Source organism: Chelonia mydas, chromosome 3 (genome assembly GCF_015237465.2).
Source record: "Chelonia mydas isolate rCheMyd1 chromosome 3, rCheMyd1.pri.v2, whole genome shotgun sequence".
NCBI classification, from domain to species: Eukaryota; Metazoa; Chordata; order Testudines; family Cheloniidae; genus Chelonia; species Chelonia mydas.
The window spans coordinates 197,172,456-197,314,112 of NC_057851.1; the positions used below are offsets into that span (position 1 = coordinate 197,172,456).

A 141,657-nucleotide genomic window follows, 5' to 3' on the forward strand; every position below is an offset into this window, starting at 1 on the left:
CCTTTTGGCAGGTACTGCTGGGTACAAATGCCTACAAGTGTCAGCCTTGACCCGTAGGTGTTCCCGTGGAAACTGATGCAGGCACCAGAGGGATTTCCAGGCATTGTGATTGTAGCTGATGACATTCTGATCGTAGGAGAAGGATATCTCAAGGAACCAGCAACCCAGGACCACGATTCCAAGCTGCGGCAAGTCCTAAACAGGTGCCAGGAGCAGACTGTCAGGCTGAATGCTGACAAGCTGAAGCTGAGGAGAACTGGGGTCCCCTACATTGGACAACTGTCAATTTCTTAGGAATTCCAGTGAGACCATGTGAAACTGAGATCCATTAAGGAAATGTACTGACCAAAGGACGTATAGGGAGGGCCAGCTACCTTCCCACTGGAAGGCTGTGAGCCCTTGAGACAGTTAACACACAATGGGGCAGCTTGGGAATGGCCAGAGACCCAAGACCAGGAAAGCAAATCACGAAGAAGGCACCAGTCCTAAAGCAGTACAGCCCCGCGGGGCGTTCATTCTGGTTTCGTGCTGTTCTGTGCATAGGGCCTGATGCAAGCCCACTGAAGGTGATGAAACTACACCCACTTAGGCCTGGCTGGAAAACCCGTCCCATTTTGTTCCTCGGCAGGATGCAGGCGAGACCTGCTGAAATTTCTTATGAAAAACCAGAGCGAGCGAGAGCCCCTGAAATAACTTACAGCCCAGTAGTTACGATACTCAGCAGAGGATGTGGGAAACCTGGGTTTCTGGGCCTGCTCCGCCTGCGGGGAAAGGAGAGACTCAAACCTAAATTGTCCACGTCCCACGTGAGCACCCGAACCGCTGGGCTAGTGGCAAGTCTAGGGCCAGCTGTGCTCAGTCTCTCATATTGAAGCTGTTCCACTTTGTTATAACTCATCAGCGCCACAAAAGATACGACTGTGCAGCCTGAACAGCAAGCCTCTGAGCCCAGCTCGACAGACTTGACCCTCAACTGGGAGGAGAGGTAGATATGCTGGAGGGTAGGGATAGGATACAGAGGGCCCTAGACAAATTAGAGGATTGGGCCAAAAGAAATCTGATGAGGTTCAACAAGGACAAGTGCAGAGTCCTGCACTTAGGACGGAAGAATCCCATGCACCACTACAGAATAGGGACCGAATGGCTCGGCAGCAGTTCTGCAGAAAAGGACCTAGGGGTTACAGTGGACGAGAAGCTGGATATGAGTCAACAGTGTGCCCGTGTTGCCAAGAAGGCCAATGGCATTTTGGGATGTATAAGTAGGGGCATTGCCAGCCGATCGAGGGACGTGATCGTTCCCCTCTGTTCGGCATTGGTGAGGCCTCATCTGGAGTACTGTGTCCAGTTTTGGGCCCCACACTACAAGAAGGATGTGGAAAAATTGGAAGGAGTCCAGTGAAGGGCAACAACAATGATTAGGTGGCTGGAGCACATGACTTATGAGGAGAGGCGGAGGGTACTGGGATTATTTAGTCTGCAGAAGAGAAGAATGAGGAGGGATTTGATAGCTGCTTTCAACTACCTGAAAGGGGGTTCCAAAGAGGATGGATCTAGACTGTTCTCAGTGGTAGCAGATGACAGAACAAGGAGTAATAGTCTCAAGCTGCAGTGGGGGAGGTTTAGGTTGGATATTAGGAAAACTTTTTCTCTAGGAGGGTGGTGAAGCACTGGAATGGGTTGCCTAGGGAGGTGGTGGAATCTCCTTCCTTAGATATTTTTAAGGTCAGGCTTGACAAAGCCCGGGCTGGGATGATTTAGTTGGGGATTGGTCCTGTTTTGAGCAGGGGGTTGGACTAGATGACCTCCTGAGGTCCCTTCCAACCCTGATATTCTATGATTCTATATTTTATGATTCTATGACTCAGGGTCATGCAGCGGCCCTAAAAATAGCCGTGTAGACCAGGGGTGGGCAAACTACGGCCTGGGGGCCGCATCCGGCCCTCCAGATGTTTTAATCTGGCCCTTGAGCTCCTGCTGGGGAGCAGGGTCTGGGGCTTGCCCCTCTCCGCGCGGCTCCTAGAAGCAGCTGCATGTCCCCCTCTGGCTCCTATGCAAAGGGGCAGCCAGGGGGCTCTGCATGCTGCCCCCGCTCCAAGTGCCACCCTGCAGTTCCCACTGGCTGGGAACCATGGCTAATGGGAGCTGCAGGGGCAGCGCCTGCAGACAGGGCAGCGCGCAGAGCCGCCTGGCCGCACCTCTGCGTAGGAGCCAGAGGGGAGACATGCCCCTGCTTCTGGGAGCTGCTTGAGGTGAGCACTGCCCAGAGCCTTCACCCCAACCCCATCCTGTGCCCCAACCCTCTGCTCTAGCCCTGATCCCCCTCCTGTCCTCCGAACCCCTTGGTCCCAGCCTGGAGCCCCCTCCCGCACACTGAAAGACTCATTTCTTGCCCCACCCCAGAGCCTGCACCCCCAGCCAGAGCCCTCACCCCCTCCCACACCCCAACCCCCAATTCTGTGAGCATTCATGGCCCACCATACAATTTCCATACCCAGATATGGCCCTCTTTCTTTCAGCCTAGGCACTCCCTTGCGCTTTTAAGTCATGGCTCGGCCTCTCTAGCCCACCTCCTCCCTAGGCTTCAGGGCCTGAGCTCCAGTCCGAGCCGTAACGTCCGCACAGCTATTGTTAGTGCCACTGCGCGAGCCCTCCAAGCCCAAGTCCGTCGAGCAGGCTCGGTGGCTCACTGCCACAGGCTGTGTAGACACAGGGGAAGAGACAGAAGGTTAGGCCAGGCAGCCTTGACCCTGGCTTAATGGCTCTTCTGGGGCGGATGGGTCTCTGCTGTCTATCAGTTCCACCCTTGACCCCAGAAACCCAAAGTCTGGTCAAAGCTGGTATGTTTCTGCAGGGAAAAAAATCAGTTTAAACGGATCGGCATTTTCGGACTAAAAAACGTCCCCTCAAAGAACTCCCGAGCGGCTCTCTTCCCAGCGCTCTGCAGGGGCTCGGGGCCTCGGCTGCTGGTCTGTACGTTCACCTTAGACAACTTGCTCCGTCGCCCTGCAAGGATCTGGAGCACCGCTGCCCTCCGCCAGCCCGGACGCCTCCTGTGTTTGTCCAGCCCCCCGCAGCAAAATGGAAACCCTGATGTGTGGCATGTTCGTCAAAGCTCAGCCCTGCCCCCCTTCCACCAGGGGAGAACGTCACCACAAAGAGGGGCTGTGTGGAAGCCCCCGCTCGCCCTGTTCTGAGCGGAGCCATAAAGCTCCTTTAAGCAGCTGAGCACAAAGAATAGTCTGTTACCTCACAGGCTGGTGGGCTCACCCTCTCTCTCTCCACCAGGCACTGACGTGAGTCATCTCAGAGACTCACAATGCTGCCAGGTCAGAACTCACAAGAGGGCCAGGGCTGGCGGGCGGGGGAGAGATTAGGAAACGTGTGTCCGTTTGGTAACTAACGAGCATCTGTAAGGAGAAGAAAGCCGCTGTCTGTAGGTATCACCGTATAACTTTACAAAGCAGTCTCTCCACTAAGAAAATACCGTCCGCCTGGCTCTGGTACAGATGCCTTCCGCCGCCTCTTGTAAGTCAAATCAAAATATTTTTCCCATGGAAACTGGCTTCTTTGGCAAAATGGGAAGTTTCGCAAGAAATGTCCAGTTTTGTCAACATTGTGGGCGGGAGGGGTTAATCCAGAACTTTTCTTCTTTTCCAGTATAAAATCTTCCAAGAAAAATCTTAGCAAAACCCAAAAAGGAGTTCCTTTTCGTCCACATTTTTTCACTGAAACAAATACAACCATTTCCCCACCAGCTTCAACCATGAGTCCCGCAATGTTTGGTGTTGGTCGTAAAGCCCCAGCTCCGGGAGGCAGGTGATTGTACATAAGAATCTTGGCTTTCATTTAAAAATTTAAAAAGAGCTTCTAGCCTGTATGGTTGTGAAGAAAATCTTGAAAATGTGACTCCTACAGGTTCAAAAAGCAGAGGGCAAATAAAAAGAACCCGAATTCGATTCGTTTTTAAAATCCCATGATTTTTAAGATAATCTTACAATTTTTAAGGGGGACCCGACTCATGCTATTTTGAACACTTTAATGTTGGCAACACTCAGACTTTGGCTATGTCTACACTGCAGCGGCACAGATATGGCCCTGCAGCTGTGCCCCTGTCGCATGGTAGAGTAGACACTTCTTACATCAGTGGAAGGTGTTTTCCCATCCAGGTAGCTAATCCACCCCTCCAGGAAGCATTCTTCTGTCGACCGAGCTGCGTCTATAGTGGGGGTTAGGTGGACCTAACTCTGATGCACAGGGTGTGAAATTTTTCACAGCCCTGAGCAGTGTAGCTAGGTGGATCTAATCTTTAGGTGGAGAGCAGGCCCGTGACAAGTCAAGATTTTCAAAGGATCATAAGGGCATAGGCGCCAACCCTGGGGCTGCTCTGGGGCTGGAGCATCCACGGGAAAAAATAGCTGTTTGGTAGCTGGGAGAGGCACTTGGGGGAGGGCAGAGAGGAGCAAGTGGCGAGAGGACAGGGCTTTCGGGTGGAGCAGGGGTGGAGCACCCCCAGGGAAAAATAAAATAAGGATATGAGCCACCTAACTCCCACTGAATTTCAACTCAACTCTCTTTAACACTTCTTTCAAAATCCCACCCTAAATCTATCTGCTTCCATTTCCCCATCTGTTAAATGAGGCACAGGGCTTAGGTGCAACCATACAATAACAAATCAACGTGCCTGAGCAGTGGAGAGGCTAGAGACACACATTGCTATGTCAAACTTGCAAGAACTTTTTAAAAAGCAGCGGGGAGTGGAGTGGGGTGAAATGATTAAACCTGATGAAGTCGGTTTGTACCAGGGGGCTGATATCCAAAGTCCACTGGAGTCAACAGAAAAACTCCCAGTGACTTCAGCCATCCTTTTAAACTGGGAAAGCACACAGCAGCCAGGGTGGTATTGAAGGGGGAAGATAAAATGCAGACAAGCAAAAGGGATCAGAGAAAGCAGCCAAAGGGGAAAAATAAATAGATGTAAAAAGAAAGTCTCCCCAAGCTAATGAAGGACAGGAGCTGTTAAACAGAGGACCCTGACAGTATTCATAAAGCCTGTATAAAGCAGCAGCTGCACCAACCAGCTTCATCACACTCAGATCCATGCATGGAGAGAGAGCCTTGCTGTGAAACGTGTGTAATACACAGAGGCAGAAACAGACAGTAGCCAGTGGCGGCCCCTGTGCAATTCTTGCCTGCAGGCAGCAGAGAAAACACTAGGCAAGATGCAGCCAGATCATACACGCTGTGCTCTGCGCTAGAGGTGACGACCCACTGTATCATGGCCTAACCATGGGCCATCAGGCCTAGTGAGAATGGAGCCAGGAGCCGGAGCCAGGGGTCAGGACCAAAGCAAAGGAGCAGGGCCTGTCATAACAGCCAGCTGAGGACTCCACTTGTTGCATGAACACCTTCCTGCTGTCTCCTCCAGGATTAAGTAGTGCGCCTGGACCAACCAGGGACCCCAGGAGCACTGCCAATCAGGCCATCCTGCGGTGCTTGGCCCCATGAGGCTCACAGCCCATTGAGGGCTGCTTTGCCAGAGCAGTCGGATGGTGCTCTGGGTGTAGTAGCCATCCAGGGATGAGCACCTCCAGGTTCTAGACCCGGGGAGCCTCCCGCACCTTTGGCACAGCCTGGGGGAATAAGCTACTCAGCAAACATGGGGGGAAGAGCATTGCCAGCAGGAGCAAGCAGCCCAGGTGAGATCTGAGAACAGGGGAAATGCATGCAGGGGCAAGGATAAATGCAAAGTACTCCATTTAGGAAGGAACAATCAGTTGCACACATACAAAATGGGAAATGACTGCCCAGGAAGGAGTACTGCGGAAAGGGATCCTAGTGGATCACAAGCTAAATATGAGTCAACAGTGTAACACTGTTGCAAAAAAAGCAAACCTCATTCTGGGATGTATGAGCAGGAGTATTGTAAGCAAGACACAAGAAGTAATTCTTCTGCTCTACTCCGCGCTGATTAGGCCTCAACTGGAGTATTGTGTTCAGTCCTGGGTGCCACATTTCAGGAAAGATGTGGACAAACTGGAGAAAGTCCAGAGAAGAGCAACAAAAATGATTAAAGGTCTAGAAAACTTGACCTATGAGGGAAGACTGAAGACATTGGGTTTGTTCAGTCTGGAGATGTCAGGGATGGTCTAGATAATACTTAGTCCTGCCATGAGAGCAGGGACTAAATGACCTCTCATGGTCCTTTCCAGCCCTATCATGCTGATTCTATGAAAGCCTTAGCAGCAGGTGACCAGGGTCCTCCCTTGCAGCATGTGGACAACTGGCCAGATTCCAAAGACCAATAAAATAAGTAGTTCCGAGCCAGGGCTAAGATTTACCCCAGGTAGGGTTAAGTTAGCAATACACAGACTGGTGGGCGAGGGGCTTACCTCCTCCAAAGCTTAGCTAGATACTGACCTGGTGGCTCAAAGCTCACTTGAAGGGGTGGCACAAGGAAGCCATCATGTATGGCTCCTCGAGGATTGCCTGAGAAGTTGGCCAGAATCCCTCTGTGATTGCTAGCAGGCAGGCAGGCGCTGGCAGGGAATAGGCACTACATTCTCCTACCCTGCACTGCACCAGCCGGGGAGGAAGCAGCTAGACTTTGACCCATAGATATCAGGACTCGTGCCTTTAGGGCCTGATCCAGCTCCCCGAGAAGTCACGGGAATGGGTCCCCATTGGCTTCAGAGGGAGTTGGGACCATAAGAACTACGGGCAAGGTTTTGGATCACTGCTCAGGCACCATTTACAGCACTGGTGTTACGCCGCACGTTGCCAGTCCCTGCTGCTCAAAAATCATGAGTCTAACCCCCCTCAATAAGAGGATTCACGTAAATATCATGAGATTTATAAACATAACAATTTTGGCTACATTTTCTCTGCCTTCAGATGTCTGAGCTGTTGAGGGCATTCGGCTGCTGTTTTCCAGCTTTTCTCTGCAACCATGAGAGCTAGAAACCCACTTTTCTGAACACGTGAAAGCTGAGAGTCTGTTGTAATCATGTGACTCCAGGCGCAGGGGCTCTCAGACACACACCAAATATCACGAGCCTCAGGACAAGATTGCAAGGCTTGTCAGTGCTCTATATCCCTTCCCCTTTCCTATACAAAGAGCCAGTGAAGCCCAAAACACTTCACATGCATGACCCGAGTCCTGTTTCACAATACAGGACGCCCACAGTACCCGGGCTTTGTCTAGGCTTGGGATCCACCCTGATGCAGCCAGTGGTGGTGCTAGACATGTGCAAACCCCAAGTGCAGATAAAGAAAACTGCACTCGTGCTACTAACCCCAGTTTCGAGCAAGGTTAGGCTGCGTTGGTGCAAATGACATCTTAGTCTGTCTACACCAGTGGTTGGAATCATGGCAAAACCCCAGTGCTGTCAAAGCCTACATGGTCATGAAAGTCATCACACTCTTCTTAAGGCAGGCACACTCCCAATTCAGGGACTAGCTTGGAGACCTAGGGTCACATTTTCAAAAGCACCCAAGACCCATTTTCAAAAGTGACTTAGATACTTTGGAGCCTAAGCACCACTGAATTTCAATGAGACTAAGGGTGTGTCTACATTTCTCCAGTGCAGTCAGAGGTATTGAAGCCCATGCCCCCATGTCTGAACTGTTATTTTTAGCTGGTAGGTGGTAGGGCAGGTAAAGCTAGCGCGGGTATGTCTACCCATACTGCACTCACACTTCTGACTGTAGCGTCGACATGACCTTAGTTCCTAAGTCACTTTTGAAAATGGGTCTTAGGCTCCTACTTCACTTAGTCGCTTTGAAAATTCCATTTCTGCTCCTTTCAGTTTCTGGTCTTTTGTAACAAACCCCCTGTGGGTCATTGTAGCAGAAAGGTTCACGATACACTGACTGGGGGTTTTGTTAAACAAAGCTGGGCCAGGTTTTCACGTGAGGTGTTAAAAGCCTGTCAAAGCAGATGGATTCGCAACCGTTTAGTCAACAAATAATAGGATGCAAAATTGCATAGATTCATAGAGGCTAAGGGTAGGAGAGACCATTGTGCTCCGCTAGTCTGCCCTCCTGGATAACACAGGCCAGAGAACTTCCCTGAATTCACTCCTGCTCGAAGTAGAACATAGCTATACATGAAATATATAGTGGTGAAAATGTCCATGTGAAATGCCGCAGGGAAACCATTGTGAATTCTGCACAGTTCTAGCCAGAAGGGATGTAGAGACAGTATGTGCAGTGGGCTAAGTTCTGCTTGCCGTCAGTCGGGGATCCCACCAGCCCCCATGCCCTAGTCCCACCCAACCTCCAGCAGCAGTTAGCCTGCTCTCTGGAGAGGTCGGCATACCATGCATTGCTCAACAAGAAACCCGACTGGCTGCTTAAAATTGTGGCATAAGAGAACATCCTCTATTCACCCAGTATGATGGTGGCACTGATGTGAGGCCACGAAAGTAAAGAGTTAAAGGGATGGAATGGAAGATCTCCAGGGATCTAGCTGGTGGTGATTAGACAGACAGACAGATGCTTCTGCCTTTGGATATGCTCACCCAGTGGGACTAGGCACATGGTTAAGGTAAAGTACACTCTCACATGGTTTCCTAGGTCAGGGCCTCCACTGCCCCTGGAACCAATAGCAGCTGTACACACACACCCAAGGCCAAACTTCGGCCAGCTGTAGATAAACGATTGTTGTTAAACTGAAGTTCAAGTTCTAGAAAGAACATTACACTCGGTGTTCTAAGCCCTCTTTTGACAGGCAGACTACGTGGAAATCACGTACCTCCTGTGAAGTTTACCCCTGTTGCTTCCCCAGTGTGTGGGATGTCAGGAATGGGGGATATTTTGTCCCACATATTTCATATTCTTATCAATCTCTTTCAAAGCATATGTAATAGTTTGGGGAAATATGCTCCTGCTTCCCCCATGCTACCCCCCCGCCCATACTCAGTTTGTTATGGCCAGTTAACACTGTCCAGTCAGAAAGGCAGTCACTTATTCCAATCAGAAATGGATGGAAATGAGGGACTTCAAGGCAAAAAAGCCACTGAGCACCTCCTGGGCACTTAGAAACCCTTGATCAACAACTGATTTCCCCCGAGTTCCCAGGCATGTTAGCATTCGCTGTTGTAAAGGCTGAGTCATGCTTCTACTACTCCCTGGTGGCAGTTTTCAGCTGACTTACTTGGTAATTATTATTTTTTTTAGGCTGGGGGGAAAAAAAAAAACCTTACAAGTTGGCAAGGCAAGGGAGTGCCATGTAGCCCAAAAGAAAGAGCCGGAGAAGGGAAGACATCCTGACCTCTTCTGCGACACAGTAAGATAGTTGTTAATGTCCACCTGATTCTCTACATGCTGCCTTACTCATGTGTCATTGCTCGTTTTATTCCTTACGGAACATTCACAATTATTCTTGTGACGCTAGGGATTGGTGACCCATGGTAGGATCAAAAATAAAATCACCCCAAAGCACCATTTAAGCTAAATGGAAGAGCTTTGGGCCGAAGCCTGAACAGACATTCCAGCCTGGAGCACCATTTATGCGATAATGAGGAATTTATAGAGCGCCCTACCCATCTCTCTTAATTAATTATAGTCTGAACTCTTTACCAGGCTGGTAAATTCCCACAACTGTTGACCCTCTCGCGCCCCCTAGTGGGTTGCTACAGAGTGACTCCTGAAAGGGAGACTCGGGATTCGAAGTGGGTGACGTTTTTTATCCAAAACTTTTTTTTTTTTTTAAATGAAAAATGTAAAATTGGGACACTGACACAATTCACAAATTTTGGGTTGGTTTTAGTGGAGTGTCTCAATCAAACCAGAGTTTCAGAAATATTGAAATGGTTCATTTCAGAAAGATATTTTGTTTTGGAATTTGAGTAGACCCAAAATGATTTTTTTGGTCAATTTTTCTGACCTGAACCGAATATTTGGTTATTCACACACCCCTATTAATGACAATAAAGTCTTCAGTGCAGGGGCTGCCTCTTATTCTCTGGGTATGGACCATGCCCAGCACAATGCAGCCTCAAACTGCTCAAGTTTCCAGGGACTACAATGATACCAATACTAGCTAGAAATGGGCAAAAATAGAGGGTAAGATATTCAAAGTTTCCTGGACTTTTCTGGAGACTCACCGCCCCTTAATGTTAATGGAAATTGGGTATCTAAATCCCTCTGGCTGCTTTGAAAACATCAGCTGGAATCTTTGATCTGAAATACCAATACCACCACCACCAAGTTGACTTGTTCCCAGATCTGACAAACTTTTATTGTTTTTATTTTGTTTTGCAAGAGCCCAGTCTAGCTGAGCTGGTGTTTGCAAAGCAGAGACCACTGGAGTTCCCCCAGGATAGAGAAGCTCCTAGACTCAAACCTTCTATCTGCACCACTTGACCTGAGGTTGCTCAGATAAGTTGGGACCTCGATCCAAGCAATCCAGAGTCTGTTTCCCATGTGACTCACACAGCGTCTGGTTCCTGATGTTCTCAGACAAGACATGAGTTTATTTTTCCTTTGCGGTTTGCAGTGCTGGACAAACCATCATGAGCCAAGGCAGAGCCCTGCTTCAGCTCACCTGGCTGTGATATTGCATGTTTTTCATGGAGTCTGAGAGTTTAAGGCCAGAAGCGACCATCGAGTCTGACCTCCTGTATATCACAGGCCAGAGAATTTCATCCAGTAACTCCAATAACTTCACATTTGTCTAAAGTGTATCCTCCAGAAAGGCATCCAGATCCAGCCATGATCAAAGCAGCCTAGTCCCTTTGTCTCTATCTTGCAGGTCTCTGTCTCCACTCCTCAGGCTTCTCATTCCAGTCCCAACCTCCTTGCCCAGCCAATCCTACTCTGCCCCTCAAGACTCTCCAAGTCCCAGTCTCCCCCTTCCCAGTCTCCCCTCCACACCCAGTCCCAGGTCCCAGTATCTCTGATTAACAGAATATTTGAGCCACGTTTTCTAAACAGCTCTGCACCCCTGAAATGAAGCATCAGATTTTCAAAATTCCACAGCTCCCACCAGCAAACACGGAGAATAATAAAGAACCCTGTTTTCTCTTCTCCAGCAAGAGCAATGGGAGCTGCTGGCCCTGTGCAAAGAGAAGGAGACATGCCTGCATCAGAATTCAGTTTGTAAGAGTCATGGCCCATATCCTGGCCCAGTGCACCACTTTCTCTCAGCCACATCCTGAGCCTTGTGTTGGTTAAGCAGGAGATCCTGATTCGTCACTGCCTGAGCTTGGTTTGACCACAGGGAAAACAGTTCATCTGACTGGCCCAAAGGCAGTGCTGGGTGCTTGTCTAGCCTGAGAAGTTCCGAACGTCACTTCTTCGCCTTTTGTTATTTTATTTTAAACACAAATCAACTGGTTTTGCAGCCAAACTAGTGTGAACGGCAGTAACAGAATGAGCTATTTTATGCCAAACCCTGCTTCGGTTTCAGATGGACAGCAGGGTCAGAGACTCCACCACCCCTGTGCAGCACTCTGCCCTGCCACACAACAACATCGTGGACTGCTGAAAACGTGGCATTGACCATCCCCTGCAACCATGAGGCAGTGCAGTGTAATGGAGAGAGCCTTCGAGGGGCCCAAGGGGAGCTGGGTTCTGTCCTTGGCTCACATGGTGGCCTGCACCCAAGTCTCTGTGGCTGTTTCCTCTCCCCATTTGCCTACTTAAACACTGAGCTCTTTAGGGCCTGAACCGGCATGAACCGACTCTTGGGGACGTCCAGCACCTAGCGCTGTGTTGGCCCCTTATGATGCTATTGTCGTACTAATAATACTGAGCAAAGGGGGCTCTTCAGAACGGAGCCCTTTCTGCAGCCTGTTCTAAAGCCATCAACTGGGCTCATAAACATGGGGTGAAATTCATCTTTGGGAAGAGGGCCAGTGTCACCCACACACCTCCTGGGGGTGGCGTTCTCTCCCATCTAGTGCCACCGAGACCACTAAGAGAGAGAGAGAAAATGAGTCTGCTCTACAGCCTTAGCTAACAGCCAGGTGGTGTTTAACTCATGCGGTAGAGGCTCATGCACTAAGCTCCAGAGTCCCCAGGTTTGATCCCGCCCACCGACGACCGGGGTCTGTCGGTGCTACATCAGCACGAGACCTTTATAGTCTTCACGCTAGGGCATGCACACAGGGGTATTTCGCCCCTAGTGAACTAAAATCAGTGTGCTACATATATATATTCGTATGGTTGGGATTCAGAGCTACATTCAAGAATTAGGGCACAGCGGATTCAAGCGCAACCCAACGTGATCCCAGTTGTCCTTGTACCGAGGCCATGAGAAATGTATCCTCTGCCCCACTTATGGAGAGAAATCAAGCACAGTTTGTGATACACATTTATTTTGTACCCACTCACTACATGAGAGCGCGCTATTTGGACATATTATTAGGGCTGCATTGTATAGACTATAATATAACCACAAACACAATTAGTTATATTACATTACAGGCTGGGACTTTTAGGACCACGTATTATTAAGGTTGCCTGACACCTTCCATTTTAAGGCCTGCTTTCCGTTGCTTATAAGTTTGCCAAACTTTAACCATTTGAGCTGAAATTCACCCCTGGTGTAATTCCCGACTTCATTGGTAGCCCACTGTGTTCTGCTTGGCAATTCACACCTGCAATGCATCTGTAGAGTCCCTCCATTGTTTTCCCTCAGCGTGAGCATGCTCTAGATGTGTGGTCCTAGGAATCATCCCACACCAATTTTACACATACAGCCCTACTTGGGCCCCATAATCGTACCACGGCCTACACAGCACCGGCCTCACTGCTGCGTCTGGAGCCCCGCCTAGCCAAAGACCTGTGGGCAAGATTTGGCTCAATAAGGATGGCCCACCCGATGCTGCAGTAGACAAGATGTGCCACCCAAAACCATCTAAATGCACATTTTTATATATATATATATATATATATATAGGGCCAGATCTTCATTTGATGCAAACTGGCACCCAATCAGTGCAGCTCTGCTGATTTACACCAGACAAGGATCGGGCCCAGGGTCTTTTCAACCCTCACCAATTACATTTGAGATTCAAGATTGCATTAAAAAATGCTCCACCTTTGCATTTCCCAGCGGTGAAAGTGAGGCCAATCCCTGTTGACCACAGTGGGTGTTTTTAGATAAAACCAAGAGCCATCAGGATTTCGCACCAGATTCCCCGCTGCAGTAAATCAGCGAAGTCACTGAGGCAACGCCAGTTTACGCCAGCTGAGAATCCAGCCCACCACATCATTTCAAGACTAAGATACAGGCGACCTGGCGAGTCCTTTTCAAACAGCCCAAGATGGTTTTCTTGTTAATTGTTTTTATTTTTGAACCCCTGAAATCTTGCTTTTCCCAGGCACTTTTGGGGCACTTGCGACTCTTAACACCTCTTGTTTCACAAGAAACATGAAGCTTGGTGTGGAAGCAGCGGTGGGGCCACCTTTGAAATGCTGTTGCTGAGGACTGCACTGTTGCCCTGCCCCTAAAGTGGGCTAGTCTCCCATGAACCTTTAAACCCTTACAAGTTATGTGGCCTGTAAACTTCACAAGTTACAGGCATGGCAGAGCCATCAAGCATCAGTAACAGCTCCTGACAGCATCACACGAAGCCACCGTAAATATGTCAAGATCGATTAGGAGTTAGGTAGGCATCAAAAAAAGTTTAGCATGTTACGTGGATGTAGTCAGCCTCCTGGGGCTTCTGTAGGCTTATGTAAACCAAATCAAGGATTACAACACTCCCAAAAAACTCAGAGGTGAACTTTCAACAGGGAGCCACCAGCCTGGAGCTCTGACTCATAACCACAAGTCCTCCTTCTTCAGTGTTTGAGGCCCCACCCCAGAATACTGGAGACGTGGGCTCAATTCCCTGCTTGGGGACCTTGGGCAACACTTAGCCTCCCTGTGCCTCAGTTCCCCATCTGGGAAATGGGGACAATAGCACTTCCTTATCTCACAGGGGTGTTGAGAGAATAAATACATCAAAGATTATGAGGTGCCCAGGTACCATGGTGCGAGGGGCCATATAAGTCCTACCACTTGACTGATACTGGGGCCCAGAAGGCTCTGGGGACCGGATTTCCAACCAGTCCTTGTGCACTTACTTTACACATACACTGTTGCATGTGTGAATACTATTCTATACAGGTTCTCATAGTGCTCATTACCATAGTATCTCAGAACCTTCCCGTAGAGCACTAATCAATGTAACTACACCTCTGTCTCTTGTTGGTTGTTCTCTCATTCTCTCCCCAGAGGAAGAAGTGTGTGCACTGGAGTTTTAGTTTAGCAGGGTGTTATACACCCCCTTGTCACTGTGTTTATATTAGAGAAGGCAAAGGCAAAGAAGTGCACCTGACACTTGAAGTGGAAGGAGGTGAGGTTTTGATCGTCCTTAGTTCCTGGGGAACATTGTTCCACAATCCCCCACCGCCTGTCACGGGGGGCCCTGTGTGTCAAGTGGGGCCACCCCATTGGCTTGGGTAGGGTTGGTACACCCCATCACACAATCGTCAGGATTCCTAATAGGATCAGGCAGTTGCAGTAAGGGGGGCTCAGGACCCCTGGTGGGGCTGAGCAAACAATCAGCCTGTGGCCTGTAGGTGAGGCAGGGCAAAGCAAAGTCTGTGTCCCCTGGCTGGGGCAGACAATGGCAATTGGGAGTTCTGACCCTCTGGGCAAGGCAGGACGACAGTCAGTTTGTGGCCCCCAGGCAGGGCAGAGTAAATAAGCAGTAGCCATACTTAGTGGCAAGTGTGGGGTGGGGATAGGGAAACTTGGGCCCACCCAACTCCACCAGATTCCAAGCCAGGGCCCCATGAAGATAGGAAATTCCACATTAAGGATTTAAGCACCGGTGTCCAATACATTCCCTGGGTCACTTCCTACTGCAAGTCGCATTTCGGGCATCTCCTCGGCGTCCCAGTCAGTCTCTGCAGTCGGCCGGTCATCCAGGTCCACAGTTCCCACCCGTGCGTCTCTACAGGAGCCTGTCGCACAGGTCCTTCCTCCTCCCCAGCCAGCCCAAACTGAGCTGGTCAGCCTCCTTTTATCTGTCCCTGCCACCTGGAGCATGCGCAGCAGGGGCGAGGGGCCTACAGTGAGTGGTCAGGCCCTGTTGGTCCAGTGCAGGATTGGTAAACCCCATCACACCGCCCCCAGAGAAAGTTCTGTCTCCCGCCCAGACAAGCTTTATTGTTATTGTGACAGTTTCATGGTGCCAGAATAGCACAGCTGTGGAGCAGAGTCTTCATCCCGGAGCTTTGGTCCATCTGGTAGGTAACCTGGGCCCAGGTCACAAAGCATTTTGAAGATAAGTGCCAAGACCTTGAATGTGATTCGATATTCTATGGGAAGCCAGCGTAGCAAGCAGAGGACAGGTGTGATGTGCCCACCATAGTCTGAGTTGCTGAGGAGACGCAATAGTATCTGTACAAGCTGGAGTTTCCTGGGTGCTGAAGGCTTCATGCCCATGTATACTGCATTGCTATAATCCAGCGGAGAGGTGACGAGGGCATGAATAAGTGAGCTCAGGTCTTCATCCACCAGCGTTAGATGGAGTCTCCTAGCCAAGCAGAGATGGTAGAAAGGGCAACATGTGGATGCTGCTATGTGAAAGCTCAGCATCAGCAAAGAACCCAAGAGGACTCCTAGATTACAGACTGAACTGACCAATTGTGGGTGTGCATCTTCAGTCCAAGGAGACTGTACCACAGCTGCAAACTCTTCAAGGTGCTTTCTCCTGACCACTAGCATCCCCTCTATGTTGGTCAGGTTCAAGTACAGACAGCTGTTCTTCATCCATGGGCTAATCTCACCCCAGCACTGGGCCATCTTGTTGGTAGCGCTGTGGCGGTATCTGGTACTAGATAGCTGGAGCGGTGTATCATCTGCTTAAAAGAATATAAAGTGCCCTAAAAGACCATGGAAACTCATCGTTTTAGGGCACAAGTGGACAGAGACACATTTCACAAGTACCGTTCTTTGCTGTGGCAAAACTCTGCTCCCTAGAGGCACAATGTTCCCCCAGACCACCGCTGATGCTTTGTCTCCCGTCACGCTCCTTTACCAATAAGAATCGGCGCTGGTTTGTGGGAGCTTTTTGTGGAGAGGGGAGCGGAGATGGAAGAGAGGCCGAGAATAATTACAAACACACACACACACACTTGTTCTGTGTGTGGTTCAGGACAGGAGGGGGCTGTGAATGAAGCTGGGGGAAAGGAGGAGCGAGGAGTGCTGATGACAACGGTGCTGGAGATATTGAGCATAGTCCAAGCTTTGGGGATACTTTACGTCGGATGAGAAAAAGAGCTTGTGACGTTAGGCGATACACAAAGAGGTGGGGAAGAGATACAGGACCACACACACGCCCCAACCAATAGATGGATGCTGCCCTGCATCTAGATGCCTTCCCTTGCTGCACCAAGACCCAGATATTCAGCTGAATGAGGATCAGACCTTATATTAGCCAAGTTCCCCAGTGGGCTAAGGATAGGCCTTCTTGAGAAACAAGGTTATAGGAATAGGCCTTAAACAAGTAATCTAGGGGCCTGATCTAAAGCCCATTGAAGTAAATGGAAAGACTCCCGTTGACTTGAACGGGTTTGGGCTCAGGCTCTTTCACATTCACCTGTGTGCTTCCTAAATAGCTGGGAGCCCCTGTAAACCAGGCTGAGTGCCTGCAATCATTACCATGCCTGTAAACCATGCCAAAAAGACAAACCGGCCTCTGGAGTTTAATAGCTGCGAAGACTTATGGGCTGACGGTATCTGGTTCTATCTCTAGCATGGCCTTGTCTTTCTCTCCTGCTAATAACACAGGTGTCTCCAGTTACTGAAATCACAGCTGGCTTTCCTACAGAAGGCGAATTCCTCTAAATGTCACATTTGATTTCTCATGAGCTGCCCTCTTAAAGCCGGGCTTTTAATTGAATTACTCCAGAGCATATGAGTAATGCCTCATATGTTATTGCAGGGGGCCTATTGTGTCCTTATTTGGACAGAAGGAAATAGCTGAGCACATTTTTCCTTCTTTAAATCACAAAAGGAATACCAGATCACGTTCCTTATAGCCAGATTCCTTACCCCTTTGAAGACCAAAACATCCTTGTCATTTTCTCCTTTGGGCTTCTCAGATCACTGCATGCTGTGTGGTTTCATTCATTGCTTTCTACACATTGGAATGGAGCGAACAGGTATTTGGTGCCCATGAAAGGCAAGGAGATAGGCTTCCCCCACCCCATCTTTCTCTGTTCATAGAATATCAGGGTTGGAAGGGACCTCAGGAGGTCATCTAGTCCAAGCCCCTGCTCAAAACAGGACCAATCCCCAACTAAATCATCCCAGCCAGGGCTTTGTCAAGCCTGACCTTAAAAATATCTAAGGAAGGAGATTCCACCACCTCCCTAGGTAACCCATTCCAGTGTTTCACCACCCTCCTAGTGAAAAAGTTTTTCCTAATATCCAACCTAAACCTCCCCCACTGCAACTTGAGACCATTGCTCCTTGTTCTGTCATCCGCTACCACTGAGAACAGTCTAGATCCATCCTCTTTGGAACCCCCTTTCAGGTAGTTGAAAGCAGCTATCAACCCCCCCCTCATTCTTCTCTTCCGCAGACTAAACAATCCCAGTTCCCTCAGCCTCTCCTCATAAGTCATGTGTTCCAGCCCCCTAATCATTTTCTTCATTTCAAGGCTATAGTAAGGCAGCTACTGATTCCCTGCTCCTGCAGTGAACAGGCAGATAGCTCTCTGCCCCCACGCAGAGCCCTGGTTTTCCCTGAGCTCACTACAGGCTCAGGGCCTTAAACAGAAAATAAAAGGACTATGTAAGTTTGGCAGACCACTAAAATACCCAATGATCCCTCTGCAATTCACAGCTGTGTGAGAGAAGAGGGATGACTTCAGGTTTCCAGCTATTTACATACCACCCCAGTAAGGAGACAGGTTTCAGAGTAGCAGCCGTGTTAGTCTGTATTCGCAAAAAGAAAAGGAGGACTTGTGGCACCTTAGAGACTAACCAATTTATTTGAGCATAAGCTTTCGTGAGCTACAGCTCACTTCATCAGATGCAGTAAGGAGACAGTGACTCAGATCCCCGCCAGAGCCCGTCTCTCTCCCTGTGGAATGGGTACTGCTGGGCAACACTTTTTGGGGGGAGGGGGTCCAAAAATGGCTTTTTATAAATGAAAAATTTTCACAGAAAAGTTGACTTTTGCTAGATCGACCTCTCTTTTCTTTCATCAAAAAGGTGTACTGCAATGGTTTTTCTTTTACTAAAAAAAAAAAATTTCAGTCAAAGAACCATTTCAGTTAAGCTTGGGGGGAGGGGGGAAAGGGATGACAAAAAATTGAAAAATGAGTGTTTCAAAGCCTGCCAAACTGAAACAACTTCATGTTTTAAATTTTTTGCTCATTTAAAAATTAGGGCTGGTGGAAAATATTCCACCGAAAATTGAGTTTTCAACAAAATGGGAATTTTTACGGAAAGTATCTGCTTTCCATGGGAAAAAAACCCAACAGTTTCCCTCCCCCTCCGCACCATTTTTGTCAAAATTTTGCACAGGAAACAAGCTCCTTCAGGATCCTTTGAAATTCCCAGCCTCAGGGCTGCAATGTCCTTTAATGGATATTAAGGGTGAGCGCTGAGGGGAGTAGGCCTTTACATGAGAAACTTTCCTTGCACGTTAGCCAACCCCACTCGCCCACCGGGAGCTCACTTTCAGGCCTGTGGAGCATGACCTAATGCTCAGATCCCAGCATTTCTTCAGCAGCAACAACCATGAGCATGTCTAAGCACTCAGCATCTGCCTCTCAGTGCTCCAGTAGAGATGAATATAACAAGCTAAGAGTGAAGCTAAGCTAAGAGTGAAGACAGAGAGAAACAGGAAACCTATGGGGCCAGATCCTCGTCTGATCTAAATCGAATTTACCCAACCTGAGGGTCTGGCCCAGGTTGAAGGTTTCCCCGAGGTGTGTTGGAAGTCAGATAAGCAAGGCACAAGGGAGAGAAGACAAATAGGTGAAGCGGTATTGTACTAGAAAGGGAAAAAGGAAGATCGGGCAGCCACCATAAAAGAAAGCACTAGGGAAGTAAATTTATACCAGCCGGCCATAAACAAAAAGAGCGATGTATTCTGGTGGGTCAAACATAGCCCCATGTGTTAGGTGAAATGTATTTCCTGACCCGACAGAACCTCAGCTTCCTGACGGTGGTGGTGGAAGCTCTGGGGGGGAAGAGTTTGCCCTCAGATCTCACACCCAGCTTTGGGGTTCAGCGTTCCTCAGCAAAAGATGGAGAGAATGGCACTGGGATTTGAGCCCTTTCACCTCTAGGATTGCAGGATGAATCCAGCCCGGGTCACAGCAACTGAAAGCCATGCCTAGGATTCCTGAGAGCCTCAGGTGAGCTTCATAGATGGTCACAAAAAGCCATCCTCAAAGCTGGTACCAGGGCCTATTGGAGTCATGGAAAGACTCCCATTAACTTCAGTGGGCTTTCGACCAGGACCTAACTAAGCACTTTGGGGGAAGTCACAGCGAGTGAGGAACGCACATGGAGACTCAGCCACCTTTTAATATCCAGGCCGCCCATCTTCCTCAGAACCCAGGCATAGGATAGAAAAGCTTCTGTTTAGGCCAAGCTTGGTCTGTGGGTAAATCAGGAACTTCATCTGAAGTCCTGCCAAACTGGCATATTCCACACGTTCTCGGTTCGTGAATGGGAAAGAACAACGCTGCTCCGTTGAAGTGAGACAGGTCACGATATTATTGTTAGTACCATTCAAAATAATACCCAGCTCTTATCTAGCACTTTTCATCAGGAGATCTCAAATCGCTTTACCAAGGAGCTCAGTTACATTATCCCCATTGTACAGATGGGGAAACTGAGGCACAGGTGGGGAAGTGACTTCTCCAAGGACACCCAGCAGGTCAGGGACACAACTGGGGCTCTCCAGAGTCCCAGTAGAGCATGCTTTCCACTAGGTTGTCACTGCAATGCAATGGAGCTTGCAAAAACTATCATACTTGTCACCCAGGTCAGTAATGGCTCAAGGTAGCTACAGCAGCTGACAGCTATTTGGGGACCTAAGTGAAGGGGATTGTTAGTCTCATGCAGGTGATAGCAAACAAGAGTCCGCATTGCAATCACTTGGCAGCCCTAATATAGCAGCAGGGAAAACAAAAGGATATAGCGAGTGACTTACATCTTTAGCACAAGAGTCATTGTCCCAGGAAAGAGAAAGAAAACTTGCACGGCTATTACCCCAACTGTACCGATTCTGGAGCGAGATAGTGGACTCACTTCCAGGATTGTCAATCCATCCCCTTTTCAACAGCAGGAAAGTCGTTTCTAAAAGCGTGATGGATGTTTGCAGAAAAATTACCTGGCTGTGTTTCGTAAGGAACCTAGAATATATGATATGCACATCATACGTTTCAGGGGACAGAGAGACACTTATCAATAAAAGTAACAGCTGCCTTCAGACACGTCAAAGGATACTGTTGATTTATGTATTTTCTTCTTTTGCTCCTGGCATGCCTTCAGTAAGGACTTTCACTTTGAATAGATCAAACAAAGAGTTCCCTCCCAGCACGCTATGAGCATTACGTGGCTTAAACCAAGGACAAACGTCTCTTCGGTAACACAGATGGAAAGTGTAATGACATCAGATAGCGTCTCCTCTCCTTTGAGGTCACTTTGGCCAGCCTGAACTATGCTTGTGATTTGGGTTTCTTCTTCATCAGAAACCCTTGATTGGAAGAGGCCTGTTATTACAGTTGGGAGCTGGCAGACCCTTTGGAAAAGCAGTATATTTAGAAAACTCTTCTCTGATTTCTGCTCTACAATCCACACTTGTGCCTGAAAATCAGCTGGGCTTCCCTGAAGGGCCAGCTTAACTCTTCGACAGCAGCTTTCAGATGGCATCCAAGGGCCAAACTCTGTGAAAGTATTCCCGGAAAACACCAGTAAAATTCCAATAAAAACACTAGTGTGTAGCCTAGTAGTTAGAGCACCAGGCTTGACCTCAGGAGACCAGGGCTCTAGTCCTACCTCTGCTGGTGGCCTTGGGCAAGTCACTGCCCCACTCTGTGCCTCAGTTTCTCCATCTGTAAAATGAGGATAATTATCCTGCCCTCCTTTGAAAAGGGCTTTGAGATGTACTGGTTCAGAGTGCTAAGTAATGTTAGTATTGTGCATCAGAGTGAAATATTGGTGGAATATGAACAGTAGTAGAATATTAGCCCTGACTTTTCCATATTCCTTCATTGTCTTGGAACCAAAACCTCAGCTGCTGTAAATGGAACTCTGCTGGTTGGCACGGCAGGGAAGGGCGAAGACACGCCTCCATCTAGTTCCCACCCCCTGCCTCCCCCACTTTGGGCAATAAATTTAAAATCAACTTGGGGAAATTGGTTTTTTAAAAACCCAATGCACGTGCAGGCTCTGGAACTCATTGACACATGATACTGAGGCAAGGGGGGGAGAAAAGATATTAAACATGTATGCACAGCCAATACAAATTGCTCTCCTCATCTCCTGAGCACAGTGACGCCTGAGCATTTATTACGCCTTACACATGGAGCAGAGGATGTTTTTATGTAGTGGGTGCTAACCAATATATAAGCATTGTGCTCTATAAATCATCATCATAATGGGGTTAGGAAGATGCCCTCCTGCAGCGCGATCCACAAGGCAGAAATGCCACAGTTGTTCACTCGGCTATCCCTTCCTGCGGCCCCGTGGAGGCCAGTAAAGGGATTTGGAAACCTTGTGTACCCAGCAGACGTGAATGGGCAGCTTGGAAAATTAATTGCTGTGACATCTGTTACCTTCCCTGTGTGTAAATAACAGCCTGCCAATAGCGTAGGGAGGATACAAATATTTACAGACAAGGCGAGGACCAGCGGCATTGCCAGCACTGTCAGTCACAAGAATTCCCGCTGGCTGCACAAACAAACCCACCCGTGCTGCCCATTACTTTACTTTCACCCGGCTCCCAACCATTCCTGCAGTGAAAGGCAAAGCCAGGTCAGAACGGCATGGTCATAAAACAGCTGGAGTCTTTTCACATCCCTTTAACAGCGCAGCAGACCCACCACCCCAGGAGGTCACTGGAGCGCACCAGACCTGTGGTAACATGCCAGCTGTGTCATGGACTCAGAGGGAAGCGTTGGGGGGCACTTCAGCTGCTTGACCATTTCAGCTGCAACACCAGGTAGCTCCCTCCTAACACCCACCCATGCCCCTAAGGGACAGGATTATTCACCAGAGCTGCCTGCAAGGAAAGGGGGCAAGTGTAAACCATTGGGGAGCGTAGGCTACGGGTTCCTCTCTAGGCCAGTCTTCAGAGCAGAAGAGGCTGTTACAGCCTCTAGCTCGAGCTCCTGCCCATAGGTCTGGTAGTCCTCAATTCAATACCAGCGGGTTGGCCAAGAGGGCAGCCATCACACAAATCCACCAGGTCCAATTGGTTGAATGGAGCAGCTCGTAATGTGGCCTGGAGGGGGCAGCCTAAGAGAGGTGCATTGATAGCCTCATGGCCAGTAACGCAGGTGCCCTTTCTAGTCCCTCCTTTTCCTGGAGAGCAACTAAGCCTGTAGGTGCCACTGGCCAGGGTTGATTTCTGCCTCTGGTGGTCTTGGTGGGCCCCACATGCTGGCTTGCCACCCCACCGTAAGGGTTGCCTCACGTCCCGTCTCTGCAGGCCGCTGCCCGTGGGGGTGACATGCGACAAGCCCCACTAAAGTCCCCCTTTGCACATGCCATACCCTTTTACCAGCACGGCGACCTCTCCCCTTTGGGCCTAAACACACAGTCCAATCATTGCACTGACCTGCCTCCTTGGGGTGCTTTGCGACTGAATCCTCAGTGTTACTAGATGCCCAAATAGCCGTGGTGGCAAAAACACCCACTTCTGTCTGTGATTGGCTAGAAGATTGTACCTCAGCCTCTCAGACACAGACCTGACCGGGGGGGGGGATCCTTGCACTTGTGACCTCCAGGCTTCATTATTGCTCCTCACCATCTCTAGGAATTAAACCACCCGCCCTGAAAATGCTCCAGCTGGTACCAAGTGTGATAGCCATCAGCTGAGCAACGCAGGCTGCCCTGAACACATCGCTCTGGTCTCCCCACTGGCTCCCCAGCAATACAGAATGCAGCTCATAGCGTCTGCCCGGATATTCAAACCCTCTCCAGGTTTGGTGCCAGCCCTTTCGAGATCGTTTCTCTGCCTGTGACCACAACAGCCACGTTCCCCTGGAACAATCATAGTGTCGACCAACGGGAGACGGTCAGGGGGGCAGAAGGCAGAACCCTCCCAGGGGCTGGATCCAGACTATAGAACAGCTGCAAGAGACATGCATGACCACGGACTTCACCCTGTTCAGCGCTTTCAGATGGGGCCTGGAATGGGTTACCTGGAGAGGCTGTCGAATCCCCATGAATGGAGGGACAAACTCCTGTCAGGGATGGTCTTAGTACAGTTGGTCCTGCCTTAGTGCAGGGGGATGGAGCAGCTGATCTCTTGCAGTCCCTTCCAGGCCTGCATTTCTGTGATTCTATGATTTACCCTACCTGAGGAGCTGGCCCTAACTTTCAAACCCATCAGACCACTTGTAAATCTCAGATCAGACCCTCCTTGCCCCAGGCTGCTCCCCACTAGCAACCACCTCTCTGCAGCAAGGTGCTTTACTTTTCTTTAGTCTCTACCTCCCTCTGCCCCAGGCTTTATTGTATGCATTATGTAGCTCTTGTATTTGAATTAGAATACTGTAGGATAGTAAATATAAAACAGTGATTCTTGTTCTTGGATCGCATGCTACTCCTCAAGAAGGAAATCTGTTTGGGCCAAGAAACTCTGCACCAGCTGGTGTAAACCATCACAGCTGCATTGAAGGCAATGGACTATGTCAATTTGCACTAAGTGGAGTCTAGCCCTTGGTTTCTGCTTGCAAGATTTCTTCTCATACCTTCTTTCAGAAGAGGCAGTTTTGTCCCTGTACCCTTTCTGTGGGGGTGTGGATCCATGTCCCAAAACCACTCTTGTCCCAAGAGCCATGCTTTTCAGAAGTGGACCCTCACAGCTCCAGCTGAGCTCAGTGAATGGAAGATGCTGTCTAGAGATAATTTTTTAAATTATAATTTATCCTTTTAATTTGGTAGAGGTGGATGGACTTGGGCATGGGCGGTCCTCCCATCAAGGAGGACAGCAGAAGGAGTGCCACGCAGATTAGAGACCAAGGAGAACACTGCCTTCTTCCTGACACGGAGCAATTGTGGGTGCAGGGAGCAGTAAAGGAGCTGGAAAGGAGCAGCTACTGTCACAGATGTATGGTATTAATATATGCCTCTTGCTAATATACTAATGCCCATATGGAGTTCCCTGCTGCAGATAATACTAACACAGCCCTTGCAGTGAGTTCCAGCCAGCTGTTTGATTTCCTTTGTCCCCTGCTCTTCAACATGCAATAAGGGAATTCAGAGACAGAGCAAATATGTGCAAAAGTGGCAGGGGAAAAAAATTAGACTTTAGGAAAACATGCCAGGCAAACGCCTTTTGGTTGTGATTTACAGTAGGATAGTTTCCAGTGTTTTCCCCACAGTGCAGACGAAGGATTTCCTGTCCTCCATAGCAACAATCTTGCATTGACTGAATAACCGGCCTCTGCCAATAATCCTTGCAGCAGTATGAAAAGTTTTAAAGTGGCACCGCTTTGTAGCTCACACGCTTTAGTCGCTTCTAGCTCTTTTACCCCAAATGTCCTTCCAGCTTTTAATACACACCCCTTTGCGTGTGAAGGAAAACAGTCTGAGGGCTGGGGAACCAAGATCATCACTCAGTGTCCCTGCGGCGTTACACTCACTACCAAGGAGCAAGTCAGATGTATAGTAGCTGAGGATCTGGCCCTTTAAAAGAAGTAGCCTATCAACAAGAGGAGAGGCCTCGGTGGCAGTAGCATTTTCTTTGCTCACCATATTTTATTTTCAGTGTAACCAGAAGGAAGTTTGGCTTTGAGTTTATGCAGATTTGGACCTTGATTGTTTTCCAGCTGACACAGCAAGTCAAACACTTTCTATATTATTAAAAGACAGCTCCCGGGGGGTACATCAACATAGTTCCACTAGTGTCCATAGGGCTCCACTCATTTACACCAGTGAAAATCAGGCCCTACCTTGTGAATACATAAGACTGCAAGTAAAACTCGGATCACACCCCTTGGCCACAGCTAAGCAACCACCTGGTGCTTTACACTTAAAGGGTCTGCATGCAATGTGTTCTCAGAGGGAGGAATCAAGCGTGCCCAGCAGAAGCGAAAAGGGTAGAAGTAACCAGCTCATTGAACGAGCTCCTCCAATATCTCCCTGAATTCAAACATGCATTGCTTTCCCCGAGCCCAGAATCTGGGCCCTGATTCAGAAAGATACTGAGGTATGTGCTTCAGCTCTGGTAAAGGACTTTCCTGAGCGGGAATGGATTAAAGCATGTACCCAAGTGCTTTCCACAACCAGAACTGGATGGGTAGCAGCTTAGGAGAATATCTTTCAGCAGCTCCCTGGCATAAACCATGAGCCCTGAGTGTATACACAGAGTTTCCAGATTTTTTTTTTTTTTTTTTGGGGGGGGGGGGGGGGGAGAGGAGGTGGGAGGGCAGATGGGGGGAGAGAGTCTTGAGCCTGCTTTAAAACACAGACATTCACAAATTCAAAGGAAAGTTGAGTTGTGTTAACCCTATAGCGCAGGATCCCTGCAATAGGACAAACAATTCAGACCCACATGGCAGGCTAGTTTTAAATGCATGTGAAATGCTTTTCTGCCACTCCTTTCGTACACACTGACCCCCACTCACAAAAGCATTCACTCAACAGAACAGGCTGGGAAGGTTGGCAAACAGCAGCGAGACAGACTTTACAGACTGTCTGAGGAAACAAAACCCAATGCTGAGACTATGTGACTTAAAGAGCCAAGCAAGAGCCCAGCTTCTGTACTGTGAGGAGTTGCCCCCCTTCCTCTGGGGAACAGCTAAGGCCTCCATTTCAGTGGCTGAGCCAAGAAGAGATGAGAGGAGGCTGGTTAAAGCACTGCACTGGGACATAGAAGATCTGGGTTCCATTCTCAGCTCTGCCACAGACACCCTGTGGGACCTTGGACAAGTCACTTAATCTCTCTGTGCCTCAGCTCCCCATCTGTAAAGCTGTCGTAGATGGGACTGTCACTTAGGCCCAGATCCTCAAAGGAAGTTACATGCCTAACTCCCATTGGCTTCACCTTAATACCTCTGAGGATCTGGGTCTTACTGTGTATGCCCTAAACCCAGCACAATGGGCCCTGGATCTCAGTGCAGGGTGCTTGGTGCCAATTTAATACAAATGATAATAAATACCAGAAACAAGTAAACATCTTCATGGGAAGTAGCTAATTCAGGGTCTTGCAATGTGAGAGGGGTGTAGCCTATAGGATGGTTTACACTCAAGTTAGGATTGGGGCCTAAATCAACTTGAGTGTAGAGGATTATGGGGAATTGAATTTCCTAGCATGAGAAAGTTAGAGATAAGTTGGAGATACAGTGTTATGGGCAAGTAAGAGGTAGCAAGGACATGAGCCAGGCTTGGGTGACCTTTATGATTTGCTAAGAACTGGTTTGAGCAAGGTTTTTAATGAGTGTTTTGGAGAATTGTGAATGTCTTATTAAAATGTTATCTATATTTATCAAATAGGAAGGACATTGGGGCAGCTAAATTGGTTAGTCTCTAAGGTGCCACAAGTACTCCTTTTCTTTTTGCGAATACAGACTAACATGGCTGTTACTCTGAAACCTGTCATTGGGGCAACTGTTCATTGAAATAATGTGTATTTTAAGTAGCCAATAAGGAGGTGGTAGAAATATAATTGTGATAAGGGTCAGTTTAATGTTAATTAGTGTTACAATGGATTATAAAAGGAGTAGCCTTGCTAAATTGGGGGAGAGTTCCACTTGACATCTAAAGGTTACTGTTAGCTTCCAGGATTATAAAGCTGTCCTCCATTCTGTCAGTGGGCTGGTCCCCCACTGATACACTCCAGGATAGAATGGTGTAAGTATAATTGTAGTCTTGTGTAAGTGGCATTTGCATGCCTGTTTGCTTAGCTGATCATTTTCCTTTTTTTAAAAGTTTAGTTTTAGCATTAAAGTGTCCCCTAGTGGTCCTCTACTAAGCAAATTTTCTGTAACTGACCTAGAGGCTCGTACCTGAAACCTAAGTTGGATTTTATGACCCCCTTGTCTTGAACTCAGTATTAATTGGGGATATTTCAACATAAAGGTTACAGAGGAGGATAGGATCGGGATGCAAACTAGCTCCCCCTTCAGGAAAGGCAGTGAACTGCATGAGATCTAAAGCACTACACAAGCGATTACCTTCGAGATCCTGGCTGCAGTGCAGTCAGCTCTATTTTCTACCAGTTTCTTGGGGTCTGGGATCAGCGCTCCTTGGCCATGGTCGCGTCTCAACCATTTCTTCAGAGAAGCACAAATTGAAAAAGGACTTTCTTCAGTAGCTCTATCCCACATGGAGCAGCTAGCCTCCTCCGCTACAGCTGGCTGTCGTCACAGAATGTTGGGTCACGCCCTGATCCCTCTGACCACAAACGGGGGCTCGGCAGTGTTCATTGCTCATGTGATGTCTGCAGAAGCTGTTCCTCTTTCTCTTGTTATGATCGATTTTGCTAAGATGACTGCACATGCCAGATCCTCTATTAAAGCCCACCAGAATGTTCTTGGCCTGCTCCTGGTTCTTTCTGGGAAATTCTAGTTTGCCGTTATTGGAAAATTATTTATATTACAGTAAAATTCCCTGACTGAGAGCAGTGCCCCATTGCTCCAGGGAGAGACTGTCCCAGCCCCAAAGAGTTTACAGTGGACAATTAAATTTATGGGTGGGAGAAAAATAGTTACCCACATTTTACAGATGGGGACCTCAGGCACAGAGAGACTGATGAAACCAATGGGAGTTAGGCATCTAAATACCTTGGAGGATCTGGGCCTAAGTGCAGGGGTGCTGAGACCCATTGAATCAAGCTGTAAACCCTGTACATGATGGAAACCACTTCAAACTAGGAAGTGCGGCAGCACCCGTAGTTCCAGCACCTCTGCTGAACTGACCTTCTCAAGGTCACACAGTCTGGGACAGAACCGGGACACACTGTTGCCTGGAGTCGAGCACCCACAGAGACAGCACCCAAAGAACCACCAAAGGTTGAACCTAGAGCTCTTCAAGTCCTAGCCCAGTCTCTAACCACAAGACTATCCTTCCTCCCACCAGTGGAGAGCGCACCCAACACTTCACTGAAGTTCTATAGTGGCTTTTCCCACTAACATCCCCAGCTTCTGTGAACCAGCCCCACCTGCCCTTTGTATTTCCTGTTTCCCCCTCCCCAAATCCCAGGGGCGAGGAGGAGAGAGAGAGGCGCGCGCCCATGGTCTCCCCTCCCACCCCATGGCCGTACAGTGAATTACCAGCATTGACACACACTGCAGGGCTCACACCCAGATGGAAGGTGAGAAACAATGTTTCTTAAAATTAAACTCAGGTCTTGTCTTCACTACAAAGCTTTGCCAGTAACACGTGCCTTGTGTCAGTACAGCTTCACACGCATCCATGCTCCACTTTGAGTCCCACTGACAAACTCCTATAATAGAGCTGCAACCCACCAGTCAGTAACCCCTCATCAGACTCAGAAGAGTTCATACAAGTTCATAAGCTGGCCATGGACTGTGTAGTCACAAAATACAAAGCAGCACACTCTAGGCACAGCATGCTTCAGGCCTCCTCCTGTATCTGCACAACGCCCAGTGAGCTCTGGTAAATACTCTTGTGCCAGGCTGATTGCAAGCGCCGACAGAATGTCTACTTCCTCCCTCCACTGTGCTGGTTACATTTCCCCCTTGGCATCACAAATATTCTGTAAAACACAACATGCAGCAACAGCAGTGGGAACGGCTGGCTCTCTCAGATCCAGCCTGGCCATAAGCCATCTCCATCGCCCCTTTAATCAGCCCAAGGCACGCTCCATGGTCAGCCAGCATCTGCTCAGCCAATAGCAAAACCTTCCCTTGCTGCTGTTGTCCATGTGCCCTGCGTTTGGCGTCTGGAGCCAGAGAACCAAAGGGCAGGCTGGGTCCCAGAGATTCACAATTGGTATTGCAACCTCTCCTGTGTGAACGTGGCAGCCCAGAAAAAATCTCCCTGCTGGCTGCTTTTGGAAGAGTCCAGTATTCCTAAAGAGGCAAGCGCTATACACCCTCCCTGACCAGCCAACACTAAAAATCAGTGAAACACCCTGGGTGCTCCACCAGCGCCTGTGTAACTATGGAGAAGTCCCCCATTTCTGTATTCAGAGGTAAGGCACGGGATGTGATGCTCCCATCCATCTATTATTTCCTGCATATTGCCCAGAGTCCCAGCCCTGCATAGCAGAACCCACTGAATGGCCCTGGAGCACCTGGAGGGGACAAATCATCCCACCAGAGATTTCCCAGCTCCAAACTGGCTCTCTGCGGCGTGATGGCCACTCATTTCTTCACTGCCAAAGCAGCTCTCATTCTCTAGCATCTCTGGGCTGAGGAGCTGGGGCAAGCTCGACCCACAGATCCAGGAACGTGGCCTTACATATCAAAAAGTTCTACAGCTGATCCTTCCACAATCTGACCCCCCCCTTCCCTCCCCCCCACCCTGATGCTCATTTCACAGGCCCAAAACTGCCACGTTGGGGCATGCAGCTGGCGAGTGAATGCCTACAGCATTATCCCCTCCTTAGCGGGATCATTCTCACTGCTGCACACCCGTCAGCCCTAGTGACAGCTGTAGTTCCCCAAACACAAAAGAACCATCCAGCTCGTCTCAAAAACCAGACCAGGGAGCTCGGCTGATCTGGTCAGCGTCTCTGCCAGCAAGATAGTGGAGGTTGAAAACCAGCGCGAGGAAGAGCAAGTTACAGGGCAGCACTGTTGGAATTTTTTAAAAGGATGCAAAAAAAATAACAATTCTGGGCTGCAACAGAGGGAATTATGGGAACTTGACCCCAAACTCCCACAATTTCCTGAGGAGCACTGGCTCCTGCCCCCCAGTGCACTGCAAAAACAATTTGCAGGAGGCAGCGCACTAGACAGTGTCATGGGAGAAACTGGGACATTTCCCCACAGTGCCAGACATCTTTTGCTAATTCAACCAGTCACTGAGGCTGTGCAGCACCGGCAAAGGCAGCCAAATACGGACGTGTTCTAGTGACACAGCAGGATGAGCAGCTGTAGGCCGGCAGAAATTACACCAGTACAACTTCCTGGAATAGATGTGGCATTAGATTCTGCAGATAAGCCCCACTGAACAGCGTAGAACCGGATGAGTCAGGATAGCAAACACGCCCCCTAAGTTAGTTTTCCTCCTCCAGGACAACTGCCCATATTCCTACACCGAGCTCAAAAGGAGGAGAGAGAAGTGACTCTGGAGCTACAAGCCACGCACCGCAGCAACAGTCTCTCTACTGCATGTGATCTCAGGCCCCGATCTGCTAACACCAATGCAAAGGCTCAGCTCTATGCACATGTGTAAAGGCAAGCTGGTGGATAAGCACAACCAGAACAGAAACTCCTGAGCAGGATCATACCTGAAAGCTGGTTCTGCTGTTGCTTCTCCGTGTGACCCCCATGAGTCACGGAGGTGGTTTTTAAAACCCTCTTTATTTTTAACATACATCACCTCCTCCTGTCCTACCTTATCACCTCTATTTTGGTCCATTTGTTCTGCCAAAGGCTTAGGCAAGGTCCAGCTCCAAGGAAAATCAAATCAAAGCAAACATTAGCCAATTAGAAAACATTGCCTCACTGTCTTGTGTCATCTTATCATGACTGCCCACAAGATTTATGGATGGCTGGGTTGTGTGGGCAGCAGCTTGTTGTTTGGTGCCAACACATTTCTCTAACCTACTGCATGAACGCAGAAATGGCAGCCTAACAGATGTGCCATTTAAACAGCTGGATTGTCCAGCAACCCACTGATACTTATAGTCATGCTGTAAATCCATGCCACATATTGTTAGTTACCAGCTGTAGACGGCTGTCCAAGCCTGCCACCCACAGGATTGAAAGGAGGCCGGAGGGGGAGAGAACTAGGATGACCAGATTGCAAATGTAAAAATTGGGACAGGAGGTGGGGGCGGGGGGGCCTACAAAAGTAAAAGCCCCAAAATCAGGACTGTCCCTATAAAAGCGGGACATCTGGTCACCCAAGGGGGAACCCACAACCAGTTGTATTCCCACAGCCCATCAGGAAATCCATTATACCTAGGGCCCTTTCAGAGGTCAAGGCCTGATTGTGATCAAGTTAAAGCAGGACCACCTCCCCAGTGACACTGATGTGCGTTTTATATGGATGTAGCTATTACTGTGCAGGCAGGGGAGTAACTATACCAGCATAATGTACCTTTTATACGGCTAGAACCACACCCACCAGAGGGTTACCACCAGTATTATTTCTATTAAACACCCCCACCACACACACACACACACCCCCAACCTCTCTAACTGAAACAGCTATATCAGCACAACCTAACTGCAGATCAGCCATTTAAATTACAGCATTGCAATGACTGATCAATGACGTTTTAAGTGGGAATCTGTCATTAAAGTTGCATGCGTAAGCTGGGTTTGAAGCATGTGTAACCTTTCCAATGCTAGCTTTACAGAGAAAATTCAAACCCCAGGCAATGCAGAGTTATGGTCACATTTCTCACACAAGGCACTTACACGCTGTTAACTTTAACACTGCCCCAGTATGGAACAATGCAGCATTCCCTGAAAAAAGATCAAGCAAATACACCAGAGAGGATGTCCCTCAGGGTGCTCCCAAAAGAAAACTCACAAAGTTGTGTTATGCTGTATTGTCAACCGCCAGCGTTCAAAAATGACAAGACTGGCTTAAAACCTCCCCAAGAGATTTCTTAAAAAAAAAAAGTATATTTTAGGTTCTGGTTTATTCGCTTTCTGTATTTTTAACCTTTTCAATGCACTTGGACGAAAGTTTGAAGATGTGACCCAACCAGGAAAGAGCTAGAAACTTCCATAAAAAAAAAATGGGGGTGGGGGGGAGAGGAAGAAGAGGGGAAGGATAAGATTTTTATCCCCCACTCACCTGATTCCAGAAGCTGGGGCTTTACGAAACACCAAATATGCAAGAGACAACAACGCTGCTTAGGCAAGGTCCTTTCCCAAAGTGTTAAAAGGCACTAGATCTCCGCTAGGGGAATCAATTGTACGTTGGAAAGTGACAAGGAAAAGAACAGAATTAAGGAACTGCATTCACCCACCATATATTTCAAGTGGCCCAGATAATAAAGCCCTAACATGAATCACAATAGTTGTCAGGGTGACAGTCTCCCAGGGTTACAGAACCAACCCACTAAAATTCAGGGTAATATGATTATTTTAACTTTAGGAGTAGACAGAAGTCAGGTTTATAGTGAACACTCAGTTACAATCTTAACTATGGTGGAGCAGCTGCCCCTCCGTAGCGTCACTATGGCCATCAGGTCAGTAGCCACCAGCCTCAGCCAGGAGCATCCAGTGGGTATTTGCTGGAGAACTAGTGCCCTTCACTGGCTTGAAAGCTGGTCAGCTCCCTCCCTATAGGTACATACAGTATATGGAGTGAGGTTCTGGGAGCACAGAGCATCTGCCTGCTACCGCACACGCGCCTCTCAAGATGCGGCTGCTCTCAGGAAAAAAAAAAAAAAAAAATACAATAGCATCCTCTGCTGGCTGCTATTACTCTCTGCAGTCACTGAATATACTGTACTCACTTCTTCCAGCCAAACTGCTGGCCACCAGACCTCTGAAGGTGGACAGAGGCAGCTCAGGGTAGGCCCACAGCCTGATCTGCAACAGACCACTCCCCTTGAGGACTGTGGGGCAGTAGGCAAGTCATCTGGCAGCCCAGCACCCATTCAGACCAGGGAGAGTCCCACTCGAGTCCAGGAACTATTGCTTGCAGGTTGCTTTTGAGAAGGGAGGGATATTATTTCAGAGAATAAGGTGGTTACAGATAGACAACATGGCCAACTAATAGCCACTTTTCCTGGTAATGCTGTTTTTCCACTGGCCCCACAATTCAGCTGGTGACAGAAGTGTTTCAAGGCACCTTTGTCAGGCTCGTATTTCACCGGCTCTAGGCTGTCAGCTGGTGGGACACATGGGTTTTCAAACAGATCACTGATAGCCCCTAGCACGAGGGAGAAAGCAGTACAGACTGCTACAAATTCTGCAACCCAAAGCCCCATTGTCAATTCTGACAGTCATGCCCCCCTGTTGCAAGAGGTGGCCCAGATGAACTACTTGTGGGCTGGGAGCCTGGAAAGCTGTTGCAAACCATATAAATCTTCAAAGCAAGGGGTCCCTGCTTTAGATGAAGTGCGGCCAAGACAGGCCATGACCTTTAGGCTTTGTCTAAGGCCATGTGTACACTTACAAGCTTACAGCTGCACCACTGTAAGATTGCTCATGTAGCCCCATTATGCTGACGGGAGAGCTCTCCCGTAGACAATAAAACCAGCTCAAAGAGCAGCAGCAGCCGTCATGTCAGTGGGAGAGTCTCTCCTGCCAATGTAGCACTGTGCACATGAGCACTTATGCCGGCAAAACTTATTTCGGCCGGGGGGGGGGGAGGGGGGGTTCTTTCACACCCCTGAGCAACAAGAGTTTTGCCTACGTAAGTGCTACTGTAGACATAGGCTTAAGTCACAATGGAGCATGAAATATACCCAAACTTGAGACAGGAAACCCCATCCCAAATCTAACTGATGGGAAAGAGCATTGGACAGCTGTAGCTTTTACCATAGGAAGAAGCTGAGGACAGAGACCCTATATGGTTTAGGCTGATCAGTGATCTGGGCAGAAGAAACAGACAGGATCCTGTAACCAAACTGTACTCACGCCAGAGCCTGAGAGAAATGCTCATCACCATGGTGATGAGCAATGCTACTGCAACGGAGTTTACTATTTTGACATGAACCAACTGGATAAAACCCACCAGATCTAGACAATTACTGACGCCACTGATTCACTTAGACCTACAGTTTTAAATATTAGTTCTTGCTAAAGATTATCCCATCTCTTTCCTCGGTAAGCAAAGAGGCCAGTGTAGTGTTTTCTTAAATCCACAGCAGGAACCCACGCAGGAGAGGGCTGGAGAAAGGTTTAGACCAAACCACTACTGAAAAGCGGAGATACACTGGGGGTAGTGCTATTGTCCCTCTTCCCAGGAAACCTCTTGGACAATGTCAGAAGCGAGCAACTTCAGCTCTTACCAGAGCCAGGCACTAGCCAATTAAACAGGTGGCAAAACATCTGCAGCTAGATGAACTGTGGCTACAGGAGGTGTAGTGGATATGCCTTAGTGTTTTACTGATGGCAGGTGTGTAATGAAACCCTGAGTTTAAAAGAAGAGTAAAGCAGGCTTTGAGAGACTACTCAGCCTCTACATTCATAAGCCAGCACCAACCAGGCAAGTTTATTTTCCTTCTTTAAAAAGAAGGTGTTCACAGATGTATACTTTGCCCATTTTAGGACTTGGCTGATCCTTTCCTATACCCCCCTCCCAGCAGTGTTACACCTACTTAACCCATCCTGTCAGGCTGCAAACTCTTCAGGGCAGAACCCTGTCTTAAGGCAGCACCTGGAACAAGACCACAGTCCTGCTCTAGGGCCTATAGGACAAGCAACAGAGCAAATCTGTTGGACTGCCTGTTGTGTTAGATTCCACCCATCTTGGAAAGGTGAAAGGACTGATGCTGGATGGAGGCAGGGACACAAGAACAGGATGTAGCAACTGAGCAGGGGGAGGAGGAGTGTGGCTAGTTATATGATTACCAAACTGCTTTTTAGACAGGGCCACACACTTTTACTGCCCAGCTAAACTGATCCTGCTTAGGTCATGTGGTGACTGATTGATTTAAAGCTACTGGATTGGAACTCTTGAGACCTGGGTTCTCTTCCCATCTCTGCCACTTGCCTGTTGGAGGACAGTGGGCAAGGCGTATCATAGCTCCATGCCTTAGTTTCCCCATCTGTAAAATGGGGACAGTGATATTGCTCTTTTGTAAAGAGCACTTTGAGATCTGATGAAAAGCACTATACAAGCACAAAGTATACGGTGGAATAATGAAATTCAGCTGTTTACAGAAGGTTGTCCCACGAGAGATCCGTTTGCCTATGCTTGCACTAACAATAGCCAGTCCACCTGCCACCCTGAGCATACCAAAGATGTTAAGGAGTACTTGTGGCACCTTAGAGGCTAACAAATTTGAGCATAAGCGTAGCTCACGAAAGCTTATGCTCAAATAAATTTGTTAGTCTCTACGGTGCCACAAGTACTCCTTTTCTTTTTGCAGATACAGACTAACATGGCCGCTACTCTGAAACCTATCAAGATGTTGTATTTCTTTACGACAACCAACCTGAGCTCAGCTACCTGTTAGAGGAAAGGAAAGTGCCAGGATGCAAAAATACAGCAAGAAAGCAGATCTTCAAGGCAGGAGGTCAAGTCTACCAGCCATTTTAGTTCAAGAGTCTCAAAAAAACCCTTCAGGTTTCCTATTGGATTGCGTTGTGCAACTTTTTTAAAAATCTTAGTTTGTAAGAAGATAGATAATCAGACCGTAAGCAGCTGTACCAATTTCAGTCTTGTTGTTGCCTTCTAATTGCAACAATCTCAGGTTAGAATGATATTCAGTGTATAACAGCTTTTCATGATATGAAGACAATTTTCCCCTAAACTACTTGGGGGTTTAAATCCCATATACAAATGGGATATTATACAAGGCCATTTAGTTTATAGAAACACACTTCACAGTATTAGACATCTTTATTTTTGCTGAGTGTACAAATACTGAATGTAGTTATAGAAATCCAAAATACACTGTAGTAGAAATCTATGAAGTGGAATGTATTTTACCTTATAAAATTGCTTAAGAATGTACATAAGACCCTCCCAAATATGAACTTCTTTAACATGGTTTAGGTTAGAGACAGATTGCAATACCACCTTGATTTCATTCACGTGTCACCCTTGGAAAGAATTGCCCCTTTTTATCATTAGAAAACTGGTCAACATTCTGGAATCTAGTACTTGTACTTTTTGCTTACCTTGAGATATTAACTCTCAACAAGAAATTAGCTACATCCAAGTAATTCATATGCAATTCAGATTTCATTTCTACCATGGAAGCCAATACATTGGCATCAACATGGTTAAGTATTAGTCAAACAAAATGTTTGAAACAGTGTATTTATATATTTTAACCTAATGAAGTCAAGCTAAATATAAATTTTCCCATGGCTGTTGAGTGCAACTGATGCTGTTTTCACATTAAGGCGCTTTAGTTGTTCTTGAACAAGTCAATGCAGCTTTGCAGGAGAGAGACACTGTTCTGGAAGGGAAGACAGTTAATTCTGAGTGAGAAGCATGGGATCGAAAACAGGCACCAAATCAATTCTCACTCCAGAAACAAGTGAACTTAGCAGTTTTGATGTTCAGAAATGGAAAAGCTGAATTTTCTGTACTCTGTCTGAAAGCTACATTTAGTATCATCACTACAAAGACCACTAGAAGGATGCTAAAGTTGCACAGACAAGCAATCAAGTTAGGAAGTACCAAAAGTAAGGTTGCTTGTGCAATGTTAATTCTGCCCCTTGAAGTGTGCATATATAGTCCTTAATTATGAGATCGCATACTATCCTCCTCCACCCACAGGGCCCATCTCATTCAGTGCTCACTATAAAACAAGTATTTCCAAGATCTTCTGTGCAACTTGTGAGAGGAGGTACCATCCCCATTTTACAGCTGGGGAACTGAGGGGCAGGGAGATTCAAGGCCAGGATAGGCAAGTATCCACTAACTGTGGGTGCCTGAATGATTAATGCCCTACATGAGATACCTGCAGTCTGGTTATTCAGAGGTACTGAGCACTTGCAGCTCCCATGGACTATTTGGAGGTCTGAGTGCTGAGGTGTCTCAAGTTGGGCTCTCAGAAGATGAGGAACACAGTGGCCACCTCTGAATTTAAGCGATTGTGCAGCAGCACAGAGAGTCTGTGGAAGAGACCCAGGAGAACTGGGTCCTATCTTCTTCCTGTAGCATTCTCTACACCTTTCAATTACTCCAGCAAATGAGGCAGGGGTCCTTCAAGCAGCCTCATTATCTGCACTGGGTATTCAATACCCGAGCATCCTCCATCCTGCACACAGAATAAGGCAGAGGCCTGTTGCATACTAACTTTTTCAATCATGTAATTAAAGACTATCATACACAGGGGCCAAACCAATCTGGCTTTTCCTAGTTTTAGTACTTGACTCAAACTGAATTTTTAAAAAGGTTTAAAAATGTAATTTCTTAGCTTTACAAAGGAAAGAACAATCCTCCAATGTGCAACCAGAGTAAAAAGAAATTTCATCAGGGAAAAGGTTTGGCAGTTTACGTGTTCCCAAACATGGCGTTACAGCCATGCACTTTCTACATTAGGGAAAGAGCGCGCTTACCTTTGCATGCTTGATTTCCAGCTCAGCCATTTCAATTAGATTTTTACGAAAGGCTGCTATTCTCTTCCGCTTGAAGCTGATCAGTTCTACAAACACAGGAGGGTGGGAATATGAACATTAAATTCTGGGGAAGTGGGGAACATAAGGACTTGCCCTGTGCTCCCCACCCTCACTGCACACGGTATCAGTCTGCCAAACTCAGGGTTTTTATTGGCAAAGTTTACATTCTTATGGTTGCAAGTCAAGCCATCCTAGTGTGATTCAGACTACAAGCAGCATTCAGCACTCAGAACAAGTTTGCTACCCCTGCCTAGCTCCTCCTCTGAAGGATAGTGTCCCCAGGGAATTGAAGTTCTGGAGAGTAGACCCAAGGAATAGCCCTACAGCCTCCTGTTTCCTCCTAGAAGGAGAGTATAAAAGCAATAGAGTGGCACCTGTACAATAGCCCAGGGAGACTGACTCTAGGATTGTACCACAGGAGAAAGGGAGCTACCTCCATTTAAACCCTGCTTAACGTGGGGCTGACTCCACATGTAAGGAATCAGCAGAGGGAAAGTGCCGCTTACCTGATCTAGGAAGGTACTTGGAATGGCTGGCAGACAATGGGTCGCACCTCCTCTCTGCATGGAGGTAGGTCAGGCAAGAGGGACTACCCATTGCTGGACTGCCAGACATTCTAAAAGCACAAGAGAACCCACCATGAAGCATGGGGGCCCCCCCCAAACACAGCACCCACTGGACAGCGCTTCGTTCACCTCATCTGCTTATGTATTTGCATCCCTTCCCTCATCCCTTGCGTGCTTAGCCCTAGATTAAGCTGTCTGGAGTAGGAACCTAACATCTTTGCAGAACCCCTAGCATACACAAAAGATTGGGGAAATAAATGAAAGGATTACGTTAGAGAGACATTGACTAGATACTCTAGATAGTCCAGCAGAAAGGGGAGTCAACTGGTTTTTGCTTTAAGAAAAGCACACTACTCTAGAGTTAGGTACATACTCCTAAATAGCAGTGGCTGAATGCAAGGCGCAGTAGGTTATTAGAGTAGCCAGAGTTTTAGTCGTTCATGCTGCAGTACTACAGGAACTTTTATGCAAAGTTAGTACTTTGCAGAGTGCTTAGAGATCCTTAACCGGGTGGGAGGTAAATGCTGGATTTAAGTAATGATTTAATATGTAAAAAAATACAGCAGCACCAAGAGGTGAAGTGACAGCAAGTCAGAGGCAGATCTCCAAGTAGAACTGAGTTCAGTTCTCTGCTCGAGCTGCTAGATCACATCAGTGCTCTAGAGTTGCATCGTTATGCATCTTAACGTGTGCTCAGTTTGTGATGCATGTACTAAACTTGATTTTTATGAAAGTCAAGGCTTTTTTCCATCAGACTTCTTCAGAAGAGTCACTCCAGATGTGACATTTCAATCCTGTACTCCTGAGGTGGCATGTGCAGTTCTCTGACTGTATTATTTGGCTACAAGAGAAGCTGCAGTCATGTACATTTACGTTCTGGCCAACAGCATGTGCATTCCCAGATCTCTCCTGCCCTTGTGCAAAAGGGATACAGATGATCCCGTGAGGGTATGGCTGACCTGTAAGCTCTGCCCTAGAATGCCCCTCTTAGCCAGAAGAACAGCCTTGGGAGCAGGGATTGTTGGGACCAAGACCACTTTCCTCTTGCATGTTTTACTAGCGTGCTTGGACTCTGATCAGAAAAGTTTCACCTTGTTTTCCATTAGATACCTCTCACACCAGATGGCTATGACTCAAATAATGCTCTGAATGGACCACTGATCTACACCTATTCGGGCACCTTGACTTCGCATAGCTGAAGGGATTTAGTTCCAAAGTTACCCTTGGGGGGAGGGAGATAGCAAGAACAAAAAGCTTCAACCCAAAAGGAAAACAGGACCATAAAAGCAGCATAAGAATAGGCCCGTTCTTTCTTCAGTATTACAATGATCTGCTTAGTTTGAAGAACACCAGATGACTGAACGTTTAACTGAGGTCACCAATTATTAGAAAGGAATATTTCGGGATGCTGAGACTTGTCCATGTGGTGTAAAACTTGTTCACTTGACTATCTTACTCAGAAAGCCTGCTAGTCTAGCGAGAAGAGTGAGGAGAAATGGGACTTCTGAGCGAGCTGTGGACCAGTGCTCTGTGGAGTTACTATGGAGAAATTCCCCCTAAGAGGCCTTGGAAGGATGCAGAGGATCAATGGAATTTAGTGCGTGGTGATGATGTTTGCACCTTCCTTTGCAGACTCTGAAAGCTTCTCAAACTTCTGACAGCAGTCCTGCTGATGTGCTTCTGCCAGCCTGACATCTTTACTTTTCAGTCTAGCTTTGTCCAGGGCTTTGTTTGAATTTTCATAGTCCGCAAGACTCCGGGTACGTCTGTATAGGAGATCCTTTAACAAAAAATAAAAAGGAGTAGTCAGATGTTACTCTTATTTATATCAACAGTGTCTAGAGAAATTGGTTCTGGATTCTGTGCTTCGGTTACAGAGTAAGGCAAGCAATAAGCCTCACACAAACTGTACTTATAAGCCAGCAGAGCACTTATCCTACCTCTTTTTCTGCAAAGCACATAAAAGAGACTGAAAGTAGCTTTGCAGTTCAACAGCAGCTATTTATGGATGCCTACAACAGATGCTCCAGGAGAGTCACTTTACACTTATTTTAAAATGTTAAGCTACTGTCCCTCTCTCCTTCATCCTAAGGAATTTTATCCACATCTTCAGAACCTTGGGGTTGCCTTTCCTTCCTTACAAGCATCCATATCTTGGACAGAATTCTTCTGCTCAAGGAGGATTAGGCAGGACTTTCTGAAGCCATTAATGTCACTCCTTAAGCACCTAGAGATACACTAGCACTGTATTTAAACTAATCTAGAAATACTTTACAGAACAGAACGTTATTTTGTACAAAAGAATTGTTATAAGGCAACAACAATGCCCTGTAAAACTACAAAGGATACTGAGGCCACTGTTTGAGTGGCTAGAGTGTTTGAATTGCACTTCTCTGAATGAGCCAATGCAGTAACATTCATTATACTCCACACACACCATGGTACAAGCCTGACGCAAACCACCAGCTATACTAGGGTTTCTATCTTCTCCAGCCCAGTGTGGCACCCTCCTTCATAACATCACCTGTACGATCAGAATGGAACACTGACCAGCAATAAAGTTTGCTCTCGAAGGTACATGGAAGGTCCCACCATAAACCTGATCTAATGGAATCTGAACTCTACACCAAATCCATGACAAAGCAATGAGAAGTGGTAGGAGGCAGGTGCCATTTTTAATCTTAAACATGAAGGGTGTGGTTTTTGAAAGAACGCAGTGCTGAGTTAGTCTCTCCCCATTGAACTCTGTGGATTTACCATTACTTGAATGGGAGCAGGATTAGGACTACACTTAAGCACTTCTGAAAGTCCCACCCTAGAGCTTTATGGAAGTGGTGACAGCTCATGGTAGGTCTACACAGCAAAGAAACCCATGGTTGGCACAGGCCAGCCAATTCAGGCTCACAGGGCTCTTTTATTGCTGTGTAGGTTTCCAGCCCAAGTCTGGAAGTCAAGTTCTAGGACCCTCCCATCACAGAGGGTCCTAAAGCTTGGGCTCCAGCCCAAGCCTGGAAATCTACACAGCAATGAAAGAGCCCTGCAGCCTGAGCCCTGCATGCCCGCGTCAGCTAGCACAGGCCAGACAGAGGTTTTTCTTTGCTGTGTAGACATACCCTCAGGGGACTTAGAGCATAAAAACAGTCATACTGAATCAGACTAATGGTCCGTCGAGCCCAGTATCCTGTCTTTCGACAGTGGCCAATGCCAAATGCTTCCAAGGGAATGGATGGCAATCGAACGATCCATCCTGTTGTCCAGTCCCACCATGTGTCAGTCAAAAGCTTAGGGGAAGATTGTAACAGCCTTTTGTCATGAAAGCACACTGAATATCCAACCTGAGATTGTTGCAATTAAAGGCAAAAAACAAGACTCAAGTTGGCACAGCTGCTTATGGTCTGATCATCTTACAAACTAAGATTTTAAAAAAATGTTGCAAAACACAATCCAAAAGGAAATCTGAAGGATTTTTTTTTTGAGACAAACTAAAATGGCTGGTGGACTTGACCTCCTACCTTGAAGATCTGTTCTCTTACATTAAGTGGTTAAATAAAAGGGGGAGAGTTTTGACTTGTTGAGAGTCTCCCCATCTGACTGCAATTGCTAAACTACGTAAGCTGTCAGCTAGCAGCCCCTTGGTTTTGGAGGGAGGAGTGGCTTGTCAAGGGTCCCCTCACTTTGCTCTGAACTTCCCTACTCCATTCCTCTGGATTAAAGCCCAGAAAACATGCACAGCATGTCTATTTTTCCAGGCACAAGGGTGGGGACATGGGAGAGACTCAGGCTGTATTCCTTGTTGTGGGGTTTTTTGGGAAAAATACACGCACAAGCTCACGTGCTAAATAGCAAGTTAATAATTAAGTTACTAAGCTCAGTGAATAATACAGGACGAGCTTTAGCAGAAGTGGCTCACCTTTGCTGCTTCTATGTTGAGCATGTAGTACCTTAACAGTTCAGACAGCTTTAAGTCTTCGTCTGATGACACCCGACTCTCTACCTTCTACAGAAGAAAGGAGTAGATGGGAATGATGCAACAAGAGACAACAAAACCTAGATTTACAGCTCTTCAAAGAAGCTCTTACCCTCAGTTTTTCAAAGAGCTCAGCAACTTTCAACAAGTACCTAAAACGGAAAAGAAAAAAGCACAAAGGACAAAATCATTTTATTTATACTTCATGGAAATCTGTAATGTAGCACTTAAAGAACACAAGATTAGTTACCATTAGAGCAGAAACCTACACAAGTTTGTATACTGGTATAGGTGCAGGTTTAGACAAGTCCTTATTTGAATGAGGAAATTCGAGTACAGGTAAGAAAATGCATCAGGACTGAAAATGAAGACAGTGTGATAATATGGCAAGGAGCTTTTAGCTTTAACCTACTTATGAGAATCTACCCAAATTGTAAGCTTTGTTCCAATGGGCTTGTCTTTATGCTCTAGAGCCACAAAGAAGAGTTTAACAATGCTTACAGGACACCACTTTGAAGTGGATATTTTGCATTGCGCCACACTTACTTACACAAGTCATTCAGGCCTCGTAAACATAACTGTTCTCTCCCAGTAAAAGCTGGCCTGATAAATTAACAAATTGCTGACTTGCATTGAGAAAAGAGCCTCGGTATAGACAATTATAAGTCAGTGTTTGTCCAAACCCACAAATGCCCAATGAATGGTATCTGTGTATTCTGGGAAGATACTGATAGCTATCCCAGGCACCTTAACAGCATATAGGAAGTCTCACGTTGTGGCTGCTCCTCTAGATGTCTTAAGGACAATGTGCTCTAGTGCGATGTACTCAGGAGCTAGGAAGAAGGAAGACTGGCCAACCTGTTTACAGGTAGTCAGGCATCCCTTCCACACTAAAAATTCTGACATCACCAGAAGACAGTCATGTGTCAGACTACAGGCTCCAGGCAAAGGACATACATAGTTAGTTGCCACCATGAGTATTGGCCATGTGTGGACACATGCCACATTTACAGGCAAGCTTGTCATGCACAGGGTACAAACTTAGTTATGTTAGACAGGGCTTTTAACACATTTTGTATAATACATACAAAAGGGGAAATGACTGCGTAGGAAGGAGTACTGCAGAAAGGGATCTGGGGGTCATAGTGGATCACAAGGTATGAGTCAACACTGTTGAAAAGAAAAAACCCACCACACACAAACATCATTCTGGGATGTATTAGCAGGAGTACTGTAAGCAAGACACAAGTAATTCTTCCGCTCTACTCTGCTGATTAGGCTGCAACTGGAGTATTGTGTCCAGTTCTGGGTGCCACATTTCAGGAAAGACGTAGACAAATTGGAGAAAGTCCAGAAAAGAGCAACAGAAATGATTAAAGGTCTAGAAAACATGACCGATGAGGGAAGACTGAAAAAACTGGATTTGTTTAATCTGGAGAAGAGAAGACAGGGGACATAAGTTTTCAAGTACATAAAAAGTTGTTACAAGGAGGAGGGAGAAAAATTGTTCTTCTTAACTTCCAAGGATAGGACAAGAAGCAATGGGCTTAAATTGCAGCAAGGGTGGTGTAGGTTGGGCATTAGGAAAAAAAAAACTTCTTGTCAGAGTAGTTAAGCACTGGAATAGATTGCCTAGGGAGGCGATAGAATCGCCATCACTGGAGATTTTTAAGAGCAGATTGGACAAACACCTATCGGGGATGGTCTAGATAATACTTAATCCTGCCTTGAGTGCAGGGGACCGGCCTAGATGACCTCTCGAAGTCCCTTCCAGTTCTATGATTCTAGAAGGCTAAAACTTGGTCAGACATCCTATGCACCAAGAGTCCAAATCTGCTGGATTCAACTAGGATTCTATTTAAAAACATTAAGTGGAACTGGATATGCAGCTAAAAAGTTAAGTGTGCCATATTGATAGCACCATTAAAAAAACAGAAATAAAAACCACTAGAGATACTAATTACCAAGGAGGGGACCTCAGACAAAGCCAGGATTCAGTTTATTGTGTAACAATTACAATTAGAGTGCTGCACACAGAAGTCCAAGATCAGGTATTCACGGAATTAGTGGGTTTGCTTACTTTTTAGTGACTGTGGGCTCTTCTAAAGCCAGGTTGTTCAAGCAAGCTGAAGTGTGGATATAGTCATCTGCAACATCTGCAGGAACAAGGACAATGCTTTCAGTTTTGTCTCTAGTGACATACACGGAAATTACCTAGAAAAGGTCTGTATAAATAAAGTTCACTTTTATGGGATCTTGTCATCTTATCTGCTTTTGTGCATGCATCCTTGATTCTGTTGTAGTAGTTTACAAGAAAAATCTTCTCTTGCTCAAAGAAGTCATCCACCTCCTGAAAAGAGAATATGATCTGTTAGACCAATGGCACGGCTAGAGCAGGAGCATCTCCTTCATTTACCAATGAGTTCGGTAAGAGACTTTAAACCTTAGCCCCTATGTAGTGAATCTTGTCATTAAGTGTGGCTACACATTTCTAGCCTCCCCTTCATAGTATACAAAATGAAACCGCCAAAGCTGCTTAAAAAAGAAGTTTCCTTTTTATGCAGAAGTGATGAGGGACCCCCCCCTCCATTGTTTGCTCTCCCCCACCCTCACTCACTGGGCTGGGGTTCATGAGGGGGTGCAGGCTCTGGGCTGGGGGGTTCGCAGTGTGGGAGGGGGCTCTGGACTGAGCGTGTTGGGTGCAGGAGGGGGTGCAGGCTCTGGGAGGGGGCACAGGGCTGGGGTGCTACTTCCCCTGGGTGGCACTTTGGGTTGCTCCCTGCCTACCCCACGCTGCTCCTGGAAGGGGCTAAAGGGCCCCTGGCCCTGCCACTTTCTGCAGACACCTCCCCCAAAGCTCCCATTGGCTGGGAATGGGGAACTGTAGCTAATGGGAGCTGCAGGAGCAGCATGTGGAGACCCCTGCTTCCCTACCTCACCCACCAGGGCCTGTGCTGGCTGCTTCTAGGAGCAGCATGGGGCCACGGCAGGCAGGGAGTCTGCCTTAGCAGCAGCCCCACTGCACTGCCATGGCCAGAGCTCGTGACCAACTGGGAGAGTCCCCAGGATCGACCAGTTGATTGCAATCAATGGATTAGTGACCACTGTTCTAATGGAATGCAGCTACCATGAGAGGTTGTGTTGTGGCAGGGCAAACCTGTCCTTCAGGTACCAGCCATCATCCCCATGTAGAGTTTTGCAAACGAAGACTGGAAACTAATTTACCCATGGAAGACCAGGTCAACTTTGGTTTAGTCAGAAGCAGTGAGTCCAGGAGAACAGATTTCAGACCATCTTAATCAGAAAGAGCAGAGCAGATCCCTTCAGTGGAGCTTATTACAGTGAGCAAGAGGGGAGCACTTCCAAAGAACTTGTCAAACAGCACCACTGTGTCCTTTCCAGGACACATCTTCAGCTGGCAGTTCATACTGGTTCAAATCTCAGCCAGATCCCTAGATAGCTGGGAGGTGCTACATGCTTGTGATGTAAAGAGGCTCCAATTGATGCCCTCCATCTTGCTGCCATTGTAGGCCACTATTTATTATCTTGGGCGGGGGGGGGGGGGGCGTGTGTGTGTCTGTGTGTGTGATGCAACTGCTCAGAGTCAGCACTTGGAGAGGAGCAGGTGACCATCACAAGTCTGGCTGCACACACAGGAGAATCACTGAAGCTATCCCAATCATCCCACTAACCCTTGCTGTGTTTGAGGTGGGACATTATGATTCCATGGCAGGCTATATTTAATGTTGTGGAGAAGTCCAGCAATTTGAGTGCTTTTGAATGGCCTTTGGACAAGGCCAAAAGGAGAAGGAAAATCAGTGCCACCAACATCATTTGTTCCTGGTCTGAGACCAGACTGGTGAGGAGATTATCTGGCATCCTGGTAGTAGTTTATGGCAAATTGAAGGCAGAACTTGGAAAATTCTCTACTAGCTTTCTCTGGAGTTTAGATACTGGGCTGTAGCTAGAGATTGAGTTGAGTTACAGTGTAATACTTGCTGGTGTTCTTAAATCTGGGGAAAGAGGAGATTACCCTTCTCAAAGTACTAGCACTTCCTACAGCATGAATGGGTTGAATCAGAGAGGAAAGGAGTTCATACCAGTGCACAGTCCCTGGTACCATAATAGGCTGTCTTGTATGCAGGAAAGTTTTGCTGCAATGATTCCCAACAGCCCTTCAGTGGGGTGTACTGGTTTCTGGAGCTGAGTGGAGGCATTCCAGTACTATTAGATATGCAGACGTTTCAGCAGACCACCACATTTCTGCCCAAGAGTTAACTACTCATAGAGCAGTTTCTTTAGCAGGGTATTACTAGGTGACTCTTCACTGTGTACTGAAACTTTAGATATTTTGAGGGGGAAAAACAAAAACAAAAACCCTGACTCCTTAGATGCCCAATTGCAGTATTTAGATCCTTGGAGCCCAGGGATTTGTCGCTTTCATCCCCACCTTGCCAGTCACGTACTTCCTCTATGTAGGCAGGTTTTACCTATTCAGACACAATCAAGTGCTCTCAACTCTGCAACGGATTGGCTTAACTGATCCTTCAGACTGGATAGCAAATACGAGGTAGGTAAGTTATTGAGTATACTCTTGACAAAGTAGGTTTCTCCTAGCACCAGGAATAAAGCAATCCCACATAGTAGAAAGCAAGAGTGAAAAGGTATCAGATGGTTGTTGGAAGGGAGCAAATCTTACCTTCACGCCAGAGAAGAGGACTTCGTCAGCACTCTTCACCATACTTTTTAAAAAGCCACCAAACATTTCTTTTGTATTTTTTCTCCGAACGCTTAGCTAAAACACAACACAATAAGAGATTGTTTTAGGGGAGTAATCAGTAGTTCATTGACAAGCTTCAAGTTCAATATTGTATTGCTGTGGTCACTGCACCATACAAAGTGATGTTTGTACTGCACTAAGTTCTAGGTATATTTTAAAGTGATTGAATTGCAAGTTTCCTCTAGAATTCCTGTTTTCAAGTTGTAGCACCAAGAGGTCTTCTTGTAATGGAGACTATTGCTAGAAACATGGGAATTAAATTGGTCTTTGTGCTGAATTCATTTATGAACAAGGTGTTATAGCAGTCTTTTCCATAGCTGCAGGTGCATTCAAAATGCACCTTACTTCAATAGCTTGTATTTAAACCCCTCCAAATAAAGAGGGAATATACAAAGCAGAGATGCTATATAATGGGCATGTTACACAGGAGCCCCTACAGCTGGAGAAAGACATAGGGTTTGAGGTGCACAGGCTTTTCTGAAGCTGAATTTTATCAGGGTAGATAAAAATATTTTTTTAAATTTAAAGTACATTTTTCTTTAAAAATAATCCTATTTAAAATTAGTTCTGAATTATGATAACCTATGTTAAGACCTATAATTACTGTAATGTTTAAAACCAAGAATATTTGAGAAGTATGTTTGCTGCTGAAGTCTCAAAGGAAGTCACTGGCTAAGCACCTGGAATCAGTTTGTTAAAGGGCTAAACCAGCTTAACAGTAGCCTCTCCTACAGGTGCAAGAGATTATTTTCTTCATTTTTGTGTATTCAACCAGTTTGATTCAATTACTAGTTTATTCAAAGTGTAGAAACCAAGTGGGGGTTGAAAGCTTGTTCCCCCACCTCCCAATCTATAAAAAAAAACACACCTGAGTATGGGAACAAGATCTACAAGTTCTAAAATCTTTAAGGACATGACAACCAGAAAGTCAAGTCAATTTCCTAACTACAGTGAATGCTTGCTTGAATAAGTTTATCAAAATGTTCTTAAATTTAAGACTTGCTTACTTCTTACATATTCAGAACATTTAAGGCTTTTATTTGAAGCTTTTTTAAATGCTGTTTATGCATTTTAAATCAAATTCCAAATTTCCATCTAAATGTAGTTTGACAAATCATGATCTAATGCATCCTCCCAGCTAGCAAAAAGTAGTACCAAATTATACCACCCATAAGAATCAGCCTCTTTTGGAAGATAATTGAGAGGTACACACGCAAAACAAGAATTAAATCAATATTTCCCATTTGCTGATTTAAGTCCTGATTTAAAGTCAGTGTTTAAGTCAATCAAGCCTGGTTTGTATGTCACACCTTATATTTTGAGGCAATGAGATTTCTGTCATGAATACTGACAAAAAAAGCTTTGAGTGAAATGGATTTTAGCCCTATGCTATTCTTGAGAAGTTGGTTGAGCAATCCTACATGGATAACAGTATAAACACTATGTAGGATTGTGTGTTTAAATGATCACTTGTGTTACAACTACAGCAAATTCTAAATGAGTTCATAGAAACTGACTGCATTCTTAACATCCTGTCCCAGAAGTGCAGAGGAAATGGAGGAAGATTCCTTACATCCTGGTCATACTCTAGGAAAACTTGAAAGTTGCGATCTTTGTTGAGCACAGGATGAGAAGAAAGTCGCTGAAGGAAAACTTCATGTGATGACACGGTCTTCTTAAAGACAGCAAGGTATTCACTGGAAGACCAAGGGGGGGAATCAAATCTCAAAGTTAAGCACTGAAGACGACGTGTAGTCTTTACTGTCTACTTCACTGCATAAAGTGTTGCTCTCACAAAAATAATTTTATTTAATGCTTCATGTTTTGGCCTAGTGCTTCTGAACAAGCATTCCTGTCTCCACCTGGCTGTTTCCAGTATATTTTAGAATTCACACAGTGATGGCCAAAAGACGTTTTATGAAGGTTAGACACACAAGCTGGGTGGTATAATCTTTTTATTGGACCATTCTGTTGGTGAGAGACAAGCTTTCGAGCTACACAGAGCTCTTCTTCGGGCTGGAAAAGGTACTAAGGTTGTTATGCATTTATATGGTTTATCTAACCAAGTCCAAGACTTTCTAGAAACACAGAGACATGGATTAAAGGCGTTATGGTGAAATTGCACCAACCGTTTTTAAAATAAGGTTCTGGCTTGAGGTGTTACTATGAAAGTAGATCCTCCATCAAGATGCAGAACTGACTTTGGTTTATACACACAACTACACATACTTACGCTTCTAGTTCTTGCTTCATTTTTGAAAATTCCTCTTTTGTCATAGAGACTTCTCCTTCCCCAAGTTTCTGCATCTTCTCTCTGGGACCATCAAAGTCAGGCTTGGAAGGCGCTGGAGGTATCTAGTCAATATAAAATAAACTATTAGTTGCAAGTGCCTATCACTCTGTAGTGAAAGTTCCTGGAGTCTCCATAGCTACCTTGTAAACTAATGTACTGCTGCTCTTTTTACCCAGGTTGTGTGTAGTGCAGTTTGTGGATGCAATGGGGCTCATTCAGAGTGCTCACAAATCCTGTGTCACAGGATGGGGAGACATGGGCCTGTATTTCTGTATTGCCTCTTGGCCCGTTTACCCCATCATCTGCATGACTCCTGGAGAAGCTGTACTAATGGAGGTTCTCCACCAGCTGCTACCCTCAGACTCTACACTGAGGTGTCACGTTCTCAAAAGTCCTCGAAGCAGGGCAACCAATGGCTCTCTCTCTAGAAGGGTTTCTACAGGATAAGGAATGATACCAACATGGGACAAATACACTCTGCAGTACCTGCAGGATTCCCATACTGTGAGCTTACAAGAGTGGAGGGCAGGGTATGGCCCCATGTTTTCAGACAGTTCAGGGAAGATAAAAGCAAAGCTATGTTACAACCACATTGAGTCTGCATAGTTAACATCCAAGACAGAAAATGCTAGCAGTATTTACTTTAGCAGGGTTAGCAGCCTTACTAATTTCCTTTTAGGTGCACCACATTAGATTTTCCCATTATAAAATTCAATCCTAAACAAAAACACTTACAATAAATCCTGCATACTCTTCAGTTTCAGCAAGCGTATCATGTAGCCACACAAAGTCTTCATGCTGCCTCGTAACTGAAAACTCTGGGCTTTGAAAAGTTGGCAGTGTAGTCTGGAAGACAAGAGATTCAGAAGTCCTACTGTTTCAAAAGCTAGTGCTTTTAGAAGCAGTTTTGTTCATTAGTTTCCATAGCAAGCCCTTTTGACTAGTAAACGCCACACCTAATTGCCTTTTCTAGTGTTGGCTAGTGCTCAGTTAAGGTGAGCCTTCTTTGCATCTCCCCCTTAGCAGTGACACGATCATTGTAGGAACAGGATATTCAAGTGTGCCATACCACTTTAGAGGACCAGAATTAATGATACCTAGTTCTTACATAGTGCTTTCAGCAGAGATTGAAAACTTTACAAAAATGAGGCAGCTATTATCCCCATTTTACAGATAAGAAAACAGAGGCATGGGGAGGTTAATTTCCATCCACTACTGCTTAGCAAAGCTAAGAGTGGCAGTATTGATCTGTCTGAAGACAGAAGACGACAACAACCACCACCCTGCATCAGTTACTTGGTTTCCATTTCGACAGTTCTCTTCCCCTTCCTAAGGTGTAAAAAGTATAAATAGGCAGGACAAAAGAGAATTTGAAGAGCAATTAGCAAAAGAGGCACATTAAAAAACCCAGCAAAAAAATTTAAGTACATCAGAAGCAGGAAGCCTGCCAAACAATCAGTGGGCCCACTGGACAATCAAGGTGCTAAAGAAAAATAAGGCCATTGTAGAGAAGTTAAGTGAATTTTGACTAACTTGTCTCTGCAGAGGATGTGAGGGAGATTCCCACACCTGAGCCATTCTTTTTACATGACAAATGTGAGGAACCATCTAAGATTGATGTGTCACTAGAGATGGTTTTGGATAAATTAAACAGTAATAAGTCACCAGGACCAGATGGGATTCATCCAAAAGTTCTGAAGAAACTCAAATATGAAATTATAGAACTAACAACTGTGGTATATAACCTATTGATTAAATAAGCTTCTGTAACAGATGACTGGGGGACAGTCAACACTAATTTTTTTTTTTTTTTTTAAATATGAAGGCTCCAGAGGCAATCCTGGCAGTTACAGCCAGTAAGCATAATTTCAGTACCAGGCAAACTGGTTGAATAGTAAAGAAGAATTATCAGACACACATGAACACAACTTGAGAGAGTCAACATGGCTTTTGTAAAGGGAAATGCCCCACCAATCTACTAGAATTCCGGGGGGGAGGAGAAGAAGAAGAGAGGAAGGAGGGAGAGAGTAACAAAACATGTGGACAAGGGCGATCCAGTAGATGCAATGTACTTGGACTTTCAGAAAGCCTTTGACAAGGTTCCAAACCAAAGACTCTTAAGCAAAGTAAGCAGTTATGAATAAGAGGGGAAGGTCTTCTCATGGATCAGTAACAGGCTGAAAGATAGGAAACAACGGGTAGGAATAAATGGTCAGATTTCAGTACAGAGACGGGTAAATAGCTGGATCCCCATGAATCTGTACTGGGACCAATGTTGTTTACAGTATTCATAAATGATCTGAAAACAGTAGGAAACAATGCGATGGCAAAAATTTACAGATGACAACTACTCAAGATAGTTAAGTCCACAGCAGACTGCAAAGAGTTAAAGGAATCTCACAAACCTGTAACTAGGCAACAAAATTGAAGAAGAAATTCAATGTTAATACATGCAAAGTAATGCACATTGGAGAACATAATCCCAACTATACATACACAATGATGGGGTCTAAATTATCTGTTTCTACTCAGAAAAGACCTTGGAGTCATTGTAGATAGCTCTCTGCAAACATCTGCTCAGCGTGCGGCAGCAGTCAAAAGAACTAACAGAATGATAGGAACCATAAGGAAAGGGACAGATAATGATCAGAAAAATCATAATGCCACTATATAAACCCATGGCATCCCCGAATACTGCATGCAGTTCTGGTTGCCCGATTTCCAAAGAGATGTATTAGAATTGGAAGAGGTACAGAGAAGGGCAACAAAAATGATTAAGGATATAGAAAAGCCTCCATACAAGGAAAGAGTAATAAAACTGGGACTTTTCAGCTCGGAAAAGGGGAGACAGGATAGAGGTCTACAAAATCATGACTGGTGTGGAGAAAGAAAATAAGTGTTATTTACCCCTTCACATAAGAGGTCACCTAATGAAATTAATAGGCAGCACATTTAAACAAACAAAAGGAAGTGCTCCTTCACATAATGCACAGTCAACCTGCGGAACTAGTTTCCAGGGGATGTTGTGAAGGCCAAAAGTATAACCAGGTCCAAAAAGAGACTTTGATGGATCTATCCTCTATGAACTTATCTATGGCTATTTGCCAGGATGGTCAGGGATGCAGCCCCATGCTCTGGACTGCCCTTAAGTCTGACTGCCAAAAGCTGGGAGTGGACAACAGGGCATGGATCACGCAATTGCCTCGTTCTGTTTGTTCACTCTGAAGCACCTGGCACTGGCCACCACTGGAAGATAGGATACTGTGCTGGATGGACTATTTGGTCTGATCCAGTATGGCTGTTATGTTTAAGCCCTGCAGTTTTTTGGGTTTTTTTTTTTTTTTTTTTTTATTAAAGGAAAGCCTAAAATCTAGGAGTTAATGGTGTAGACCCATTTGACAACAGGATAAGGGTCCTACTTGCCTCATTCAAGTGGATTTTAAGACTGCATGTGTGTATATTAACCACCTTCCCCTTTTACCATGAACTTACCTTAGTATGTACAGTGAACTTTACTTTGTCTTTTTCACTCAGGGCATCTGGGATGTCAATTTGGAGGGAAGGATCAATATTTAGATCCACAGACACAGCCCTCACCTGAAACACAAGTTAAAGTATTTAAGTCAGAAGTTAAGATTAATCTGGTCTTGCCAGTAGTCTAAAATTGATAAAGACAGTGCACAACCAGAAATTCTTAATACCTTGAAAATGTCTCAAGATTTGAATCTGATGTGTCATGGTCATATTTAACTGTATGCTTTAGCTGAAGGGATGCAAAAGAACCACAAGTCTTCCCCCACTCTAAACACATAGGAAGAAGCTTTTGAACTTGGAGTTAAGTTTAAACAGACATAATCAGTAGCCTTTTGAAGAGTCCTTTAAGGTACCTGTAAAGGGTTTTCAGAAGCCTGGTTTCTGCCTTGTATCTATAAAATAAAACGCCGTTTTCAAGTTTTCCCTGCTTGTTTATCAGGAACAAAGTCTGTTCTTCCTAGATTTTGTTGGGGGTCTTGGGGCAGGGACAGAGGCACACACCAGCACCACAGATGTTTGTTAAGGTCTTGCACTTTTAAAGTCAGGGGAGTTGAAGCTTAGAGACATTGTTTCTTTCAATATTCAACCACCAGTAAGTTTTTGTAACTACATCTTTAAAAGAGCAAGTAATTAGAAGCACCTTCCACCACTGCTCGGTTTCTAGTCTTAGGATGTCAATTTACTAGTTTTCTGGTCACTGTAGAGTCTGCAAACACAGACAAGACTTTAAATCAAAAACAAGCTGAAAAAACTGAACATCAAGGGTCTTTGCAGGTTATCAGCGTGTAAATTAAGGCACAACTCCAGTTGTACTTTTAGAGCTCACTTTTTAAAAATGGGGTAGTTTAATTATTAAATTGGACTTTGGAAGACTGGGAGATCCAAAGTTAAGGTTCTATTTAAAATGCAGATGTTTGGGGGTATAGACGTCAGATAACTAACTCTGCCCCATACTAGCACACTTCCCCATCTTTCCAACCTGCAGTCCTTTTGGTCACGACTTTTCCTTTAAATTTCAGTTTAGAGTCTTCAGCTCATTTGTGAGCATCCTTCATTCAGATAACACATACTACCTGTACCATTTACCATAAGCTACAATAAGTATGGAGTACAGAAGTCAGTTTCTTCTTCCTGCCACCCTTCTCATACCACAAAAGCACCCCCTTCAGCTGCTCAGCCTCACACTTCCCATCCATTGAGCCATTTCCCCCACTGCTTACTCAAACAAATCCTTCTCCAACCCCAGCTCCAAATAAAAAAAAAAAAAAAAAATTAAGAGATTTAAGTCTGGTAACTAACCCAATATGTGCTTCCCACCATTCTGCTTGTATCTTTTTGCCTGCTCTTTGCAGAGGTTTTGTTTGCCTTTCTGAGGCTATGTCTACACTGGCAATTGAACGACAAGCTTGTCTCTCAGATGTCCCCCCCCCCCCCCCCGAAAGACAAAAGTTTTGCTACAACAAGCAGCAGCGTGAACAGTGTGTTGTCAGCAGGAGCACGCTCCTGCCAACAACGCAAATGTTGCTCATTGGGGGGCAGTTGAAGTTTGTTAGCACAAGAGTCAAACAAACAGCAGCTATGCGGCATGACTTCGTGGCACAGCTGTAGCAACACAGCCATGTTACTAAAAGGCTATGTCTACATGACACAGCTAAATTGTAAAGCAGGGAATACACCTGCAGTGTGGTCATACCATTGAGCACATGGCCCATCCCACCATTCAAATCCTAATTAGCACTTAACTGCACCACTGCAAAATATGGTTCCGGTCTCTACATGAAGAGTAGAGTTCATATGTAATTCTACAGCCACCACCTTTCAAGTCAGAGGCAGTGGGCTCTGCTCTAGGATGAGACTGAAGTTTATAGGCCAAGCTGTATGGAAATATGGAGAGCCAATTATACAAGTCTTTCCAAAAAGACTTTGACCCCCACTTCCATAAATATTGTACATGAGGACTGGGATGCAACCGATTTCAGGTAGTTTTGTTTTGGCAACAACTTCCCTTAGTTCTGCAGAGAATAGCGTCTCCATGAAGATGAGTTTGAAGTCTTACAACAAGATTCATACACAAATTTAAAGGTGCATCAGTTTGATCATTAGAGCCAGGAACAGGTGGCCAGCCAAGAGATGCAGGAAGTATTATAGCACCTCAATTTAAGCTTGCTTTCAGAACACCCTGCACTGAGCTCTCAGATTCGGCTAGTTCCATCATGTTTTAGATAGCAGGCTGATGAAATGTGCTTTGGGTGCTAAAGGTAACTGAGAGGAACGGGCTGTTTGGGCTCCTCTGCTTCTTCACAACTTAAGAAAACCTTCATATTATTTGAATTGCCCTCCCCCTCACTGTTACAAATTCAGACCTTGCTGTCTACCCTGGAAGACAATTGCTAACTGGAAGTCTGGCAGGTTTCTATCACCGCAAGTACCATTAGGAGTGGAAGCAAGGGGTGAGGATGTGATTTTATAGTCCTAGAACTGGTTACATCTATTTAACTGACCATTTGGAGGAATGATCTATTAGATTCAACAACCCCCAAATCCTTTAATTAAGGGCTAAGAGTGCTCCAAGAATATTTTGAGTCAGAGCATCAACAGAACAGGAGAGGACAAACTTCACCCTCCAGATGTTTTACAATTTGTGGCTTTTTTGTAGTTAAGTCAAGACTCAGGCCTGTACCATACACCCTGCAGCAGCAAAGGAAGAAGTAAAGCTAGTTTTTCCTCCTTTCCAGGACACTTTCCCATTTCCATGTAATGTTTCAGCACCAAGCACCATTTTAGTTGTAGCACGTGCCAATTTGCTAAGCCGCCGAATCGCCAACTCAGCTGGTAAAGCAGTGGGCTGTACATGCTGGATTCCTACGGTCCTAATCTCAGACATTCTTTGAAAGGACAAAGCCCAAGCTTTCCCACTCAAAAAACAGATTAATCTTCAGAACTTCTCCCCACACTGCACACCAAGAAGCAACAGAAAGAGGCCAGATTAGTTTGCAGGGACTGGAACAATTCAGTATTCTTCCCCCCCTCCCCCACACACACTTTAAGGCTTCCTCAGGCGTGAGGTTCTGTGTTTCTCTTTTTTTAAAGAGACACACACAAAAGCAAGTTTCCTTCTGCTTAGCCTAGGTTGTTGGGGTTTTTTTTGTCAACTTAGGCTCAGCAAGCAGATCATGGAAATACTCTATGCCAGGACAAACAGGAATAGCACATTCCTGCAGTAGCTTTTCGCTGGGATCAGAGGTTACAGATGCTTATACTTTGAGGCGAAAGTTCCTGCAGGCAAGTGGGACAAATGTTATTAGCCAGCTGTAGTAATCATTTGTAGTTCAGTAACATCTCAGGGCCTCAGCCTAACCAAATTTGGGCCCCTGCTTTGGTACAGACTACCACAGAGTCCCTGGCCTCAGAGTTTACAATCTAATTAGATATAACAGAAGTATTCCCACTTGTAGACCTTGGAAAACTGTGCCAGAGAGGTTAAGTGACTTACCCAAGGTCACACCACAGGAAGTTTGTGGCAGAGCTGGAACTTTAACCCAGCTACTTAGCTACAAGACTATCCTTTAAAAAGTAGGATTCTGAATAGATCATCCCCAGGAAAGAACGCAACACTCGAACACTGTAGCAGTTTTGTAGCAGATGCTCTTCCAGATGTTCTTGACTTCTACCCACAATGCACTAGAGAGAGTTGAAGAGGCGACCTGACAGTGTCCTGTCAGTTCTACTGACCAAACACCCAAAATCCAGATGCTGTGAGCAGGGGAGGCCACAGGTCATCACCTACTCCAGCCCCTACTCAGCCAGAGTCTCCTCCTACCTTCATTGGGCAGCTGCAGCTCCAGCCCCATCTCTGCAGGCAAGTCCCTCCTGACCTGGGTGGGGAGGAGGGGAGAGAAAGCAGCAAACCACAGTGGGGAGGGGTGTAAGGAGTGGATAGGGGTGGGGCCTCAGGGAGAGAAGCAGGGCAGGGGAGGTTCCAGCACTCCTGCTGGAACATCTGGGTTTTTAAATATTACCAAATTGGTAAACCCTAGCACTTTCCCTGCCTCTCATTTTGTAGAATAGCAAGGAAGGAGTATTAGTCACCTTGCCTTACCATGCCCTTTTAGAAATGGAAGGATAAAAAGGTTATCAGCCATTATGCAGCAAAACACCCAAGGGCTCAGTGCCCCATAAAGCCAACCCATATGGAAGTCAGACCATTTCACTTCTGTAATAGGTCAGAAGACAGTTTATTTTAAAAGCCAGACAAATAAATTTGTTTTTCCCTGAACGCATTTGCTGCCTGCAGGACATGAATGAGTTGTAGGAGATGTGTTTTAAGGTCCCCATTCTTATTTTTTCAGGCTAATCTGTTGAGTGCCTGGCTCCAAGCCATTTATAGGTACAGTCTACATAAGATGTAGTACTCTAAGAATGGTTTGGTTCCCCCCAGTAGCACCCTGCTACCGTCAAGTGCTCCAACACATGATCTAGATCAGTGGTTCTCAAACTTTTGTGCTGGTGACCCCTTTCACATAGCATGCCTCCAGATGCAACCCCCCACCCTTAAATATATAAAGTGTTTTTAATTTATAACACCACTATAAATGCTGGAGGCAAAGCGGAGTTTGGGGTGGAGGCTGACAGCTCGCGGCCCCCCCATGTAATAACCTTGTGACCCCCTGAGGGGTCCCAACCCCCAGTTTGAGAACCCCGGTCTAGATACTGTTTGGCTTAAATTTGCCTTCGACAACTGAGTACCAGGAGTCTGAACTGTTGTATTGTCAACATAGGACGACTACTTGCCCTAATGTCCCTGAGTGCACTAGTGGTCTTTTCAAATCTTCCAAAATTGACAGTTTCTAAGAGCTGCTTTGAACCAGAGGAAGCTGCAACTGAAATTGTTTGAGAGCACCACTGTTGACATAGGGGTAAGTCAATGGTTCAGAACACAAATCTGCATAGCAAGTGTGGACACAGAAAACTGTTCATGCTTAATCTGGTTCAAACTGGAGCAGCTGAAGCCTCTAACAATGAGAGGTTTTGACCAAGATCTGCTTAAGTAGTTCCTGTCAGGCGTGGTCAGTTTAACGAAGTCGGACCACAGCACAGCTGTCAATCTTGTTAACTGAACCAGGGCTCAGTGCAGTTCTGCTGCATATGGAGAGAAGGACAAGCTGTTCCACATTAGCTAAACAATGCAAGTTAAACAGGATTAACAGTTTCATTTCAGGTTTCAGAGTAACAGCCGTGTTAGTCTGTATTCGCAAAAAGAAAAAGGAGTACTTGTGGCACCTTAGAGACTAACCAATTTATTTGAGCATTTAATGCATTTAATGCTCAAATAAATTGGTTAGTCTCTAAGGTGCCACAAGTACTCCTTTTTCTAGTTTCATTTCAGTTACTAGCAAGGTATTTTAGGAGCAGACTTCAAGGTGCATACTGCGATTTTTAAGAGCTTACTCTTTTTGACATTCCTTATCTCCGCTGTCCAAACAGGATTGACAGGCAAAACAATACAAACTGCTGAGTCTGTGAAGAGTGTGATAAGCCAAAGGAAGCAACTTCCTTTCAGCTAGTTTTCAAGGAAAGTGTTGCACAACCCAGCCAGTCCTACAGTTGTGAGCTGTCATTTTAGATTTTGTAGAGAAAAAAGTTGCAGTGCCAAGAGGAGGTCACAAATAGCCTTTGCATTAGTTGGTGACTAGAGAACATTTGCAACATATGACTCACTGTTGCACTACAGCGAACAAGAGAAGTGCAGGGATCCAAAAGAGGCTGCGGAAAAAGGGTAATGAATCCAAGCGATCAGTCACTTTAGCATCTTGACTAAAGCCTACGTGTCAAACTTTTGCTGATGGTTCATTCCAAATAAAAAGCTAGTTTAGTGTCACTAAGATAAGCTATTTTAACTTAACCAGTTTCTCTATAGTATAGAGACTGAAGAAAGCTTTACAGAAAGAAAAGTCTAGCAGATGTTATCTACAGCTGGCTCATTCCACTGGGCACAGACACATTCCAGGTGCATGTAATCCTGTGCTAATGAGCCACATGCAGTGATGAGCTGCCAAAATCTTAACCAGTTCCCTCCTCACCCCACAAGAGGGTCATTGCCCACCCCGGGCCCCGAGGACTCCTGCCCCATCCAACCCCTGCCCCTGTCCCCTAACTGCCCCCAGAACCGGGCAGGAGAGTCTCATGGGCCACCATAGTGGATGCCCACCCACCCCTAAGAGCCAGAGGGACCTGCCAGGGGGCAAGGTGGGGAGTCCCGGCAGTGCTTACCGGGAGCAGCTCCCAGGAAGCACCCAGCAGGTCCCTCTGGCTCCTAGGAGTGGGGGAAGCATAGCTGGGGGGGAGCAGCCACTCCCCCCACTGATCACATCAAAAGTAGCGCCTTAGGCGCAGACTCCGTGGGTGCTCAGGGGCTGGAGCACCCACAGGGAAAATTTGGTGGGTGCACAGCACCCACAGGCAGCTCCCTGCCCGGCCCCAGCTCACCTCCACTCCGGCCTCCGCCCCGAACATGCTGCCCCACTCTGCTTCTCCACGCCCCCACCCTGGCTTCCTGCGATTCAGCTGTTTGGTGGGAAGCCTGGCAGGGCTAAGAAGCAGGCAGCAGCTTCCAACTCAGGCCAGTGGTGGTGGAGGTGAGCTGGGGTGGGGAGTGGTTCCCCTGTGCCCCCCCCGCCCCGGGTTACCTGCTGCAGCATGGGCAGCCCTTCTTGCCCCCCCCCCACCTCCAAAGGCCTGAGTTCGAAGCCACCGCCTGCTTCTCAGCCCACCCTGGCTTCCCATGCAAACAGCTGATTTGCAGGAAGGTGGGGGGGGGCGCAGAGAAGCAGAGCGGGGCAGCGCGTTCGGGGAGGGGCTGGAGGCAGAGCAGAAGTGAGCTGGGGCCAGGCATGGGGTGGGGAGCTGCCAGTGGGTGCTCTGCACCCACCAGATTTTCCCCTTGGATGCTCCAGGGCTGGAGCACCCATGGAGTTGGTGCCTAAGGCGCCACTTTTGGCCGGTTAAATTTAGAAGCCCTTTTAGAACCAGTTGTCCTTCACGGAACAACCGGTTCTAAAAGGGCTTCTAAATTTAACAACTGGTTCTAGCGAACCGGTGTGAACCAGCTCTGGCTCACCACTGGCCACATGCCTTGATCTCTGAACCAGATATGCTCACAGTGCTACTGGCAACTTAAAGATAGTCTGCACTAGACTTTTGTAGGTTCCCCTCCCACCCCTGCGTTGGTGCAGTTAGCTGCAGCAGCACTAATGCAGACTGGAGCTTACTAGGAGGTCTGCAGTAATGTTGCTACTGCTGGTCACACCCTTGTAGCTGCACGGGCACAGAAAGGCTTACACGCATTTTCCTAGCACAGACAGGGCTATGGAGGGGAGGTGACTGGACAAAGATCTGCATGTGAAAATACAGGCAGACCTACATTTTTCAGTACTCCACTTTATTTCAGTGAGCAACAGGAGGCTGAGATTCAGCCTGGGGGCAGGGAATAGTATGAAGGTTGTTTTTCTCTTAGGTTCTAGAGCCAGCTAGTTATTGTCTCCTTCAAAAAAAGGGATGTGAAGACACCCATGCACTTTTTGAAGTCCGCCTGGGGTTGCACGCTTGATCTCTGTACTGTAATCAAATCCCACGGAGTTCCTTCCTGTAGCTGTGCAACTGGTTGCTCCTAGCCTGTCATAGCCCTTCATGTAGCTTATGTCTGAAGAAAAGCTACCGCCCCACCCAGGTTGGGGGAACAGATTTTTCCTTCCGAAGTAAAAAGAATTCAAATACATGTGATTTGCGCTGGAGTCTAATTAAGCTGGCCCTCTTTGCCCTTGAAGCCCCAGCTAACAATGCAGAATGGGGAGCCTTTAACTTTATACTAGTCTTAACGGAGGAGGAAGTTGCTATTCAATTGCTGAGACCAAGTCTGAACTTCCATTCAAAGCCTTCTTCTCTTCCTTCCTGCCCCGACTTGTGACTGGAGTAATCAATGCATTTGTAAAAATGGGTATTGTGATCCCCCCATAAATCTGATCAAACTTTTGGGGTTTTTTTGTTAAAAAGCAACTAGTATCTTCCCCACCCCCACAAGAGCAGACCTCTCAAGCAGCCAAGGCCCACATGTGGATCATGATGTGTGAAACTCATAATAGGGACAAAAATAAATACAGCAAGTTTTAAATCTTGTGTTTGTGCAGGGCCTAGTACAGCTGGGCCTTGGTCTATCACTGGGTGCTCTTCCTGGCCTCTACTGCAATACTAATAAAATGCTGTGGGATTCCTTCCTTTAGTACAATGGCTCCTATAGAATTATGGAATTGAGGTTATTTCTGACAGTCAGCTTAAGAGTAGGAGATACCTACATACATGACATGTGCTAACTTTGGAACTAAATGGAGCGACACTCATCTTGGACATCCCACTGTCTTTCAGCCCACAACCTCCCAGCTGTGGGAGGCTTTGTGGACACTCAATGTCGGTCAGCACAGCCAACTTCCTAGAAACCAGAAACTTCATCCTTATGGACTGGAGCACAGAGAAGAGGAAGGGATCACACTAGATCAGTGACTCTCAACCTTTCCAAACTACTGTACCCCTTTCAGGAGTCTCTTGTCTTGTTTATCCCCAAATTTCACCTCACTTAACTACTTGTTTACAAAATCAGACATAAAAATACAAGTGTCAGCCACTATTACTGAAATATTGCTTTCTCTCATTTATACCATATTATAAAATAAATCAACTGGGATATAAATATTGTACTTATATTTCAGGGTTTAGTACACAGAGCAGTATAAACAAGTCACCGTGTGAAATTTTAGTTTGTACGGACTTTGCTAGTGCTGTTCCTATAGCCTCTTGTAAAACTGGGCAAATATCTAGAGAAGTTGATGTACCCCCTCAAAAACCTCTGCATATCCCCAGGGGTACGGTGGAGAACCACTTTGGATAAACCAGTTTCATTATCCTGGGAAGGGTCCACTGGAAATCAGAGAAGGGGGGAGCAAGGGTTGAGACTATGCAGTCTGTTTTATATGCCTCCCCCCCATTACTACAGTATCTGAGCACATCACAATCTGTAAAGCATTGCTCCTCACAACACCGCTGAGTTAAGAAGCGCTATTATCCCCATTTCACATGTGGGGAACTGAGGCACAGGCACACGAAGGGCTAGACTGACAAAGAAATGGAGGCTTGGTGATGCTCAGCATCACCACACTTCACTTTTAGGTGCTTAGAAAAATCATTGAGACTCACAAAGCCTGAGTTTGGCACCTAGGACCCCTTCACAAGGGATGGGGAGAGACAGGCACTTCAGAATGGGGTTCACAAAAGCCAGCATGCTAGGTGACTTGCTGCCTAAACTAGCCAATAGGACTCACCCCTTTCCCTGGGATATCCGAAGCCCCCCAGCCATCCTCCCCCTCACAGCATTCAGCACCTAAATCCAGGCTGCAGAGAGAGAGACCTCCCACTGCTTGGACTTCTCAGCTGCCAATCCTCTCCTTGCGTTAAATAGCTATACCATTTTTGCAAGAATTTTTTTTTTTTTTTGGGGGGGGGGGGGGCGCGAGGGAGAAGGAAGAGCAGGGAAGACCTCCCTCATCAACTTCTAGCCCAGTGATTGGGGTACTCACCTGGAGCAGAGACACCACCAGTTCCGGTCTCCCCCTCTTGTGGGGGGAGATGGGATTTTAAAAAGGACTTTGCCAGCTCTCAGGTGAGTGCTCTAAGCAGTAGGCTAGGAGATATTCTGATGTGGGCATCCCTCAGTCTCTCCTGTTGAAGCTATTCTTGTGGATAAATAATGAATCATTGGGCCAGAGAGAAAAAGACACCCAAGCATGAGAATAACTCTGTACCTAGTGGTTAGAGCCCATTCCTGAAAGGTGGGAGCCCCAGGATCCAGTCCCTCTGCTCCACTGGCTACTTTTAATCACTTTCTCCGCTGGAAGCTGTTCTACTGCGGAGCTTCCCGAGTCACCCACAGCCAAACATCCCAAACCAAGTGACTCAGGCACTCATCTGAGTAGTGGCAGACCCCTGTTCAAATTTCTTCTCACCCTCAGGTGGAAGGGTGACTTGAATCAGTGATCTCCACATACCAGGTAAAGACCCTGACCACTGGGCTAAAAGTTATCAGGCCCTAATCCTCCTCCCACACCTGCTTTGTGTAAGCTCACCTATAGTGGCCCAATTCAGTAAGCCACCTCTAAGCCAATGGCCCAGATCAGGCCCTGCAGGCAAGTTAAGTGGAGAACACCTAGGTTTCCCCAGTTCGTGCATTATGGTGGGGCTTAGGCATCAGTGTGCACCCAGAGACAGAAACAGGCAGACTGGGAACCTTTATGCAAAAATTTAAGCACAGAGGGAGTTCAGGCACCTACATGGCTCAGCGACAGCTCAGTGGGAGTTTTGTGAATCCCAGTGGGGCTGGATTCTAGGATTTAGATGCCTGAAGTGGCAGCTTGGTGCCTAAGTCCTTTTGTGAATCTAGCCCTAAGTGAGTTGCTAACAGTCAAAAAAGTCTGTGGCAAAGCAAGGAAATGAACCCAGGCCTCCTGTGTCCCAGACTAGCACCCTAACCACTGGGCCATGCTCTCTTAGATGAGAGGCATTCAAGGGGAACAGTCTCTCTTACCTTCCTAAAGGATCTATACCCACATGATTAGAGAATCTGTTGTGTTTGGGACTGTTCCATGTGTGAGGCCTCTCACAGGTGGAACCTCATCATTTCTGCCCTCCAGCAATGAACCATGGGAGCAGGGGTGGAGAAGAGAAAGGAACCTCTTCTGCACCCACTACCCAGAAACAGATGGTGGGAGGGCCTCCTCCATCCAGTGACCCCCTCTCTAGGGAGGGTGGTCGAGAGAGCTGGGAGATATTACTTCTTCACCCATGCAGTGGCACTTTAGGCAGCTGAGTGGGTGGTGGAAGGTGCTGGGGACAGCTCAGCAGGAAAAGTTGCCCAAGGTAGCTGACTAGTTGCAGGGGAAGCATCTTCGCGTGGACCTGCGTGGGAAATGCCAAAGGCAGCGGGCTGGGAGGATGGAAGGGATTAGTGCTAGTGGGGGCCCATGCTCACCTCCCCTTGCTACTGGTGCTCGTTTCCTCCTCATCTTCAGCATGCTGCAATCTAGTAGAGGGAACGGCAGGTGGGGAGGCAGATGCCACCTGTCACCCTGCAGAGTGCCCTCTAGCAAGAGGGGGCAGAGTTAAGGTTGCTTAGATGCCTTGATTATGAATTTCTACGCTTTCAAATGTTTGGATATTTTGAACAACTGAATTTCTTTGATTTAATGATTGTTTTGATACAGAGTTTGTAAATTTACCCAGAAGTAGTGATATGTTCCCTCAGCTCTGACTCCAGCTTATGCTCATTTGTCTGGAAATGAAGTTAAAAATAAAAAAGACAACTGGTACCATCAAGAGCAAGTGAGATTCCCAAAGTCAAATGCATTTGCCTACCATAGCTGCAAATTCAGTCTTTAAGCACCACATGACAAAGTCAAGTGCTTTCAGCAATCCACATCGTATAGCTATTGTGCAAGTCCCTGAATTATGTTACTGATTTTATATAGTACTACTTATTTGTAACATTTTCCTAATATTAAGGATGCCAAACAATTAGATGTTATCATTTAAGTTACTGCAATAGATGATCCCATTGATAAGCCAAAGTTTCAAATAACCACATCAGTAAGCTTGCTTTGCAGAACTTAGATACAGCATGTGGACACTAGCAGTAAGAATATACTGCAGATACTTGTCTCATCAATTTTAAGCATGTGCAAGAGCTCCTGATTAGGAAATTTAGTTATTAGCTAGGACACTGGAACAAGAGGCAATCACTACTAAAAGTGTAAACAAGGGGTGTCATTTTATGAAGTGGCTTTGCTTTTAACCAGTTATCTTTAAAGCCATCCTTTTTTTCACGCAAAGCAAAATCACCTAATTTCAACAAAATATACGTTAGCAGCAAGATCTTAGAGATTGTAGCCAAGAAACAAATATGGAAGAAGTGTTATGAGCAACCTTCCACAGCTGTATTTCTATTGGATGAACTATAGCGCTATGTTCTAGAGTTCTTAAAATATTGAGAAAAAATCTCAGTTCCATTTAATGTCTTTAGATGGAGGTTTTCCTGAATCTAGTCAGGAAAACTTACTTTGAAATATTCTAGAAGGACATCACTAGCAGTAATCTTAAACATTAAGTGACCTGCAGATATTATAAATAATTAAAAAGCAGGGCAATGCTGCATGCTTCAAACATCATGCACCTAGTTTGATTTCCTTTTTGTTTCAGTAAAACATGTACTCAAGCCTTCATTTACTAGAATATATACAGTACAAAGAAATAGGTTATGCAATATTGTAAATAGTTGTGCAACCGGAATAAAATCAGGACACGCAAAAGTTAGTTCCAAAAGCACCAGTTGCTTTGCCACATCAGTCCTGAAATTTTAATATGTTTTATAAGCAGTCTATTAAGCGAGGCATTTAACCAGAAAAACAGGACCATGCACTACATATGTGCAATGCATATATTAGTGCAGATATTAATAGCAACATTTCCCATCACGGATTTTAACTGGGGAAGCTCAGAGTTGGAATTACATTAAATTTGTACTTTAAGCAAAGAAACTGATGGCATGTCTACACAGGGATAAAAGACCCACAGCACAGCCATGGCTGGCCCACATCAACTGACTCTGGGTCGTGGGGCCAAAAATTGCTGTGTAGACAGTCGGGCTTGGTCTGGGAACCCAAAGCTCTAGGACCTTCCATCCTCACAGGGTCCCAGAGCTCAGGCTCCAGCCTGAGCCCAATGTCCACACAGCAATTTTTCAGCCCTGGAGCTGGAGCCCTGTGAGCCTGAGTCAGCTGACCTGGGCCAGCCATGGGTTTTTTCATCCCTGCGCAGACATACCCAGGGAGCAAGACGACATTGCCCCCTGTTTAGTGTTACTATTTTAGCCTTATTTGTTAAGCACCTGAGTGAGGTGACTGGACTGAAGGGCAAACTACTGATCCAGATTGTTCTCCAAGAGAAGTCAGAAGGGCTGTGCCCACATAGTTCTGAAGATATCCCACTATTGTAATTCCATTGATGCTAGCACTAGTGGAAGTAACATTACTGATGGGCTTCCAGTGTTTCAGGTTGAACATGACGACAGAACATGATGGCAGAATGCTGGCAGCCAATCTATACTAGTGCTCCCAGCCAGTGAGATTAAGCTGGGTGGATAAAAAGCAATTTAAAAAAAGGGGGCAGGGGGCCTATTTAAATTGGGTTTTTTTGATAAAATGCTTTGAGGGAAAAACCTATCTAAAGATAACTTTGAGCTATAATCTCATCATGGAATAGGGATTATAAATTCTATAGTATGAAAATATATTACTGTAATTTTTAAGAAAAGTTTTGTAAATGAGTTCCAATAGTTCATGGATTAGGGACCCAATTTTATGGGGTTCCACAGGCTTCTGTATAGATTTAGGTTAATCTTTCTATCTACCCAATGGGGCTCAGTCTATAAGATACCACCAGCGATGCACCAGTTTTGCAGTTCTCAAACTGTGGATTTGTGTCTCCAGAGGTAACATGCTTGTTAACAGCAAAAATGTTTTAAAATAAATATGTAAAGGTGAGAAATAACAGACCTCAACTCTATTGTCCCTCTGCAAATTTGTGTACACAGTCAATCCCTTACCTCTCTCTAAAAGTGCAAAGTTTCAAAAAGTCAAAAAGTCCAATGAATAGAAGATTGTTGGGGGGCAGAATAGTTCTGGACAAGGAGAAGGAGTCTGGAGATAAATATGAAGCGAGGACATATGCTTGTTTTCTTATATTATATGTTTGCTATTGAAGAAAAAAATCGAGAATACTTGATGTTGTTTTAGTTAAATAAAATAATTTAAATGTCTCATGATGTTCTCCTAATACAGCATGGCAAGAAAATCCTCCAAATATTAATGATTAACCTATTGAATTGGAGATAGTTCACCTTCCCAATGACTTCATAAATATCTGCTTCAATTACCTTGGTAAATGAAATAACTAAACAATCATTCATTTTCTGATATAGCGGTAAAACTAATCTGAAAAGTTCTCAAAATAAATCACTGTTTAAAAATGTATAGTGTGCACCTTCTAAAAATGAAACCTACATCTGAGTTGTGAAGAATATGTATTAAGGTTATAACAACAAGAATGCACTTTTCTATAGAAAACCCATGATTAAACTGAGTCTTCCTGACCAGTGATTTAAATCAAACCCACCCTGAGATGAAGTAAAACTCACAGCCCTTCCATGTATAGAACTGATTTAACAGCAACAGAACAGGACCCAGTCTCATTTCACAGCAGCTCAGGAGGAGGTTTGAGACTCTCCATCCTGTCATCAGCACCGAGACTTGAGGGTATAGCAGCATTGAATCCCTGGCTTACAGCACATGGGCAGATCTGCATGCAGGACAGAACCATTAAGCAATAAGGGTATTCACTACAGTAAGTGTCCAACCAGACATGCCATAGAGGTTATGGATCTGCTCCAGCTATGCTACGAGTTGTGCAATAGATGCAACAATCCCTAAACCCTGCCGATGTTTGCGGAGATGCTGTGTGGATGGTGCACCGTCATCATTTGTACCCATTTGTGTTTCAGTGGTGCAGTTCTCCAACTCAGAGAATGGGTCGGAAACTGCCCACAATCAATGACAGCCAGCCTCTTTAGACAGAACCAATTCAAGCACTACTACAGTCAAACTCAGGTCCTAGGGTTTGGGTCTTACAACAACTGTTCTATATAATGAAGCTCCCTTCCACTGCACATGAAAATGTAATGCAGCTAGCATCAAGCACGGAGAAAGCTGCCGAGCATGGCTTACCTGTCCCCCCTTCCTCTCAGCAACATTAGTCCCAGTAGCCTCATCTACCAGCAGTGCTCTCTACACGTGGAGCAGAATTTAAGAAAACTCATTTCCCCCAGAAAAGTCCTAGCAGCAGCAGCAACCAGGAGAAGGAAGCAACTCTTTAGTCTCCAGGAGCAACACTGTTAGTTCTCCTAGCAGGAGCCATCATTGTACTATCTGAGCACCAAGTCACTTTCCCTCTGACACTTGCCACCCACATCCTCCACCAGTATCAACCCAGGGCATCAGGGGACTGGAATCAGTCCACTTGTCCTAGAAAGATTAACTTCTTCACCTGAGAGCACCTAGGGCATTAAAGTGTACCCAAAAGGATGAAGCCTGCTAATACCTATTACCATCACACTTACACCACCACACTACTGTTCAAGTACTATCCCCATAATTTAAGCCAGCAGTTGTCAACCAGAGGTCTGGGACCCCCTGCGGGGCTGCAAGCAGGTTTCAGGGGGTCTGCCAAGCAGGGCTGACAGACTCACTGGGGCCCAGGGCAGAAAGCTGAAGCCCCAGGCCCTGAGCCCCACCAGATGTGATGGAAGCTAAAGCCTGAGCAGCTTAGCTCTGCTAAGCCACCTGTGGCATGGGGCCCCAGGCAACTGCTACCTTCCAACACCAGCCCTGGCTTTTATATGCAGAAAAACAGTTGTGTCACAGGTGGTGAATGGAGTTTTTATAGCATGTTGGGGGGGAACCTCAAAGAAAATGGTTGAGAACCCCTGATCTAAACAATACAGTAACTGGTTGGGTAGCATGCTTTGCCTTCTATTTAGGGCTTATTTTGAAGTGCAATGTACTAGTAGGACTGATTGAACAGCAGAATATAGTCAGTTTCACTGGCACTTGCTAAATATATTCATGTTCCAATATTTGACCAGCTATAGAGCTGTTTGAGTTCTGTAGGACAGTATTTATCAGATAAATCTGTAAGTACTGGTGAAGTTTGTCAAGTAAGTGACTTGACTGAATAGTTACTTTTAAAGTATTGTATCCATTCCTTTCCTGGCTTCACACCACTTTTCCTTCCTCTAATAGATCATGCTGTCCTTTGCATTCCATTTCCTGTTCTCTTGATTCTACTCCTCCCCACCCCACACATACCCCTCCTCCTTTCCATGTGTTCTGTTTTCTACTTTTGCTGCTCCTTTCCTCTGCTTTGAAAAGTGTGCTGTGAGAGTTGGCAAATGTATGCCTTTCCCACACAGACCCATCCTCACATGGGTCTTGGAAATTGTTAGCCACTTGATACTGCAGGGACTAGCCACTGGACCAATGCAAAGTTGGGCGGGAGCAGGCACTGTCTGGAAAAAGCCAGCTTTCTCTCAGCTACTGAAAAAAGTAGAGAGTTAGAATTCCTACCAGTGTGTTGCACCTGGACCCTGTCTAGGGATTGGTACATCAGCCTCTTGCCACTAGGTGTGGCATGTTTGAAGCCAACCCAACTCCTGGGGAAAGGAACACACTTTTCTCCCATTCCCTAATTGCCACCCCCTTCCAGATCTTCCTGACTGCTATGAAGGTTGGCAGTGCTGTCCACTACTCTACCACTCCCTCAGCTTTCTAGCTTTTGCAGGGGGAGTATCTCCAGTACCTTATCCCTCACCCACATCTGTTTTGGGATCTTCTTCCCCAGTAAATAATTCCACTACCTGCCAAGACTGTTTAGGTTAGCTTAACTATGTCACCCAGGGGTGTGGATTTTTCACACCCGTTAGCAACCTAACTGAGTCAACTTAAATTTTAGTTTAGGCCTGGCCTTAAGTCACTCTGGGGAAATGATCACTCCATCCTCAGCCTCCTTGAAACCAGGAGTCTAAAGAAAGAGGCAGGTTTGATTTCCCTGCTGGATGACAGACTTGTAAGTTGCCGGGGAGGGCACCTGCTCCAACTCTGTACCATTTTGCTATCTCTAGACACCTTCTGGATTTTTAAGAGCTTTAAGCAGCTTGCCACTTAAGTTTGTTTTTAAATCAGTTAAGTAAACTCCTAATGGTCATCTCTACCTTTTCCCTTTGCTTTCCCCAAGCTAGACCAGCACACCACTCCTCCCAGTCCTTTCCCACCTCCAACCTATCCTACTCACACCCTGACCCCCTTCCATCAGTGTAAAAACACATGGTCTCAACTCCCACCAAGAAGCTTAGCTTATGAAGCAGAGGTCAGACACCCACCCTGCTTGATAGTTAGGGCCCAAAGACATTCAAGAACAAGCAGAATCTAAGCTTTTGTTTAAAGTACTTACCTAATCCTTGAGCCACAATTGGAAGGTTACACAAGCATAATCAGCACAGTTGCCTCCCTGACCCTGCAAACAGCTTGAAACAGTGATTGAAATGCTGCTTCCCATTAAGTGCACTGGGATGTTAATGCCACTTTAATGTCAGCATAACCATTCAATTACAAGTTTCAACAGAGTTGGGGAAGAGACCAGAAGTGAAATCCACAAAGAAAGAAACAGAGGGAAGACAGAGGGAGTAGGAACATCTGTGGTCCTAAAAGGGAGCCAATTTTCTGACTACATGATGCTACTTCTAGATGAAATATTGATATAATAAGCAGTGAAAGAAGTTTAGTTACTACACTGAGACCATGCTCTGTCTACCCTTGATGTTCATGCAAGTCTCTCAAAGACCTCAGGGGAAACTCCATCACAGATTGAAGGCTGGGCAGTACTGTAATTTTAAGTTTATTCCTGGCCCAGAGCCCATAAGAACTCTGTCCTCCCCACAACCCAGCTGAAAGGGGCTTTGTCTACACTGATTCAGAGAAGGCTTTCTACTCATTAAGACAATTCCATTGAGCTAATAGCTGAAGAAAACACTGTTTTTGTCCATGCCAATAATCTCAGTGTACTGCAAGAGAGCTTCTGAGAAGTTATTTAACTTCTGCTTTCCTCCACATGTTCTAAACAGAAGGTGTCATTTTAGAACAGAAGTACACAAAGGAAGCAAAGTGAGACTTCATGGTTGCTGTGAAGCGTATTACAAAAATACGTGCAGGTTCTAGTTTTCCTCATTTTTACTGGAGAATTTAAATTTAAGGTGCCCCTTAAAAGCCACTCTCTTCTAGAGGAAAGTTTCCAAGACTCCAACAGGAGAGACCGCCTCAGACATTTATAACTCTCCCCCCTCATCTTCCCCCTGCCAAACTAGTGATGGTGGTCTGATCTAAGGGCAAGACCACTACATTGTTCAGTGTGCAGGAGAAGTATAGCAAGCATGGCAATTTTAAAAGGCAATGCTCCTATTAAAAGCCATCACGGAGACAAAAGTTTACGTTTTGTAACGCCAGCCAAGGGGCTTAATCAATGCTGGGGCAGTTTACTGCTATAAATGGACATTCACACAGCTTGGCTAATATCTTGGAAAAATGGCTAACACTAACTAGTGCTAGCTAAAGAAAGTGTAAAGTGGGCTCTGAGTCATGGTGGGGTGTGCCAGATAAGTATAACTCAATAGGTTTCTGTTTTAAATTAATTTGAATTGGCACAACACTGTTAGAAGTCTGCATGTCGCAGCAGATACCACACTAAGCAAGTGTCAGTCATTTCTATGATGATGGTGAGCATTCTGTCCTCCCACAAGAGCGCCAACATGCCAAGTCCCTTAGGGCTCACTGCTCCAAGATGCAAGGTACAACCATTAAAAGAAAACTATCAACATGGACTGTTATTAAGGACATGCAGCCTGTGTTTCATCTAGAAATCATGGCTGTCTCACAGGTAATAGCATGACTCTGGGAGACTGGATCATGAAAGACGACAGCTGTCTGAAACCAACTCCAGAAAAGACTGAAGCAATGCTAACTGGAAGAGGTAATCTTGTTTGAGCACCAGCAGTTTATATGCATTACCTGAACTTTCATTTGTTCAGTACTTCCATGAAACATTCAATATAGTTTATTTTGACATTTTGTTCCATTTTAAGGCTACTGCTATTTCTGCCTTTTGTTTCTCTTCCTTCCCCATCCTCCTTTTTGTTTCACCACCCTTTTCCCTAAGTTTGTGCATCACCTCCTTCCTCCCCTCTGTTTTATTCCCTGCAACTCACATTTTCCCCAACCCCCTTGCAAGCTTCACTAAGACCCCATCCCTCAATCAGACTGTTAAAATGATCAGCAGTTAAGTAGTGCTGACATAAGCTTTAGAGTTCAAATTCAAAGAGTTTACCCCCCTCCATCATTACTTTAGCTGCCTGCAGACTCAGGAAGACAGCACATCATGACAGGTTTCAGAGTAGCAACTGTGTTAGTCTGTATTCGCAAAAAAGAAAAGGAGTACTTGTGGCACCTTAGAGACTAACCAATTTATTTGAGCATAAGCTTTTGTGAGCTACAGCTCACTTCATTGGATGCATTCAGTGGAAAATACAGTGGGGAGATTTATATACATAGAACACGAAACAATGGGTGTTACCATACACACTGTAAAGAGAAAAAAAGAAAAGGAGTACTTGTGGCACCCTAGAGACCAAAAAATCCACTCGAGCATAAGCTTTCGTGAGCTACAGCTGCATCCGATGAAGTGAGCTGTAGCTCACGAAAGCCCACACCCAAACAAACTGCTAGTCTCTCAGGTGCCACAAGTACTCCTTTTCTCTTTGCAAATACAGACCAACACAGCTGCTACTCTGAGAACTGTAAAGACAGTGATCACTTAGGGTGAGCTATTACCAGCAGGAGAGTGGGGGGGGGGGAGCTTTTTGTAGTGATAATCAAGGTGGGCCATTTCCAGCAGCTGACAATAACATCTGAGGAACAGTGGGGGGGGGGGGGGTGTCACATCTGGAAAGTTCTCTTTGCAACCATGGAGGCTAGCCAGACCAAAGTCAGCCATATAAGTAGACAGAGACCAGATCCTGCCCACAGGTCAGGTATTTGGCTTAAGGCATACTGTTTTCGTGCCCTTACACACTCCCTTGGTACTTCACTGGAGCTGTGGGTATTAAGCTGCTGTTGCCTTTTCCTCCCTACTGTATCAACACACAATCCTAGGGTACAGGGCGCATTTTGTTTAAAGCATTGGGGGGTTCAGCTTTCAAAGACACTGAAGTCACTCAGCCGCCCCAGGAGAGCGATTCTGCGCTGCCTCCGCAGGTCTCACGTGGCTAGGGTCAGTAGTCACGGTGCCCTGGGGAGGGGCCACGGTGCGTTAGTTACAGCACCAGCCCTGCCCCCGTGGTCCGGGCACTGGCACAGCCAAGACACACACACACACACACAGGGGAATTTAAAGCAGGGAGCGAAGACGGGGGCAGGGCAAAGAGCGCAGCACAAGGGGGAGGCAAGCTACAGACCTACCCCCGGGCAGAGCCCAGCCAGGGGCTCCAGGACGGGCAGCCAGCCCCACCGGTGGGGGGCGGGGGGGTCATCCGCCCCCCAGCAGGGGTGGCTCAGCCAGCGGCCCCTTGGCAAGGAATAGGGATGTTGGGGGTCACAGCCCCACTGGGAGGAGGATCCAGCCCGGGGAAGGGGCGAAGCGGCCCCAAGGGAGAGGGAGCCGGGGGGGTCTCAGCCCCCCGGGGGGGGGGCAGCAGCCCCCAGAGGGGGGCCTGAGCCCCCAGGGCGCCCCACAGCGACACGAGCCCCGCCCCGTACCTTCCTCTTCTCCTCCACCTCCTCGGGCAGCGCAGCCATAGCGCCCGCCGCTCCTTGCCCACAGCCGCCCCCTTCCCTCAGCGCCCGCGGCGGCTCATATAGGCTCAGGCCACCTGACCCACGCGAGCGGGGCCGGGCGCCGCCTCCTCAGCGCCTCCCCCACCTTCCCAGCAGCACGCGCGCGGCCCACCATAGAGACCTAAACGTGTTTCCCAGAAGGGGGAGCACGCGCCCGGCTTGGGGAGGCCATTTTGGCTCCGGGCGGGAAAGCCCGGCTAGGCATGTACGCTCGGCGACCCTGCCCTTAGTTCAGAGGGCGGCTTGGGAAGTGGGCGTCACCCGTCTCCGTCACATGTTCACACCCCCCCCCCGCTCCTATCACAACTGTAACCTTCCGCTGACGTAAATCTCAACCGCCGAGCTCCGCGCCGAGGAGGGAGGCGAAATGCATTGTGGGTGTTGTAGTTCTCCGGATCAACGCGCTGTACAGCCGATAGGCTGAGGGAAGGGGGGAGAGAACTACAAATCCCGAGAGGCGGCGCGCTGTTCTGGCGGGAAGGTAGCGGCAGGCCAGGCGCTGAGTGAGCGAAGGTAATGGTCTTAACGGTTGGAGGGAGGGCGTTCGGCTGGGGAGCGGGGCAAGGGCCCCGAGTCCGGCGAGAGAGACGGGTTCGGCTGGGCTGAGCCATGTCCCCCTCTGGCCGGGCCCCCGGTGGGGCAACAGCCTCCCGCTGCCGCCGGCTGGGGGAGCTGCCCCGAGCCGCGTGGAGACAGTTCTCCTCAGGGAAGGAGGCACTGTACTAATAGCATCCAGCCCTCTTCACCCCGGACCTCCCAGCGCTTGGCAAAGGAGGACAGCGCCGTCATCCCACACTTTATAGATGGGGAAACTGAGGCACGGAGCCAGGAAAGTGACTTGGCCATGGCCACCCCGCAGCCCAGTGGCAGGGCTGGGAACAGAACCGAGATCTCCCGCCTCCCAGTTTGCTGTTGTAGTCACCAGGCTAGGCTGCCTCACTGCAACACACATCCCCAGAGAGACCTTTTAACTTTCTCTGTTAAAGTCAACATCCAGGAAGGGGGACTCTCACCCCAATGTAGTGAAAACTGGCAACACGTGTTGCCTAGTGGTTAGATCACTCGACTGCTAAGGGATCTTGGGCAAATAATTTTGCCTTTTGTGCCTCAGTTTCCCCATTTGTGAAACGGGGGTAATGTTACTGACATTCTTTATAAAGGGCTTTGAGCACTATGGATGAAAAGTACAATATCAGAACTAGATACTATTGTTATAAACAAGTTAAGTAATGCTCATTGCAGTTACCACTGAGGTGGAATTAGTGGCTTGTATTTGCCACCCAGTAGGCAGCAGTCTTCTTGGCATACGTGCAACTCTAAGGCACGTGACCAGGATTTATCACTGAATTTGAAGGAGTAGGACTAGATTTTTTTTTTTTTTAATTGTCTCTCTGTACAGCGAGTGTAGGCAGAGTTTAATTTTCCTTTGTAAGTGATCATGGGTTCTTTACATACAAACATCGTGTGATTCAGGGCATAGAGCTTAGTATTCTCCTTCATAAAAACTCAAGAATGTCCTTTAGTTTGTATTCGTCATAAGACTTTCTTCTGTATGTCGGCATGAGAGGTCAATGGGCACGTGCATGCTAGCAGGTAGGTTATAAATTTCCCCCAATCACTAAAATTGGTAGTGTGAGCAAGGGAGAACGGATTATCTCCCTACCCAGATTTTTGTAATGAAACAATGCTTCCCTGAAATAACTTGCTTCTGGTAACAACGGCTGACCTTTAGATATCAATTTGCTATGCTCACCACTTCACATCATTTCATACACAAGGTAGTATATTTTGACAGTCTTTAGAATTTATACCTCTTTCATAATTTACAAACATCACTCCTTATTGTTTGTCTAGCAAGTAGCAAATTATGACCGGTAACTGACCTAAATCAGAGACTGGAAATAATTCTATTAAAAATGAAGAGTGGTCACAGGATTAAAGAAGAGTACCTATTGGCAAGAACGGATTGTTTTAATCAATTCTCTATTCGTTTAGCTTCTGTTCAGTGATAGCAAACATGAAATATAAGGCTCACAAGAAGCCCAAGGTGGACTGACTTTATAATTGTGTCTGTGAAGAACTGAAACTGATGTGTATTTAATGCAAACTACAGTACTACTTTACACAATCAGAAAGAATAAATGGATTACTAAAAAGAAGGGATCAAGCCCCTACTATAGGAAGAACAAAACTGGAGAAAAACATCCTGCCACCAAGTAAAAATGAGAAGTAATACAAAAATTGATATTGTTCAGGTTTTACTCAAAGCTTGTGCAATTAATTTCAATGATATTGAATGGGGCAGAATTTAGCCCATTACATAAAATCAATCTACATGGTTACTACTCATGATCTAATTTTGACAATAGTTGCACACCTTGTCTTAGTAAGAAAATGATTGGAATGGATTGGTTTGCCCTTCCCTACTACACCTGACTGCTCTATTCTTGTGTGCAGGCAGGAAACTAAACTAGACAAGAGTCTGAATGTCAGGATGCTCAGAGCAAGATTCATGTCAATTTCCCACTGTTGCACACTGGAAAAGAGCTAACAGATATAAGAGGACATGGCAAACATAACAGGACACAACACAATCCTAATTTTTTTTTTTTTAAGTAGATCAAGATTTTGACTTATCCCTTTAAGCTTGGATACTGTCCTCTCTGCTATACAAATGTAATAATAGGGAAATTGTATATTTTGGTATTCAAAATGTCTTAGTAGGAAAAGTTTCCTTTTTAAAAGTACTTTGTTTTTATTCTAAACCAGAAAAAATGACAATAGCTATATTGACCAGGAAGTTATGATTTATTTTTCATTTCCACTACATTCCTTATGGTTTCCCAAAGGGGTTAACTTACATTATACAAAACAATGCAAACAATTCTGGGATGGAACATCTTGTATTGTGATTTTTTTGTGATTTTTTTTTTTCCCCCTCTCTTTCTCTTTTATAGTCCACGACGTAATCCTAAAATTACTAGCAATTCCCTTGATGAATTGCTAGTAAGGGAAGCACCTTAACTGGGACTGCATAAGGTCCTTTGTCACTAGGATTGCTCCATCTACTAAGCTATAAGCGCTTTTGGGCACAGATCTTGCAAGTTGTTCTGTGAGCCCCATTGACTTCATCGGGACTCCGTATGAGCACAGGGATGTCCCTGTCTAGAATAATTTATAAGATCAAGACCTCTGTATTTTTTTTTCCTAGTACTCCTACTGTTTGAACAGCGTGTGGAGTGTTTGAGAAATGCAGTGAATGAAATGAAAAATACTGAAATGTTTCAAGAACAAAGCAGTCATGTTAGCTTGTAATACATATTGCCTGCATGTTTTATTTGCAAAACATGGAATGAAGTAACTTTGATTGCTAAGTGGATAGCTCTCAGTAGAGGAAACTTAAGCCCTAATAGTGCAAAGACTTGTACCTATGTTTAATTTTAAGCATACTAGGAAACAGTTATTTCAGTGCAACTACTCAGGGTCAGAACCAAAAATTGCAACTACAACATACTTTTCAAAGCCAGGCTATAAACTAGACTATCTTGGTCTGCAGCTTCTATTAAAGAAATATCCTAAAATGTCTTAGCTTAAAAATAGGACTTGTTTTATTCTCAGTTAGGAAAAAATCTAAATTTTTAATTTAAAATATATATTTTCCAAAACAGCTTAAACTGGTATTTGAAGATTGCGAATATTTTTTATTTCCCTTCTCTCAGGCTTCTCCAAGTCTCAGCTCTCCAGATTCTAGGCTGTACATAAAACTGCTGGCTGCTTTCTCACACGTACGGAGAACAAACACGTCCCCACCGTTCCCGAAGAGCTCATCTTCCCTCTCTAGTCAGTTAATTCTACTCCAGGGACTTGCTTCTGTCTAGCCCATGTAGCTTGTCTCTTTCTCCCTGCAGGTAGTACCATCTTCTCTGTACCTTCCTACAGTTTTGATACTGTAAGAGGCAGAGCCTTCTGCACTGCAGCTTCTCCCACTTGCAACTGCCTTCTCTCCACCTCATTTCAAATCAGAAAACATTTTTTCCTTGTCTATACCTCTTATTTTATCTTTCCATCTGCTATTATTTCTCACTATTACTGTATTGTTTAACTCAAAGTGGTTGAAGTTCAGTTGATATGAAAGGCACTAATGAATACTGTGCAGCTTTAATTTGTAAAGGGAGATGATAGCTTGATGATACTAAAGTGCAGTAACTCTTCAAATCATGGAAATTCTTTTTCTACAGTAGGAAATTATGGAAGATTATGAATGCTCCTAACAGAAGAAAGAAAACTCTGTTTAACCATCTATAAATGCTGCTTCAGGGAATGAAATCCCTCAAGCTATTAACCAGAAAATCTGGGAGACTAAAAATGCTGTTCACAGAACATTTTTGCAAAGATCAAGTCCCATGTGTGTGCCTGTGTATCTCCTCCTACCTTTGTAGCAAGAAGAAAAAAGAGAATGGTTATGAACAAGTTGACCAAGAAAGATACATGAACTTGGTCCGTTCTGTCACATCTTCCAAAGCCAGCCCTCAGACACCGGAAACATTGTTTGAAGAAGATAATCTGATATATGGACCAGTGAGTAAATTTAAGCCTCCAGTTAAGGATGTTGAAGCAAAAATTCCAAAAAACTGGGTCCCTCTGATAAACTCCAATAAGAGACCTTTGCCTTCAAACAGTGACGGAAAGCACCTGCTGAAAATCAGTTTACAAAGGCACAAGATGCCCAGTGTGACGAGTGTTCTTCAGCAAACCATGCCTTTGGACCAGGCGTTCTACCTGAAGAGGTGGAAGCAGCGGATGATTCTGGAACTTGGAAAAGATGGTTTTGCAGAATATACTAAAAGTAAGTCTAACCAAAGTGCTTCTAAAAATAATGGGCCGTGCTCAATAGCATAGCTGACACATCTGGCCCTAGAAGACGCACACTTTGCATATCCATATAGCAGCGTCCATTTCAGAATCCCAAAGCACTTCACAAGAATGCCTGGTATTAATGGACCACATTTTGAGGCCTTCCCTGATTGCTTATTCAGGGACACTCCCATTGACTACAAGAACCACAGGGGTTGGACCAATAACCTAATAGTACTTAGTGGTAAAATGGGATTAGAATTTAGGAGTTCCTTGCTCCAACCCCCATTATTTTGGTAGTACTTGCTAGAATCTGCAACAGGTTGATACTTCCCACCTGATTTATGGAGTTTGACTAGCACCTCTACAGATAGAATGATTTTTTTTTTTTTTTAATGTTTGGGAATAAAGTGGCTCACTGCACTATAACTGATTGTCTGAGGGTCATGGGACACCCAGAATTTTTGAATAACTGGAGATGACAGTTCTGGAGACTTTGATATTTGCATCCAATTAAAACTAACCATCACAGCTTTGATATCAAATACAATGAACTGCTCAAAAGCATTCTACAGGCCAACACTGATTCATAGAAATTGTATGGCAAATATGTTTGACTAAAGAATAAATCTGACTACATCGTCAATTGCTCCGGGACAATTCATGAACACAGAGGCTAATTTAGATTAATACCTTAAATAATTCCATTATTTGTTCCCTTCCTATATCCTTGAAGCTGTTTCAGCACCAAAATGGGGCTGATTTTAGAGTCTCAACTATATAGTAGTTCTAAAAATACATATTTATCCCATATATGAGCATTGCTTATTAAGAAAGGGGTTTTAAAGATCTTTTTTCTGTCATCTTTCATAGACATCTTCTTTCAAGGAAAACTATTCCATGCAGCTTTGGAATCTGTCTTTTTATCTGAAGAGGTCCCGTCGAAGGAGCAGGAAAAAGATACCACGGTCTCTGGCTACTTAGCCAGTGTGCAGCATGTCCTGAGAGACATCAGTGGAGTAAAAGCTCTTGAAAGTGCAGTTCATCATGAGATTCTTCACTATTCAGGGCTTGTAGATTGTGTGGCTGAGTATCGGTGAGATGCTGGTTCTCCTGTTATATCGCACTGTGTTTTATATGACTTTGGTGACCAAACAGCTGGCTTGTGGGCCAGATCTGACCTATTTGATGTTATGTGGCTAAGATGGTAGGACACGTCGCATAGCAGCTGGGAGGTTGAGTGGACTGGGGGAGGAAGCCAGAGAGACTGCAAAGCTGAAGAGGCATCAAAGCAGCAGCACCAGGGATGGAACAGGGGAGGTCAGGCAGGTTCAGGATGAGAAATAGGGATTGGAGGAGAGGAACAGGGGAGATCACACAGATTGCCCTGCTAACAGCAGTGCTGCTATTCTTTTAGCGAGCCATCTCTACACAGCAATGGAGTGGCACGTTAGCACGAAAGGGCTAAGTGAACCAAAGTGGTGTCATTTAGAACTGCCATTGGTATTTGTACTTATTAGTCCCTGGATCTAATCCAGCCTGTGCAGAAGGAGTTCATAACTCAGGCTGGCACCAGCAACGTGATAATAACAAATGACACCTCATCAGCAGGAAACAGGAGAAATAGAGTAAAGTGTTTGACTTACATGTCTGACGTCACTTTTTTTTCATTAGCACGTAGTTTAACTAAAATACTCCTCTTTTGCTTGGTTTTACAGAGGCCAGTTATGTGTGATTGACTGGAAGACTTCAGAGAAATCAAAGCCGTATCTCCGGAACACATTTGACAACCCACTACAGGTTGCAGCATATACCGGAGCCATAAACCATGATGCTAATTATGACTTCCAGGTCAGTAGGCCTACTACCTGCTGAGACAAGCAGCAGTGCTCACATCCACTTCATTTTCCCCACTCACGTCTTCTAGTCACCCCCATCCAATATAGAACTGCAGCTAGCATTTATACACTTGCACCTGTCCCAGCCTAAGTTAATTCCACCATCATTGCTGCTCCTGCTGCCTCCCTTGGTCAGCAGTATGTTGTCAATGTACTCAAGGAACTTTCCACTCATCAGGCCCTTAGCAAATGGCACAACTATTGAGAAGTGCTGAGCTCCCAAATCTCCAACTGAACTCAGTGGGAACTACAGGTGCACAGCCCTACGGAAAGTCAAACCCTAACGCAGTAGGCCAGTTTACAGTGAGAACACAGCACGTGGCAACACACAGTGGGGGAGAAGAAGCATCCAGCTCCTTGCTGCTTTGCGTGAGCATGGCATGTGAAAGGGGAGGAGAGGAATCAAACTTGAGAGCAGGCAGACAAGGAAATGAGCTAGCAACAAGCACCCCTCATTGCCTCTTAGAAGAGTGCCTTACTCCACTGGCAATTGAATGGATGTGGTTAAATGCCCTCCTTAAACCATCCGGGAACATTACTCCATTCCTTGGCGGTGAAGGGAAGTGGTGCCCATTACTCAACAGCTGAGCAAGGGACGTGTGTTTATAGACTCCAAAGAGGGTCGGCTTGGCCTGAAGGATGGCAGTTCCTGATTTGGAGAGGGAAGATTAAAGCAGGAGAAAATGACAGGATACGCAAGGCCCTGTCAAGGACTTTTTAGGAAAGGAAAGACAGATCAGTTAATGCTATGGCAGGATCATTTCATTGAGAAATATAGGAAGTAGCTACATGGTTCTGTTCCTTTTTTTTTTTTTTTTTTTTTTAATGGCTGTGTTAGGCCAATGATATCACTTTATTCTTCACTGTTAACTTTTTATGTTGTTTTATTTGACAAGTCTGATAGTTAGTGGAACATGCAGAAGGAACCATTTCCTTACAGCCTGATTTGCTGAGTGGCATGGGCCTGAATCTGTACTGGCACAAGCAAAAATCTACTCAAAGTCCATGGGAATTTTGTCAGTGTCCAGAACACAGGATTAGACCCTTAAGGCCTGATATGTAGGATTGCTGAGCACCTACAACTCCAAGTCATTGGGCACTTCCATACCTTGGAAAACTGGGCTCCTAGTGCTTTATTGTGAATAACATTGCTTATTAAAGTTAGTGGTTTTTATTTTAGCTTTACATTGATCTACGTGGTGAAAATGCAGTTTAATCTTGGGAATAGTCTACTGAACCTGCCTGTTGATATTGAACAACTGATGTTATGCTTTTCATTGCAGGTTAATTGTGGACTTATTGTGGTTTCTTATAAAGATGGTTCCCCTGCACATCCACATTTCATGGACTCAGATCTGTGCTCTCAGTATTGGAACAAATGGCTCCTGCGCCTTGAAGAATACACAGAGAAGGAAAAAAACAATAATTCAATTGAGACAAGTTAGAGGGGTATGATCTGAGCACAGAAGTGAAGCAGGAAGTCCTGAGTTTTAATATAGTCTCCGATACTGACCCTCTTTGACCTTGGGCAAATCACTTAATATCTCTGCCTCAGTGTCCATTTGAAAATTGGGTCTAATACTTGCCTACTTCACAGGGGTACAAAGAGGATTTAATGGGCCAACTTAAATTGGGCTGATATTTACATTTTGCAGCAAGCTTTTATAAAACCTGAAATCAATAGAAATGTTCTCACAATTAAAGAAAAAAATCCAGTTAAAAGTTTATGTAAGCAAACTATCACACTCTTGCAGTGTTTGAAAGCTAACCCTTGCTGAACTGAGAACATGAAAGTGAAATTGACTCTGAACCAAAGCAAAACTTGCATTGTCAGAGCTGAGTGAAGTGCAAATAATAAAAGCATAGGTAGTGACAAGTAGACTTAATTTTAAACATTTCAGCTCTTGCTAATCTCTCATCTGTTTACAACGTATGATTTTTATGACAGTGTCCCTTTGAAGGCAGAAAAACTACAAGTGCTAAGAATTCTAATTAAACCTTCATTAAGCAATCACTCAGGATGTTAAGACAAGTTGGTTGCTTTAGCAGACATGGCCCACAAAAGAGGATCAGAAATATAATTTGCATAGCTGAAGACTACCCCTAAGAACCACATAAAACAAGAGGTTGCCCTAACAAGAGGGAGCTCTCCTACAGGTTTCTCTGCCTTCGTATAAAGCTGCAACTCTCACATAGAGCAAAGTGAGAATGAAACTGAGACTTTGTATCTTAGCCCCCAATTGGGCAATAAGTCCCATGCAAAACACAGCCCCACTGATTTCACTGGGGTGTTGCATAGACGAAGGGGGCTCACCCATGCAGAGCTAATTGCAGGATCAGAACCTGGGGCACGGGGGGAGAGATGTATAGTGATGCCCGAATATTTTTCAGAAACCTTAGTCTGTGGTTTTGAAATTTAAGAACTGACTATTTAAGAACTGAAAGCTGATGCTAGTTCTAAAATAAATAAGTAAAAACGGCAACCATATCCCTCACGGACTAGAAAGGTATCTTGCTTTCTGTTAATAAGTTAAGTCGACTAAATAAGTTTATTGATTAATAATTAGTTCTAAAATACAGGAGTCACTTTTGAGACTCATTTCATAAAAACGAGTTTGTAAGAAGAGAGAGTAACAAGATAGTGTTGTAAATGTTGAATAAACACTATGGGGTGGTTCTTAGGTGGTGTTGCTTTGTGTATGTGTCAGCTTTTCTCATTTGTTTCATTCCTTTGAATCATACACTTGAGCTTTTCTTGTCATCACTCAGAATTACGTATTTAAGTACAGCTAATCCATAATTTTAAAGACTACCAACCAGACAGTACCCAAAAAGGACTGAACAGGTTTGCTTTTGAACAGAAAAAAGGCCATGCGGGGTCAGACTCATAGTCCATATAGCCCAACAGTTCTCAAACAGTGGGTTGGGACCCTAAAATGGGTCACGACCCTTTTTTTAATGGGGTTGCCAGGGCTGGCATTCGCCTTGCTGGGGCTTGGCGCTGAAGCTGAAACCCGACACCCAGGGCCAAAGCCCAAGGTCTTCAGGTTATAGGCTCCCTGCCTGAGACTGAAGCCCTTGGGATCTGGATTTGGCCCCCCCACCCAGGGTGGTGGGGCTTGGGTGAGCCTAGGCTTCTGTCTCCCCTCTGGGGGTTGTGTAGTAAATTTTGTTGTCAGAAGGGGGTCGCGTTACAATGAAGTTTGAGAACCCCTGATGTAGTCCAATATCCTGTCTTCCAGCACTGACCAATGCCAGACACTTCAGAGCAAATTAACAGGACAATTATCAAGTGATCCATCCCCTTATTTTGTAATGCGTAACTGATCCATGAGAGGACCTTCCTTCTTATCCTATGACTGCTTACTTTGCTTAAGAGATTTTGGTGTGGGATCTTGTCAAAGGTGTTCTGAAAGTCTTAGTACCCAATGTCAACCAGATCACTCTTGTTGACGCCCTTAAAGAATTCTAATAGATTGGTGGGGCATGATTTTCCCTTACCAAAGCCATTTTCATCTAGCTGTCTGATAATTCTGTTCTTCACTATAGCTTCAACCACTGTGCCTAGTACAGGCTGTTAAGACTAACTTCAGTAAGTGCCAAGATCACATCCAGAGCCTTTTTTTAAAATCAGTGTTATGTTACCTGTCCTCCAGGCATCTGGTATAGAGACTGATTTAAACAAGAGGTTTCATACCATAGCTGGTTGTTTTTCAGTTTCATATTTGAGTTCCTTCAGAACTTTTGGGTGAATCCCATCTGGTCCTGGTGACTTACTACTGTTTAATTTATCCATTTGTTCCAAAACCACCTTTAATGACACCTCAATCTGGGACAGTTGATAGGAGCTGGAACTACGGGTGCTACCGCACCCCCTCACTTGAAGTGGTTTCCATCATATACAGGGTTTACAGTTTGATTCAACAGCTCTCAGCACCCCCACTATAAAACCTGTTCCAGCACCCCTGGGACCCTTCCTCAGATTTGTCACCTAAAAAGAATGGCTCAAGTGTGGGAATCTGCCTCGCATCCTCTGCGGTGAAGACCGATCCAAAGAATTCATTTAGGTGCTGTTCAACAGCATTGTCTTCGAGTGCTCCTTTAGCACTTTGATTGTCCAGTAGCCCCACTGACTGTTTGGCAGTCTTCCTGCTTCTGATGCACTTTCAAAAATGTTTTGCTGTTTTTATGTCTTGCTTGTTGCTCTTCAGATTCTTTTTTGTCCTGACTTTTATACTTGACTTGCCAGAGTTTGTTTCTTTCTAGTTTCCTCGATAGGACTTCACTTCCAGTTTGTAAAGGATGCCTTTTTGCCTCTAACCACCTCTTTTACTCTGCTGTATAGCCATTCTGGCATATTTTTGGACCTCTTACTGTTTGTTTGGGTTTTTTTTTTTTTTTTTGGGGGGGGGGGAGATATATTTAATTTGGGCCTCTATTATGGTGTTTCCATGCAGGCGTTTCACACTTGGCACTGTTCCTTTTAATTTATGCTTAATTAGCTTCCTCGTTTTTGTGTAATTCTCCTTTTTAAAGTTAAATGCTACTGTGGTTGGTTTCTTTGGTATTCCCTCCCCCCCTTACAAGGATGTTAAATTGAATTGCATTATGGGCGCGATCAGCAAGTGGTTCAGCTATATTCACCTCTTGGCCCAAATCCTTAGAGCCCTGTGCGGATACAAAATTTCTGTCTACATGTGATCCGTAAACATGGTCCATGGGTATAAATCAGATAGCTGCAGATTTGCAGGGCTCTAATCTAAAACTTGGATCCGCATCCATCCGCAATCTGCCAACATGGTCTACAGCTATCCACATCCACAGCTATAAAGTGGATATCCACATATTTGTGGGGTGCTACAGATCCTGTGCTCCACAAAATCAGGAATTGCCTCTCCCCTAGTGGGTTCCATAACTAGCTGCTCCAAGAAGCTGTCATTTAAATGCTGCACAGAAATTTTCTCTCTGCTTCCTCTCCTGTGGTGACATGTATCAGTCAATAAGGGGATAGTTGAAATCCCTCTTTATCACTGGGTTTTCTGTTTGTGTAGCTTCTCTAATCGCCTTGAGCATTTAAGTATCACCATCCTGCTGAAATGGGTCAGTAGTATATTCATAGTGCTATATTCTATTATTGAAGCATGGACTTTCTATCCACAGAGATTGTTTATTCAAGCAAGTTGGATAAGCTTCTAGCTGTAAATAGAAAGCTAGACTTGAATTTGCAGCTCATGCAGAGCACACAGCAGTGTGGAAAACAATACAGTGAAACTCCATATCCGTTATTATGGCACTTCCTTGTTCACATCTTGCCTGTGAATTGTGTGTTTACATAAGAGCTAATTAGATTCATAACTAAAAGGACAACTGTGACACAGATGCGCATTTGTGGTTCACTGCTTTGTGTCAGCAGCTCTTCTCAGGCCTGACATACTCACTGCACCTAACACTTGTCATGAGCTATATCTAAATGAAAAAAGAAAAGGAGTACTTTTGTCACCTTAGTCTCTAAGGTGCCACAAGTATTCCTTTTCCTTTTGTGGATACAGACTAACACGGCTGCTACTCTGAAATATATCTAAATGGTATCTCATAAGATATTAGTAAACTAATAACTCACTGATAGTTAACGTTCTTGCATGATACGTGTACAGGGTGTGTACAAAGAATTATGAATATGTGCTAGAATTATTTCTTAAAATGTGTTTGGCAAGCAGTGCATAAACCCAATCTGTCCTAGACAAAGGAACGTGTATTTGCTTGTCAGGCAGAGACAACAAAGATCTAATTACATAAAAGGTAACAAAGCTGTCAAGCAGGGGCAAAGATAGCTTGACATCTGCATCCCAGCAAGAAAGAGAAACCTTATCTGGACTATAAAGACAGGGGATCTAAACCTCAAATGAGAAGTAATTCAAACAACTGATTGTATACATTACTGTATTATAAAAGTGTGTCCACTCAGCATGCTGCGACCACAAACAATAGAGGCCCTTTTTACATACAGATCAGCAGGGGGGTGGGAAGTCCACAGAAAGGGAAGAACTCCATGAGGTCAGCCTGAGTCAGGGGACAAAACAATAAGTTTGGGAAGATGTATGGAGAAGCCATCTTGGCACCTATCACTGGACAGACACAAGGGAACAGAGCTCTGGCAAGTGAAGAAAGGAGTTCCTTCGACCAAGGGGCTCAAAGTCTCTGGGACTGGAAGATGGGGAAGAACCTTGAACAAAGACTGTAGCTTGTTAAGTTAGGTCTTAGCCATTAGAATGTGTATTTTTACTTTTGTTTGCAACCCTTTCTAACTTTCTTGCTTCTACTTGGTGTCACAACCTATGTCGTGTTATTTTGTTTTATTTTCACAACACACCAACTCTGAGCTGTGCTTGAAGGGAAGGGAGCATTTGCCCCAGCCCCAATAAGCTGTAATGTGCTTTTGTCTCTTTAAAAGAGACAACAAATGTTATTGGCACTCTGCGTGTTCTACAGAAGGGCTGCGACTCTTCAGGGCTGACAACATGGGAAATTCAGAACTGGCAGCGTGTTGGGATCATCTTGCCAGGCGTAACCAGAGTGGGGCCAGGGGTAACAAGCAGGCTGCTGGAATCAGAAATGCTGAATTAGAGCTAACCCACAGACACTCAGACCAGGCTTGTATGCTGCCTGGGAGCATCTAGACAAGAGCAGAGCCTTTTGAGGGTTACAGGACAGGCAATGATACGACCCCTCTGGACTGCACTCCGGAATGTGACCTTAACATTCTGGCCAGGCCTAAAAGCTATATTTAGATAGCTGAGCCGATGCCTAGTCAGGGCTGCCACAATTATGCTACCTGTTATGCAGGGATGTCCCACAAGTCAGAATTGCAGTGTTTAGGTGGATGGTTTCAAGTGCATTACTCGATGGGCAATATTTTGTGGAAGGGTGAACCTGTATATAGCAAAGGGATGGCACAACCAAAGAACATCTAAACTAGGAAATGAGAGGAAAGCCCCAGGCGTGAAGCTGCAGTCAGGTTGGATCATCTATGTTGCAGATGCCTCAAAAGTCAGGAGAATGGCTACTAGGAAAGAGAGCGCCGAGCGTTCTAACGACAGCTGCACAAGGTTAGAATGCTGAAATTGTTTAATATAGGATATGACACAGCCGCTAGATGTCTGCGTGCAGTATGGAGTTCCACTCTGGAGGTGGCCCAGAGGACACAAAGCTGGAACAAGGGCTGTGGGAAGCCTGTTTGCATCTGGCTACAGTTGATTTCTTTTATTTACTAAAACACCTTCTGTTTAAAGAGGAGAGGCGGAATCACCTCTCAACTGATAAACTAAACCGTAATAAGTCAACAGGACTGGATGGTATTCACCCAAGAGTTCTGAAGGAACTCAAATATGAAATTGCAGGACTACTAACTGTAGTCTGTAACCTATCATTTAAATGAGCTTCTGTACCGAATGACTGGAGGATTTTTGTGGGGTCAATTTTTAAAAAGGGCTCCAGAGATTGATTCTGGCAGTTACAGGCTGGTAAACCTGACTTCCGTACCGGGCAAATTGGATGGACAGGGATGGTGTCCCTAGCCTCTGTTTGCCAGAAGCTGGGAATGGGCGACAGGGGATGGATCACTTGATGATTACCTGTTCTGTTCATTCCCTCTGGGACCCCTGGCATTGGCCACTGCTGGAAGACAGGATACTGGGATAGCTGAACCTTTTGTCTGACCCAGTATGGCCGTTCTTAAGACAGTTTCTAACGCCATATTTAGCGTCTGATGCTGCACCACTGAAGTCAAAAGACGCATGAAGAGCACTACACCAAAGTGGTCAGTAGGGTGGCAGGAAAGGTTATTCAGGACTTTTCCAGGTCTAGTCACTTAGGCCTGGTCTACTCAGGCTTTTTTTATTTTATTTTATTTTGTAAACACCACAACTATACTGGTCACTTTTTCCATTAGTAAAAGGCTTACACCAATACAACCCTAGCCTGGATGTCGTTATACTAGGTGTGACAAAGTTCCTGCTCTGCCTTGGTGGGTCTTGGCCGTTTTTCTGAACCCACAGTCCAGGTCGACTCCTCCTGTGTCTGACCAGGAGTTGGGGAGGATCTGGGGGGAACCCGGGTCCGCCCTCTACTCCGGGTTCCAGCCCAGGGCCCTGTGGAATGCAGCTGTCTAGAGTGCCTCCTGGAACAGCTGTGCGACAGCTGCAACTCCCTGGGCTACTTCCCCATGGCCTCCTCCCAGCACCTTCTTTATCCTCACCATAGGACCTTCCTCCTGGTGTCTGATAATGCTTGTACACCTCAGTCCTCCAACAGTCCACGTTCTCACTCTCAACTCCTCACACGCACACCACAAACTGAAGTGAGCTCCTTTTTAAAACCCAGGTGCCCTGATTAGCCTGCCTTAATTGATTCTAGCAGCTTCTTGATTGGCTGCAGGTGTTCTAATCAGCCTGTCTTAATTGTCTCCAGAAGGTTCCTGATTGTTCTGAAACCTTCCCTCTTACCTTACCCAGGGAAAAAGGACCTACCTAGCCTGCTCTTCTGCTGCTGTCCTCTGGTCTGGGCTTTCCTTGCTTTTTGCCCCTGCCTTCGGCTTCCCCCCCGACCGAGCCAGACGCTTTCTCCCTTTCTTTTCTTTTTGTTGTTTTTTTTTTTCTTTCTCTGCTGTTGCTAGAGAGCTGGCCGGCTGCCGGCCGGCTGTTAGCCCCCCCCACCTGCCCTCGGACGCTGCTGCCGCTCGTGCTGAAACCCCCCCCCCCGACCGAGGGGGGGGGGCCTGCCGGCCCGCTTCCCCAGAGTGGGAGAGTGGAAGGACCCAGCCCCCAGACCCAGCCACTTGCTGTTTGTCTGCGGACCTAGCCCCCAGACCCAGCCGCTTGCTGTTTGTCTGCGGACCCATCTCCGGTCGAGAGGACTCTTATCACTTGCTCCGGCATTTCTGAAATGCAAAAAAGAAAGCCTGAAACAGACAGAGAAACAGCCGTCCACCGGAGGAACACCGCCTGGGGAATCTACAAATCGCCGTGGAGGGGGCCTAAGACTGAGTAACTTTTGAACTGTGCTCTCGTGTGAGGGGAGGCCTTGACTGTGTCTTAACTGTATTTGTAGGGACGCAGGGGGTGTGGCACGGAGCTGCCCCCCGATCCATCTGTGTCCTCCCAACCCCCACACTACGATCTTTACCCCCCCACTCCACCATCTTTGCTGGCTGTCCAAGATCTGCCCCTGGACCCAGCTGCTCGCCCTGACTCCACCGTGTGGCCCAGAAGCACCAGCCAACCAAATAGGACTCTCTGGACAAGCATACGGGTTCATTTGCCCCCCCCCCAAATTGTCCACCCCACAGTTTGTCCCTTTCTATCTGACCCAACTCCTGTTAATCACCTGTCACCACCCCCGCTGGGGCATCGGCAATGAAGGGCACCGAGGTGAACTCCGCCGCTGCCATGCCCATCGCCTCCCCAGACTCTAGGGAAGTCCCCCCAGCCGGCGGGAAAGGCCAGGGCAAGAAGAAGGGGAAGGGCCCCGCTAAAACCACTGGGCCCTCCATGGCAGGGGCCACCCCCACTGCTGCGGCCCCACCACCAACCACAGCATCCTCCCCCGCTGCCCCCTCCACCAGCTCTGCGGATGTCCCTCCCTCAGCCCCCAGGATGTATGCCCGGGCAGCGGCAGCCCCCCCGCCTGCCGCCTCGTCATCTCTCCCGCCCACCGCCTCCACCACCATCAACAGCGGCCAGGGCCCCTTTCCCACCATGACAAAGAAGCACGGTGTCTGATGCCTCCTGGTGCCCGCTTCGCCCACGTGGAGACCTACGTGCGGGCGTTGGCGAGGGTGGTGGGGCCCTCGGCCATTGTGGCGGCCTCCAAAATGTACGGGAAGGTCGTTTTCTTCTTAGCATCAGAGGCTGCTGCCCAGGAAGCGGTGGAGAGGGGCCTGGCAGTGGGCGGGGGTGTTTGTCCCCCTAGAGCCGCTAGAGTACCTGGGCGTCCGTCTGGTCCTGACCTCTGTCCCTCCTTTTCTCCCCAATGCTGCCCTGCTACCCGCCCTTTCCACCCTGGGGAAACCTGTTTCTGTTATCAGCCCTCTCCCGTGGGGCTGCAAGGACCCCACCCTCCGTCATATTTTTTCCTTCCGCCGCCAAGTGCAACTTTTACTGCTGTCGGCGGCGCGTGACGGAGTGGCACTCGAAGGGTCCTTCCTAGTCCCCCACCCGGGGGCCCATTACCGGGTGTGCTTTTCCAGGGGGGAGGCCCGGTGCTACCTCTGCCGGGCGTCGGGGCATGTCCGGAGGGACTGCCCCTTAGCCCGGCAAAGAGGGGCACCTGGGATCCCCGAGACCCGGCAGGACATCGGCCCCGTCATTGCCGACGCCCCTGGCCACCCAGTACCCGAACCCGCCCCCCTCCTCTTCGGATCACCGCTACTCCTGCTCAGGCCCAAGGGGCACCTCCCCTACAATGCCCAGACGAGCGGGAGAGCCCTGCCCTCGCTGCTGACAATCTAGCGGAGCCTATGGAGGAGGGTGTGGCAGAGATACCACCAGGCATGGGAGAGAGCCTGCCCCAGGGAGAATCCTCCCTCCCTTATGCTGCCCCACCGTTCCCCCCCCAAGTCCCTGAGCCATCTCCTTTACCCCCTGACACGACCCCTGCTACCCAGCCCCCAGATGATGCCATGGAGGGCTGGGCCCTAGTCCAGGGGAAGCGAGGCAAGCGGAAGGCTCGAGCTCCGCCTCATCCACCCGAGGCAGAGGCCCCCCGGAAGACCAGGAAGGGGGGCACCAATGCCGAACCTTCCGCTTTGCCCACGAGTGCGTCCCACCCACCGGTGTCAGCCGGGAAAGACATGGCAGCACCAGAGGGTAGTGTCTCCCCTCCACGGGAGACCCTCCCCTCCGAGACCCTCGAGGAAGCCCTTTCTGTCCTGACGCTACCCGAAGCCACCGTGAACCCCGAGGCAGCCGTCGTGGCGGGTGCCGGCGGGGAGAACCCCGGGGCGGTGGAAAGTGTCCTCTCCTCCATGTTCGAGGAGATTGAGGTCTTAGATCTGACCCTGGTCGCCCAGGGGGAGGATGACCTTTTGCCAGCAAATCTCGATCTGGGCGACCTCACTCCACCCCTCTTTTCCCCATGCTCCCTCCCCCAACTGCTGTTTCTGCTCCCACCTCCGAGGAGCCCCTAGACTCCTCCATCGACCTGGCCGCTGATGGCACCCTGCTGACGACCACCGAGCCTGCTCAGGTGACAGCCGGCGCCACGCGGCCAGGGCACGAGTCGCCAGGGGCACCCCCCGTTGGTGCGGAGCAATCGACTTCCTTCCCGGGCGGGGGCCCTACAGGAGATAATCCACCTCCTGATCCTGTGGCCGCTAAATCCACCACAGAGCGCGCGCCCAGTGTCACTGAGAGCTCCCTCCCCGCCCCCTTAACCCTTGAGCCTATTGGGAGGTGCCACCATCCAGCTGCTTGCCTCCCGAAACCCAGAACCTCGCCTCTGCCCCGTCCCTGCCCCTACCCCTATCCAATTTACCTCCTGCAATATCATTGCTGCCCCCTGGGCTGTCTCCTTCCCTTTCCCAACTGATGACCCCCAGGGAGCGGCCTTTGTGTTTTCCTGCCCCGACCCATTAGGAGCTGCTATTTTCCCTCCACTGCCCCCTATCGCCCCAGAGCTTGAGGCAGGCCTAGAAGCTCCAGCCCATCAGGCACCCCGTCGGGGGTCCACACCCTGCTTGTCTGTTTTAGTTGACCACAGGGCTGCACCAAGGGCCCCACCGGGCAACAACCGGGAAACCGTAACTCCACCCCCCCATGAGCTGCGAGGAGAGCTGCGGAAGTTTTTAGAGGATGTCCGGGGCTCCCGCAGCAAGGTACAGCTTGCTCTCCAGCGATGGGGGGACTTTTCTCAAATCCTCCGGGCCACAAGGGCCCTCATGGGGGAAGGTAAAGGGACAGGGAAGCAGGAAGCAGGTCCACGTCTTCCTTGAACAATTACTCACCTACGGGATGGGTCACGGACTGCTGCGCGGCCCGCTGGGAGATGCGAGCGTCCCTGCCAGTGAGGACCCCCCTGACCCTCCCCATGACACCTCTCACCATCGCAACCATCGCACCAGTGTTGTAGGTTGGCTCTCCGCAGGTCCCAGGTGCTCTCCTTCCTTCGGGAGGGAGGGTACTCTGTGGTTTTCCTGCAGGAGACCCATACGGACCCGACTGCCGAAGACAGTTGACGGCTGGAGTGGGGGGACTGGGTCTACTTTAGCCATGCCATGGTTTGACAGGCTGGAGTGGCGACCCTGTTCTCCCCTGACCTACGGCCCGAGGTGCTAGGGGTCGCCGAGGCCGTGCTGGGTCGCCTGCTGCCTCTCCAGATCTGTATGGAGGGGCTCGTGGTTAACCTCGTTAACGTCTATGCCCCGACATCGGGCCCGGAGCAGCTGCAATTCTACCAGCAGGCGTCCGCCTTCCTCGGCACCTTAGATTCTCACGAGTGCCTGGTCCTGGGAGGGGACTTTAATACCACCCTCGAGGAGCGAGACCGCTCAGGTACCGAGCAGAGCCCGGCCGCCACGGACACCCTCCAGGAGATAGTCGAACATCACTCCCTAGAGGACATCTGGCGCGACCACCACCCGGATGACACTTCCACGTTCACCTTTGTGGTGGAAGCCCATCGGTCGCGCCACTCCCGGTTGGACCGCATTTATTTATCACGCTTCCATCTCTCACAAGCCCACTCCTCCAGCATTCGGCTAGCCCCATTTTCTGACTATCATCTAGCCACCGTGACAGCCTCCCTCTGTGCGGAGAGGCCAGGGCCGGCCTACTGGCATTTTAACAACAGCCTGTTGGAGGATGAGGGCTTTGTGACGTCCTTCCGGGAATTCTGGCTGGCCTGGCGAGGGCAGCGGCGTGCCTTTCCCTCGGTGCCACGATGGTGGGACCTGGGGAAGGTGCGCGCCCAGCTTTTCTGCTGCGACTACACCCGGGGCACCAGCCGACGGAGAAATGCGGCGATAGAGCAGTTGGAACGGGAGGTCTTAGAGCTGGAGAGGCGTCTGGCCGCCAGCCCCAAGGACCCGCTCCTCTGCGGAGCATGCCGGGAGAAGCGGGAGGAGCTCCTGGCCCTCGAGGACCATTGGGCCCGGGGCGCCTTTGTTCGATCCCACATCCGCCTCCTTCGGGAGATGGATCGCGGCTCCCGCTTCTTCTATGCCCTGGAGAAAACGAGGGGGGCCAAGAAACACGTCACCTGCCTCCTGGCAGAAGATGGCTCCCCCCTCATGGAACCAGTGGAGATGTGCAGGAGGGCCCGAGCCTTCTACGCAAGTCTTTTCTCCCCGGATCCGACCGACCCTGGCGCTCGCAGAGTGCTCTGGGAGGAGCTCCCTACGGTCAGCGCGAGCGACCAAGACCGGCTAGAGTTGCCTCTCACTCTGGCCGAGTTCTCGGAAGCCCTCCGTCGTATGCCCACTAATAAGTCTCCAGGCATGGACGGGCTGACCGTGGAGTTCTACCGCGTGTTTTGGGACGTCCTCAGCCCAGACCTAGTCACCGTCTGGGCCGAGTCTCTGCAGAGCGGGGTCCTCCCTCTGTCGTGCAGGCGAGCTGTGCTCGCCTTACTGCCGAAGAAGGGGGACCTCCGCGATTTACGAAATTGGCGTCCCGTCTCACTCCTCAGCACGGACTACAAAATCATAGCGAAAGCAATCTCGCTGCAGCTAGGGTCTGTGCTGGCGGACGTGATCCACCCAGACCAGACCTACATCGTCCCGGACCGCAGTATCTTTGCTAATCTATTTCTGGTTCGGGACCTTTTGGAACTCGGGTGTAGGGACGGTCTGTCGTTCGCCCTCCTGTCCGTAGATCAGGAGAAGGCGTTCGATAGGGTGGACCACGGGTACCTCCTGAACACTCTGCGAGCGTTTGGCTTCGGACCCCAGTTTGTGGGTTTTCTCCAGGTGCTGTACGCCTCCGCAGAGTGTCTGGTTAAGCTCAACTGGACCCTGACCGAACCGGTCAGCTTCAGGCAAGGAGTACAGCACGGGTGCCCCCTCTCGGGCCAGCTGTACACTCTGGCGATCGAGCCCTTCCTCTGCTTCCTCCGCAGGAGGTTGACAGGGTTGGTGCTGCGGGAGCCGGAGCTGCGGCTGGTCCTGTTGGCGTATGCTGATGACATGCTCCTCGTGGTCCAGGACTCAGGCGACTTGGCATGGGTGGAGGCTTGCCAGGCCATCTATTCAGCAGCCTCCTTTGCCTGGGTCAACTGGGTCAAGAGCTCTGGCTTGGCGGTAGGGGATTGGTGGCAGGCGAGCTCCCTCCCACCCGCGCTTCAGACCATCCGGTGGAGCGCGGATCGGCTGGTCTACCTCAGCGTTTACCTTTCTGCCACGCATCCCTCTCCGCCGGAGAACTGGGAAAATTTAGAGGGCGGGGTGATAGAGCAGCTCCGGAAATGGACGGGACTACTCCAATGTCTCTCCCTTCATGGGAGAGCGCTGGTGCTTAATCAACTAGTCCTGTCCAAGCTCTGGTACCGGCTCAACACCCTGGTCCCGGCCCCGGGTTTCCTGACCAACCTCCGGACATCGATTCTGGGGTTCTTTTGGTCAGGAATGCACTGGGCCCCTCTAGGGGTTCTTCATCTACCCCTGAAGGAAGGAGGACAGGGCCTGAAGTGTCTGCACACTCAGGTCTGCGTCTTCCGCTTCCAGGCCCTGCAGAGGCTCCTTTATAGTGCAGGCAGTTTGGCGTGGAGCATACTGGCGCACGCCATCCTGCGCCACATCCGAGGGCTCCGATATGACTGGCAGCTCTTTTATCTCTGTCCGGAAGGTCTTCCGTGAGACCTCTCCAGGCTGCCGGTCTTCTACCAGGACCTCCTCCGGACTTGGAAACGGTTTTTAACGACCAGGTCCGTGGCGGCCACCGAGGGGGCAGATCTCCTCTCGGAGCCCCTGCTACACAACCCCCAGCTCCGCGTGCAGGTGGCGAAGTCCCCCTTGGTGCGCCAGAGCTTGATTCTGGCAGAAGTCAAGAGAGTCGGAGACCTCCTGGACTACGACCGGGGAGACTGGCTGGATCCCCTGACGCTCGCTCGGCGCACGGGGCTCTCCAGACCTCGTACCCCCCGGTGCGTACTTCAGGAGGTGAAGGCCGCTTTGCCGCCTGCTGCTAGAGTTTACCTCGATTGGGTCCTGCTCAAGGGCATGCCCCGCCCACCCTCTACCCCTGGCCCGCCGGACCTTTTAATTGGACCCCTGCCCCGTAGACCCAATCGACCCCCTCACCCCTTTACGGTGAGCCGGCTGCATGAACTGCAGCCGGTACGCTTCCAAACCACGCCAAGGAAACATCTATACACATTCGTGCTCCACACCCTTCACGCCCTCACCCTAGTGTCCCGCCCCGACACAAAGTGTCGAGACCTTCTGCCACCTTTGGAGGGTGAGTAGCCCCGGTGGGCCAGCCTATATTCCACCTTGGTTCTGAGGCCCGTTGGGGACATCAGTTGGCGGCTCCTTCACGGAGCTGTGAGCAGGGGCACGTACTTGGCGCGGTTCACGCCCATCCCACATACTTGTCCCTTTTGCGGTGTGTGGGAAACCCTGGCGCACGTATATTTGGAGTGCTCCAGGCTGCAGCCCCTGTTCCGGCTCCTCTCAAATCTTTTATTACGTTTTTGGTTGCATTTTTCCCCTCACCTTTTTATTTATGCACTCCCCGTCCGTGGCCTCACAAAGTCGCGGGATCTCCTAGTTAACCTCCTCCTGGCCCTGGCTAAAACGGCCATTTATAAAATCAGAGAGAGGAGGTTGGCCGATGGAGTTTCCTGTGACTGTGGGGCCGTTTTCCGATCCTCGGTCCGTTCACGTATTCGGGCGGAGTTCCTCTTGGCGGCGTCCACCGACTCCCTTGATGCTTTTGAGGAGCGGTGGGTGCTGTCCGAGGCTCTCTGCTCGGTGTCCCTGTCTGGCTCCCTTTGTTTTGACCCTTTGATTGGGGGAGAGAGTAAGGGACCCCAACCCCAGCCATTGCTGCTGTGGGCACCACCACCTTAGAGGGGTCCTTTCACACGTGGGTGCACGTGCCCCCCCCGGGTTGTCCACCCCACAGCCTGCCCCTTTTGTTGGGTGCTTTCAGAGGAGGGAATTGTTGGTGACACTCGGGCGTGGCGCCAGGTAACTCGAGGGGGTAGCAGACCTTGAGAGTCAATGAAGCCCCCTTGCTCTGGACCACCAGGTAACTCGGAAGGGTGGAAAACCCCGACAGTCGAGGAAGCCCCCCCACTCTGGGCCCAGGCAAGCTTGAACACTTCCCTCCCCTGAAGCTAATGAGAAAACAATTGTGATTGGTTGCTGTGTTACACATTGCATATGCTGTTATTTTGTTTTGTAAGTGTGTTATGCAAATAAAAAAATACCTTTTTTGCTTCAAAAAAAAAAATTTACTCTCCTATAGCCATCTGGCCTGACCCTGTTACACAGTATAAAGATGCCATCTACTGATAAAGCTTATTCCTCTTCCCATGCAAGAATAGGTATAGCAAAGCTTTATACCAGTAACAACATCAACCCAGAGGGCTGTACTGCCTTAGCTATACCAGAATAGTTTAAGGACTTGCATTTTCAAAGGAGTCTAGCAAGACAGTGAGGTTAAAGTGCAAATTTAAGCAATTACTCTAAGCCTAGAGAAAGTTACCTTAGAATTGACCTGTGACATGCACTAATGTACTTGCTCATCTCCATCCATTTTGAAGAGCGGTACTCTCACCTTGAGGGGTTTTTTGCTTTGTTTTTTAAGTTATACTATAACTTTCTGATGTGCTTTCTATTTCCAGAGGAAATAGAATAAGCTCACTGCCAGGCACATACAAACCTGTCAAATGTAAAATAACACCCCTAGAACAGGAGCAGCTGCAAAGGGGGGGGTGCAATATATTAATTTCCTAAGATAGGAGGAGACCGCACAAAGTAGCTCTGCTGCATGGTAAATAGATCCCCATTCTGCCAGTTGAATTGATTCTAGAGACTGTCTGCATGGACCTTAAGCATTTCAACAGAAAAGGTGAGACTTGATGAGTTTGTGGCACCTTCTCAAAGGAAACTTCACAGGGTTCTTGCTAAGAGATGAATACATCACATGGCATAGACAGTCCCCAAGCCTGGGTGGAGGGGGAATACAGCACTCCCTGCTGCAGAGTGAGAGGGAAACACTCCCTGAATGGGGAGGATGAAGTCTGACACTCACTGCTACTGAAGGCTTCCTCCTCCCATTGTAAAGTGCTGAGAGGAGGGACCACTCCTAGGAGATGAGGGAAAAATCACCCCCCTGTTGCAAAAAGCAGGGAGAGACTAAAACAAGACAACCAAGGGCTCCCAGGAATCCCTTCTCCACAGTGGCATGTACCTAGATTGTCAGCTTTGTGTTCAGCACAGTGGGGTTCTGGTCCATGACTAGGGCTCCTAGGTGATGCTGCAGTACACCTAAGTGTTCCTTTGCCCCTCCAAAGGACTCTGAACACAGCTGGGACATGGCAGCATTCTGATTTCAACCCGTGCCATGGGGTCCTACTCGCTGCTAGGGCACCTCCTCCTGGGTGCTCTGGCGATCAGCTTTTTGCAGGTTTGATTCCCCCTTCTATCACTTGTTGCGTGCCTCTCTCCCAGAGACTCCAGGTGCTCTCCCTTCCTGGCTTGGCCCTCCTGCCATGTCACTATGGTTTCCCCCTTCTGGGGTATCAAAGTCTTTCCACAGAAACTGTCTCCAGCCATCTTCTTATTCAATGCCCAGTTGGTAGCACTGCCTCAGTGGCTGGTTGGGGAACCTAGGCCCACCCTCTAGTCCTGGTTCCAGACCAGGGACCATCTAATCAGCAGCCAAGGCCTGCACTATCTTAACCCTTGCCGCTGTTTCCCTACATCCTTTCCCTAGGTTTCTCACCCTAACAGCCAGAGGGTGACTGCAGGTCCCCTCACTGCAGCCCCTTTCCACTGCTAGCTTCCTGGCTTTATCCTAGCCCTGCCTGTTCCTTCGCAGCTGGGCTCGGTCATCTTTCAGGGGATTACTTGGGCCACCTAATTCCCCTCAGCTGTGGCCTAGTTGGTTGATCTGCCCCTTCTAGGCTAGTGTGGGATGAATACCCCATCACACCCTGCCAGTACCATTGCCTCCTCCTGAGCCTCAGGTAAAACAAGCTCAAACATTTCAAAACGTGTCTCAAACACTACCCAGTCCTCTGGGTCCCCTGCAGTACAGCCGATGCCTTAGCCGCAGTTCACACTTTCTGGGCTACCCGTGTTGTAAAGCTGCTGCACTCTGGCTCTGAACTGTAGGTGTTGGGGGGGATTGACTGCAGTGTAGCGAGAGGAAACCATGCACTGGAAGGACTTTTACAGGTAAGGCCACTTTAGCATTCCCTGGCTTTCTAAAGTTTGTCATTTCAAGCGACACTGTTCTCTTTGGGCCTTTTTTCTTTTACATTCCTGCTACTTAGGACAGAGTTAAGGTTGAAGAAGTAAGTTTGTCAGGAAATGTCCTTAGTTGTTTTGTTTTTTCGGTTTAATAAAGTTGTCAGGGAAGAATGGTGCTAGCCCTTGCCATAGAGAACTGTTTGCCACCAAATAAATTACATTATTTCCTGGACTACAGGTATGTCAAGTATATTTTGACCTAAAATTTCTACAATTAAAAAAAAGAATTAAATACAATTATCCACCTTTATTTTGCTAACCCACCTGATCGTACCTAAACTTTACAATCTTACGCTATCCAATCTCGCGTATCAGTGTGTTTGCAGAGAGACAAACCTTATTCGAAAATAATAGTCTTTATTTTGGATGCTGTTTCGTGCAGGTCCTAGCCCTAGCTAAGAATTCAAGCCGGCTTTCATCTCTGAAGCATAAAACAGTCATGACCAGGGAACAACTAAGAGTCAAAATATAATCTGTAGCCAAAATGTCACTAAGTGAATATTCTGTCATTCATCTCGACACTTTATACATGGAATTCTGTTTATGAAAATATCCCTCGCAAGCTTTCCTGTTACATAGGACAGTAAGTTTCTTATTCTTTACATCAAAGCTTCACTTTATTAAGATGCTTTCCAGGCCCCAAGCACCCCCGGTCTTGTTGCATAAAATAGTTGCTTCATTAAGAAATGCTTAAAACACCCAAAAGCTTTTTTTTCCCCCTCCAAAGCCCGTGCAGATGTCTGTACAAGGACTGAAGCAATCAAAGAAAATTTAATTTTTACAGACACAACCAGAATCTAACATCATTGTCATATATTAACCATGGAGGTGCTGATGAGTTCAGTTCCGTAGTTCAGACAGAGTTCCATTTTGCATAACAGCAGGGATGCAACCTCTGTTCTGTATACAAAACAAGTGTGTCCCCTCCCCAAACGTCCAGCACTCACTCTTCGAGTACAGAATGAGTTTTCGGCTAATTTACAAGTAAATTCATTCATTGGTTTATACACTCAAACTGGGTCCTTTAAGAAATTAGTGTTGGCATGAGTCTTTTCTCTGTCCTGAGTGATCTTAGTAGAGTACAGCACCAAGCGCCACCCTTCCTGGCTAGCTAATTTGAAAGCCGTGGTCCTATTGGCTGTAATGACCCAGTGGTACCAAGGCAGACTGGACACGTGCCAGGAGTTCTCACTGATGGATAGCTTGGCCCAGCTGGCACTGCTCTTCAAAGGTTCCGTTTGGCAGCTGCACTCTCGTTTGGGCATCAGTGTTTGTAAGGCTCCCCAATGGCATCACTGCTTAGCTTCATTGAGCCCTGAGCCAGCACCGCCAGAAGGAACCAGAGGGGGAGCGAAGGGGAAGCAGAGACATTGGGACTCCGGGCCTGGGGGTTTTTCTCTCCCTGCTCCTGCCACACAGCAAAGTGCTGGTCTCACTAACGCAGCCTTCTAAACCAAGAAGTCAATGGCAAACCAAGGGCCAGATTCACCAGTAAGCTTTGGTTGATTTGTGCTACTCTGGTGAAATGGCTAATGTCCTCTGGCTGCTTTGCATTCCTTTGGTATCCCAGCGAATCCACCCTTGGAAGTTTAATTTTTTTAAAATAATTGAAGGTTGGTGCCGTGTATCTTCAAATCCTTAGAAATATCTGGTAGCATTCTCTTTGGGTTTCTTATTTAGTGTTTATCTATGAAAATTGTTTAGAACTAGGGAAATTCCCAGACAAAAAATATATATTAAGATGGAGTTAAGGTTGAAAAGATGTCTCAGTAATTAAAGGATTAAACAACTGCTACAGGGATGTGATAGTGATCTCAAAACAAAGCATTACAAAAATCAGGCAATTCAGAGTTAAGGTTACACTCAAAAGAAATCCAAACATGTTAGGGTAAGAAATGCACAGTCAAGGCACCCAAAAAACCTTAACTCTGCCCTAGAGTCATGCCAAGTTGGGGGTGAGCGGGGGGTGGGTGGGGGAAAGAATGATATGAAAGAAAATCTAATGTGTTTAACATTTTTTTTTTCTAACCTGGGATTACAAATCCTACAGGGCAGAGTTAAGGTTGTTTGGGTGTACTGACTGTGCATTTCTTACCTTATGATACATACTCTCATCCTTAACTTCATTTTACTGTAGATTCTATGGGAATAATATTAATGATACCTAGCTCTTATCTAGCACTTTTTACTCACAGATCTCAAAGCACCTTACAAAGCTGATCAGGGTCATTATCCCCATTATACAGTTGGGAAAACTGAGTCACGGAAAGGTTAAGTGACTTGCCAAGGTTACAAAGCAGGCCAGTGGCAGAGCTGGGAACTGATGTGGAGTCTCCCGAGTACCAGTGCAGGGCTCTATCCACAGGCAATGTTGGCTCCAAAATTTTCCCTTTTATTCTCATGTTTAAAAAGCCTTGTATTTGCATTAAGCTGAGAACATTTATTTCACGTCGAGGCTGTATCATCCACAGCCTGTCATCACCAAAAGGACAAGATGCCTGCTATTACACAGATCCCTTTCAAAGTGGTTTGAAAAAATACCCGACATGTAAACTTCATTGCATGTGACCACTGTAATCCACTGTGTTACTCATCTTCCTCATCATCTTCAGGGTTCCTCTGCAGGACAGAGGTCAGTTTATTCTGTAAGACTGCTGCCAGCTTTTTAGAAGTTTTCTTGAGGAAAGCACTCCCGGGGTGAGCGTTAGTGACATGCAGATACAAGTCCTCTTGCGTTGGGCCCGTGTAGCCGCAATCTTCGCAGACGTAAAGTTTATCGCGCCGCTGTTTGTACGCATATTGCTGATGCACCCCGTGGATCTTTTTAAGGTGGGATTCCAGAGAACATCGCTGGGTAAATGCCTTGTTGCAGATCTCACATTTGTAAGGACGGATTCCTACACAAGGCCAGACGACATTGTTTATTATTAATTATTATGAATCACATTTATTGCAGTAACACTTTGGGACAAACCAAGAAAAAACACCTTATTGTGCTAGGCTGCAAACACTGATTAGTAGATAGTCCCTGCCCCAAACTGTTTACGTTCTAAATAAATATTTACACTTTCTTAGGCAAAGATTTTCTGAAGTGGGTGCCTCAGGCGAGGCGCCTTAAATTCATATTAGGCACCTAAACACCCTGTTTCAGGAAAGCACAAAAGCGTTTCAGTGAGATTTAGGCACATGTTTAAGCTGAACAGGGAGGCTTTTTTGAATCATTGCCTTAAATTAGATGGTGTTGCCAACTCTCATGAAATTGACTTTGATGGGGCCAGGGTTTCACCCTATGTTTCCAGGTTTTGTGGATGCTGAGGAAAAGCTGTAAAAGGTTTCCCCTGCAGACTCAAAAGCCAGAGGGCAACTAAATAACACTAATTTAAAAAAAAAAAAAAAACCAAAAAAACATCTTGATTTTTAAGACAATCTCATGTTTTTCGGGACCCTGGCTCACAAGTTTTGAGATATTTTGCTAAATTTCCAACCTTAGATAAACTGGTGCAATTTTGTGTTTAGACATTGCGATCCTTCTACTATTTATAATACGGCTGTCGATTAATCGCAGTTAACTCACGTGATTAACTCAAAAAAATTAATGGGAATTAAAAAAATTAATTGCGATGAATTGCAGTTTTAATTGCACTGTTAAATAATAGAATACCAGTTGAAATTTATTAAATATTTTGGATGTTTTTCTGCATTTTCATATATATTGTATTCTATGTTGTAATCAAAGTGTATATTATTTTTGCTTACAAATATTTGCACTGTAAAAATGATAAACAAAAGAAATAGTATTTTTCAATTCACCTCATACAAGTACTGCAGTGCAATCTCTTTATCATGAAAGTGCAATTTGCAAATGTAGATTTTTTTTTTTGCTACATGACTTCACTCAAAAACAGAACAAAGTCCACTCAGTCCTACTTCTTGTTCAGCCAATCGCTAAGACACACAAGTTTGTTTACATTTACAGGAGATAATGCTGCCCGCTTCTTATTTACAATGTCACCAGCAAGTGAGAACAGGTGTTTGCATGGCACTTTTGTAGTCAGCATTGCAAGGTATTTACGTGCCAGATATGCTAAACATTCATATGCCCCTTCATGCTTTGGCCACCATTCCAGAGGACATGCTTCCATGCTGATGACACTCATTAAAAAAATAAGTGTTAATTAAATTTGTGACTGAACTCCTTGGGGGAGAATCGTATGTCCCCTGCTCTGTTTTACCCGCATTCTGCCATATATTTCATGTTATAGCAGTCTTGGATGATGACTGAGCACATGTTGTTCATTTTAAGAACACTTTCACTGCAGATTTGACAAAATGCAAAGAAGGTACCAATGTGAGATTTCTAAAAATAGCAACAGCACTGGACCCAAGATTTAAGAATCTGAAGTGCCTTCCAAAATCTGAGAGGGACGAGGTGTGGAGCTTGCTTTCGGAAGTCTTAAAAGAGCAACACTCAGAAGCAGAAACTACAGAACCTGAACCACCAAAAAGAAAATCAACCCTCTGCTGGTGGCATCTAACTCAGATAATGAAAATGAACATGCGTCGGTCCGCCCTGCTTTGGACTGTTATCGAGCAGAACCCGTCACCAGCATGGACACATATCCTCTGGAATGGTGGTTGAAGCATGAAGGGACATGTGAATACTTTAGCGCATCTGGCACGTAAATATCTTGTGACGCCAGCTACAACAATGCCATGAGAACGCCTGTTCTCACTTTCAGGAGACATTGTAAACAAGAAGTGGGCGGCATTATCTCCTGCAAATGTAAACAAACTTGTTTGTCTGAGCAATTGGCTGAACAAGAAGTAGGACTGAGTGGACTTGCAGGCTCTAAAATTTTACCTTATTTTATTTTTGAATGCAAGTTTTTGTGTACATAATTCTACATTTGTCAGTTAAACTTTCATGATAAAGAAACTGCACTACAGTACTCGTATTAGGTGAATTGAAAAATACTATTTATTTTGTTTTTTACAGTGCAGATACTTGTAATCAAAAATAAATATTAAGTGAGCACTGTACACTTTGTATTCTGTGTTGTAATTGAAATCAGTATATTTGAAAATGTAGAAAACATCCAACAATATTTAAATAAATGGTATTCTATTAGTGTTTAACAGTGCAATTAATCGCAATTAATTTTTTTAATCACTTGACAGCCCTAATTTATACACACGTGCAAAACAGTTTGTAAGCTCAGGGCGTTACTGCTGCAGCCAGACAGAAACAAAAGAAAAAGAGGAGTAAAATTCCCCCATTCATATAAATGGATGGTAACTAATGGACACCCCCGTTGTTGACGACTCAACTACTGGATCATTTTAGCAGAAACATCTGGCTAATCTGAGGCTGGAGGAGGGAGATTCTCAATCACATATTTTCCTAATAGTGTTGAAATGTTTGCCCCAATCACACTAGTAGTCAGGTCACGTCTACACTACAGGTGCTCTACCAGTACAGCTATGGTGCCAAAGCTATGCCACTGTAGCGTCATAGTGTAGATTCTTCCTACAGTGACACAAGGGTTTTTTCCACTGCAGTAGATAATCCATCTCCCCAGGCGACGGTAGCTAGTCAAAAGATTCTTTTGTCAACCTAGCCGCCTTTACACTGGAGGTCAGACCAACATAGCTACAGAGCTCCGGGGTGGGAATTCTTCACAATTCCCACCAAATCTAGTTGGAATTCAGGGAAAACAGTCAAGTTTCAAATCGTATCTAGAACAAACAAAATTTACCTCTGATTAAACTGAAAGAATTTATGCTGGTTACTTTTTACACTGAATTCATCTCAGGCAATGGAAAGTGATGTATCAGTTTCACTTTCATATTCTCATGCACTATCAGAGAGCTGCAAAGTTTTGGATGCAAACACTGCAGGGAACAGAAACGTCACACTGTACTACATATGGAAATGTGTCTGCTGGTCTTAGCTTTTTTTTTGTCCTTAATAAAATCTTTACAAAATCTAAACTCTGGGCCAAATTGAACCCAACGGTGTGTCTCAAAATGTTGTTCCCTGCTGTTCGTCTCCAACAGGTTTCCATGCACAAACTGAAGATCCCACAATGCTTCTCAGATAGAAAAACATGTATCTTGGCCAATGTTTTCTCAGTAAATTAGATGTCAGTGGCTGTGTGGGAGCGACTGCTAAGCCATAAATGCCGTGTTTGCCTACACACTTATTGCACCTGGATGTGCAGTGGGGTACCTGGCTAATGACTCTGTGCTTGGGGATACCATAAACAAAAAGGATAATCAAGGTTGCACCGTAGCATCCCTAAGGTCCTGGTTAGTACTGAAACTGAGAGAAATCAGGGAGCTTGCCCAGTAGTCACTGGGTGTCCAAATCCTGCAGCACAAGCTAAACACCTGCTGGTTTAGAGACCCTTATTTTATAGGATATTCAGCTTGCCCAAGAATGTCTGCAATGGTGAGGTTGGAATCTAGGGGTCCCTCAGAAATTGCACTGGTGTAACTAGATTGATATAGTTAAACCAGGGCAACCTTCTAGTGGACACTATTAAAAATCAATCAATCCATACTTATTTAGCTTAATTCAGTTATCTGCCACTCTTACAAGAGTGTCCACATAAGGGATTATACCAATTTAGGCTCCCTCTGCGTACACACTTGCACAGGTTTACTTAAATTGGTGCAAACCCTTGTGTGAACACTCTTATTCCAGTTTGAAAGCGGCTTATTTTGGTTCAGCTTAATCCTGCTCCTAATTGAGTGAAGCTAAACTGGAACAACAACGTCCACACAGCCTTTTGCACTTTAAATGTCTCCACACAGAGCAGCACAAGCCCTTCCTTTAATGGGTGCAATTTCTGTGAAGCCCAAAGCAGCGTGATTCTGCCACAGCTGGCTCTGTGGGACACCTGTGCTCAGGGCTAGGAGAAGTCAGATTTGCTGTCTGGCTTCCCTCAAACCAGCCAGTCTGGAGGGGAGGCAGAGTAGGATGTAACCAAACCAAACCGTAGTTATCTGAGATTGTACTGAACATAAAATCCTATTCTGTGGAATTGCACCCTTTGACTATTCACCAAACCACTGCTTTCTGTTGCCTGTAGGGGGCAGAGCACTTTAGTTTTAGAAAAAGAACACCGCGCAGTCGGGCTGCAGAACCTTCTCCCAGCTGCTCTCACCTGTATGGGTCCTCACGTGTCTCTTCAGATCAAAGGTGTCATTGAACCCTTTGCCACAGAAGGTGCACAGATGTCTCTTTACTTGGCTGTGACACTTCACGTGACGGTTGAGCATCCTCTGCAAGCGAAAGCCTTTGCCACACAGCTCACAATTGTGCAGCGCCGCATCGTCGCAGGTGCCAGTCGTGAACTAACGGATGGAAATAAAACATGGTTCGATCTGATTCTGGGTCAACAGGCAAGAGCAAAGAACAGGGGGATTCTCCCCCTGCACAGTGAAAAAAACCTCACGGTAACAACACAGGAGAAACTGAATAGTATCGCAAACGGGAAATCGGCTTTTATTGTCTGAGGCCTTAGTTTCCCGCTTGCAGTGAGCTGTGTGAGGCTCACCCCTTGCACCCTCATTCCTCACACTGACCTCCCTGCATTACCAGGGCTTTCGTCTCCAAAACCATTAGGGCCAGAGGTCCATCGCATCCGATAGAAACACGACGTAATGTCCCTGCGTTACATGTCCCCTCCCCGTGCCCCCATAATCAGTGAAACAACCTGGGTCTGAAAACAGAGTGCCATTTCACAATACACTGAATTATCTGCCCAGCTGTGTCCAGGGCCTGATTCTCAAAGGCACAAAGGACGGCCCGGTGTCCAGCTTCCATTGATGGGTGCACCTAATTCTGCCCTTTAGACCACACTTGCTAACATATATTGTGCCCGAGGGTTTGTTTTGAAAGCATCAGTTTTAAAAAGAACGCTAAAACAGTACCACTAAAGGAGTTGTAGTGATTTGAGTCTGTGGATTATTACAGTTAGTGGAATTGCATTTTAATGGACATAGATTTGGGTGTAGATTATTCCATTTGGACTTGGGCAAGATCTTCAGCTAGTGTCAATTGGCTTCTCTCCATTTAAATCAGTGGAGCGACATCAATTTACACCAGCTCAGGATTTGACATATATAAGGATTTAATTGCTCGGAGTGGAGAGTTCTGCAGAAAAGGCCTCAAACATTTTGTGAGCCTCTGGATATATTTAATAAAAGGAGCTGAAAAGGTAAGCTCATGTGTGTGTGGGTCAGAGTTAAGGGTGCTACGTGAATTTCAAACTCTTGTTCAAACTTATATGAGAGAGGACTGACTGAATGATAGTGTACGGAAGAGAACGGGATTTCTAAACGGGATTTCTAAAGCATGTGAAACAACCTTATTTGGGATTTCTTGAATTTGTAGTATGTCAGTTAATGAGGCATGGATACCAGGTTCCTTATTGCCATGTTAATGTGGGTTTTTTGTGTTGGAAGAGATACAGCTAGCACGATATTGGGTTGGACATTGAGAAATGAGGAAGACTCCCTCCAAAGTCACAAGGAATTGTCCAGGCGTTATACAACCGGAGGCACAGACCACAGACTTCAGCGGTTCTCCCGAGGTCCACACAGATCTCAGAAGTTCCCCAGCTTACGGGGCAAAGTCTGTAGCCCAATTCAACAGACAAGGAGCAACCTCAGAATCCCTGCGGCTTTTCCCATGGGACAAAAGGGAACCTGTTCCATGAGTCATAAACCGGGACAATAGAAACATGCAGTCATGAGAAAAAATGAAAACATTCCAAAGATTTATGCCCTAATCCAGCCAAGCACTTCAGCACATGCTTTACTGTAAGCCTATGAGTAACCCATTGGCTCCAGTAGGACTCCTCATACTTAGGTATTTTGCTGGATCAGGACTTTGGTCCTTGTCTCCATGTTAGACTTATGCCATTTAACTAAGGCCTTGTCATCACAGGAAATTGTTAACAGTTAGAGAGGTAGAACCCCCTCGATCAGTGGTTCTCAACCAGAAGTACACGTACCCTGAGGGTACACAGAGGTCTTCCAGGGGGTACACCAACTCATCGAGATATTTGCCTAGTTTTACAACAGGCTGTGTAAAAAGCACTAGCAAAGTCAGTACAAACTAAACTTTCACACAATGACTTGTTTATACTGCTCATATACTATACACTGAAATGTAAGTACAATATTTGTATTCCAATTGATTTATTTTACAGTTATATGGTAAAAATGAGAAAGGAAGCCATTTTGCAGTAATAGTGTGCTGGAACACTTTTGAATTTTTATGTCTGATTTTCTAAGTAAGTGAAGTGAAACCTGGGGGTACGCAAGACAAATCAGATTGCTGAAAGGGGAACAGCAGTCTGGAAAGGCTGAGAGCCACTACCCTAGATAAACACACGTAGCCACTCTGCTACGGGTTATTTTCAGTTTAGCTTAAATCCCTTCCAAGCAACATACTAAAACAAACAAACAAAAAAGCCACCCATATACCGGAATAAGAGCATCTACACAGAGGATTATGAGGGTATAATAAAATCTATTTGAATTAACACCTTAATTTACACCAAAAAAACTTCCCCATATAGACAAGGCTTAAATCGGTTTAGAATCACACCTTTAGTGAAATCAATGCAGCTTTCTCGTGTAAACAAGATTTCAGTGTATCTCTAAGGACTTCCTTTTGCGGTGTTTGATGGAACAGAAGATTTGTTTACCAAAAAAGTTTCTAGAGGTTTTAATTGTGAAGATAATCCTTACAGCGTAAACCAGCATGCCATTGTGTTGACTCTACAGAGACTGAAACAATAGTCTTCCCCAGTTTATCTCACTGGCCTGTTAATTAACTTGAAAGTGTTATTATGAGTTAATTTTTTCATTCTTGATTCCAACACAAGAAAGGTCAAGCTAATGTGATTATCTGAAGTGGCTGGACCCGATGCTGGTGATTCAGCTATTTGGAAGAACATCCTTTGTGGGGGAGGCTCAATGTTTTGATTATGCTAATAGTTGAACATTAATTTGATAGCCACAGTGCTTGTCCTTGCTGGCCATTAAGGATATATCTACATTGCAATAAAAGACCAGCAGCTGGCCTGGGTCAGCTGACTCAGGCTCATGGGTCTTGGGAGGCAGGGTTATAAAATTGCAGTGGAGACATTCAGGATGGGGCTGGAACCTAAGACCCCATGTGGGAGGAGCATCCCAGAGCCCAGGCTCCAGCCCAAGCTGGAATGTCTATACTGGAATTGTCAAGCCCCATAAGCCCAAGTCAGCTGACCCATACCAACCACTCTGTGCCCTGGGTCTCTTATCCTAAACATACCCTAAAACACAGGGTGAAAGGTGAGTTTAGCAGTCAGAGCAGAAAGGGAGTTTAGCAGACTTCTGAGAATCTGCAGTGCATTTAGTGGTGTTTCTAGAAAGCTTGTGGGTGTTCTGCAGAAAGGTTAATAAGAGGATACATATTTCTCCGTGATCTTCTCTGTGGCTTTAACAATATTGGGGATTAAAATATAAGGGTCATCAGTAAACTAGTGAGCAAAATAAATCCTCGTAGAAATTCCAGTTTGAGCAAAAAATAACCCCAAATTCCCTGCAGATTCTATTCTTCCTGGTCATACGTGGCCTAGATCCTGCAATCAGCTCTGTACAAACACAAGGCTTTACCTACACAGAGATCATGGCAGAATCAGGGCCTAAGGCAACACAAAGCTATTTTGTATTTAACCATAATACAAATAATATGTAATAATGAAGAGGCAGAGAATTAGGTTTTCCTGAAGCCCTGGCTATTTTGCCTGATCCTTATCATCATCAGTAGCAAAGCAATGCTAGCAGAAACTGGCTCATGGAAAAGATAATAAGCCAGTTGCAAAATTTTGAAGGAAGGCTCTGTAGTGAGGCTGAACTCATTCGCTCTGATCGGGCGACTTTTTCTTTTACACCGGGGAAGAACACTCGGTCAACTGCCCTTTTTCTGTCTTGCCATTTCTGCTGAAATCTCCATTACAAACAGCCTCAGTCAGGCTCCAGATATGTCCGTGTGTTACACGCAAGAAACACACACGGAGAGTGAATTTTTCCAAGTAGTTACTTAATAGACAATTCATGAATTTCAACACACGATGAGTGTCTAAATCCCTTAGTTTGCCTTGCAAATCTCATCCACGGTTTTTTGAGGGCGGGTATTTCCATAGCTTTGTGTTTATTTAACGGAAAGGACATTTTTACAGTAGGCCCTTGGGCATAGTTTTGGGAGGGGGCAGAGGGGCTTTGTCCCCTTCCAAACTGCATTGCTCCCCCACACGCAGCCCATTGGCCTGACTGGAGTTTCCCCCCCAAATACAGAAGTCAAACTATGCCTATGAGTAGGCCCCAGTGTGGCAGCTCATCACTGTGGCAGGTGGTGTGGCCCAGATCCTCCAAGGTATTTAGGTGCCTAACTCCAGTAGGAGTCAGGTGCCTAAATACCTTGGGGGATCTGGGCCTGTGTTCCCCAGTTGAGAGGGGTATTTCACCAGGCTGGTTGTGCCCCCGAGGGGCATATTATGGGAGGCTAGTGCTGTACCTTGATTTTCGATCTGACCACTGGGCGCTTCATGGCCAAGTCCAGAAGGGTCCCCTCTGCGTTCCCGGTCTCGGCTGCTGGCTGGGGCGTCGGGGGATCACTCCGCTCGGCCTCCCTAGTGCTGGTGGCACTGCTGCCATTGCTCTCCAAGCTGCAGCTGTCTTCAATGCGGTAGTTCAGCAGCACGCAGCTTATCCCTCCTGGGGCGAGGCAGAGAACGGGGGGTTACTGGGAAAGGGAGGGACGCTCGCTGCAGGGGAAAGGGGGGGCCCAGGTTCAGAGCTCCTGCAAGAGGAGTAACAGCAGCCAGGGGAGGGGCAGCAGCAGCAGATGGCAGGCTGGGCTCTGGCCCATCCCAGAAGAGGGTCGGGGGAGCAGAGTGGGAGGGCGCCGCCCAGGGACAGACTGGACGGGAGCAGGCAGGCAGGGTGCTGCCAGAGGGCAGGCTGGCAGGGAGCAGGCATGCAGAGAGCAGATGGGCAGGGCACTGCTGGAGGGCGCAGGTGGTGGTGGGGTGCCAGGCTGGCAAGGGACAGGAAGGCACTGTGCTGTCCAGGGGCAGGCAGGGCGCTGCCGGAGGGTGCAGGTGGTGGGGTGCCAGGCTGACAAGGGGCAGGAAGGCACTGTGCTGTCCGGGGGCAGGCGGGGGGCAGACGGGAAGGGCGCTGCCGGAGGGCGCAGCTGGTGGTGGGGTGCCAGGCTGGCAAGGGGCAGGAAGACAGGGCACTATACAGAGGCAGGTGGACAGGCTGGCAAGGGGCAGGAAGGCACTGTGCTGTCCAGGCGCAGGCGGGGGGCAGGCGGGCAGGGCGCTGTTGGAGGGCGCAGGTGGTGGTGGGGTGCCAGGCTGGCAAGGGGCAGGAAGACAGGGCACTATCCAGAGGCAGGTGGACACGCTGGCAAGGAGCAGGAAGGCACTGTGCCGTCCAGGGGCAGGCAGGCAGGGCGCTGCTGGAGGGCGCAGGTGGTGGTGGGGTGCCAGGCTGGCAAGAGGCAGGAAGACAGGGCACTATCCAGAGGCAGGTGGACAGGCTGGCAAGGGGCAGGAAGGCACTGTGCTGTCCAGGGGCAGGCAGGGGGCAGGCGGGCAGGGCGCTGTTGGAGGGCGCAGGTGGTGGTGGGGTGCCAGGCTGGCAGGCAGGATGCTGCCCAGGGGCGAACAGGCAGGCAGAGGGAGGCATGCCAGGCTGGCAGGCAGGGCGCAGGTGGAGGGAGAGGTGCCAGGCTGCTGGGCAGGCAGGGTACTATCCAGGGACAAGCTGGCAGGGCACAGGTGGTGGAGGAACGGGTGCCAGGCTGGCAGGCAGAGCACTGTCCAGGGGCAGGCGGGCAGGCAGGGTGCATATGGCGGGGGATGGTGGTGCCAGGCTGGCAAGCAGGGCTCGGTCCAGGCGGAGGCAGGTAGGGTACAGGTGGTGTGTGCCATGCCAGTGGGCAGGCAGGGCAGAGGTGGTGGTGGGGTGCCAGGCAGGTAGGAGGCAGACAGGGCACAAGTGGAGGGGGGGTGCCGGGCTGGTGAGCAGGCAGGGTGCTGTCCAGGGGTGGGCAGGCAGGGCACAGGTGGCAAGGGGTGCCAGGTAGGCAGGGTGCTATGCAGGGGCGGGTGGGGGCAGGTGGCGGGGGTGGTGCCAGGCAGGCAGGGGGTACGTGGGGGCAGGTGCTAGGCAGGCAGGTGGGCAGGGTGCCAGGCAGGCAGGGGCAGGTGATGGGGGGTGCTAGGCAGGCAGGGGGCAGGTGGGGGCAGGTGATGGGGAGCGCCAGGCAGGCAGGGGCAGGTGATGGGGGCACCAGGCAGGCAGGGGGTAGGTAGGGGCAGGTGATGGGGGGCACCAGGCGGGCAGGTGATGGGGGGCACCAGGCGGGCAGGGGGCAGGTGGGGGCAGGTGATGGGGGGCACCAGGCAGGCAGGGGGCAGGTGATGGGGGGCACCAGGCAGGCAGGGGGCAGGTGATGCTGGGTGCCAGGCAGGCAGGGGGCAGGTGGGGGCAGGTGATGCTGGGTGCCAGGCAGGGGGTAGGTGATGGGCTGTGCCAGGCAGGCAGGGGGCAGGTGATGCTGGGTGCCAGGCAGGCAGGGGGCAGGTGATGCTGGGTGCCAGGCAGGCAGGGGGCAGGTGATGCTGGGTGCCAGGCAGGCAGGGGGCAGGTGATGGGGGCAGGTTATGGGGGGTGCCAGGCAGGCAGGGGCAGGTGATGGGCGGTGCCAGGCAGGCAGGGGGCAGATGATGGGGGCAGGTGATGCGGGGTGCCAGGCAGGCAGGGGGCAGGTGATGCTGGGTGCCAGGCAGGCAGGGGGCAGGTGATGGGCGGTGCCAGGCAGGCAGGGGGCAGATGATGGGGGCAGGTGATGCTGGGTGCCAGGCAGGCAGGGGCAGGTGATGGGCGATGCCAGGCAGGCAGGGGGCAGGTGGGGGCAGGTGATGCTGGGTGCCAGGCAGGCAGGGGCAGGTGATGGGCGGTGCCAGGCAGGCAGGCAGGGGGCAGGTGGCGGGAGGCCGGCGGGCCGAGCTGTTTGAGCAGCGGGCGGGCGGGCGGGGCGGCGAGCAGGGCAATCGGAAACTCAAACACTTAATGGTCCCAAAGTTCAAACAGCGCAGCCGGGACCGGCCGGGGCTTCCTCCTTCCCGTTATACCCGCGCAGGGCGAGGCGGCAGGAGCCCGGCCCCACCGTGCGCTCAGCAGCCGGCTCCGCTGGGCAGCAGCCTCGGGCTGTTCGCGGGGCGCTGCCCCGGGCACTAGGGCCCGATCCCAGGGAGGTCAATGGGAAGCCGCCCCCCCCCCGCCCGCCCTTGGCTTCGCGGGGCTTTTGGATCGGGCCCAGAGGCCAGCGGGACTGGGAGTCACTCCGGGGGAGCTCTGGATCAAGCACGGTTGGGGGAACGTCCCCGGGGCATCATATAGGATCAAGGGCGTACATACACCCAGCCTCACAGCCCCCTTACCCCCACCCCCCCCCACAGTCCCATACACCCAGCTTCACATCCCCCCACTCCCACAGCCCCCCCACACCCCACATACGCCCAGCCTTACAGCCCCCTTACCCCCACCCCCCCCACACACCCAGCCCTACAGCCCCCCCACAGTCCCATATACCCAGCTTCACGTCCCCCCACTCCCACCCCCACAGCCCCCCAACATACACCCAGCCTCACAACCCCCTTAGCCCCACCCCATCCTCCCCCACACAGCCAGCCCCACAGCCCCCCCCACTCCCATACTCCCAGCTTCACAGCCCCCCACTCCCACCCCCACCCCACTCACATACACCCACCCAACCCCCCCCCCCCACACACACACCCAGCCCCCCACACCCAGCCGTTCATTTCTGGGTCCCAGCTGCGACGACGACCCACCCCCACCCCCACCGAACCTCTTCCCCCGTCCTTCTCAAACTCTCGCAAAAACTTCGGGGTCCCCCACCCCGTCCCCGGGGAGCTCCGCCTCGATCTATTTCGGGGACGGGGGGGGTGTCAGTCTGTCTCCCCTCCCCCTGCTGGGCAGCGAGCGGGTCCGTAGCAGGCAGGTAACCTCCCTCCCTAGCCCGCGGGCGCCGCTGCCCCATATCCCCCCCCCCCCCGTGGCCAGCCGCCCCCCAACGCGCCCCGCCCGCTGAGCCGCGCCTGGCTGGCCCCAGGGGAGCGCAGGGCCAGGCTGGCGGGGGGCCCCCGCGGCTCAGCTGCCCCGTACCTGGGATGTAGGTGTCGGCTCGCTCCTCGTCCGGCAGCTCATCCCAGCTGCGGCTGGCCGGCTGCGGGCTTCGCCTCTTCACCAGGAAGGCTCTGGGCATGGTGCGGGCGGGCGCCGGGCTCCCCGATGGCGGGTCCTCCTGCTGCCCCGCGCCCCTGGGAGCGCCGAGCCGGGGCGCCGCAGCTCCAGGGTGGGGCCCCCCCGGCGCCGGCAGGGGGTCCCGGAGCGGGGAGCGGGGCCCGCACGCACCCACAAGAAGGGGGGGGGGAAAGTTTCCTAAGGTGGAATAGAAAATGCACCAGGAAACTCGGCGGGGAGCATGCGTGCTGCAAACATAACGGTGTCAACAAGCCTCCTTACCTGTCCGACCGGTTGGAGCGGCTCCGCTTTGTTCCAGCCCTTCCTCCTTAGGCATGAATGTTTGCAAAAGAATTTAACGTCTGGGGAGGGGGGGAATCCACCATGTTCTCCTTGCCCCCCCCCAACTCCCCCCATCCCCCACAGCCAGGTAGAAGCCCCCCCCCCAGCAGGCCACCCTGGCTTTCCCGGGGGCTTTGCTTGTTTGCTCAGTTTATCAATCCCCAGCACAATGGGCTTTGCTTTATTGGGCGCTGCGCCTGTGGGCTCCCGCCCAGCCGCTGCCTTTGCAGCAGCAGCCAGCCCCATGGCGAGCGTGCGGGGCGCGCGGCAGAGTCCCGGGAGCCTGGCGCGGAGGCCCTCGTCTTCTCACACGCACGCACGTGTCTCTCTTTGCACACACACGCGCTCGTGCGGGAACCACGCACCGGCCCTTCCCGACATGTGCGCGCAGCCGAGCCGCTCGGGGCACGTTTCGGAGAGGGGGGGGGGGGTGTCTGTCTGTGTGTCTGTCTGCTTTGCAGGCGTGCACCGATCTTCAGCCGCCTAGCGCGCCGAGGGAGCTGCCCTCCAGCAACGGGGAGGGGTGGGCCCCGGCTCGCAGAGCCCACACCGCCTCCTTTCACCTGGTGGAAACCTGAGCGCCTGGCAGCGCCCCGGCCGCCTGAACAGGCGGGGGAAATGCAACGGTTCTCCAGACCGGCGGGGGAAGCCTCTTAACGGACTTAGGGGAAAGTTCTCCCAACTTTGCTTCCCTGGCCAGGCCTTTGGGGGCAGTGCCGCGGCTGGGGCTGAAACCAAAGGCGGGGAACGGTCTTCTGGGTAGGATGCAGCGAAGACTCAAACGACTCCCTAGCGAGTTAAAACAGCAGCGAGCTTGGGGGGGGGGGCAAGCGTTCCCCGGGAGCATGAGCGCAGCCCCCCCCCCAGCAGTGGTTTCCCCGCTGTAGGGCGGGGTGAGTCTTACACGTTGCGGGGCTCCCTTAAAGCAAAGCAATTCCCTGAAGGCCTGCTCCAAAATGGGGGCCTTCCTCTTGGCTTCGGGGGGACCAAGAATACAAACAGGGAAGCCATGGGGACGCCCAGGCACCCGCTCCGCGGGCCTGCTTCCCCGCCGCGCACGGGCTTGCCCGGAGCTCCCGCTGCTGAGCCCTGCAGGAAGGGGGCTTGCAGGCGCTAATCAAGCCCAGGGAGCGATTAACAATCCTGCCTCCGTTCGGGTTCCCCAGCAGCCGGGTGCACAGACCTAGGCCACGTGCGCGGCCGCCACGCTGGGCTGGTCCCAGTCACATGGAGTCGGGTGGGACTTCAGCCCAAAGCGACTCATCTCCAGGCTCAGGGGAGACCGTTTTCTTTGTGTTACACGCTGGAAACTGCAGTCCTCTTCGGGTCTAATCCTGCCCCGCTGAGGTGCGCGGGAGCTTTTCCATTGAGATCCCTGGGTCCAGGTTCAAACCTCCAACCGAGCAACGCAAAGCAAGGCAAGCTGCGCCCCCCCTTTGCCCTCCCGAGCAGGGGCAGAACCGAGCCATTCTCACCACGGCTCAACTGTGAAGTGATCTTATTGTTAAAGGCTTTTAAACCCCCACTTGGCAGCTCCCCGTGTCCCGCTGTGCTGCGGGAGAGTCACCAGCGTGGGGCCTGCCTGGAAGCCTGGCCCCCAAGGGGAGTTTTGTAATGGACTCAAATGGGGCCAGAGTCTCACCTTGTAGTGTCTAACCTGGTGTGTCAACAGGCTTTTCTTTGACACCTTCAGCCTTTGTTTGATGATTGGGAGTCGTTAATCGCTGACAGTCTGCTGGGGACAGGACACAAGTAATGCCCCCAAGAGCTTTCCTGCGAAAACCTAGAGTCCTCAGAACTTTTTTCAAGGAACAATAAAAAAGGAATCAAAACTGGCCTTTTTACCCAAATCGGAAATGTTCAGGATTTTCTTCAAAACGTTCCCGTTTTATTTACACCATTGGAAAACGAAAAATGCAGTTGTTTTGGGAGTTATTTGGTTTTGGTTTGCTGTTTTTTCATTTTTTCCACCTCTATTCTCCTCTTTTTTTCCCCTTCTTCCATCCTCCCTTTTTCAGTGGCAAAATGGAAAGAGAAATGAGAGGGGAGGGAGAAATTAAAACAAAAATTAAACTTCGAGATTTCAATACAAATGTTCACAAAACCAAAATAAATAAAAACAATTCCTTTTCAAAACCCACAAAAGGAATTGACTTTGATTTTTTTTTAATTTGCAGTTCTCCCCTCCTTTTGCATTTTTCAACCAACTTGACTAAAAACTATTTTGTTAAACCCTTATTAAACAACACACACTGGAAATCTATCCCCATCCTTCCGCACTAAACTCCTACAAATAGTATTACAAATTACACCTTCTTTGCTCAGGGTGAAATGCTGGCCTTACTGAAGCAAATGGGATTTTTGTCATTAATTTCATTGGGGTCAGAATGTCACCACAAGGGCCAGATCAAAGCCCAGAGGTAACTAGACAACTTGCACCAATGTAACTAAATAGATTTATTTCGTTTATTGCAAATCCCTGCTATGGTTTGTAAACTTTTTGAGGCAGGGGTTGTCATTGACCTGTTAGCACAGTGCCTAACACAGTGGGTCTGGAGCCTCTAGATGCTACTACCATCGAAATGATAAATAATGCAGACATGCACCAGTGTAACTAGATTGATTTTAAATTGATTTTGTTACACTGGGGCAAGTTTTCTAATATAGACCAAACCAGAGTCAGTGGAAAGACTGCTACCAACGCCAGTGGGCTACGAATCAAGTTCTAAGATCTGGTCCATGCACAGTGTTTAACTATTTCAGTTAGAAGTGTGATTTCTTGCCAAAATCTTTATATCAGTACACCCACGAGTGTGGACAACGTTACACTGGTATAAAGGAACATTATACTTTCCTCTTCCACTACAGGAATATTTATACAAGTATAAATCACCTTATACTGGTATAAAGTATAATGGTGCTTTATACTGATATAACTGTGTCCACACCAGGGACGTTGTATTACATTAAACAGGGATAGTTAAAATAGTACAACTTCTGTCTGTGGACAAGTCCTTAGAAAGGCTAATTGTAATTAAAAGCTTAAAAAACTCCATTTCACCTTTTATCAGCAGTGATTAATACGTGTTACTCTGTGTATAATTCTGGGTAGAATATGAGTGCTGTATTTCTTTGACTATTTAAAAAAAGAAAAGCCCAACACATTTCCACAACGATGAGTTAGCTCAGTGGCTCTGAATCTTTCCAGGCTACTGTACCCTTTTCAAGAGTCTGATTTGTCTTGCGTACCCGCAAGTTTAACCTCACTTAAAAGCTACTTGCTTACAAAATCAGACATAAAAATACAAAAGTGACACTATTACTGAAAAATGGCTTCCTTTCTCATTTTTATAATATAATTATAAAATAAATCAATTGGAATATAAATATTGTACTTACATTTCAGTGTATCGTATATAGAGCAGTATAAACAAATCATGGTCTTTATGAAATTTTAATTTGTACTGACTTCACTACAGCTACTGTAAAACTAGGCAAATATCTAGATGAGTTGATTTACCCCCTTGGAAGACCTCTGCATACCCCCCGGAGATGTGCATACCCCTGGTTGAGAAACACTGCATGATTGATACCAAGCTAGTTGCTGAATGAAATCCCACGTGACATGAGGTCAGTAGCGTACTCATTTATCGTGTAATCATGCCTGGGATGAATCTGGCCCCATTGTGTCCATTTATGGAAGACTAGCATATATTTATTTATTAAATCATTTAGCTTTAGTTTAGAATAAACCCCACACCCAAAGGACACTTCTGCCCAATCTCAGGGGCCCCTTGCCATTACATTCAAAAAAATCTCAGCTAGAACTGTTTGGACATTTTTAGCCACAAGGCTGGTTTTTCCAAAATTGAGATGTTTAGAAAAACTGTATTGGGGGGAAAAAGTCCTGTTTCGACATTTTCAGAGCAGAACAGCTCAATTTTTCATTTTGAAACAACTTTTTGAAAGGGAATTCATATTTTTAATCTACCGTTTGAACAGTTTTTAAAAGTCCAAAGTCAGAATAAAATGATCAAACTGGAATAAATGTGATCAACGCAAAACAATTCTTTTTTGAAATTTCAGCATTTTTTGTTCAGTTTCAGAATGCAGAATATTTTGAAATCACGGACTGTCCCATGAAACAGACAACCCAGTTCCCACTCAGCTCTAATCCCAAGAACCTAGGTGATGCAGAGTGAAAACCAAGCAAAGCACTTCTTCCCACCCTACCATTCAAAGTACGTCCGCTGTAATGCTACAGTGTAGACGCTAAAGGGCATGTCTACGCTTAAAATGCTCCAGCAGCATCAGCGTCGGTAATCCACCCCCCGAGAAGCAGTAGAATTCTTCAGTCAACCTAGCTCTGTCTACACCAGAGGTTAGGTCAATATAGCTGTATCTCTCAGGGATGTGGATTTTTCACACACCCTCCCACCTCCACCTTCGAGAGACATAGCTATACCAATGTAAGTTTCTAGTGTAGACCAGGCCTTACTACACCAACGGGAAGGCTTCTACCATTGATGAAGTTAATCCATCTCCCCAAAAGCGGGAGCTGGACGGAAGAATTCCTCTGTTGACCTAGCGCTGTCTATGCCAGGGGTTAGGTCGGCATAGCTACATCTCTAAGGGGTGTGGATTTTTCACCCCCCCTGCCCAAGAGACTGATGTGCCGATGTAAATTTTCAGTATGGACCAACCCTCAGTCACCAGCCATGCAACCAATCCACTTTAAACCCCGCCATCTTTTCCCACCAAAACAGAAATCCCACCCTCAGCCCATCCCCTTTGCCAATGCCCTCTCAGACAGATGGGCCTGGAACAAAATCTGGCTATTTGGGTATTTGTTTTGGGGTAGGGTGAGACTCTCTCCTCCTCCCTTTTACACCAAGGAGGAATCAAACACAAGGGCCTCTGTTGATTGCAGCAGCAGGGATGTGAGAATTCAGAAAGATACAGGTAATTAGACATGATTGTTGTGATACAAGAAAACATTCAGCCAGATACTTGTTAAAACACATTTGCTCTCAGAAGCCTCAAGCCCTACAAATCTATGATTCTATGTGCGTATTGTTACTTGTATGAGTAATCCTAGAGATTCCTCCAATGAGTAAAATTACACACAAGTGTTCTTCAGGACTGGGGCCTTTGGAGACAGATTGTAACGCCCTTTCGTTGGTGAACAATGAAGCCTGGTCTACACGTAAATATTAGATTGACCTGGCTATGTCGCTCAGGGTCTGAAAAATTTTGTGCCCTGTGCGACGTAGTTAGGGTCAACCTAACCTCCTGTGTGGACCAATCTAGGTCAACAGAAGACTTCTTCCATTGAACTAGCTAATACTTCTTGGAAAAGTGAATGAATGACAGCGACGGGAAACTCCCTTCCAGGTACGCAGAAAGCATCTAGGCTACGGCACTACAGTGCCATAGCTGTGTCTTTGCCATAACCTGACTCCCACCCCGGGGAGTAACTTGCTCACCAGGGTGAATAAGGATCTCACAGTCTGGCCCTTAAACTGAAATACAAACTACAGGATACAAGAACCGCTTTGTCCACCTGGAGATGCAGCCTTCTCTGAGGTGAACCACATCAGCTGTTTATCAGCACACAACACATGACCCAGCAATAGTCACTGAAGATGTTTAACTTGCAATGATTCCAGAATCCAAAGGCTGGGCTTTCCAGCATGGGCCCAACTCCACTGCCATTGATGTCGAGGGTAAATTGACTTCGGTGGCAATAGAATTAAGCTGATGCTGAGCTCTTTTGAAAATCCCACCCAAATAGAATCAAAACATAAGAGGCTCTTTCTTGTATTGTACAAGCTTCTCGTGACTGACGGTGAATCATATAAAAGTCCATTTTACCCTTAGCGCTTAGCTCCCACTAACAGCACTGGGGATTACAGTATGTGCCTGCGCTGGGGGAGAGGAGACCACAGATTGCCTTCAGGGATTCTTAACAATAATAAACTCATAACTTTAAAAAAAGTGAGCTGTAATTTCTCTGTTATGGCTGAGATTTCGCTTCAGGTCGAGAGGCATTTAACTGATTTTTGCAATGCTTTCAAGTCGAGGTTTCTTTTCTTTTAACCACTCCTTGTCGTTTAAGCCCAAAGGGTTAGCAAATTACGTTAATCATAAGCCTCACGAACCAATAACGTACTACTGATTATCACATATGGGTCTTTTAGATGTTCTTGGTTTTTTAAAATGTCTGATTGGAGGCTCCCATTTAGCAGCGTACTTAAGCCCTGGCTTAACTTTAAAAATTAGACATGTACTTAAATACCTACCTAAATCAGGGACTATATGATCTAAAACCTTTTCTTCTTCTATGTGTTTGTACATTCTGCAAAAGGTGTTTGGTAGTGTCACTTCCTCATACTGTAAGGCAGGGGTGGGCAATAATTTTCACTGGGGGCCCCTCCACGAATGTTGGTAAGTCGTCGCGGGCCGCACATCTCTACTATATTAATGGAAGCGGTGTGAGCTCTGGGAGGGAGTTTGGTGCAGGAGGGGGCTCGGGACTGGTGCAAGGGGTTGGAGTGCAGGAGGGGGTGCAGGGTCTGTGAGGGAGTTTGGGTGCAGGGGGGGGTTCTGACCTGGCGCAGGGGGTTCGGCTGCAGGAGAGGATGCGAGGTGCAGGCTCTGGCCAGGAGGCACTTACCACGGGCGGCTCCCGGCTGGCAGAGCAGCAGGGCTCAGGCAGGCTGCCTACATGCTGTGGCCCCACACTGCTCCTGGAAGTGGCTGCAGCTGGCTGCTCCTGGTATGTCTCTGTGCGCTCCTTGGGGCAAGGGGGGCAGCGGGTCTTCGTGCCCTGCCCACGCCTGCAAGCGCCACCCCCGCAGCTCCCATTAGCCATTTTTTGGCCAATGGGAGCTGTGAGGACAGTGCTGAGGGCGTGGGCAGCACGCGGAGCCTCCTCCCCTCCCCCCCCACCAGGGGCACACAGAGACGTGCCAGCAGGAGCTGGCCGCTTCCGGGAGCGGCATGGGTCCATGGCAGGCAGGCAGCCTGCCTGAGAGCCCTGCTGCGCCGCGGGACTTTTAGTGGCTCGGAGTCAGAGATCACGAGGGGGCAGAGGAGGCTGGACAGAAATGGTAGTCATGGCAGGACAGAGAGAAATGTTAGGCCAGATCGAGCCCGTGGGCCGTATTTTGCCCACCCCTGCTGTAAGGCGTTGATCCTGCAAACACTATCTTATCTTCACTAGGAAAAACATGTTCTTAACATGAGCTAGCTGACATGGGGTACAATCCTAGTGAAGACAAGGCAGTTTTATTGTTTTCACAGAAGTTAGCTGGTTGAATTAAAGACTATGCAGGGAGTATTGTCTGCCCTAGGATTTTACCTTGAGTAAAGATCACATCTTTTTTCATAGGGTATGTCTACACAACAGTGAAGAGGCACAATTGCAGCATATGTAGTGTAGACATACCTGAACGAGCTGTGATCCAGCTAGCTCACTAAAAATAGCAGCGTAGCCACGGCAGCACAGACAGAGGCGTGGGCTAGTGCAGGGGTGGGTAAACTACTGCCCGGAGGCCGCATCCGGCCCTCCAGACATTTTAATATGGCCCTTGAGCTACCAGTGGGGAGCAGGGTCCAGGGCTTGCCCCACTGTGGCGCTCCAGCTGGAGAGTGGGGTCAGGGGCTTCCTCTACTCTGCACGGCTCCTGGAAGTAGTGACATGTCCTCCTTCTGGCTCCTATGCATAGGTGCAGTCAGGGGGTTCTGCACACTGCCCCAAGCACTGCCCCCATAGCTCCCATTGGCCAAGAACCGTGGCCAATGGGAGCTGTGGGGCAGCACCTGTGGACAGGGGAGCACGCAGAGCCGCCTGGCCGTACCTCCGCATAGGTGCTAGAGGAGGGACATGCCACTGCTTCTGGGAGCTGCTTGAGGTAAGCGCTGCCCGGAGCCTGCACCCCTGACCCAGCCCTGATCCCTCTCCTGCCCTCCAAACTACTCAGTCCCAGCCTAGAGCACCCTCCTGCACTCCCAACTCCTCCTTCCCAGCCCCACCCAGAGCCAGCGCCCCCAGCCGGAGCCTTCATCCCCTTCCACACCCCAACCCCCAATTTTGTGGGCATTCATGGCCCGCCATACAATTTCCATACCCAGATTTGGCCCTTGGACCAAAAAGTTTGCCCACTCCTCGACTAGTGCCAAAGTACAATTCTGCCTTGGACGCTAGGTCAGGTATGCCTCCATGTGCTGTCCCGATTGCAATGTAGATACAACCAGAGTGAAGATCCAGCCTGTGGGCCCGTGCTTAACGTGACGCAAGAGTAATCCCAGTAAAGTCAAGTGCATGGGTGTAAATACACGGATATGATTACACTGGGAGAAAACCCTAATGTAGATCAATGAGAAGCACAGTTGGGAACGTAACTGAAATACTTCCCTGATGGATTGTATTGAACGGACAACCTACCTAAATTCTCAATGACTAAGGGACAATCTGCACTCTTTGATATATGAGCTTTCCACAACCAACTCTGTATAACCTTTCATGAGTGATGTACCCAAATATTTGGATGCTAGTTAAATGTATTCACCTATATTCGGGTTATTACTGATAATGTACTATATGTATCTTATGATTTTTAAAACAAACTTTGTGTTTGTGGATAATCTAAGCATGATGCCCAGATGTACAGACCTCTTTTCTTAACCTGTGTACTATATATATATATATATATATATTTTAACATTAGCTTTAATAAAAATTTTAAACATGTTATGCTGTTGCAAAGTGGAGCTGATGACAATGCAACTTGATTTGGTAGTCATCACCTCTGCAAATTTTCTGAAGGCAGACCAGTCATTACCTGGGTTCTCCCTTGCTGAAAGCACCCTAATGAATGTCACCAGGTAAGGAGGAGAAAAAAAAAAAAAAAAAAAAAAAATGTACTCCTTACCACACACACAAAAAGTCTTTTGAGGCCTCTGGCAAAGTGGATTATTTAAAGAGAGTCAATTTTTTTTAAAAAAAGCAAGTTGACAGTATCATTTTCGACCCATCTGTTGAATGTAAGTGGTTCATGGGGTATATACACTGTTAGACCTGTAAAGACTTAATAATTAACAATGCTAATGGGATAATAGCATGCAAAGCTTTTTATAGGATCTATTTTGAATTTCAGCCTTAGCTGGGTGGGGTAAAGTATCCACTGTGTTCAAGTAACGTTCTGGGTGTAACAAGTCAAATAAATGTACCATATGCCCTCCAGTATCTGAGCACAATGGGACACACCCATAAGTACTTTACTACTATAATGTGTTTCATTATGTTCAGGCAGTGTAGGGGAGAGAGAGAGAGAGACTGGAGCAAGTAGTGCTGAGGGGAGAAAGACACATCACAGTACAACTTGCTGACATTGCTTTGCAATGATATGACAATCCACAGTAATATGAGTAACCATGCAATACCAGGGATGGATTCTCTGCAGCAAAATGTCAGCATGCCCCCAGCAATTATTTTGTGGCTTTTGCAAATTCCATTCAATCAGTCCTTGATTCTCCAGCTCTTATAGTCAGGTTGAGTTTAGACAAACTGAAAACAGACAACAGGCAGGGACTGGATGGTGCAGGGAACTGAGTAACAGTTGAGCATACCTTAGGTTGCCAGCTGTATTTGAATTGGGAGGAGTTGTGCAAATTAGGGCATGCACCCACCTGTGGTGCAGAATCTAAGATTTCATTTTTAAAAATGCACATCTTCTGGTTGTGAAGAAAACCTTCAGAATGCAAACCAAGAATAACAGAGGTGTCTGCCTGAGTCTGCAGGGAGCCTGAAACCACAAGTCTGAGGGCTTTGAGCTACCCCATATCATCTAAGTGAAGAGTTGACTCCAATACCAGCATCTTGTTATGGACTGGGATGTGGGTGGCCTGGCCTAGTAGTCAGAGCAGATGTCATGTCGAGTGGGCAGAGCAGACACGAAGCTGGGAAATGAAGCCAAGGGTCAGCACCAGAGTCAACTGCCAGTTACCAAAGCCAGGGGTCAAGCCAGAGTCAGAACCAGGAATTGAGGCCAGGGTCAGAGCCAGGACTGGTAACTGCTGATTGGAGGTGAGGTGTAAGGGCAGGAACTGGCAGGGAGGCAAAGATCAAGCTTCAAGCCTGGAGCAGGAGCATGGTGGAAACAGTAGCAAAGGGAGGGGTGAGGCAGGAGCCGGGGCACAGCAGGGAACAGGAACAGGCAGGCAAACAGGAAAGCACCTTGTTGCTCTGACAAACTTCCCGTGCCTCCTTCTGGCTTAAATAGAGTGGTTGGACCAGTGGGTGGAGCCAGGCAATCCTCCAATCAGGGCTCCTGTGGGTGGTGCTTTGGCTGAGGCTGTAGTCCTACTGGCTCCTGGACCATCACCTCAGCCTACCAGCCTTCAGCAGACAATGGGTGGAGGCCAGGATGCAGCAGCTGTCTGGCAAAGCCCAGGCCTGGGTTCAAGGCCTAGGACATCACGCACCTGAGCTAACCCCTTGTTGAAATGTCAACAGTGCTAACCGCAGCCCTTCGGAAGGGAGAGGAGTGATTGTGTTATGCACCATCTGCCATGAGTGATGTCTCACTTTGGCACCACAAGTGGGTGGCGCTTGGGGGAAGCCCAGCGGGGGGCACGTCTGAGAACACCGAGGAGTAGCCAAACCGGAGCAGCCCAGCTCTGAACCTGTGGGTGCATCTGAAACACCCCATGCACATTCTTCTACACCATCCCCAGCTGGCTGCTGAAGCCTGGTTTGCCAGAGCAGTGCAAAGCAGCGAGAAGTGAGGGCAGGACCTGGCCCAGTCCCTTAACGCTGGTGAAGGAAATGTGGAAAAACAGACCTGGGTGACTGAGGCTTCAGGAAATACCGTTCTATGCACGGTGCTGTGTGTGGAAGGTAGCTCATCTGTACCTACCCATGCTGCCCAAACCAACATGCCACCTACCGTGCATTCCTGGGAGCAGTCTTATTTGATCCATGCCCCCAACTTTGTATCCACATCATTTGCCCACTGGAATGCAATATGCATTTGGAGTGGTTCTTTCCCTTTGCACCCTTACTGTTTAGATTTTAACTCCCCCTCACCCTCCATCACGTACCTGCAAAGTTTGAGGATTCCCAGCAGTGTCTATATTTGGTGTATGCCCAATGGACACAGCTATATTGCCAGGTTTCAGAGTAACAGCCGTGTTAGTCTGTATTCGCAAAAAGAAAAGGAGTACTTGTGGCACCTTAGAGACTAACCAATTTATTTGAGCATAAGCTTTCGTGAGCTACAGCTCACTTCATCAGATGCATACTGTGGAAACTGCAGAAGACAAGTCAAGAAAAGGGGCAGACAAGTTGTCAGTGAACATGAATGATGTTGCTAGCTTGTGGCCCCTGCAGTTTTGTACGGGCGGTGCTTCTGAAGAACTTGGAAGGCTAAAAGGACTGAGAAACACCCCAAAGTTTCCCGACTCCTCACTCGGACACTGTACAGTCAGTAGCAGATTGTCTGTACAAAGTACTGGCTGCTTCGTAGAATTTGTTAGGGGACCTCGATTGCTCAAGGGGGTAGATCTGTTCTAAGCCACCAGTTCAGATCTGTCTGTGGCTGAAGTTAGTATAAAAGTTACTTTGGGGTGGTCTGTATGAGGGGAGTTGCTTGCTTGCGTTATATAGACGCCTATGTCCTGCTCTGAGTGATGGGGGACTGGACTAGACAACCTCTCAAGGTCCCTTTAAAAAGGAAGCAAGTTTAAAACAAATAAAAGGAAGTCTTTCTTCACACAACGCAGAGTCAAGCTGTGGAACTCCTTGCTGGAGAATGTTGTGAAGGCCAAGACCATAACAGGGTTCAAAAAAGAACTAGATAAATTCATGGAAGATCGGTCCATCAATGGCTATTAGCCAGGATGGGCAGGAATGCTGTCCCTAGCTTCTGTTTGTCAGAAGCTGGGAATGGGCAACAGGGGATGGATCACTTGATGATTACCTGTTCTGCTCATTCCCTCTGGGGCACCTGGCATTGGCCACTGTCGGAAGACAGGATACTGGGCTAGATGGACCTTTGGTCTGACCCAGTAGGGCCATTCTAATGTTCTTCCAGTCCTATGATTCCATGTTGCAACTGACATCTTCCTTGGTTGGCTCAGAAGAAAGGGCAGGCACAGAATCAGCAAGGAAAGTGACTGATCCCCTTACGCCAGGTTTGAAAAATGTTGGCAGGAAGGGTTCTGCTATTGCTGTGCTTCTTCTGTGGCAAAATAAAAACATCTGTCTCCAGTCGGGACACCTTCTATTCTAGTCTGTTCTACATTGGTTTTTAAACCACACACATCACCATAGTATCTGTGCGCCTTCCAGTAGTGCATTAAGCCACATGACTACACATCTGTCATGTGTTATTTGTTCTCTCATCCTCTTCCCTGAGGGGGAAGCCTGTGCAGCAGAATGTCTTGTTTTGGTAGTGTGTGTCTTTCTTTTTAATATTCCCGTTGCTCAGTGTTTGAGTTAGAGAAGGTCTGATCAAAGAAATGCACCTTGTGCTTGAAGCAGAAGGTGGTGAAGTTTGTGATAGTCCTTTAGTTCCTGGGAGAGTTCTTCCCCAGTGTCAGACCCCCGTCCCCAGAAAAAGTTCTGTCTCCCATACAGACAAGTGCCACTCTTCTTGTTGGGAATTCCATGGTCCCAGAAGAACAGAATTGTTGATCAAGGTCTTCATCCCGGAAGTTTAGACAATCTTTTACTGGCCCTGTGCTCAGGTTGTGCAGCCCTTTGAAGATAAGTACTGAGGCCTTGACCGTGATTCGATAGTCTGTGGGAAGCCAGTGTGCAGAGTGGAAGACAAGTCTGATATATTCCTGGTAGCCTGTGTTGGTGAGGAGATGCACTGCAGAGTTCTGTACGAGCTGGAGTTTAAGCACACTGAAGGCTTCAAGCCCAGATATACTACATTGCTGTAGTCTAGCCAAGAGGTGACGGAGCCATGAATAACAGAGGACTGGTCTTTGTCCACGAGGATGGGATGGAGTCTCCTAGCCAAGCAGAGATGGCAGAAAGCGCTACTCACAGATGCTGCTATGTATTATCTCAACATCAGTGAGGAACCCAAGAGTACTCATAGACTGAATTGACCAGTTGTGGGTGTGCGTCTTCAACCAACGGAGACCTCTCCTTGGTTTAACCTCTTCAAAATCCTTCCCTTTGTCCACCAGCATCACCTCTGTCTTCACTGGGTTCATCCATGAGCTGATCTCATGTCAGCGCTGGGCCATCGTGGGTAAAACTGTATCATCTGCACATTGCTGGCCCTTGAATCCATGGCGTCTGACCAGCTCACCTCATGGGTGCAAGTAGATGCTGAGAAGGACCAGAGAATTGAACATTGTGGAGTTCCACAAGTGGGGGCTCTAATGGTAGAGGTGCTATTTCCCATCACTACTTGTTGAGCGTGTCCTTCCAGGAAGGACTCAAACCGTTTTAGCGCATTACCCTTGACCCCTGCCACCTCTCTCAGGTGAGACAGAAGAATCTCATAGTCAGCAGTGTCAAATGCTGCAGAGAGGTCCAGCAGAATGAGAATGATGTTTATCTTTAACCACTGACAGGAAGATAGCGTCCATCAGTCCCCTAAAGTGGTTTCTATTCTGCGTCCTGGGCCTGGCCTGAATCCAGATTGTGCTGGGCCTAGCATGTTGGCTTCAGTTAGCTGAGCTTCTGGTTGGCCTCTGGCTAGCTTCTCTATGACCTTGCTCAGGAATGGGAGGTTTGACACTGGGCAGGAGTTGGCTAGGACTGAAGTGTCCAGGGTGGGTTTCTTTGTGTTGGTCGCACTATTGCGTGTTTGAAGGATGAAGGGAAGATTTGCTCTCTGAATGAGGTGTTGGCTATGTTGGCATGGGTTGTTCATGGCTCTCTTTCACAAGCCAGGAAGGGCATGAGATGGATTCACAAGTCTTGGGTCAAGACTCCTTTAGGGTGTCCAGAACTTCTTGATGAGTGGATGTACTGAACTCTGGGAATGCAGGTGGGGTATTGAGGGTTGGGTGCAGATGAAACAGATCCAGGCTCTTTGAGAAGGCTTCCCAAATCCATGTGATCTTTTCAGCAAAGTAGAGTGATAGTTCTTCGCAGCACTTCGTGCTTGGCTTTGATGCAGGTTGTAGGCATTTGGAATTGCCACCGTGTATCGCAACTTGTGATGGGATGTGGCAGTCTCAAAGGAAGCTGATAGGAAGGTTCTCTTGGCCTGTAATACAGCCTCAGCATAGGCATTGAGGCATTAATTAAATTTCATCCTGTCTGAATCAGCCTTTGTTTATCATCGAAAAGTTTCTGCCACTCTCTTGTCATTTAGCACAGGATGGCAGAAAACAAAGAAGACCTCCGTGGGAGATGGGGAGGACGGAGCTGTTTGGGAGCAAGCGTATCAAGGGTTGAGGCCAGTGTAGAATAGTAATGATTCACCAGGTCCTCAACTCCTTGTCCTAGGGGTGAGATACTGCTGTGATTTAGCAGGCTATGGAATTTGTTGGAGTCCATGAATCTGCATGGTTGAAGAAGGATCATTGGTCTTTCTTGGTGCCTGGATAACAGAAGGTCTCTGACCACTGCTCTAAGGATGTGATGGCCTGTCCAAGAAAGTGGCTGGGTTGCGATGTCCTCTATTTTAATGTCTAGGCCAAAGATCAGGTCCAGGGTGTGACTGGCTATGTTGGTTAGACCTTGCATAAACGACAAGGCTGGAGCCCATGGGAGTTGGGCACCTAAAAATAAAATGACAACAGGGCATAAAAACTGGCCTGTTCTGGTTAATTCATCATCAAAGATTAGAAAGATGATCATTGGAAACCTTCAGGCTACAAAGACCCTCCTGCTGTTGAAGACCCTGTTGTGCGTTGTATTCTGTCTCTTAGGCCGCTTTGAAAATCCAGGTTCTGTTCACTCCATTTTTAAAAGGAGCCTAACTTTGCCTTTTTATCACTGTAGTTTAAGTTACATTTTCACATGAGCCATCCAGTATTAACTGAACAAACCAGCCAAGTGAAAAGAAAAGAAATCATGCTGCACCTGTTCTTTTTGTGTCTGTTTCATTTTAAATGCGGCATCAAAGCTCTCAATTGCAGTCTAGCTTGTCAAACAGTGTGAAATTGCTCTGTTGAATGGGTGTGAAGCAAGTTTGCCTTGCTGTATATTATCACATTTGGATAGCTTTCTCCGCCTGATGAATTATTGTGTATTCCAGCAGAGATTACAATTGCACATTGTTCTTCCACAATTCAGCCCCCCAGGCTATTGGAATACGTTACTGGATCCTTTCTCTTTTTATTTAGCAGCAGGGGAAGGAGGGTGCAGGGGGGGGGAAGGTTGTCTGCACCAACCAATGAAAAGTTTGGCCTTTTCTGTATTTGAGATTAGCTACGATTTAGCCATCAGTGGCCAGTAACCAGTGTAGCTGCACCAGGGCAAATGCCAAATGTAGACAAGGAGAGCCATGATTCGTATTGGCTAAGTTTACTCCAATATTAGGCGGCGGGGATAGATTCTCTCTCTCTCTCTAGGGTGACCATATTTCCCAAAGGGAAAATGGGACACTACGTAGGGCTAGCCTGAGCACCTCCCCACCCCTGTGTGGGGCTGGCCCGAGCCGCTCGCCTGAGCCCCCCTGCCTGCACGGGGTCACCTGAGCCCTGCCTGTCCCCCCTTCCCCCGTGAGAGGCTGGGGCTGGCCCTGCTGCTCGCCGGAGCCCTGCCTCCCCCCCTGCGCAGGGTTGGCATTGCCACTTGCCCCCCTGCACATTCCCTGCACCCCACGTTTTCAACAAAGGTGGGCATTTGTCTTGTTTGCTCTTGCCAACCAATCAAGTTGGCCAGAGCAAATGGGACAAATACCCACTTTTGCCAAAAAAGTTGGGACAACCAGGACAGGGCTTAAAAAGGGGGTGTATGGTCACCTTCTCTCTCTCTCGGGATGCCTTAATCCCCCTCCCCCGCAACCCCCAAAATGTAGGGATTGCATGAATAAATACAGGAAATTGAGCTTGGAACTCAGCCCCAGACTCACCCATATATGTGTGTTCACACTCACTCACGCCCAGACTGTCTCACACACGTGTTCACACTCATTCATGCCCACTCACACACACCTCTGCTCACTCTTACCCACCCCCAGACTCACTCACACCCATGTGCTCACAGTCATGCACGCAGACTCACATAATCAAGTGCTCTCACACAAACACACACACACACACACACACACACACACCACTGCCCCGTTCTGAAGTTCTGGCTCCAACCCTGGGAGATGGTGGCTGGGGCTCCATCTGGTCCAGAGTGGTGGGTGCTGGGGCCCTCATGGCACCAGGGTCCCTCCCTGCTGAGAGCTGGGGTGTGGGTTGGGGAGGGGTCCCTGCTTGCTGTGCTCCCTCCCACGGCTCCCGGCACTGCACAGGGAAGACTTGCTGCCTCCTGGGGGTTTTGGTTGCTCCCCAAGGAGGCCGTTGATGGAATCCTTCCTTCCATGTTTCATGGAGCCACAGGGGCTGCTGGAGGGAGGCCAAGTGCCCAGACCGACTCCTTTGATGAGCCCAAGGGGGTGGGACCTGCCAGTCCACCCATTATCAATATGGCTGCTCCTGGCAGTAATCCCATTGGACAAATTGCTCACAAAAGGCAGCGTATCAACAGAGATACCGGACACTCTTTGAAGGGATGAGTATGCAACACACTTGTCTGCATCATAGCAACCTAAACCCAGTGCTCTGGCTGACTCTACTCTGCACAGACATGTCTTCCTTAAAGCTGATTATAACCCTTTACTTTTAACCCCACACACCAAGTATTTCTGTACTGTTTGCATTTTGTTCTCCTAGTGATGCCTGTTACCGTGGGACATTTGATGCAATTTAAAGGCCACCAGTTTACAATGGACGAAAGAAAAGGCATTTTCACAAGGCACACAGCCTGTGGAACCCACGGCCGCAATAGATGATTGAAACCAATAACTTAGCGGGATTCAGAATGAGAGCAGATGTTTATATGGACAATGAGAACATCCAGCGTTATAACAGGAAGCATTTTAAAAAACACAACAAGAACATGGCAGGGATATAAATACGCATGCTTCAAGGCATAATTCAGCCTCTAACTAATAAGGGTCAGGAGGAAATTTTCGTTAGTGGCAGATTACTCCATAACTGCCTTTTACATCCCCTTCTGCAGATCTGATCCAGTGTAGCCGTTCCTAAAAATAATTAAAACACTTTCTACAGTTCAAACATCTCTATTAAGCTGTACAAAGGGGAAGGAGGGCTGTATTTTAGGACAGCTGCATTTTCAGCTCCCCTGCGAACAATATATCTGTGTTAGCAATCCCCTTTAAGCATAAGCCTTGCGTTATAGAAACTTCCTGTATTAGGAGTACAAATGGCAACTCTTACACTGTGCTGGGACTTCCTCATACAATCAGTTGTAATAAAATCAGTTGTACGCAAACACGAACATTGAATCTCCTTGTAGTTTAAAATGAGCATTGTTCTCTTTACATCAGACTGTCTGCCGGGTTGTACTTGGTGTATAGTCCCCACCCAGGACCTGCTGGTCATTTTCTCCGATAGCATTCGTATTGAGAGGCTCATGGGCATGGTCTACACTGGACTTCGTTTCCTGAAGTTTCCCATCATTGCTGTCACTGGCCCGTTTCCCCTGGTGGTACCAGTGGTAGGGTGCTAGTGTAGACAGGACCGTGCTGGCAGCTTCTGGGGTTTTAAGCCCCCTGTCTCCTAGATCTGCCCTGAGCATTAGATGACAGAGTGGCTACAACCCTGGCACCTGGTTTACGCTAGCACTCCCATTGGTGGGCCTGCACTGGTGGTGGTAGCAGCAAGGGGAAACATTAGGTGGATGCCCCAGGCTGCTTGGAGATGGCTCTGACTGATGATTCACCCGCCCTGTGACAGATTGTGATCCTTGGTTTGCTCACTATTTGGAAAAGACCTGGTTATAGGTCTGCTATGCAAATGCCTAAAGCAATGCAAGTGTCAAGTGCGGTACTTGGGACCTCTATTTGAAGCTCTTTGGCAGAAGCATCTGTGAAGCATAAGGCTTTTATTTGCTAATTGCCCATTCCTTCCAGTGGGCCTGATTCTTCTCTGTCTTGCTCCTTGCCTGTCATTTACTCCCATATAAAGTGAGTGCCTTGTAAAATGCTGCTAAATCAGAATGAGAGCATTTTACACTGCCTTTGCATTCAGTCTGCACAGGGATAAACAGCTATGCAAGGGGCAAGTGTATAGGGCCAGATCCACAGGTGATGTGAATTGACATCACTCCCTTAAAGTCAATGGATGGAGCAATGCTGGCATAGACAAGCTGAGGATCTGGCCCTGGGGGTTTGTACCATTGTGCCTAGTACAATGCCTCCATGTCCAACAAGTCCTGTGGTCTTTGAGCCCTGGCAGAACATAATACATCAGTAATTCCCAGAGAGGGTAAAGTGTATTAAGTGTTTTAACTGCTTCTGTTAGCAGGGAGGCGAGTATTTGGGCATTAATTCGCCATAGCTATTAATTGATATTAGAGCAGAGCATAATGGGAACTGGCCTATAAACTTTTAAACTTTGTAATGTTGTGAACAGTCCAGAGTAAAGACATCAGACTTGATCCAGTAGCAGAACAGAACAACCATGGATCTTTCGCAGGCCATGGCTTTAGACTAGGATTTTATCGTGGGCTAGATTATGCATGTTGGTAAGCCCCATGCTCTATTGATTTTAATGAGACTACTTGCCAAGTAAGGTACTACTGGACATGAGTAAGGCTATCAGATTTCAGCCTAGTCTAGGTCCTTATACCACAACGGCCTATCATCACCTGTATCTGGTATGTGCAGCCCTGCCCCAAGGGGAATATAACAGGAAAATAGGAGAAATGAAACAGAAATGGAACCTGGAATTTATTTTACCACAAAAACAGGTGGAACAAGAAAGCACATAGTTTGTATTAGAGAAAGCATGCTTGTCATCTAACATCCTACCGCCCTTGCGTTCAGTAATTCTGGGAAAGTCTCTCTCAGCCTGGGGGTGATATGCTGACTGCCACTTGTACACTGATACTATTAAATCGTTTCAATAGCGATTGGAGGCCTGAACTGAGATCTGGATTTTGTGGCACTAGGAGTTGTACTCCCACATGAGACACGCCCTGCACCCAACAGCTTACAAGGGAGGAGAGGGAAACAATCACACAGCTGCTCAGGGGCAGACCCAGGAACTGAACTCAGATCTCTTAGCACAGCACTGGCTTTGCGCGCTGGACCATTGGTGCCAGTCATTAGACATGCCCTATTCTAGCTAACATACAGCTAGTCTGTATCCACAAAAACAACGAGAAGTCCGGTGGCACCAACAGATTTATTTGGGCATAAGCTTTCGTGGGTAAAAAACCCACTTCTTCAGATGCAGTCCATGAGTTTTTTACCCACGAAAGCTTATGCCCAAATAAATCTGTTAGTCTTTAAGGTGCCACTGGACTCCTCGTTGTTCTTATTGGCTTCTTTGTGCTGGCCCAGCTCCTGTTTTCAGCCAGGTGAATACTCTCCCCTGGTACGATCGGTTTCCCTTCTGTGCCCATATTGCTTAGTGCAGATGGTGTTGGGGAGAAATGTCCCCTGTATATTAAGGGTCATATATGCACCAATGTCCCCTATATATTAAGGATTGTATTAAGGCTCCAAGATGTGGAACTGAGTCGGGTGGGGCAGCAGTGCCCTGCAAGAGCAAGTGGTACCTAGGGGTACACTGCTTGCATAACAGAGAGCCAAGCATGACAGCCCAGACCCTCCAAGGTAGTTAGGTGCCTAAGTCCCAAAGAAATCACTAGGAGTTTGGTGCCTAAATGCTTCTGAGGATCTGCCCTGAGGGGAGTGCATTCACCAGCAGCCCCTCACCTGTACTGCTTCCCGCACAGCCCTTCTGCTACTGCCCAGAAGAGTGAGGCCATGGCTCTAATCATCCTCCCTGATATGTTCCCTCTGTTGCCAGAAGCACTAGTATCCCTCCGTCCTTGCCTGGCATTTTGTGGGAGGGGATTTCACTGCTCTCCCCCCTGCCCTCCCAGTGCACCTACACTGAGGGGCCATAAGTTGGTGCCCAGAATTCCATCCTGGGGAACTCTCAGCTCAGCATGCAAACCACACAGAGAATTCCCTTTGTCATGCAAGCTGCTGCCTAGTTCTTTCTGGATTACTTCACTATCATTTTGGCACAGGGGCCTTTATCACCGTTGTGTTTTACAATGTTTGCAGATACAACACGCCTCTAAATGTATTGCCCAGACTAAATTCCCAGCATTACAGCTGCTGTATTTGCCTCTCTCTTTCTACCTATGGAAAAGGTTGTGGGAAATAAAACGTCTATGTACAGTAATTATAAAGCTCTCTGTCTTTATACCCACCTCCTGCTATTGGACTACGAGACTTTGGCCCCTAACTGAGTTATAACCTCCTAGAATTCATTATAGCCGCAGAGGCTTTGGAAATGTGTTGGGTGATCCTCACAGGGGTCAGAGGTTTGGTTCAATTCAGCTAACTGCCCCAAAATGTAGATTTTTGTCCATCATGTATATGAACCCCTTGTCTCTACAAAACGGGGTTGGGAAACTTTACAAGAACAGAGTTCCTTGCTGGCTTTCTAGTGTTTCCTGCTTCTGACCTGAACCAGGAAGAGCAAAGGCAAATTAAAAGTAATTTTTACAAGGTGAATAAAATAGAAAATAAAAAGCGTGGCATTGTGCTCTCAACCGAAAAACCTGGGTTCTGTTCTCAGCCCCGCTACCGGCCTGCTGGATGACTTTGGGCAAGTCATTTTGCCTGTGTAGGCCTCAGTTTCCCCATGTGTAAAATGGGAATAATGATACTGACCGCCTTTGCAAAATGCCTTGCGATCTACTCATGAAAAGTGCTGTATAACAGCCAGGTACTATGATTATTAGCTTCTGTCAGAAAAGTGTATTTCTCTGCTTTGTTTTAGCCTTAGAAATATCAGAAATGTCAAGTTTGCTTTTCCCTGGCTTTGCTGGAGAACTCATTGGGAGGCACAGGGATTGCAGAGTGCAGCCTGCAGCTCTTAAGTGAAAGAGTGAGTAATGAATCAGTAGTAAAGAATCTTCTCTTAAAGTGTTTCTTTGGTTAACAAGGTGCTAACAAAAATAACCCAAAACAAACACAAACAATTAAAGTCTGAATAAACCTGCCCCTGCTCCAGTTAATCATGTTTTACTTGTATGATGTCTCTGCTGTCATAATCTGTTCTCCAGGTGTGCACAGTGTCTTCCAGGAAAAAGAAAAAAGATAAGACCTCAGTTTTTAAGATTCAAAAAAGACATCTGGGACAGAAAATGCAAGTTTAAGAATCAGTTACTCTGTTTGTAATTATAAAAATAATGAATAATAAACCTTTATGTAAGGCATTGCATTCCAAAGCACCTCACAGATTGTACACAGTGCACCGCTGGAACACGGCCGGGTGGAATGAAGAGTGGCAGACGCCAGCCCATAGCGTACAGCGCAAGAGTTTGGGGAGGGAAAATGTTGGCTAAGGACTCCAGGGCAAATTCCCACTCCTAGAAGAAGTGCCCTCGTGGGCTCTGTAGCCACACATTGCAGACAGGCCTTTGGTTTTGAAGGCCTCTTCTAGTAGACCCACCTTCGGTGAATTGCACAATACTTAATATATGTATATCTGCACCTCCAAACAAGCAAATAGAGTTCGCAATTCATTCTCAGCCTGCACATGGCACAAACATCAGGTAAGATCAAGAGCTCATGTTGTTCTGGGGCTCTCTGACCTCAGCAAGAACCTTTGAAAATCCCGTGAGAAGTGCTTGACTAAGCATCCTAATGGTTTTTTTTTTTTCCATTTGGCCAAAGACCCTTTTCTCTGAAGGCCTGGTTAAAAAAAAAAAGCTGTCCATTCAGCATCTGACCTCAGACATGCTACAGAGGGCGACTGTACATGGGTCAGGCCTGTCTGCACTGGGGGAAAAGGGTCTGCTGTCCTATCCCATGTCAATAAGCACCTCCCAACACCTCTGTGAGGTAGGGCAGTGCTATTATCCCTTTTGTACACAGGGGGAATTGAGGCACATAAACACTAAGTGACATGGCAAAGGTCACAGGGGGATTCTGTAGCAGAGGAGAGAATTAAACCCATTTCTCCTGAATCACTCACAATCCACTGCCTTAACAACGCCGTCCTTTCTCCCGTACCCCACTCTGTTATATGAGAGACCCGGGCTGTCTACACTACAGCCATTGCAGCTGTGAGGCTGTAGGGCCATAGTGTAGCGGCTTCCTACGTCAACAGAAGGGGGGTTTCCATCAGAGTAGTTAATTCACTTCTCCGAGAGGTGGTAGCTAGGACCTAGCTATGCCTACACTGGGGGTGAGGTCAATCTAACTACATTTTACACAATGTGAAATTTTTGACAGCCCTGAGCAATATAGCAAGGTCAATCTAATTTTCAATGTAGACTGGGCCCCACTAATGTACTGTGATCTCCTGAAGTAGACAGCCTTCATCCTACACTTGGATGTCTGATTTTCTTCACTGCAGAACTTAGATCCCGTGAAACACCTTTGAGGCAGTCCTGGACCAATAAGATCCATGTTGGCTGTGCAATACCCTGCAAGACCTATTTGCTAATATGTTTCTGCGTTCTCACTAAACCATCCTGATTTGGATTTTAGCCCTTTGCACTGCTAATATTAGAGCCTCTGCTGGGGTAAACCAATGGACCTCCCCAGATGTCAACGGAGCAATGCTGATTAACACGAGCTGAGGATCTGGCCTGGCTCCCTCCCATGTAATATCATTTCCTGCTACCAGACAGATGATTATTCATACTTCTACAAATTAGTAAATATACCAAAGTGGACAAAACAGTTATGCCAAATTCAGATGTTATCGGCCAAGCCAATTTTGCACTCTGGTTTAATCATGTTTGCTCAATATACAGATATGAGAAGATTATAACTGAGAACAATGATTGGCTTTATACATTTCATGATGTTTGGTTTCCCATTCAGATCATGGCTGGGCTTCAGACACACTGCAGCATTCAATTGGTGGCAAAACAGTACAGCTGAAACTGCAAAACTGTTTGCAGTATAACCCTCCTCTTTCACAGGCTCACAACTTCCAAAACATAATCTTTTTAAAAAAATCTCCTTTTGAACTGATAGTTTCCAAGCTTGTGTTTGGGATCAACTACACCGTTCAATCCAAAGAGATGTAAATAAAATCGTACAGTATTTTGTTTATGACAACACCACTTTGTTTTACAGGAAAGAAAGAGACAGAAAGCAACAAAGATACATTAAAAAGTAAGATGCCCATTCCTCCTTCAGAATATTGGTACAAAATTGATTATATTATAGGCAGGGTCAGTAGTGCCACCAATTGAGGTTGCCTAACCCTTCCCACTATAAGACCCTGTTTTCTGTTGCTTATAACTTTCCCAAACTTTAATAATTTGGGCTGATTTTTTCTGTGTTAGGTGTCTGCTTCAGGCTGATTGGTTTTGGAAAATTTCTGCCAAAATGGTTCAGGTGTTTCCGAAAACAAGGCCCAGGGGGAAAAAGTTTTTTTGCCCATGTTAAATGCCGGAGATCTTTTCTTTGAGAATCCACAGCACCTCAGTGTTTTCTTTGGAGCAGGGACTGGAAATTTGGCGGAAGAGTGACCTTTGTGTCAGTTTCAAAGGGCGACTGGCCCTTTTAAGGGGAGATGAGCTCACTCACACTTGTGCCATAATTAATTAGCTGCTTCCCAGCCAGAGGAGGTGGAGCTAAGGGAGCCAGGTGATAGCTTAAGGGATGCCTGGGCATTACAAAAACGGCTTGTGAGGACAAGAAAGATCAGTCTGTGAGGTGTGAAGCTATGGGGAGTGGGTGTGCTGCTGTGGATAACTCTGGGCTAGGCTAGGCAGAGTGCTGTGTACTTCAGGGCAAACAGTCGAGGAGCCCAGTGCTCTGCACTGGGGCAGGGGAGGATGTAAGGGACAGAGTCCAGGAGGGGCTGAGAATGGTGCTCCAGATGAACCAGCCTGGGGTCTGAGTGTTGAACTCCAGAGCCAGAGGGACTCTCAAAGATAGCCTAGAAAGGAGTTGTGAAGGGAGTGGGGGCTAAAAGGAAGCCCTTGACGTCCAGAAGAGCTCTTTTTCCACTGGAATTTCTTAGCTGGACTTTTGGTAGCCTGGATGGGATTACATTTGTTTACTGGGCTGGCCATGGCTCTAGTAGAGACTGGTGGGTGGAAAGCTGAGACCTATCCTGGGGGTGGGGGGAAATGAAACTGAGACAGAGTGCCACAATTGGCCAGCAGGAGGTGCTATTGGGCAGTCATGATCCCAGGATAGTCAGGTATGCACCTTTTGCTGTCCCTGTGAAACTCTGGCTGAATCATAAGCTCTTGAAAAACTGCAGTCCACACATGCTCAGTCTGGATAGAGTTTTGCAGCTACATCCCCTATAACTCCATCCAGGAGCAGGATGTTCCCTGCAATTGTCACTCTGGGTTGGTGCGGGCCAGGAGCTGGTATGGAGAAAAGGAAGTCTCTTTTCTCAGCACTCAGTGCCTCCCCTGCTGATGCCCAGGCAGTGAGGAGGAAGCTGACTGACCTGAATGCAGAAGAGATGGACTGGGTAGGCACAGAAGGACTGGGAGGGCTTGTAGGTACTCCACCTCCCCAAGAGGAGGTAGCTACTTCAACAGGAGAATTGTCCCTAGCATGGTCTTCACTAGAGGTTAGGTCAGTTTAACTGCACCACAGGGATGTGGACTTTGCACACCACTAAGCAACATAGTTATACCAATCTGATTTCCTAGTGTGGAGCAGCCCTGAGCCCAGGAGCTAGGGGCTACTGTGGATGCTAAGGGCTGGTCTACGCCAAAAAGTGATATCGGCATAGATACCTCTTTCAGGGGGTGAAAAATTCATGCCCTGAGACGTGTAGTTAAGCTGACCTAACCTTCGATACAGACGCTGTTAGGTCCATGGAAGAATTTGTCTGTTGATCTAGCTACCGCCTCTCAGGGAGGTGGATTGCCTACAGCAACAGGAGAACCCTTCCTGTCACTGTAGTGAATATCAATGCTCGAGCTCTGCTGCTGTAGTGTTTTAGGTGTACACCTATCCTAAGGTTGGACAAGGACCCTGGGAGCCAGTAAGGATGGAGAACTTTGTCGGAAGGTAGACTGGATGCTGGGGGGCAGACAGACAGCTTGAACAAGAAGCTGGGAAGTGGGGGAACTAGGAGTGGACCTGGTCAAGTGGACTGGGAAATTGGACGGGGGAAACCAGGACAGGCTGGGGTTGGGACAGACGGGGTCAGGCTTGTAGGGAATGGGCAGAAGAGTCTGCCCACGAGGCAACACTCCTCTCTAGAGCCTAGAATGGAACCCAAGGTTCCTGTGGTTGAAGATTTCTCTGCTGTCAGCAAATATCTATGAAAGTATCTTCCCACTCCAGCACTGGTCCACACAGAGGATGACAACCTACTACTGTTATCGGTTACTCCATTAGTCCAAGAGGCAGAGATCTGTGCGGTGGATCTCAAGGTTCCAAACCTGCTGCTGACTCTTGCGGGAGTCTATGTATTGCCGCATGATGGAATGTCTGATTTTTCAGTTTGCTTAAAAAAAAAAAAAAACCAACCAAAAATCCTAGGAAATTGCATGCACATACACTAAAATGCATTAAAAGAACAGGAAGCTTGCCACGCCCAGCACTCAAAAGTCAGGACACCCCAGAGTTCAAGAGGTCAGTGAGTTTCCTATATTTTTTAAATGCCAGACTTCTCAACCTGAACAATGCAGCTGTGTGTGTAATGTATTATTTGTAGTGCAGTAGCACCTGGAGACCCCGATGGAGATCAGAACTCCCTTAGTCGTGGTGCTGTGACAGTCCCTGCTTTCAAGAGCTAATGGACAAGGCAGATGAGGAAGTGACTTGCCCAAGGTCACATCACACCACAGGCAGAGTGCAGGTCTCCTGCCTCCTGTCTACTAACTAGCCCATGTGGCCTCGCCTCCCCAATCTATCATTTTACACCAGAGTCTTGTGTCCCACCTAAAATACAAGCTAGAGTGAACAGGAAGAAATCAGAGGGAAATATAACTTCATAACCTTCCACGTGAATGGCTCATAGGTTTTTTTTTCCCTTTTTTTTCTGTTTTTCTCTTCCCCTCCTCCATCTCTCCCACTTTCTTTTCTTCTCTCCCTTCCATTCTTTCTCTCCAGCAATTGTTTTCTTCACTGTATTTTATTGCTAAGGAGTAGCAGAAAGGTTGGAGTAAAGGGAGAGACTAAAATGTACTCTTTTGCCCTACTAGGGTGTGGTTATCTTTTGAGAGCTGCATTTAATGCTCTCTGTGCAAAAGTTATTTCCTCTACAGCCTGATTAGTGCTTTTCATTATGAAGGATCCCAAAGCACTTTATGATGTAAAGTCCATCAATGGCTATTAGCCAGGATGGAGTCCCTAGCCTGTTTGCCAGAAGCTGGGAATAGGTGACAGGGGATGATTACCTGTTCTGTTCATTCCCTCTGGGGCACCTGGTAGCCACAGTCAGAAGACAGGATACTGGGCTAGATGGACCTTTGGTCTGACCCAATATGGCAGTTCTTATGTACTCAGTGGGGCAGGCCCTCAGCTGTGGCAAAGGGCACAGCACTATGGAAGTGAAAGGGTCTATATAACTGACTACAGCTGAGGATCTGCCCCTGCCTGTATACGCAATAGTGGGTGTGGGGGGGAGCTGTTCTGGTTTATGGCTTGATCTACCACAGTAAGTGCTGCATGCAGAAATAGGTTTCACAAGATTGAACCATTAATTGTTACCACCTGATGTGCTGCCACATAGGAGGATGCCACATTGCTGTTGGAGTACAAAATAACACCCCCAAAACCGGCAAGGACTTGGCAGCTTAGCCAATCTAGCGCCCCTGCATTCTCCAGCAGTTTGCACGGTGTGGACTCTGGTTGTTCTAGGCAAGAATACAAATACAGACCTGGGAGTTTTTCCATAATGAAGCAGTCTGCCTTAAATTCAGGAAGGTCTTTTTTTGTTTGTTTTGACAAGGTGGGTGAGGTAATATCTTTTATTGGACCAACTTTGTCACAACTAAATACCAGGTATAACAGATTATTTAGCATAAGTAGTTAACACATTTCAAGGGACCATTCAGAGTGAAGTGGACTGTTAACACCCCTCCAATCACAGGGGGAGAAGGGAAGTGTGTGTGGGGGGTTGTTAGTGGGTTACAGATTGCTGTAATACAGTGGCTCCAACCTTTCCAGACTCCTGTTCCCCTTTCAGGAGTCTGATTTCTCTTGCATACCCCCAGGTTTCACCTCACTTAAAAACTAC

The 141,657-nt window shown here is 47.4% G+C and overlaps 3 protein-coding genes across 10 annotated transcripts; 1 reads left to right on the forward strand and 2 right to left on the reverse strand.

The window, feature by feature from the left end:
- Window positions 1-35,849: 35,849 nt before the first annotated feature.
- Window positions 35,850-73,532, reverse strand: SNX5 (sorting nexin 5). Of its 3 annotated transcripts, XR_006289980.1 has the most exons (14): window positions 73,252-73,403; window positions 52,700-52,804; window positions 49,943-50,053; window positions 49,148-49,269; window positions 48,488-48,611; window positions 46,834-46,929; window positions 44,379-44,484; window positions 44,215-44,290; window positions 42,247-42,286; window positions 42,078-42,164; window positions 39,788-39,947; window positions 37,542-37,627; window positions 36,941-37,240; window positions 36,298-36,433 (listed from the first exon to the last, which is right to left on the reverse strand). XR_006289980.1 is itself a non-coding variant. In XM_037896201.2 (13 exons), exons 1-13 carry the CDS (start codon window positions 73,288-73,290, stop codon window positions 36,383-36,385), a joined length of 1,203 nt encoding a protein of 400 aa, XP_037752129.1. In that variant the 5' UTR covers window positions 73,291-73,532; the 3' UTR covers window positions 35,850-36,382. The 3 variants fall into 3 exon arrangements, 2 of the variants coding, with proteins under 2 accessions (XP_037752129.1, XP_043400038.1); XM_037896201.2 differs by lacking the exon at window positions 36,941-37,240 and having other exon boundaries at window positions 35,850-36,433; window positions 73,252-73,532; XM_043544103.1 differs by lacking the exons at window positions 36,941-37,240; window positions 73,252-73,403 and adding an exon at window positions 67,618-67,672 and having other exon boundaries at window positions 35,850-36,433.
- Window positions 73,533-73,685: 153 nt separating this feature from the next.
- Window positions 73,686-82,762, forward strand: MGME1 (mitochondrial genome maintenance exonuclease 1). 6 transcript variants are annotated; one of them, XM_037896203.2, is made up of 6 exons: window positions 73,798-73,842; window positions 77,049-77,237; window positions 77,568-78,175; window positions 79,057-79,279; window positions 79,902-80,034; window positions 81,365-82,762. In XM_037896203.2, exons 3-6 carry the CDS (start codon window positions 77,635-77,637, stop codon window positions 81,524-81,526), a joined length of 1,059 nt encoding a protein of 352 aa, XP_037752131.1. In that variant the 5' UTR covers window positions 73,798-73,842; window positions 77,049-77,237; window positions 77,568-77,634; the 3' UTR covers window positions 81,527-82,762. The 6 variants fall into 6 exon arrangements, with proteins under 6 accessions (XP_007063205.3, XP_037752131.1, XP_037752133.1 ...); XM_043544105.1 differs by having other exon boundaries at window positions 73,836-74,922; XM_007063143.4 differs by lacking the exon at window positions 77,049-77,237 and having other exon boundaries at window positions 73,686-73,842.
- Window positions 82,763-98,820: 16,058 nt separating this feature from the next.
- OVOL2 (ovo like zinc finger 2) lies at window positions 98,821-114,083 on the reverse strand. Its single transcript, XM_037896206.2, has 4 exons — window positions 113,815-114,083; window positions 110,129-110,328; window positions 105,723-105,912; window positions 98,821-101,450 (listed from the first exon to the last, which is right to left on the reverse strand). The coding sequence occupies exons 1-4, from the start codon at window positions 113,912-113,914 to the stop codon at window positions 101,140-101,142; spliced, it is 801 nt and encodes a 266-aa protein (XP_037752134.1). The 5' UTR covers window positions 113,915-114,083; the 3' UTR covers window positions 98,821-101,139.
- Window positions 114,084-141,657: the final 27,574 nt, after the last annotated feature.

Excerpts from the sequence above, each read along its gene's own strand:
- SNX5 (XM_037896201.2), bottom strand. The coding sequence starts at position 73,290 with ATGGCTGCGCTGCCCGAGGAGGTGGAGGAGAAGAGGAAG. Across the intron at positions 46,930-48,487 it reads TCCTAGAGTATGACCAGGAT|CTAAGCGTTCGGAGAAAAAA; the intron begins GTAAGGAATCTT and ends GTTGTGTTTTAG. Across the intron at positions 42,165-42,246 it reads AGCTCTTTGAAAAACTGAGG|AAGGTAGAGAGTCGGGTGTC; the intron begins GTAAGAGCTTCT and ends TTTCTTCTGTAG.
- MGME1 (XM_007063143.4), top strand. The coding sequence starts at position 77,635 with ATGCTGCTTCAGGGAATGAAATCCCTCAAGCTATTAACCAGAAAATCT. Across the intron at positions 79,280-79,901 it reads GATTGTGTGGCTGAGTATCG|AGGCCAGTTATGTGTGATTG; the intron begins GTGAGATGCTGG and ends TTGGTTTTACAG. Across the intron at positions 80,035-81,364 it reads ATGCTAATTATGACTTCCAG|GTTAATTGTGGACTTATTGT; the intron begins GTCAGTAGGCCT and ends TTTTCATTGCAG.
- OVOL2 (XM_037896206.2), bottom strand. The coding sequence starts at position 113,914 with ATGCCCAGAGCCTTCCTGGTGAAGAGGCGAAGCCCGCAGCCGGCCAGC. Across the intron at positions 110,329-113,814 it reads AGCCGACACCTACATCCCAG|GAGGGATAAGCTGCGTGCTG; the intron begins GTACGGGGCAGC and ends GCCTCGCCCCAG. Across the intron at positions 105,913-110,128 it reads TGGTCAGATCGAAAATCAAG|TTCACGACTGGCACCTGCGA; the intron begins GTACAGCACTAG and ends TCCATCCGTTAG.